Consider the following 126,024-nt stretch of genomic DNA (forward strand, 5'->3'; position numbering starts at 1 on the left):
ATGAAGCCTGCTCTGCCCAGCAGAATAAATACCTTGAGCAGAAAAAGGCACTGTTTCCCTTTTTTGCACTAGTGCCAGGGAGAACTTAGTATTCAAAAACTGTTTTCAGATGTTTTACTTCACAGCTGGGAAATGAACTCGGAGAACTCAATAAACCTCTTTGTAAGAAATTATCTCTCATTAATCTCTATGGTGAGACTGGCACCTGGAATAGCATACATCTTTACCTGTACATACTAGGAGACAGGGGAATGGGCCATAGGCAATAAGCATGTTATACTGGGAGAATCCCAAGCGCCAAATAAAGAATAAATCCTCATAAAATTTTCCTGCTGATCTCCTCCTGGGAAGAGTAAATCAGCACTTGGAGGAGATGGATCCTTGGTGGGAAAGGCTTTCAGCAGTAGACAGAGCAGCACAAGGGCCTTGAGCAGTTTGCACGTGTTTTGGGGGAAACCTCTTTTCCATCAGACATTTCAGGAAACGTCCAAAGGTTTTAAATGGTGCTGCCTGCTCAGAAGTAAATCATTCCACAAGGACTGCCAGCTTGCAGCTCCCTGCCTCATCCTGACTGGCTGCTTCGGAAACCGTGTGCTTTCTTCCTTGTCCTTATCCACAGCAATAAGCTGGGCTTGCTGTGCTGGAGCACGCCATGCATCTTCAGCATGTAAAATCACACTCCTACAAGTCTCACAGTTACTAAACCCATCTCCCTGCAGCAGGACATCTCTGAAAAATGCTACATTTGTAAAGGAGAAAGATGATGTGAGCAAGCCTTAAACAGCTTGCTGTAGAAATAGCATCCAGAGTTTTCTCCCTCATAGGAGATTCTGAAATTTATTTTGGTGTCCTTTGCTTTAGTGCAACAGATGGCAGGGAGACGTGGTGGCCCAGAATATTAATGCTTCCCTCCAGGATCCATGTCCTCAGAGCAACTGGCATCTCCATGCTCCTGCAGAGCATCATGCAGCTTCATCTTCTGACTAAGGGCCATGCTCTTCCCACGTCAGTTAGGAATTCAAATGTGTGGCTCTGTCCACAGTGGCCCCCCCCAGGGATGGGGCATTCTGCATTAGGAAAGCTGCAGGGCAAAGCCTGGGTCTGGGAAGCAAGTATGCGTCTGTGGCAGAGGTATCAGCCACTTTGCACAAATGGGAAACAAATGGAAAACTAAAACTGCAGTGAAGCAAATCTGTTCTGCAACTGTAACCACTACATTGTGCTGGAAAAAGTAGTAAGCCTGTATTTTAAGAGTTGTCTTTTATTGATACCTAATGTCCCATTACCAGTGTCCAATGAGAAGCAATTAAGCATTTGCTTAGGTAAAATGTATGTCTTCAAGTGGTAACTGGGCAAAGAATCTTCCACCATAATGTCAATATATGATTTTGTACTATGGAAATAAGTGTGTCATAAAAGTCCCCCTGCTCCTGTGTAACGGCTACCCTTTTCCTGTTTCCAGCATGTCACAGCGGCTCTCTGCATGCTAGAGCTGTGGAGCCCATGGCTCAACTTCCCAGCTCACTGGTAATCCAGAGCTGAGCACAGCCTGCCATGGTCCCTCAGACTTCAGTTGGCAGCTGTGGCAAAGGACTGTAAGCCATTCAGAAAGGATAAAATTATACAGCTCCAAAGTTTAATAATATGAGCCCAAGCAATCACATAGATAAATTTAATTGTGACCACTTAGAGACCTGCTGGCTGGACTGTAATATTTGACAAGGTTCCTGAATAATAAGCCAGTCTTTCTCAGACCCAGGGAGGCCTATAAAAGGCAGCAGGATGGGGATTTCAGCTCTCTACAGCTCTGCGTAGGAAGGGGATGTCACTAAATGTGGAGGGCCATGAGTCTTACACCTCCCAAGCACAATGCTGTGAATGGGCCAGGTGCTTTCTGCTAGGAGCGCAATGCCACCAGCCCGCTGGTACCCTGCAGCCCCTTCTACTGCTTCAGGCTGTTGGGACTTCTGAGCATCCCTTCCCATGGTTGGCTGTGCCCTACAAGATTCTCTGTCGACTGCCTCACACCTCTGCCAGGCACTTTCCAGGGACTCTGCCTGATGGAGTCCTTGTTTTATTCATTTTTATTAAAAGTAGAAAATTACATCCATACTATTATGTGCAAAGAACATGAGTGCTGCAGGATTCAGGATTTAAAAGTGCTCATAGCAACTGTGTCTGTGACATCCTAACACAAACACTATAAAGGCTCTTTGATTTTTGTTTCAACATGAGTAACCCTTAAGGTTCAGGGCACACGGACTTACAAAGGAAGAAATGTGCTTTAATATCTGGCTCTGTTCTTCTTCCATGGGTTCACGTTGATGCTGGAAAGGTTGCCTATGCCTGCAGTAAGCTAATATCTGGGGCCTTGTGGAGGGATCTGTGACAGTGCCAGGAATGTCCTGACTGTAGCAGGTCTCCTTTCTTACAAGCCCAACCTTTCCAAAGCACCCTGCACATTTGCTTTCTTCAGGATCAAGCTTAAAATAGGTTTCTGCTTCTTTCTTTTTCCCAAATATCCCACTGCAAACCTCCCAATGGCTCGTATCAGATTTCCAGTCTGTCCCTGAAAGAAATCCTGCCCTTGTTCTACTTAAGCCTTGCTACAGTGCCATTTAGTCACTCATTTACTAGCCTGAGCAGCTTGCCATATATATCTCCATCAGCCTTTAGCCTTTATAGAGCATGCTGCCAGCAGCACAACGACCCCAGGAGGGGTGAGTTGCACCTAGCGCAGCGCTCAGAAACAGTGTAGCCACCTTGGCATTTAATCTGCTGCAGCACCAAGTGGGATTTAGCAAAGGATCTACCTGTAATTGTCAGTGCCTGAAGGGCTTTTAAATGTGTCCTTTAACTGGTTCCTGAAGGACTTGTACTATTTTAATAAGCATCTCAGGAAAGAATATCTCTCTGTGGAGCATCAGCTTTGAGAACTGAAAGCAATCTCACCAACACACAGTATCAAGTTTGATTGACAAGGCCAATACCCATAAACCATGCTGATTGACATTAATTAGTCTGCCAGCCTTTAATTGCTTCTGATCATGTCCTACATCACTCTGATGAAAAATTAGTCCTATAAAAAAATAAAAAAATCAATGCAGCAGGGGGTGTTCGAGATGTGAACAGGGGCCTGGGATTTCACGCTCAATGCCTTTGCTCACGGAGCAGGGAGAGATCTTTTCTAAGGGACATCACAAAGCAGGGTCAGGCAGCAGGGAAGAAGCCTTTCAGCTGAACAGTTGTAACAAATCTTTCCATCTTAAGGTGTTTTTCCTTTAGAGGAACCGGAATCTCAGAAGAAGAGAGTGACTAGCCAAGCAGGTGAGGCCATGCCAGCAGCCAGAGGAGCAGGGGTGCAGGCAGGACCCAGCTGAGAATCCACTGGGATGCAGACAAGGCTGCCCCGTGTCCCCTGTGTCACCTACAGCCGCGCATCACCACAACCCCTACTTTGAGGCTGAGCTTATGTTTCTTGCCGCGGAAACACAGTAACACACTTAGCAGAGAAGCCTTCCTTTCTCTCAGGTCCCATCAGACCCCTGCAGCAGCCCATGTCCCTGCGGTTGCCCCCATGCCCAACCCAGCAAACGCACATGCACACCCACCATGCCACATTCTGACGTTCAGAGGTGCTGATGGGCTGAGGAGCAGCCGACAAGGAACAGGGTGAGGCTGGTTGTGGCTCCCTCTGTCACAGGGGGTGTGAGCCATAGGGCTAGGATCAGCTCACCTGGGCTCAGTATAACAGTCAGCTTTCTGAGCTGGAGCCAGCTGAGATGTGTTCAGCCCAGGGCAGTATGGGTGTACCTGGAGCCTGCAACCTCCTGCCAAGCATGAAACACTTAACATAGTCAGGTCCGAGTCAGTTTTCTCTCTTTCCATCTCTTCTTCCTTTGCGTTTGATTGCAGTTGTGAATACATCCTACACTGCATCCTCTCTGCTACCCACTGAGTGTGCAGTCTGAGGGGGTGTGCAGGCTGCTGGCCCTGCTCTCCTTTCCCACCACTGCCCACATCACCACCCAGCATTTTGGGAGTGTGGTGACTGCAGCACCCAGGGAATGCCTCCTCTGTCCTACTTCTCTAACTGCTCTCAGATAACTTCCAGGAAGCCTGTTTTCCACATGCTGCAGAGGCACATTGCAGCCGGACAGCTTCCTGCAGGGCTGGGGAAAAGAGGGGGTTTATTCCTGGGAACAGCCCCAGTGCAGGGCAAACACTGTTCCATTCAGCACTCACATGCAGGCTGTGCAGCTTAGCAGAAGAGTCCTTCCTTTTCCCTCTGCTTCCCTTCTCTGTCATTCTTGGCTCTGCCCAGCCCAGCTGCAGCAAGTGGGTTGGCGAGCAGTGGGGAGATGAAGGGCAAAGCTGAAGCACAGCCTTGGCCAAGAAAGAGGGGATTAAAAGTCCCAGTTGGTGAGTCCCTGGGGAGAACAACTCATCAGCTCTTTGTGAAGCAAGGACATCTGGACGTTCCTAACCTCTTCCCTTCCCTTCTTTTGATGCCTACAAACCAGAGCTGAGGAGCTATGCGAAATACGCAGTTCCCATGGCAGCCAGCAGCAGCTCCCAGACCAATAAAAGCCAGGATATGATCACACTCTATTAGTTTGATAATATCATTTATAGTTGACTTGGAGCTGCGTCCCATCTAATTAAAAAGAAGCTGCTTGCAGAAAGCACAAGAGCAGAAAAAGGCAGAGAGGATCGTTGCCCTGAGCCCCATGCCTGCATGGCTGTCTTGTCAGTGAATGGCTTTTTATTTCCTGTTTCACATTGGAGCTAATTTCATCCATCACCAGAACCAATGTGATTCATGCCCCCAGCAAGAGACCAATGCAATGAGAAAACACCAAGAAGGAGGGGAAAGCACCGTTCTTTAGAGGCAGAGTCATCTGGAGCTCCTTTTTTTCCTTAATTACACTGTTCTGTCTCCTGGGTTTTTCAGGGGCTCATGTTTCTGCAAAGCCAGGGGAAAGCAGTCAGTGGAAACACAGAATCCAGCCCCAATCCTTCTCCTCTTCCTCACAGCAAGCAGGCAAGAGAAGGAAAGTGGGGATGGCACAGGGATGGCTCAAGAGCATTGGTTAAAAGGGTTCAGGTTGGAGGTGTAGGAGAGGGCAGGTATTTCTCAGATATGTGTCCTCTTGGCAAACTACCAATTTTTATGGAAAACAAAATGCTACGTTTTTGCTCACAGCCAAGTCATCAGAATTTCCCAAATTGCCCCCAGATTAAGTGAGTAAAGGGAGCAGTTGTGTACACAAAAGCATAAGAGCTGACCAGATCCTATTTTCTACCTGGGCATCTGTGTTTCCGAGGCAGCTCTCAACAGTGGAGCAATCTGGATGCTGCATTTGCTCCAGGAGCCATGCAAGTGCAAGGTGATGGATTGCTGCAGGGTTATGATGCTCAGATACCGGATGAGCCCATAGGCTGGTGAACAGCCTCCCACTCCTCCAGGCTGTGGTGGGTCTCCTCTTGTGTCAAGGAACAAAACACACCTGGGAGCTGTCTGGAGCCCACCTTAGTTGGACTGATGATGATCCTGTGTTCTGCAGCAGGGCTCTGCAAAGATTTGCCAGCATGAAGCAATCCAGGGTGATTCATGCCAGCATGAACCAATTTTTCTCTACTAAGCAAGTCATCCTGGGCAGGAGCATTGCTTCTTTCACAGGCAACTAATTGCCAGATCTGGAAAGGTGCTGGAAAACAGTTGGAGGATATAGGTCATACTGATAAAGAAAATGCAGATAGATGGGTCCTGGCATCTTACGGCCTAATGGAGCTGCTGCAGATACAGTGGCCGCTGCCTTGCCTTCCTTGTGAGGGGAAGGAGGAATGGTGGGCTCTAGAGCCTGCTTAGGTCCTTGGGTCTGTCACCAGCACTGTGGGGTGTCAAAGGGACTGTCAAGGTGGAACTGTCAAAGACACGCAGGCTCCTGAAATACTTAGGCTCTTCCAAAAGATGCGTCCCTGTGCAAAGGCACAGAGAGAACTACCAGTTTGGAGGATCCTGAAGCTGCTGCCACAGCGGCATCATCCCCAGGGATCTCCTGATGGTGTAGAACCATCAAGGAGCTTCCCTCCTTGCTCCCACCAACCAGCTGACCAGAAAATCCCCCTGGTCCTGCTACAGCCAGCAGCGTTTCCAGCACAAGCTGCTTTCTCAACCTACTCCGGAGGGCTGGGGAATGTGCTAACAGCATTAATCACAGCTTTTCAAGATCAAGGGGATATGAACTGTTGCCTTCCTTAAAGACTTGTTAACTGGAGCACTCTCCAAGTAGAAAGCCATGTGGGATGCTGAGTGCAGAGCATGGCCAGAGGGCAGCTTTCACAGCCCTCAGGAGCACACAGAGAGGGGTTTTCACACTGGGGGGAGACAGCAAAAGCCCTCGTCTAATACCGACCCTATGCAGGGACCCATGCAGGCCACAACCTCTGCATAGTGGGCACAAGCTCTTCCTTGCTCACCCCCAGACTGCCTCCAGGGATGGTGGGAATTTTCTCTAAGCAGGTCTTTCCCCATGTAATTTACAGAGTGCAGCATCCTGTTGTCTTTCCTTCAAGGTGATCACCAGCATCTTATGGCATCATCACCCAGCTGCTCCTGCTGCACATGGGCTTACAGGTGTGATTTTCTGGGCCATCAAAGCATGCAGGGCTGACCAGCAGTCCTCATTCAGAGAGTGGAGACCTGCTTGCCTTTCAGAGCGTGATAATAGAGCTGTGAAATTTCAGCTGCTTTATTCTGCAGGCAGCCTTCAGCACACTGGTGCTCTTAGAGAGATTGCCAAGTTGTTTGTTTGCACACCACATTAGCTGTGCTCATTGCAGGCTCACACCTCTCCTTGTGAATGCAAACATCTCCCTGATGGATGCAGGGTCTGCTCATCAAAAGTCCAGCTGCAAGCCCAGGGTGCTCAGCCTCCAGGCTTCACAACATGCCTTTTTTCTAGGTGCTAAATTGTAATCTTGCCTGCTTTACATCTACCCGAAATTCATGGCTTGATGTGCATCTCCCTGTCAGAAGGATGCTGCTGACAGCCTCTGACTTGTCCTTTGATGGGGAGCTTGGGGACCAGCTCCTAGCAGTGCTGCACAGCCATTGGCATCAGGACACTGGCATGGGGACCTTACCCGCTACCTGAGCTGAAGCTTCACCCCTTAAACTCATAACCTCTGTGTTGCATTAAACAACTTAATTGAACATTTCATCTAATCCATGTATATACTGGGATCCAGGGCCATCTTTCCACTTCATTTGAGGCCATCCCCAGACTTCATCTTACATCTTAAAAAATGCAGCCATTTATTCCCTCTACAAACACCTGCTTCCCAGGCTTTCAGTATCATGTTGCTGCTCTCCTGCCCAGGAAGCAGAAACCTGAACAGAGCCACATTTCCTCACAGAAAAGCCATCTCTGGCTGGCTAAAATGTCTGTGAGTCACATCTCGGACAGGTTGCGATTAGCGAGTAGGATGCTTTCTCTAAGCCCTCTGCTTTTTCAGCCACCTCTGCTAGCTTCACCCTGGCACTTCTAGGGGACATGCTGAGATCCTGAGTCATTCCAGGGAGCAGGTTACAAACTCTGAGATTTATTTCACCTCTGTCCCTGTGTGTTCCTTTCCCTGGAGCCTGGTGTCAGCTCTGCCAATGGGGCACGGATCACAAGCAGAGTTTTGAATCTTGGGGCTTGTCTCTGCTGCTGCATCCTCCTGTCAGGTGCTGACATGGGGAGCACAGTCAATAATCAGAGCCGATGAGCTGTTTAAAACAAAAGACTCTATCTCCTTGTTAGCACACACCACCAGGATGCAGGAAAATCAAGCAAACTCATGAGCAGAAGCCAAATAATCTCAAAATGGGTTTTATTTCCAGTGTTGTCTAAGAGGTGTCAGTCACTTTTCAAATTAGTTTCCCTAGCTGGGGATGATGAAGGAAGACATCTGGACTAAGGTGCTTTCTGCTGCCATCATGCAGAGTGGCTGTGTGACAGCATCTCCACCTGCCAGACCTGAAGAATCAGATCATTTCTCTGTAAAAGCCACTTTCACAGCAGTGTCCCCAGGAGCTGAAGGTGACGCGCTAGGAAGGAGTGAGCAGCCATAGCAGGACAATTGCCAGTGATGAGCAGAGCAGCTTGCAAAGCATGTGAGAGCACCCTGGCTGGTTCAATGGAAGATTAATTCCAGTTCACAGGTTTTAATTGAAAATGAATCTTGTCAAATCCTGTGTGTTGGGTTTCTTTTTCCATGTAGTTACAAGCTTGATTGATAAAAGTAAATGTGTTGACATTACACATAGGCACCTGCCATGGTATCACCCATCAGACTGATTAATACACACATGAGGTACAGATGTGTGCAGTTTATAGACTGAAAATTGTCTCACAGAGAGATCTCAAATGGAAAGGCATTACCTGATGATGGCAATTCTGGTGGCACCCCACAGATACCATTCTTCTGTGTATTTTTTCTCTTTGAGATGGTTCAAAGTGAGCAAGAACATGATTTAAAATAATAAACAGGCAGGGCCAGGAGCTGCTTAGTGAGGCTCCACATTTATTCCCCCCACCCCAGAGCTGCTGCCAGCAGCATCTATCACTTTGTGGGATGCTGCAAGCAGGACCGAGAGCAGGTTGGGCCGTGCTGCAGGATGCTGCTCTTCCCCTAAAGCCTGTGTCCCTCCAGCCTGGAGGCCTCTGATACTGCCTCTGCAGTGCAAATCAAAGCAAACGCATCAAAGGAGAAAACAGCAGAGGAGACAGGAGCCTTCAAAGGCAGCTGGGCATGGGGCCAAGGAGAATTTATCTTTAATCACTTTCTCATGAAAGGGAGAAAATCCTGCCCTCTGCACTAGGCTCTCCCTGCCTAAGGCACAAAGCGAGTGGGGGCAACTTCTGCATCTGCTGGAGTAAGCGAAGCAGGAGAGAAAGAGGTGTCTCCCTGGGCTGAGGAAACAATGAGGTTTATTTAGCTATACAAATAACGAACCTCTGAGTTTTCCCCTTGCTGGAGAGCGCAGGCATTGGGCAGTTGGGGTGCTCCTTCTCACTTTAGCTGTGCCCGCAGTGCAGGAGGCTCCTGCCCTTGATGGGATGCTCCCTGCAGCAGACTCCTAGTGCATCACCCAGCCCTTCCAAAGCAGAGGTGGCAGCAAAATTTCCATCAGTCCCATCAAGAAGTGTTTCTGACCATGGCATTTCCCCTGGGGATTGCTCCTGACAGCCAGCTTTGTTCCTTTTGATTCTAATACCCTGCTGCTGTTCCTCATCCTGCCACCCTGGCTCAAGTGCACCCGTCCATCATTTGCTTACCTTTATGGGCTGCTTCTGAGATGCTCTCTCCCTCTGCAATAAATATTTAATTCCTAAAAAAAAAAAAAAAAAATGCATTCAGGACAAATCTCAGATGTGAGACCAAAGACATCCAATCCAGAGGTCAAGATGCTCTTGAGCCAACCTGCCTTGAGGAGCCTTTACTCTCATAAAACAGGGTGAATAGAATGAATGCATCTGCAATATTATTGCAAATGAACCCATCTGCTTTGCCTTTTCAGTATTTATGACCCTTTTTATTTGTGAATGTTCAAGAATATCAGCTTATGCTCACAAAACGTTAGTGGAAAGGAAATGCATCATGTCTAAGAGCAGAAAATAAGGAAGGTATTTCCCTGCCATTTGGAAAAGCTCCTTTAGTTATCAGTATAATAAATGTACAGACTTCCAGCCTGAAGATCATTTGCAGAGGACAAAGTACTCTCAGTAAGAGTAAAACCTCATCTAAAGTAAACCTCTTTTGACAGAAAAATATTTAATTTGGATTTGGATCAGGGTTTCAAACTCATGCTAAGTGCCTTTGCAAATCACCCCCCACACACATGGTACCATCTTTCTGATGAGCCCAGTGAAAGAGCCATGAACATTTATATCTTGAGGGTTGAAAGTAATCAGTTTTCAACATCTAAACATTTCCTGATGACCTCTCAGTGGAAACACACAGGTTCTCTGTAAAAGCTCCATTTCTTGGAGTGCAAGGCCACTCTGATAAGCCCTGTGATTTTTCTGAATATCCACCATGCAAATAATGTTTGTGCATTCATGAGCCCACACCTGAAAACACATCTGAGGATGATAACTGGCAGTGCATTTACCAAGAAGGCAGCTCACAGGGTCCAGATGCTTTAGCCGACGGAGGCCATGCAGTCTAACCATGTCTACTTTGGTGCAAAGACAGCTGGAAGCTGGTCTGCATATTAGGAACTTTCTGGGCCAACCTTGGCATTCCCATGCTAAGCCCGGCACACAGAGAGCGGTGGAACATGTGGCACTCAACAATCCTGGGTTGGAAGAAGGTCCCTTGAGTGAAGAGCTGGTGTCTTCTGGCTCAGAGACAAGCTAATGAAAATGTCCTCTGTTGCTGACAGGTACAACCTGCGCTGTATCTGCTGTAATGCAGTTGTAACACACAAGGTAACTTCTTAACTGCTCTCTGTTTCATGTACACATGTTTTTAAGGAGCATGTAAGTAGTTCATACAGTGTTCTGACAGCAGAACTGCTGTGTAAAGCAGATACACAGGGTGACTCTGGGCAAGCAGGGTGGCCTGCTGTACGCAGGCTGCTCCTTATGCATGCTGCTCACCTTGCCTCCTGCACCACCCAGCTCCCACCATCCAAAGACCATCCCTGATTTCCCCATGGCCCCCACCAGCTTGTGACTGTTTCCTTCCCTTTCCTATTCCCAAATCAGTGTGAAGCAGAAAGCAGCAGGAAAGATTTCCATTTGAAAGCTTCGAGGCTGATTACGCTGGAAAATCATCTGGGAATCAGGCAAACATAATCACAGGTAGCAGTATTAGCATCACTAAATCAAGCTCTGAAAAAGCATCCTCTTCCAAAAAAACTTAATTTCCTTTAATTCCTGCCTTTCACTGGGCTGCTGACATATTTATAGTGCCTTGTTTGGTGTGGCATTAAAATCCCTGCTGTCCATGGAGCAGCACCTGGACTTGGTGCCTGGTACCTTGCAGATTAATAGCAACCAATCACACATGTAATCTCTGCAGCCCGGACAAACAGGGCCCAGCCTCACTGCTCAGCAGAGGGGACAGCCTCTAAGAACTTCTCTCCAGTGCTGTTATTCTGTTTATGTTTCTTCTATTATACAATGGGTAATGGAAATATTGCAGAAGCAATAATCAGAGCACAAAGCAAGGAAAATCATCGTGGCAAGGAAAAGACCTTACATACTGAAGCTGTCAAAATATAGCCTGAATTATTTAGGGAGGACTCTGATGTCTTCGCACAGTGAAGCAAACCACTGTATCTACAAGCTGTACAGAAAGCAGCTGCACTGGCATCTGACACCTAACATCATAAGACAGCCCAAACTGGCAGTGTTGTTTTTACAGCATTAATTATGGATGCTGCTCCAAGCATCCCCTGGCAGATACCCTCTGCTTGGAGCTTCACTGCTCTGTGAGCTGCACTACAGCATTGGCTTGCTCATGAGAAACACAAACACCCATGTGCAGGCAGAGGAGTGCAGGGGCAGCATGAGAGGTCTCGGAGTGATACTGGTGGGCTCAGCTGTTAGATGCATTTATTTTCCAGACATGAGCAGGCTTGCCCTCATGTGGGGATACACCAGCATGGCCATGTTGCAGGACTGCCTGCACTCTGGGCTTTGGCTGGGCTCAGTTTACCTGAGTACTTCAGACCATTCTTTGCTTTTATAAGTGTATGCTATGCCCCCAGCAGATAGGAGCTCTCCCACTTCATCATTTTCATGTAAGCTTAATTCTTGATTTTACTAGAAACTGGTGTTCTTTCTGGAGTTGCCATAGTTACTGATGCATGTGTTTCTGATTTCACATGCTAACGACTGTCCCAACCTCTTGTTTGTGGGGTAAACTGTGCAACCCTGAAAGCAACAGAAAATTAAATACTAAAGAACTTATTGTTAAGAAAGCAGACATCATGAATTGTCCATGAGAATTAATTACATTATCAAGCCTGGATTAAAATAATTCAAGCCTCCAGGCCAAGCAAGAGAGCAGGATAGCTCCAGACAAAATCTGGGGGGATATTCCAAATCATGGTGCAGCATGGTGTTATGGGGAGTGTCACCCCCCTCCTGCACACCAGGACTAGCCAGGCAGTGACTCTGGCTTTGCTGCTCTAGGAAACGATGTTCAGAGTTACCTGACAGCCCAGCACAGGAGGGGCATGCACAGAAGCTGTGTTCTGGAGCAGCTCAGCCTGAAGAACAGCATCTCTATGTGAGATACCTACTTTCAAAGTGTTTTCCCAGCACAGAGAAAAGAGGAGAAGTAGATAACTTATGGGTAGCATTCAGAGCAGCACTGGCCATGGGCAGTGATGCATGGGCATGGGGAGAGTACTGCCCTTACAGCAAAGCTCAGGCTCTCAACTCCCTCCCTCATTTTGCCAGTTTCCCAGGACTGGGCTGTGAAGACATTTCTGGAGCATGCCATTGCCTTGGGACAGCAGCAGCCTGCTCTGAAAGCCTGGCTCTGCCCTTGGGATACCCTGAAGACCCTGTCCAGAGGCTCTCAGCACCCTCCAGCATTTGACAGGGCACACAAGAGTCCCAAAGGGCCACCACTATGCCAAGGGCTTCATGGTTCAGAGTTTGAAGAGGAGGGTTTCTGTAGCTCTGCTGGTCCCATTGCTCACCTCCCACCTGGAAGGGTAATTGGTGAGATCCTGCCACCCCCAGAGCTCCTGTCTCTGCCCATTCCCACACTATGTCCCCTGGGGACAGCCAGAAGTTCTCATACATCCTGTGCTAGCTCTGCTAGCCCAGGCCTTGTAGCCAATGGCCCTGTTCTTAGAGTGGTCACTGGGCAGCAATTGTCCCTGTCAAGGGCACTCTTCACCACCCAAGGACATTTGGAATGGGTGAGCAGCTAGTGACAGGCAGGAGCTGCATTTCCCTATGCAGATCCTGATACAACTCATTATGCACTTGGCTGGCTTGAGACTAAATTATAATAAATGCATACTGAAATATTTAATTTTCCAGCAATGGGATGGAAGTGCAGCATCATTTCCTTGCCGACACCAGGCTCTGCTAACAGCCATGTTTTCCCCTTGCACCATGGGGCCCATTGCCTTTCCCTCAGCACATCCATGTCCACGACAGCTCATGGAGACCAGACCCCTGGCCCAGGTATGGCAGTTCTCACTGGGAACTGTCTGTTGTGGGTTGACCCTGGTTGGCTGCCAATTAAAATAGATTTGGATAGCTAGAATTAAACCAAACACAGATTAGAACAGAGGCCAGGCTGGGGGAGAAGCAGCAGTGGCTTGTCCTCACCACTTGTGCTGCTCTACTGAGCGCTGACTGGTCCATCCACTGGACAAGCACCCATATTCCTGCAGCAGAAACAGAGCCACCCAGCCCTAGGTCATGGCATGAAGTTTTGACCCCAGGGGCCAATGATGGCAAATTCAACAAACCCCTTCCAAATCATTGCTTGGCCTCCAGCACACACAGTCTCCCATTCCATCACTCGGCAGCACGGCCATGTTTTGCCCAGGAGCAGTTTTCAGTCTCGTTCCCAAGGATGCAAGGTTATTTTTAACCCACTCTCTGGTCTGGCAGACACTGGCTTTGGCAGGAGGTTTTTGCAGTGTCACAATGCCAGGCTAAGCTTGGAATCATCCCACTGGGATTTCAGGGGGGACTGAACAGCAGAGAAGCTCTCATCAGCTGCATCCGCACATGTGCCGTGGCAGGCATGCTCAGGGCAGTGTCCCTCAGGGCAAGCAGGAGGTCTGAGCTGGGCTGCTCCTCTTTGCTGGTTCAGTTAGTGCAGTTCAGGCACCACAAAGTGGAAACAGCAAGGAGGTTCTTACCTGAAGCTTTCCTCATGCTGTTACAGGACAGAGACCAAATGGAGATGATGCTGCACTGCTGAAGCATGGGGATCCTTGGGCCACTGTAGTGAGGGAAGCATCTGCTCCTCTCTCCCACTGCTGTTGGTCCTGCTGGAACACCTAACTCTGGTCTTGGGCCAAACCAGCAGTGAAATCAAGGGTTCTCCTGTTGGGTCTGATGCCCTGGTAGGTGCAATGAGGTGCAATGGCAAGGAGGTTCACCCCGAATCCATGCTCTGCTCACTGCTGCAGACTGCTACCCCTGTAGCTCTGGCCTCAGCCCTAGGACCCCCCCCAAGTAATCTGAGGAGGCTTCATCTTCCTGTCAAGGAGCTCTCCATAGCCAGGGCAAGGAGCCTGTCATGCTCCTCAATGTGCTCATCTCAGGCTAGCTGCTATTAATTCACAATCAATACCTCCCTCGGCAGGGTGCCTTTGGTTTGTCAGCACTGTGAGAGGCACACAATAAACTCACAGCTTATCACAGTACTTGGGGCACAAGACCCCCCCGTTACAACTGGGAGGGTTACAACTGCCAGGTCTCTACACTGAGGAGGTTTCCAGTATGCATCTCCATGGCATTACATGCCTCTGGCAAATAGGGCTGCAACAGGTTGAGATGAAGAGGAGGAGGAGACAATAGGATGAGACTGACAGACAGACAAGTAATAGACAAACAGCCCAGGTGCATGAGTGCTGTTTTCCTTAGGAAGCCAGGCTAAAAGTCATGTCTGCCAAACCATATTCATGTTGCTTTGAGTTCTGAGTCCTGCTTCCAAGGTAGTTAGCTCTATACCTGTCTTTACACTGAAGAGCGATTTAAGTAACTCAGTCTGTTTGATTGAGAGCTGGGTAAAGAAGAAACCTGACCACAGTCTTTAAGCACCTGTCCATGGAGATGATGTATGACATTAAATAGGTCTTTGCAGTAGATTATGAAGACACCACAATGTCCAGCACTGAAAACTCAGCAAATTTCAAGACAAAAATGCAATAAGCACTTCGCCTGTGGGAACAGTTAGCTGTCTAAGAGATTACCAGGACAGGTGGTAGGCTCAGTGTTTCTCAGTCAGGTCACCCACAAATTGTTGGTATCCTCTGCAGATGAACAGGAAAACCCCCTCATTCAGACTTATGCAGGTGCTCAAAAGAGAAAACTTACAAATCCCTCCAGCCTCCAAACCTGTACATAAGCACAGCAGTGCACAAGAAGGGCTGTCCTGAGCAGGAAGTAGTGGATGGACAGACCTATGAAGAATGAAAACGGTGCATGGAGCAGGAGGAACACCTGGGAATTAAGATAGTAGATATAAGGGAACCAAAACTAGAGAAAGATGTTGAACAGAAGTCCTTTAAGAAAGGCACAGGGGAAGGTGTTCTCCAAGCAGGCTTTCACAGCGTGCTCTGGCACAGGAGTATTCCCTGCAAGTTCACAGAACTAATTGCTTTTCCTCATCATCATCCTCATCACAGCACAAACATCGGCTTTGACTTCTCCCATCATTGTTGCTGCAAATTCTTCAGCTTCCCTCTGAATCCCAGCTTTACTTTACTTCTGTAAGAGCAATAGAGGGGAGAAATTCTACATGGAGGAAAGCAATTAAAAAAGTTCACTTTTTAAAAGTTGTTGAAAAGGCAAAGATGACCTAATTTCTTAGCACAAAGTATGCTCAGGAAAGACACAGTTCAGAGTAAAAACAGGGAAACATGGTGGCTACCTCACCTTTAGGACTGGTAGCATGGAGCTGGGCATGTCTTGCAGCTCCTAGCTTCTAGCTTTGTAGAAATCCAGACATCCAAACACCAAGGATGCTGAAGGAGATGTAAAGCAGTATATGGAGGAGATGTGTTTTGCTAGACAGTCCAATCTGTACAGGCACTTGGTGCTCGTGCAAGCCATAGCTGTGGGGTCTTGCAGGTCATGAGCTGGTCTGGCAGGGCCCTGGAGATGGTAGAGAGCACCAGAAGCATCCAGACACATGTTCTGCACCATGCTCTGTGACCCTGCACACCTGGCCAGCTGCATGGTCAAGTGACTCGGTACAAAGGTTTCTCAGTAATTCTTGGAGGTGTTTATTTTACTGTTTTATGCTATGTATTTGCATACATCTAATTTACAGTTCCCATCATTTAACTGCCTCAGTAATTGGGCAGCTGGTCTCAGAAATGCTGATTTACCGCTCTGCTGATGACATAATGTGTGTTTGTACTTGCAAAAGGCAGCCGTGAAATCCCTCCCTCCTGAACTGGATTCCACTATTGATTTTTGCTTTATTAGACTAATATTACCACGACCTGTTGTTTTACTCAGTGCAGTTAAAACACCAGCAAGAAAGTACCCATGCAGTTCTTTTGCCGCAAACCACATTTCCCAATGGGGCACGTGCATCTCCCCTATCTTGGCACTCTTACAAGGGAATAATAAACCCTGCCTGCTGGGAACAGCAATGAAGCTGCATCCAGGAATGAGAACAGTAAGGGCCACCTCAGAATGTTTCTGGGTGGGTTATGTTTTGTTCTGCTGACACCTGCCTGGTCTGGAAGCAACCTTACTGCTGCTTCCCTGCATCTTCCCACTGATGGCTGCAGGATCCAGCATGGCAGCCAAATGAAGGGGATCATAGTGACTTGTTCAGGCGACTACATGCATCTCTGCTGAGCTCCATGCATCACTCACCGCCAGCACTGGCAGCAGTGGAGATGCCTGAGCTGCCCAGCACACATTATTTCAGCTGACTCAAGGAGGACAACGTACAGGACAAGGGAAAATGGTAATGGAAGTGTTCTCATCCCAGAGTGAGAGCGCTCAGAGCCAGCTTCCCACACAGCCAGCTGTCCTGTGTGCTTTTTACGTTTGGTTTTTGTCCAACCTGAAATAAGAGCTGTCTCTGAAGGAAGCATTTGGCACTGCCCAAAAGGACTTGCAAGCAAGGTCAGCCCAGACCACTGCAGCACAGTTTGCTGGTGTTTTGCATGGGCATGAAAGTACCATCCCAAATACCTCTGTCCGCATCCCTCCCTCAGCCTCCAAGTGCACAGCAAAGGAAACAGCTACCATACAGGCTCAGTACAAATAAAAAGAGCAAGAAAGCGATTTTGCCTATAGACATGCTTATTCTTCCAGTCCAGCAAACCTGATTTTTTTTTCCTGTAGCTGGTAATTCTTGCATTTGCTTATTCCCTAAAAGAAAGCTTTTTCTATGAAACCAGAAATGACAAATGCTGGTGTTACATTCATACGGTGCTTCAGAGGCTTGCACATCCCCGTGCAGCCTGCCACGGCAGGGAGCTGGTACCTGGGAGTCATGGTGTCACTTTGCGTCACTGACTGGCTCAGAATATCAAGTGGAAGAGAGCAAGAAGCTTTTAAAATTTCTGTGCAGCCCTTTTGTATGGGACTTACAGCGAGACTCTTGTTTTCCAGCACTGCACAACATGATTGAGTCATGCATTTCCCTTAATGTGCAATTCCGGGTAGCCAAACACAGGCACCAGAGGGATAATTTCAAGACAACAAATTATGAGGAGAACATCACAAAAACTGGAAAGAAAACTACTTGCAAAAAGAAAGATGAGGCTGCCTGGAGGGGACAGGCCAATGGATCTCAACCTGTGTGATGGATGATGTTAAATTTTCACTAGTTCTTTAGTTGTTTTTATTTCCATGGAGCAGCAGGAACAAGCTCAGCCCATGCCCTCTACCTGTGCCCACCTTGCTCTTCCCTGAGCCCTCCATTTCCCATGCTGGGAGTCCCACAGGAGGCAGCAGCAGCAGCTGGGAACTCAGGGTGGAGCTGGGAGCAGCCCAGCGCTGATAAGTCCCAATCACAAACTCCATGCAGCAGTAGGGCTCAAACACATTAAAATGCCAATCTTCCAGCTTCACTCATGCTAATTTTTTCCTGCCTCTTAGTAACTGGCTGGTACAGGTTATGTTAATAAGGATTTAAATTCTCCAAAGAACCAAAAATTAAAGGAAATTATGAATCAATTCACGTTTCATCTGATTCATAAACCTACACACTCTACAAAATGAGTTCATTTGAAATAATTAAGGTTAAGAATGTCCTCATCACCTTTTCAACAATCATACTGGATGTGCTGCATTTTCGCTGTCTTTACTCTTGTCTCTTTAGCATTTCAAATTACACATCCTCCTTTGTTGTTTTTTTTTCTCCAAGCTATTCAAATTTACCAGGCAATTAGAAAGTGATATGTAATAATAATAACAGCAATAACAATAATGACAGTAATAGGCCATGTCTGTGGGAGAATGCTGAAAAAAAAGATGAGTGGGGAATTCCTGCTTGGATGTAGTCCTCTGTGGAACAGCCCCAGAGCACACTATTTGTCAAGCCACGGGAGTCAGATTATTTGTAAACCCTTTAACATGTGAAAGGGGGGCACAACAGCAGGACTCCTTCTCTGCAAGCAGGCCCTCCCTGCAGCTTCAAAACCCTCAAAACCCAGTGCAGCAACTGACTTTAGTAAACATCTTCCTTTGCCTAGCAGACACCCATGCTCTGCTCTAAGGGTTTCTTTTGCAGTGCTGTGAGAACAATCACTCCAACCCTTCTGAGAATTTCTCATTAAGGTAATATTATCAGGATGGTACATTTAAATCAACTGAATCACAGTTGACTCACATATGAATAGCCCCTAATGAGGAGCAGAACCCATTCGTCACATGGAAATTTTACAGGGAAATAGAGAATGGATTTTTCCAGCACCTCAGACCTGGCATGAAGTGCTCCCTAGGCTATTTGGATGGTAAGAGGACCCACTTGGGTCTGAGATCCCACAGTACAAATGTGTGGCAATTTCTTTACCTATTGAAAGTAAGGGAGGGAGAATGGCTGTTTTCGTAGATGCATTTCACAGCAATGGGATGCGTTGCTCCAGTATACAGTTGCTTCTATTGTTGCTTTTTATTGGTGATTATAGATTTGTGGTTAAAGTAATTCTCTTGATGCGAAATAAACATCAGCTACATGCAACTACATGTCAGCAGCGGTATTTTGCCCCATCAGACAACTGCTGTATGTTCAGATTGCTCCAGTGATAAAGCAAAAGGAAAATCTCATGTATCCCCAGTATTGCTCCCAATGCTCTCCTGGGAGCAACAATGTGTCCTTCCCCACCCAACCTCAGTCAAGCATCACATCAGGAATTTGTGACCAGGAATTGCCACAGCCCTCTGCTCGGAGTCAGGACACAGCAGGCAGAAAAGTACCCAAGAAGCAGGGCCAGCTGAAGGGCTCTGCAACATCTCCAACAGAGCAGAAGGGCCATGCAGGCACTGACGAGTGATGTTAAATAATAGTGAATTGTGTCTTTCCTTGGCCTGGCTTGCTGAACCCATCAGTGTTTTGCAAAGGAGAGAGTGTTTGATTTGATCGAGGTGATGCAGAAGCTCAGTCATCTTCTTCATGCATTGATCCAGCTACATGCACTGCAAGCCTAGAGCATCTGTTCTGTGGTGGGTGACCCTGTGGTCAGTGACCAGCTCTCTGTCATCTCAGGTAGGAGATGGATTTGTGCCTCAGAAACAGGCTCACAGGCATGCCAGTCTGCAGACACACCACAGAGCAAGGCAGCCATCCCCCTGGACTACTTCAGAAAGAGCGAGGCCAGGACATCGCGGGGAGTTATTACCCCCTTCTGCTTGGTGTTGGCAAGACTGCACCTGACGCAGAGCCCTGTTTGGGTCTCTGGTCTCTGACCCCAGTTCAGGAGAGACACAGAGAAACAAAAGGCTACTACAATGATCAAGGGCAGATATAGCACTGATAATAGTCCTACCCCTAGCCAGGGACTGGACTAGAGACCAAACTGCAACCTTTGGTGATTCCGTGGTTGTCGCGGTTTAAACCCAGTCAGGTAATTCGTTCGCTCACTTCCCCCCCTTTCTTGCCCCCCTGCTCCCGGAGGGACAGAGAGGAGAATCGAAAAGAATGCAACTCCCACGGGTTGAGATAAGAACAGTTTAGTAACTAAGGTATAACACACATCACTACTGCTACCACCAGTAATAATAATGATAAAGGAAATAACAAGGGAAGAGAATACAGCACCTCACCACTAGCCGACCGATAACTCGCCCCCCAAGCTCGACCAAGCTCCGACCGATACCTCCTCCAACCCTGCAGTCTCCCAGCCCTTCCGGCCAACTCCCAGTTACATCCTGGGCATGACGTGCTGTGGTATGGAATAGCTCTTTGGTCAGTTTGGGTCAGGTGTCCTGTCTCTGCTTCCTCCCGGCTTCCCCTCCTCCCTGGCAGAGCATGAGGTTCACAAAGTCCTTGACCAAACCAAAACATCATTGTTATCAGCTCTGTTCCCGAGCTGAAAGTCAAAACACTGCACTGCACCAGCTACCAAGAAGGAGAAAAAATGACTGCTACTGCTGAACCCAGGACAGTGGTTCAACATGCAGAGACTTTTCTGAAAGGGAATTGCTGTGACATCTTTGGGGAAACAAGCATGTCACTTCTTGGCATGCTGCAAAACCAAGCTGAAGATGCTGAACCCCTGTGAACTGTAGTCTGAATTTCAGCCCTGCCAAACATACTCAGCCACATTTGAATGGGAAGAGAAATGTCCTGGGGGTATGTCAGATCATGGGAAATGCAGAGCAATTACAGCAACACACAACTAGGCAAGCCTGCAGCTTAGGAGAGTAGCTGTGCTTCTCTTTTCAAGTCTTCCAGTTTGTACTGCATGTGTCTCAGGAGCTATTCCCCCTCTTCTTCCCCACTGTGCGGACCAGCAGTGTGAATCCCACTTGTTGTCACAGCTGTAAATCATTCCTGACAAATTTAACAATGACTCAAGGGCAGCAAAGAAACAGCAAACAACAAAGAATGAATGTTGTTCCTGCCAAAAATCAGTGCTTGGTCCCGTGCCTCCTCCCACAGACACCTGAGCCTTCTGCCATGGGGCTGGGAACACATGCCGGCCACAGCTGGAAAGGTCACTCACCCTCATTGGAGATAAAATGCCAAATCATAGCTGACATTTAACTGAAACTCCCCTTGCCATGTGTGCTACAACAGGCATGGGAGCCTGCTCCAGCAGGCTTGTGCCAGTGAAGGCGAGAGGAACCCCAGCACCTTAGCAGGTGGGCTCACCTCTGCAGCTGATGCTGGAGGATGGAAGTGCTGCCATCGCCAGGAGCTAATGACTACAGGCAGCACAGCTCCTGGTTGAATCTCCCCTACAAGCTGCAACTCCTTCACAGTCTTGGGTTGTGCCCTTGATGCCTCCAGCTGGCTGGGGCTTTTAACCAGGCACGATCACATACATCCTACAGAAGAACCTATCTCCCATTCCATATGGGCAGCAAAGCAAGGGGCTGGATTTTCCTCCAGAATAGAGGCTGGAAGTGGAGCCACAGCTCACTGTGCTGGCAGCTAATTCTCCTATGGGCCTGCAGGCCACTTCTTTCCTAAATAAAGCCACAGAGCATGGTCAAGAGCCCAACCCTGAAGTCTGACAGCCAGGATAGCCCATGCCTTTTGTTGCCTGCTCAGGTTCTCACCAGTGCAGGCAGAGAGCACAGTGAGCACCCAAGGGTGGGTCCTGGAATCCAGAACTGGGTGGGTCTGTGACATCCCCCTCCAGCAGCACCAGTGCGTGGCTCTAATTGCCTGTGCCCTGCAGCCACCCTGGCCCTAGTGCAGGGTTTTTGGAAAGTGCATGAGGTTGTGGAGAGCTCCTGTCACCAATATGTCTCTCCTTGATTTGTGTCTCAGCCCTTCTGCTCTCCAGACTCCTGGGGCTTGGGTGCTCTGTGTGCTCCCAACACGACCATGTCAGCCAAAGAGGCAGGCAGAGGTGGGAGAAGCCTGTTGGGCTGTTTGCATTGATGGCAGGAGGTATGATGGGAGTGAATATCAAACTGTCATCTCCATCATCTTGCGGCAAAAGTAACGGTGGGAAGTGGGTTCGCCTTGTTGAATCCCTCTTCAGATGAAAAATAGCTAGCATCAAGCTGCTCTTGTTCATAGATTCCTCCTGTTCAGTTTCTAATATAATGATCCAATTTGCTCAACACAGCTGCAGTTTTTGGGCTTTTTCCAGCTTCCGTGTCTGATACAGAAATTCTGCCTTCTGTGCAGAAATGAGCTGTCCATCCGTACACAGGATCCAACCCATTCCCCCTGCAATGATCCCCAAATATGCTGTCCCCCATTCCCAGAGAGTAGGATAGGAGCTGGTACACACGGGAACCTTCCCTGCGCTTTTAAGGTTTTATTGCCCATGGCAAAGAGTTTGGAGAGTGCAGACCTGAGAAGGGGTGCCCAAGCCAACAGCTTCCTCTACCCACAGCTCTTTCCTGAAGGCACTGGGAGCATTTCCTTAGCTGAAGCCTCCCTTTAATGTAGGTAGTTTGCTTCATGAATAATTTTGCTGCAAGATGTATGGCAAAGAAGCAAAGCTGCCCGAACGGCATGGCTGTTGGTTGCCAGAGAAGAATGAGCATCTGAAAGTCTTTTGGGAGGACCTGCTTGCCTGGCTGCAGGGGCAGCTGGGAGATCCCTATTTCCTGCATGGAGCAAGTGAATGTTCCCTCACCTGCTCCATTTTTCTGAATTATCTTAATCCAGCAGGAAAGGAGGATAATGTGGATGGGGGTGTCCCCATCATCTCTCCATTCTCTGTGCTTAGAGGTCAGACTTTATTGTTCTTGATTCTTGCTTATTCTTACCCTGAACGCTGCAGTTTCCCCAGTGCTGCAGGTCAGTAAAGCCCCCTCCCCATGCCATACAGCCTGCAGGTAGAATTGCCATTCTGTCCCCTGTTTAGAGCCATAAACTGCTCCCATGGGGAAGCCAGTGTGCTTGCAAATCTGACTCTGTTCCCTCCACTAAAACAAAATCCATCCTAAATATAACCGTGGCCTGGGCAATGGCTTGCCAAGCTTCCCACATGCTACAGGAGCTCAGCACTCACAGACAGGACACACAGCACCCCACACACTCATTGTATTAGCTGTAGGGGCTGCTCTGATAGACAGACCCTTCAAACTTCTGCTGTCTTGCTGAGCAGCCCTGGATCAGACTGCAGCATACCCCCACGAAAGGACACAACCTCTGCATCTGATCCTCCAGCTGTGCTAGGAGCTCTGACCTCTTAAAAGGGATGTGCAGGTGCCAAAACAAGCCCTGTACCTCTGCTTGCAGGGGACAGGCAGGCACAGGGCACTGCCACTGCCTGGGGGGATGGATGATGCCATTGAAGGCTCATTTCTGCTTCACTGACAGCAAGAGAAGAGCCATGTAATGGAGCAGGCAGAGGCAGGCGCAGCTCTGGCCAGACAGTGCTCATTCAGCCCCTATTCTGTTTCTCGAAGATGTCGTCCTACTTATTTAATCTTTCGGAAAGATGCCTGACGGGTTTTGTAAAGTGTCTGAGTGCAGTTTATGCTCTTGGGTTGCAGGAAATAAAACACTTTTCAGTTGTCTCTGAGAGTAGTAAAGAAAGAGTTTGTGAGCCTTGTTAGACTTCATTTCCATTTCTCTCCATGTCCAAAGCATAGTAAATAACTCCACCTGGGTGGATTTGGAGTATCTGTCATTTGCAGATACTCCAGTATCTGCAGAACAAGCAACAGTATAAATTATCACAAGTTCAAAATTGGAAAAAAAAATAAATCTCATTTACTTTCTCCACTTTTTTCCCCACAGCTTTTGTCTTGCACTTGTGAACAGGTGAACTATTGTTTCTCCCCCAGTTTCAATGCCCTGATCCCAGACCTGGAGTCTTTAAAGACTAACCCAGACAGGAAATAGCTGCCACACATTCTTATGCTAGGGTTATGTTTCTGCTATGCTGTCTCCAAGAGTAAATGCATCATATTTCTTTGTTCTGAGCTCAGAAGCGTTTTTCTCCCATGTGTTTTGGATCTCTTTCTCCAAACAGAGCAGCCTGTGGATGGCCAAGCACAAAGCGAGTGTAGGATGAGGCTCCCCCATCATCACACCTGCCTTTAAACTAGTCACTTAAAGTCCTCCACTGAGTCATTGCACCCTAGAGGACTGCAAGCATCTGGACTCCAGAAATTTGGCACAAGAGGAATAATTGACTTTCTGTGAGGAGAAACAACTTTCCCTTAGACCACTACCTAATGCTGCACCACCGTCACTTCTCACCACACACCTAAATACTGAACAGGCTGCAAGATGTAGGGGTTAGTGGAGAAATGGATGTCATTCAGGTCAGGGAACAAGGCTCTTGGGAACCTGGAAGGGGAGAGGAGCTTTTTCTCATTTTCCTGAAAAACAGCACTTGCATCACAAAAAGCCACTTGCTTTGCAACAAGTGGCAGCACTGATCCTCTTTGAGATTTCTGTTTCTGTGGGACACTTCTCTTTTTAATTTTGTATATTAAAATATATTTTAAATTACCATTATGTCACAGGGAAATGGCATAGCTATTTCAGTAATTATCTAGTTTATAGATTCCTAAGCATAAGGGCCAGAAGGGACTATTATGATCTGCAGAGCCTCAGCCAGAGAAGCTCGCCTGATGATTCCTCCCTCAAGCCCAGCATTTCTGGCCAAGCGACGATCCATCTTCCCACAGACAGAAATCCAGACATAACCAGAAAGCTTCAAGTGCTGGAGGATTTACACCGCCTGCAGGTGCCCTGTACCTGCATGGAGTGCTTGGCAATCCTGCTCCCCAGCCATCTTGAACGCAGCAGGGGTCATCCCACGCTCTGCTGCAGCCAGCTCCCAGCTCGCTGTCGTTGAGACAGAGCTCTGTTTATACCAGTAAAAACCCCTCTCTGCTTTATCGGTTTCCTTCCTAAAGTCTGGAGCAATTGCAGAGGAAGGATGAGCTCAGGCTGGGCTGGCAGCACCAATCCCAACGGCTGCTGCCACCTATGGCAGGAGCGCGCACCCGTCAGGGCTCTGCCAGCCTCGGCGAGCGCAGCCTGGAGCTCGGGTACCCACCTCCTCGCCCCTTCCATCACCTCCCTTCTCCCTACGGGCACCAGCGTCTGTAACATCCAGGGCAGCACAATTGGACATCACAGGCTCTGCCAGAGTCCCCGAGCCTTTCATTTATTACCCTTTCCTTTCCTATGTGGAGAAATGCCTAGAGATGGGACTTGGGGTCGTTTGCAGAAGCAGCAGGCATTCCAGCCCCCGGGGTGTGAGGACCAGTTAATTGCTCCGATGGGAGTTGTCGATCCTCTAATCCTCTCTTTTGGGGCTGCGAAGAGTTTTACAAGTGCAGTGGGAAAAGAGACTGATTCATTCCCTGCAGCCCAGGGCTGCACAGGAGCAACCAGCTCCAGTGCTGGGTCCCTCGCACCCACTGCAAAGTGGTTGCAGGTTGTTGTGGCACCGTGATCTGCTTCACCTACACACCACAGTGGAGGACTAAGAATTAAGTGGATTCTAATTTTATCGTCAGGGTTCATTAGGTTAATTAAATACTGTGGATGCACTCTGTTAATCAGCTTTGCAATGGGAGAGTGGCTTCAGCAGGAGTCAAGGAGCTGCTCAGAAGCCGCTTGTCTAATGGTGCTAAATTCAATTTCATGCAACAGCACAGCACCAGGGAGATGACTAATGGGTTTCATGTCCCCCCATCTGCAGGGGCTGTCCCCAGCTTCCCCTGGAGCCAGAGGGAGTGGGCACTTGGCCAGTGCAGCTCACTGCTGGCTTGCAGTGCAGCATAGACCAGCGGAGCTCCTTATTCCTTGAAACAATTCTGGGATCTGGGCAAGCGAGAGAAGAAGTTTTTCAGGGCTGGTGTCAGCATCCCGATGCCATGCAGGATCAACCCTGCTTGAGTGAGCACACCTGGGCACTCCAGCAGCACCAGCCCTCTGTGCCCAACGAGGCTTCAGCCAGTGGGGAGATGCTGATTTGGAGCTGTCACAGCAGAGAGCACTCCAGTGCTGCACTGAGGCAAGGCAATGATTTCAGGGACCAGTAACAAATTGGCTGTACAAATATATTGCTGGATTCAATGATCTAATGCCATTTAGAAAGGATTTGCATTTTCATATGTCTGAGAGGAAGATCAGAGACACCACCTTCAAAAAAGCTCTTGTGGGCTATTCTCTCTCCTCGGCACATAAGAAGTGACTTTGAAATATGAAACGGCATTGACTGCAAATTAGTTGAAATAAAAGTGCATGTTTTGTGACCCAAAGGATTTCTTGTTGGAGAAAATTATCACCTGAGCAAGTAGGAGGACGTGACTGGTGGCAGTAGCAAGCAGCAGTTTGAGATCTGAGCTTCATACAGCAGTAACACAAGCATCCCTGCACCTGGGGTTTACTCCTGGCTACTGAGCATAAGTAGGAGGGGAGTCATCCGAAATAACTTTATTTTCCCAAATTGCATGAGAGGGAGAAGAGGTGCGTGCCAGAGAGTGCTCCATTTATACACATTGACTGAAGGGCTATAAAGGAGTTGATAGAGGGCTAGACTGGGACACTGCTGTGGATTAACATCCCTCATGTCTTCCAAGCAGCAAATAAAGAGCAAGTTTACTGGGATTCAATGATTTTAGAGTGGGAGATAGGAAGAAAATTCATTCTCATCCTCTGACTTTTACAAGGACTCTGTGCTCATCAGATAATTCTGACTTTGCTCTTTGATGAGATTATGACTTTGGTTGGTGAAGGTAACGGCACAGACATGAAACACTTGGGCTTTGCTGGCATTTGAGTCCAGATAGCACAACAATCTGAATTTAAAAGTTATCAGGAAAAGACACATTAGGTGAATTAAAGCGCAGCTGACAAGCCCATTTTAAGAATTCAGTGTGAGCCAGAAGCCCTCAGCTGAGGTCATTTGCTCCCCACAGGCTGTGGGGGTAATTTCTGCCATTCTGTTGGCCACCAGCATTTGCCCCTTGGCCAGGATGAGCCGAATAGCCAAGACAGTGAACACAGGGCTGAGCTTTGCAGCCTGTGACAAACAGGGGGCACAGGGACAGAGGCTTTTCAGATGGATCTGCTTCTGTTGTCTGGGCTGACTCTTAGCTTCTTGTAGAGCCTGTGCTCCTGTCCTGGCCACAGAGGTGGCCTCACAAGACTCATTCCAGGATGTCACCGTCCTTGTGCAGGGGAGCCCCGTCCAGCCCCAGCTCCACAAATGCGAACAGGCATTTTTCTCGCATCATCACAAACTTAGTCAATGTGCTATTTTAAAAGCATAAATATGTCCACTTGCACTTTTCTTGCAGACAGCAATTTCAGCATCTGTTCGGGCTGCTGAAGCACCTTGTAACACTGGAATTGTGCACTCCAATATTTGTCAAAGGACAGGATTATTTTCTGTTGATTTCAGGCTAATCACACAAAGAAAAGCAACATCTGTGGAGTGAATGGGCTCTCAAGGAGAATTAACCACTCTCACACAGAAAAGAATGGGAAAGAGTTGAACCAGCAAGATTCTCTTTAGGAAGAAGAACATTTATTTTTAGTGCCTTGTGTACCCCCATCCCTCTCTCTTTTCTGTCAGCCCCCTTCAGAGGCGGGCAAATACTGCTGGCATTAGCTTTTCTCATTCCCCCCCATTATCCCCATCCCCATATTTTAGCCCCCCTCACTGACTGAACCACTCAGAAATAAGTACAATTTCTAATGTGCCATCCATCTATAGTGCACATGAACTTATTTGTCAGTGGAAGTGAAATGGGTGCAACAGAGATTATTTGAATCCATGCTAAGGTTACCCATAAAACACAAGTCAGCTGCACAAAGGTGGAGTGGGGAGCCCTGGTAGTAAGATGGAAGCAATATAGGAAACCATCCTAATAAGAGTGAGGTAATTGGGATTGGGCTGTTAGTTTCCTGTCGGATGAAGAGGCTAGCTATAAATCAGGAAGGCATCTGCAGCTCAGGGTCCAAGGGCTCTCAAAGCAGTAGGAAAAAGCCATCCATCACTGTTAGCAGGAGGAGGATTTGAGTTTAAATTACAGATTCTCAAACTATGCATTTACAATTGTTTGGAAACAAAGCCCTCTTTAATTTCTCACTTGGCACTGGGAGGGGGCTGAGCCAGCTACAGCAGGGTTCAGCTGAAGCCTAATCAGGCTCTGAAAAGGAGCAGAAAGGGAAATTTAAGTGGGAACCCAATGGCTCCAGTGTGTAGCTGCTGTCTTTCTGCTGAGCACCCACAGCCACCCTTTTCCCACCTTGTCTTTTCTTTGTGGGCATTTTTCCACCTACAGTATGTTTCTAGAATAACCTGCTCCTTAAAACAGAAATAAGGTTAAGAGAGGGACAGTCTCAAGAGCTTTCTTGCTGCTGGGCATTCCCACTGGCATGCTGCCCTTCCCACTGACCTCCCTGTGTTTCCAGCAGCACCAAAGCCTTCTGTAGGGAAGCAGATCCTGGATGCCCGGGGATGGAGGCACATTCCCCCACATGTGGTCCTCTGAAACCCCAGGGACTCACTCATAACCCAGGGCAAATTCTGTGCCCTGTATGTTTGGACAGATGACCCTTCTCTGGGTGCCACCTTCAGCTGAGGCTATGGAAATAGTTCCCTCTGTATCCCAACTCCCAGCTCCTCCTGTGAGGCTTGGTGACTCCCCTGTCCCCATCACACCACCTGCAGTCACATCCCCATGTCATAGAATCATAGAATCATAGAATAGATAGGGTTGGAAAGGGCCTTAAGACCATCTAGTTCCAACCCCCCTGCCATGGGCAGGGACACCTCACACAAACCATCTCACCCAAAGCTTTGTCCAACCTGACCTTGAACATCACCAGGGATGGAGCATTCACAACTTCCCTGGGCAATCCATTCCAGTGCCTCACCACCCTAACAGGAAAGAATTTCCTCCATATATCCAGTCTAAACTTCCCCTGTTTAAGTTTTAACCCATTACCTCTTCTCCTGTCACTACAGAACCTATGAGCAGTCCCTCTCCAGCATCCCTGTAGGCCCCTTTCAGATACTGGAAGGCTGCTATGAGGTCTCCACACAGCCTTCTCTTCCCCAGGCTGAGCAGCCCCAACTTTCTTAGCCTGAATGCTCCATCCCTGGCAGTGTTCAAGACCAGGTTGGACGAGGCCTTGGGTGATATGATTTAGCATAAGGTGTCCCTGCCCACGGCAGGGGGGTTGGAACTAGATGATCTTAAGGTCCTTTCCAACCCTAACAATTCTATGATTCTATGATTCTATTTTCATATGGGAGGTGCTCCAGTCCCCTCATCATCCTCGTGGCCCTCCTCTGGACTTGTTCCTACAGTTCCATGTCTTTTTTATGTTGAGGACACCAGAACTGCACACAATACTCCAGGTGAGGTCTCACGAGAGCAGAGTAGAGGGACAGGATCACCTCCTTCGACCTGCTGGTCACGCTTCTTTTGATGCAGCCCAGGATAGGGTTGGCTTTCTGGGCTGCCAGCGCACACTGCAGCTGGCTCATGTTCATTTTCTCATCGATCAACACCCCCAAGTCCTTCTCTGCAGGGCTGCTCTGAATCACTTCTCTGCCCAAGCTGTAGCTGTGCCTGGGATTGCTCTGACCCAGGTGTAGGACCTTGCACTTGGCATGATTAAACTTCATGAGGTTGGCATCAGCCCACCTCACAAGTGTGTCAAGGTCCCTCTGGATGGCATTCCTTCCCTCCAGCGTATCAACCGAACCACACAGCTTGGTGTCATCTGCAAACTTGCTGAGGGCGCACTCAATCCCACTGTCCATGTCAGCGACAAAGATGTTGAACCAGACTGATCCCAACACCGATCCCTCAGGGACACCACTCGTTACTGGTCTCCAGTCGGACACTGAGCCATTGACCACAACTCTCTGTGTGTGGCCATCCAGCCAGTTCTTTATCCACTGAGTGGTCCATCCATCAAATTGATGTCTCTCCAATTTAGAGACAAGGATGTTGTGTGGGACAGTGTTGAACGCTTTGCACAAGTCCAGGTAGATGACACCAACTGCTCTAACCCTGTCCATCAGTTCTGTAGCCCCATGAGAGAAGGCCACCAAATTGGTCAGGCAGGATTTCCCCTCAGTGAAGCCATGCTGGCTGTCACCAAGCACCTTGTTGATTTTCATGTGCCTTAGCATGCCTTCCAGGAGAATCTGCTCCAAGATTTTGCCAGGCACAGAGGTGAGACTGACTGGTCTGTAATTCCCTGGGTCATCCATTTTCCCCTTCTTGAAAATGGGGGTTATATTTCCCTTTTTCCAGTTGTTGGGAACTTCACCTGACTGCCATGATTTTTCAAATATGATGGCCAGCGGCTTAGTAACTTCATTCGCCAGCTCCTTCAGGACCTGCGGATGGATTTCATCAGGTCCCATGGACTTGTGCACCCTTGTCCTCCTCTTGCTCATTTGCTGTCATCCCACTGGCATGCCCATTGCATTTCCACATCTCTTCCCACACCACCTTCCACCCATCTGTCCTCGTGTCCCATCAGCAGCAAGCAGCTGAGCACACAGGCACCCACCTGAGCTGCTTGCCCCTGCTTTTACTGGGGTCCAGCCACAATGAAACTACATAAATTCTGAAACTTTGGAAGCTGCAGCCATTAACTGTGCTGCTCTAATTCTCCCCCAGCATTTGTAGTTGCTGGGATTTGGGGGCTGAGAGTATATTTTTTATATCAGTACATCTCCAGGCAAGAAAGCTGAGCAGCAAACAGAAATGTTCATTGCCCAGATATGAAAGGTCCCTTAGGAGAATATATCAGAGTTGCAGCATTAGCATGTAAAATATGTGGGAGAGTGAAATATTGCCTTCACAGGCCATTGCCTTTCAACAGGCTGTGGGAGCAGGGCAGAGCTAACAGAGGTTTTCCAAGTGTGGACCAGGACTAACACGTCTCTGAGGGTTTGCATGAACACTGGGGGTGACATTTGCCATGGACTTTGACCAAGTGGGGCTGGGCACAAGGAGTGTTTCTGGGAATGCTGCACCCATCGGCAGGCACTGGTCCATGGGCACAACTACTGCACAGCCACTGCACAGCCACCACTGTGGTTTTAGCACCCATGGGTTTTCACGTCCCCTTGCATGGGGGAAGCTGTGCTCTTATGTTTCTCAAGGGTGAGGACCAGCCTCTTACACCTAGCAGGAGAGATACTCCCCCCACCTGATGGGGGGTGTCCCAGCCCTTGCCTCACCATCCTTATAAGTCACTGCATGTCAATCCCCAGACAGATGCAAGCTTGTGTCAGAATTAATCATTCTGGCAGTTTACAAGGCAATTAAAGGAAGGGGCCATGTGTCTGATTATACAACAAATAAGCCTTGGCAAATTATAAACATATCAAAGGTAGTTCCAATTAGCTGCAGTGATTCACAGGGGAGAGCACCCAGGATAACGACTCCTCGTCAGTTTGGTGTTTTGCACTTGGGAACCATGTCTGAAGATCATAAGCTGCATTCCCAAATGAAGAATGCCAAGTATTGTATTTATGAGGGATTGCAAGAAGCTTGACAGCTAGATGCAGCAATTAACATATCATTTGAATACGGCTACTTGCTTGTCACACAAATGAAGAAGATGCTCTTCTTCCTTGCTCCTTGGTATTGAAGCTGAGAACAGCCATACTCCTTCAGATTCCTTCTTGTCTCTGGTGCAACATAAAAGCTATAGCCAAAGTCATGCCCTCTGTATTGGGATCACAGGGACAAGGCTAGCCTGGAGTCCCAGATGTCCTGGGCTCTTCCTGCAGAGATGGAAAGTCCTGCTGTATAAATTCCCCTATATCCAGAAAAAAAAACCAACCTCAAAAGCATTTCTTTTGCAGTGATCCTACCTTGGGAACAGCATCAAGACAAACCGTGAATGAATTTCAGATGGATGGCTCACTGGGTCTGCACCTTGCAGTGTCACACACTTGGAGCAGGTGCTTGCTGATGCAGCCCTTCTGCCATCCCACTGTGGGATCACTAAAATAGCTCCTTCTTGCTTCAGGTCCTCACTTACCTTCTCTTGGGCATCTGCCCACAGCAATTCCCATCCCCATTGCTGTGGGCAGCCCAGGCCTCATGCAGATAGAGGAACCTGCCAGTCACCTGGGACCAACCCCCCTTGTTGGATTCTTCCACTTCTGCATTACTCTTTCCCCTCTGTAGCATGGCAGGCCATGTGGGGCAACTTGTTTAAAGCATTGGGAGCACCTGAAGAAGTGATGATTTAAGTGTATGTGACTCACCTTGCAGTAAGATGGTTTGGTCTGGATAGAGAGGGTGGTAGGAATTGTACCCTATGCGCAGCCCTTAATGGCTTGTTGCAGGTGTTGTCCAGCTGTGTTTAGCCTAAAGGTTCTGGGAGCTGGGGAAGGAGCTGAGTCCTGGGGCTGTATGCTATGCTTGCTGTGGGGATGGAAAACACTGTACATTGAGGAGGTAAGTACTGATTTTTATAATGAGCAGCTAATCTATTTATTGATAAGTTTACTGACAATTGGTAAAATTGATCATGCTGAGGATGGTTAAGAATTGTGTATATGCAGTGTGTATTTCTTATAGTACCACTTAGGTTTGTTTATCATTAATGGGCCAGTGAGATTAGAATAATATGAATATTGCATGAGTTGGCTCCTGGGAGGCTGTGAAACATTCAGTGGATGCGGGCATTGCTTCAGCCTGCTGCGGGAGTACTCCTGGCCCTGGGTAGCTCTCAAATGTGGAGCAATGTGGGAGACTCCCAGGGATGAGATCCCACTGCCACCAGCTCCCTGAAGTAGTACAGGGACTCTGGGTGCCCCAGACATTCCAGGCTCTCATGGCTTGCTTGCAGACTGTGGTGAAGCTGGCAGGGAGGAATGCTAATTTTAGCTGGCACCTGCTCTGCTTTGGGGAGTGTATTTATTGCAGAAGCACCATGTGTTTGTCTTTCTGAAACAAAAATGTTTCAAGACTTGAGGTTTGTGGAAAGCTTCCAAAAACCTCGGATAGCTGCAATTTGAAAGGAAATTGTCATGCAAAGAATCAAGATGTCTATGAAGACAAAATCTGAGTTTTCAGGTTATTCCAGTAATAGTTTGTCTGCACTACAGTGGATACCAAAGATGTGTCTGTGTTTTTAAAAACAGCTCTGAGATGGTTCCCAGTCTCACCTCTAAAGTAAATAAATGCATGCATAAATGTGTGCCAGAAGAGCATGAGCTCTGCCAGCTCATCAGAATAAAATGTCAGCAAATGCCAGCAAGTTCCTGACCTTAATTCCAGCAGTTGTCTTCCTCGCCTTTCTGAAGACTTCTGCTTCCTCCCTAGCCCTTGCTACTTAGATGATAATCACCAGGTTTTATTCGGCAGAAAAGGCATGTGCTTGCTGCTCTGACCCACACACCTTGCTTGGTGCTTTCTCCACCGGGGACTGTACAGGTGACTTGGAGGGAGCCTCCTTGTGGGCTCACAGGGAGCAGGCTCTGGGGTGCTCTGGTGTTACATAGGTGTGTGCTCTAGAACACTCGTCAACTGCAGGAGTGTGACGCTACAAGAATTCGCAGCTACAGATTTTGTGGAAGGACATTAAAGCAATCTGGAGCACCCAGCTAAGAGCTGGATCCTACCTTTCCTGTCTGAATGCCTGCCTAAGGGCCAATTTGCTTTACGATTTATTGCTCAGAGCTGCAGAATCTGCCATTTGCTCATTTCCTCTTGTATCCGTGCTCTTCCATGTTTCTCATTCCCACCCACATCCAGCACAATAAAAAAATGATTTTCATACCTAGCCCAAAGCCCTTTTATTATTGCTCTCCAGAGGAGGGGCCCTGAGCACAAACAGCGTGCGGTATGTTCTCCCCAAAACCGCTGTGCTGCGCTATCGCTGTAGAAGCGACACGTGCCGTGATGGCTACGGAGTGACCAGCTGTGGTACATTGAATTGCTCGCTTTGAGAGCACTCAGAGCAGCATGAGAAGGGCTATAGTGGCCTCCTGGGGCTGCAGTGCGTGCTCGCCGCTGCTTCGTTTGCAGGTGAATGTCCTCGTTTCCAACAGCGGTGCGGCACCCGAGTTGCTGGGAGAATGGCAGCCTTGTGCTGGCACTGCGTTAGAGGTACAAAGTGCTCTGCAAACACTGTGTTTCCCCATGCCTCCCAGGCTAGATTGCAGGTGGCTTCTGTTACAGGTTTGTGGATGTTACAGTAACAGGTACATCTTGCTGCTGGAAATACCACGGTACTCCCACAATGTTTTTCAAAGGGGGAGACTAGACAATGCATGCTGACACTGGCAGGCCAGACTGCCTGTATAAAATATTTGCACGGTATCAGCTCTTTTCTGGTCCTGACACCTACTGATGCTTTGAAAACCACTATAGGCAAACTTAAAGCTCCTGACCAACTCTTCAAGGTCCTTTGCTTTTGGATATATTGGTGAGCGCAGACCAGTGCACAGGTGTGCTACCAGCTGGGGTGACAGTCATTCTCCCCACTGTGCCACTGCAGCCGACATATGGTGATACGCTTTTCTGTCTGGCTTCCCCTTACGTGCTGTAAGAACATCATTTCAGCTTAACGGGATGAAGAAAGGAGGCCTGTGAGTGGCAGAGATGGGGCGTGGGGCTGGTTTCCCTGGGTGCTGGGGCAAGACACCCCCCCCCCCCCCCCCCAGCGCTGGGATGCAGGCAGGGGAGCTGGGGCACGCAAGGCTGGAGATGGCCGCTCCGGTGCGGGCTCTGCCTGCTGCATTTCACGGCCTTCCCAGGAGATGGCAGGCCAGTTTTATGAATGCAAAACCCGCGGCCGGCAGCGAGCAGCAGCAACAGGCGGCGGGAGCGGCCGGGGCAGGACCAGAGCACCGGAGACAGGCGGGGAGAGATTCCTCTTACCCTGGTCCGCTCGCGGCTGAACAGCCCCGGAGGCTGACCGGGACCCTGGGCTAATGGAGGTGTCCTTCAAATGCCCTTGCTGCTCCCTCAGGGTGGCCCGGGCCAGGTCCCCAGCCGTGTGTGTCCTAGGCTCTGGTGAGATCCCCTCCTGCCCGGGTGGCACATGGGACCTTTGTCCTAGGCTGCTGCGCCTACGCGGGCGAGTCACCGTGTCCTCAAAACCAACCAAACCTGTTATACAGCTTCAGCGTGTAATTCCAGGGTTTCTAATTATTGATTTGGAAAGGGAGGAAACAGGTTCTGCACTTGCAGGGCAAACAAGAGCGTGAGTTTAACCTTCTTCCTATTCTTTGGGGATCTCCTGTATCTTTTTGTGTGGTGGTGGTGGACTAATCTCAATGTCCTGGGATCGAAAGCCAAGAAAGGCTCTTGAGGAAAAGGTGATGGTTTGGCAGGCATAGTGCAAAGGCAGGGGCATCCTGGAAAAAAAGGACACAGTTAACCTTTGTAACATAACAGGAAGGTAGAATCATAAGAGAAGCCACCTGCAGAGCCCATGTGACTTTGCACCACTGCCTGATGCAGCAAGTACCACTTAATCACACTTGGGGTAACAGACAGGTGTGGGTTTGGGACAAACTGGTTTCAGGAAGAGCTGCTGCTTCCCCTCCCAGGGCTGCTGTTCCACATGGTGCAGCAGCACTGAGTTGCTGGTGCTAGAGGCCCACGAAGAGAGTCCAGAAGTAACTGCAGTGAGGGTTCTCCTTTGGCTCACCCCCAGTATTTAAGGGCAGTCTACAGGTTGACTCTGGGCACTGCAGCTGTCTGTGAGACCAGCCACTGTCATTGCAGAAGAGGCAGAGGAGAAGGGTGTGGGACTGCCCAGAGCATCCACCACACAAGGGTCTGTGAGCTTCCCCAGTGCTGCCAGGTAAACCCACTGGGACCCCCCTGGGAGGAGCTGGTTTGTTTGCCAGGCTCTGGAGGCTTTTTCTATCAAACACATGTCTGCCTGAGGAAAACCTCCCTGAAGGCACCATTCAGTGAAGAGATGCAAGCTTTCCCACGCAGGAATTCAGCTCTTCACTAAATCTATGGGGCTTTGCTAGCTGCGGAAAGACAACAGTTGGCAGACTGTGTAACTTTAAGCAAATCTAGCACAACAACACGGCTCCAAAGAAGCTGTGGGATCTCTGTCCTTTGGAATACTTTCAGATCACCTAGACACAGTCCTGAGCTGCTGCTCTCGTCCTGAAGCTTACCCTGCTTGGAGCTGGCATTGGACAGGAGACTTCTCCAGTGGTTGTATTACTCCCAGCACCTGGGACCTCTTCAATGCTGTCAGCTAAGCCTTTGCTAGAGGTAAACAGAAGCTTTCTGTAAGAACTCGGAGCATCAAGCACCACGGAACAGACTATCAAGACTATCCTGCCACTAACATCTACCTGTCCAAGGCTTAAATGACCCTAAGTCCATCGTGGGTGTTCACCCTTTCTGCCCAGGAATCTCTGCAAGTGCAGTCACCAAGCTGGTGCAGCAGCACTGATCCCCTGCCCCCCTTTGCAAAACAAGGAACACAGGTTTTCAAGAACCCAGGGCTTGCCTTCAATGGGAAATCAGTCCTTGATTAACTCATTCAAGTACTGACAGCTCTGTGTGATCCCACCCTGAGCCTGGCCTGGCATGTGGAAGCTGACAGCACAGTGGCTGTCTTCATACACCTCTCATGGTTATAGCTGAGCATATACCTTTGTTCTCACCTTGTCACCTAACTGTTTGTGACCAGCCTGTTGTCTGAGCTGCTGGGGATAGTAGAAAACCTGATCCAGTTTGAGGAGAGCAATAATTTCTTAGACGTGGCTGAAATGCTGTGGCTGGCTCTGAACTATGTTATGAACTCAAAGTTTCACCACATTGATTCAGTCTGAAAAATCAATGGCCCTATACGCCTAGAGAAGGGTCAAAAGCCAGCACTGTGGTTTGCACTGCCGTCATTTAGAAGAGGAAATGTACTCTGGTGTGCAGGACTGCACAAACAGGGTGGGGCAAGAGCTTTGGGAATTATGGGTCTCCCGTGGAGAGGGGGGATGCATCTGCCTTGGTAAAGGCTCATTCTAAATGGTGCTCTGGTGTGTGTGAAGGCCAGTGTGAACTCTTTGGCCATACTGCAGTGAGATGAGCTTTGCGGTGGTTATGCAGCATCTATGGGTATTAAAACACAGAAGAATGGAGCCATACCTTAGGGTGTACTCTGTATGTGTGGGTAAGGGGTGAAATAGCCTGGACTTGCAGTCAGAGATATGTAACTGGGTCCCTGCACAGCTGGAAAGCAACTCTGGGATGCTTTCACTGTGTGTGTGAGCACATTCACAGCTTTTAGGGGTTTTATAAAGCAGGGCACAATAGGGTCTAATCTGATCACACGGACTGGCCTTTCATTTAGCACAAGATGGAGATTTTTTTACTTCCAGCTTGCTTGATTTCCATCATGCCTGGCGTTGATACCAAGATGTGGATGGCTTGAGCGCCTGCAGCACCCCAGGCTCCCCTAGCGAAGAGGTACACGTCTCTCGGGGCGCCGCTCCCAGCCGAGGGCTTGCCATACGTGCCCGGGGAGGCTTCACGGCGTTCCGCAGCGCACCCCAGGCTGAACCGTGCCCACAGCCCCTTTCCTCTGTTTGAAACTTCGGCGGGACTGGGTGCAGACCCGGCACCACGCACTAGGTGTCAGCGGCGCCTTCCCCAGCGCCCCTCAGCGGGCTGGTTTCGGAACGCCTCCCCGCCCCTCCCGCTGCAAGAGCGGGAGCCCCGCGCTGCCAGACCCCCTCCGCTACCCGCCCTTCCTCCGCGCTCCGCGGCGGCGCGTCCCCGCCCCGGGGGCAGGCCGGCGGCGAAGGGCGGAGGTTCCGCGGCGGCGGCGGCGCCGGGCGCGCTGCAGGGGCAGCCCGGCCGCCGCGGGGCCGCCATGCCCGCCAAGTCCAAGTACAACCTGGTGGACGACCGGCACGACCTCCGCATCCCCCTGCATAACGAGGACGCCTTCCAGCACGGCATCTGCTTCGAAGCCAAGGTGGGCGGCGGGCGCGGAGGGGTTCCGCGGGGGTCCCTGCCCAGCGCTCATAACCCCGACCCTTCGGGATTCCCTGTTTTCCAGCTCTCTGTTCGCATAGCCTTAGGTTTTCCTCTCTTTCCCCGGCAGTCCCTCCTGCTGGCGTTGCCTGCTCTTCCCCGAGCTCAACTGCAAAGAGTTGGGTGAGGCTTCCCGCCCATCCCGTAAGGATGTCGGAGCAGGCTGGATGGGTCATACTGGAGCGGGGTCACCCTGCTGCCTCATCCGAGCATCCCTCCTTAGCCTTGCATCCCTCCATGGCTATGCGGGGTGTTGCTTGGAGACGTTGGCCCCAGAGAGCCGCGGACTGTCCCATGTGTGCGTGCATCTCCCCCCGGAAAGAGCGGCCGTCTCGGACTTTGCTCTGTGCTCCCAGTGCGGTGGATAGCGCTGGAGTGCTGGTGTGATGGGGGACAGCTGGTGTATGCAGGATGCCGTGTACCCTGGTGCTCCCTGATGGGATAAACTTATCGTGTAAGCAGAAGGAAAGACTGCATGCCATTTGAGGTGTAGTGCTAGAGGTCAGGACTGCCTGCCCAAAGGAAAAGATGGCTGTTTCTCTTTATATATATAAGCCATTCTTGCCAGTGGATTTGGCAGGAAGCATGCTTTTTTTCCTTTCTTCCCTTTTTTCCCCTGTTTTTTTTTTTTTTTTCTTATTCTTACTCCACTTAGGCTGTGGCTTCCCACAGGCTGAGTGCTTGCAATCCCACAGGCTGAGTGCTTGCAATCTCACAGCAGGCTGGGAAAAGCCAAGTTACCTGTCCATGTTGCCCAGCCCTGAGCAGGTAGTGCTGGCCAGCAGCTAACTGGGAAGTAGCTGGCCATGGAATCTGTAAACGGGAAACATAAAATTCTGCTCCCTTTGCTGTTCCCGGGGGATACAGCTATAACACTGACAAGATACTCAAGTGAGGTTGAGTTGGGAAAAGCCCAGTGTACAACAGTTTTGAGTGGCGGGGAGGCAAGCATCCCTCGCATGCTGTTGTCCTCAGAGCACGTGTGTTGGCAGGGGGAAAAAATAATAAATCACAGTTTTGGCACCTGATTGTGTGCAGTGCCCTGGGGCGAGGCTGCGGATCCTTGCAGGCTGTGATATTTTTCACCTTTTCTCAGAGCTGGGAGGGTTTTTCTGCAGAGGCCATTCCTGCCTGACCGCAGGCGCTGTGCTGCAGAGCAAAACAGCCGAGGAGTTGTTTATGGAGCAAACTTAAACCTGCTTTGCAACTGTTTCTTAGGAAAGGCTGTTCAAATTCAGCTCTGCAGCCTTTTGCTCCTGGATTATTGGAGCTAATTGCTGCCAGCACCTGCTCACTCCTCGCCTGCAGGGAAGCTGAAAGCATCTCTCTTTCTAAATCCCATGTACCTCTTCTATGCCAGTTTTGGGTGGCCCAGCCTGGGGGGTTAGAAGTGAGAAAGGGCTTCAATTGCCCCTCGGTCTGCTCATGGCTCATCTCTTTTTCATGCTGCCAGCCTGGCTGCCTTAATGGGGTGGTGCATATTAGTCTTTGTTAGCTCCTCTTTCTCTTATTTGCTATCCTGTGGCACACGTTAATGCCAGGCACAGTCTGTACAAAACCCAGCTTCCGAATCTGTGGGCTTCTCCATCAGTCCCTGATGTCAGACACAGAACACAGATGGCTTAGGCAATTACTCCATCCTTTCATTAGATTTCTGGAGATTAATTAAATGCTTACTCCTTCCTTTTATCCCCAAAAGTCCTGAACGTTTAAACCTGTGCCGCTCTTGTTTTGGCCAGGCATCCAGTGCGAGTCACAACAATGAGAAACTCGGATTTAGAGCAGAACTTTGGGGAAGATTAAAGAAGAAAAATGCTCATCTGGGGTGCCGGGACTTGCGTGCCTGTCTCTTAAAAGCCTCCTGGGATTGCTGCTAGTGAGGGTGGGGGGGATTCTGGTGTTACAGCCCTCGGCAGCTGAATCACTGCTTTTTGCTCCTGCAGCCTGGGATTCCTAACAAAGTTGCTTGGGGCTCACTGCAGGGGGGCAATGCTGGCCTGAATTGGTATGTGCTGATTGATTGGTTTAGTTTTTACTTTTATTTTTACATTCAGACCTACGCTGTCTGCTGCTGTCTTTAAATGGCACACATAGTGGTATGTAGTGCTTCAATGCTAGCTGCTGGCATCCATGGTGTCATTTCTCCTGAGGGAGTCCTGGCATCCTGGCCTGGGTAGCTGTGGGCAGTCAGGGTTTGGGCTGTTTTCCAGCACAGAGTGATGGACTCAGTCTGAAGCAAGAAGTGCTGTCACATGTGATGCTTGTGTTGCTTGTCCCCAGTGAAGCCACTTGGAGCCATATGCTCTGGCATGGGGACACCAAGTCTGAGCAAACTGTCCTCTAAGGATTATGTTAATCCATTTTCTGGATATAAATCCAATAGTTGGAAAATCTCATTCCATCTTCTTAGAATAGTAATAGATTTCACACTTCTGGATCTGTTTTCATTGGCCGCCTCTCCTGGCACCAAACACTTCTGTGTCCCGGAGGTGCCTTGGCTGGGCTGCTGGGAATTGCTGGTCTCCAAGGGAAGGCAGGACGTTCATTTTCTTCTGTGTCTTGTGGTCTGAAATGTTTAATAAAATCAAAAGCCTGGCCTCTTGGGTTAGTTGAAGCATCTGGATGAGGGCTGGGAGCTGCAGCATGGTGCAGGGGAGTGGACAGAAATTCCCACTTGCGCAGTGGTTTTCTGATTAAATAAATGGGTATGTAGAGAGTAAAGATGCCTCCTGTCCTTCTCCACCCAGCACAGCTCCTCCGGTCTGTGCAAGGAGGAGGGGGATGTGAGCTTACTCCTTATCTTCTCAAACCCTTAGTGCTGCAGAACAAAGCCCAAGAGCCACCTTGTGCAACACCAGCAGTTCTGCACATTCGGAGATCATGACTCCGGCTACTCCAACGCCTCCAGGGAGATCAGCATGTAGAGGGAGGTAAATGGGGTGATGAAGCCTGTCACTGGAGTGCCAGACCTGCAGTCTGTTCCAGTGCAGGGATGCTGGGTGCTGCTGAGTTCGCACAGTGAAGCTGTTACTGGCCCCTCAGGAGTTGTTACTGGCTGGGAGCTCAGTGGGCTAGGCTCTCCTCCTGCCCTGGAGATCCTGTGGTCCAGAGCAAGATCCCATGTACCATGTACCTATTATTTAGAAACAGGTATCAGTCCTTCAGTCCTGGGACTCGTTAATCCATTCACAGTATCCTAATGTGTGTGGTTCCCAATAAAGGGGCAGATGGGTGTGAGATCCCTCTTTGCCGCACCCCCATCTGCAGGCGGAGGGAGAAGGGGCTGTATAAGTAAACCTTGGTCTTTGGGCAGACCCATTGCCTGCAGTCCAGAGCTGCCATGGGCGTGCTGAAACCTGGAGCTCCTGATACCAGACCAGTTTGCAGATAAATGCAACACTAGAGGTTTGGGAGGGAAATGCTGTTCTTCTGGGCAGCAGGTGGGGTTTGGGGGTTTGGGTGGCAGGTTTCTTTTTTTTTTTCCCTTAAGGGATCTTGGCAACCAGGCATTTTCTCTCATATTTGTCAGTACTTTTTTCTGCGTGGGATACTGAAATTGAACCGAGCATCTGCTGCTGTCTATGTTTGGAGATGGGACATGAAAGAGACTTTAGTTTGATTTAGCACATCCCTTCCTATGAAACCCTTCAGCTCAACTGCCCGCTGCCCTCCCAAGGCTGTGAGTACTGGAGGCGCCTGCTGATTGCTGCAAAGATAAATCCTATATCAGGAAAAGGATTGTAGCCCCAGGTCAATGCTAAGCAGTGAGTGCATGTGTGTTTCCACTCCTGTGTGTTTTTTTGTGTGCATAAGGTCCATACACAAAAGCATTAGAAGCGAGTTGAATCGCAGGCAGCTCTAATGGGGTCTTCAGTTTCCCATCTCTGCTTCAGACTCCCCTACCCAGCAGGTCCCTTTTCCTGGAGGGATGGGAAGCTCAAGGCTGCTTGTGTGAAGCTGCACCTCTTTAGCTGGCTGGGAGAGACTTGGCGGCTTTGGGGGCTGTTTGTACTGGCACCTCTGGAGTACGACGTGCTCTCTCAGGGCTGCTCAGCGCAGAGCAAAGCTGCAGTGTGATTTAGCCTGGGATTGCTTGCTCGAGGCTATAAATAACCTCCCCAAGTGCCACAGAAGTTCTCCTCTGAAACAGTGGCATATTTCTGCCATACTTGTTAAGTCAATTCACAGGCTGCTTAGTGAAAAAGAGAAAATCTCTGCCGGGATTTGGCAGAGCTGTGTGTGCCCAGACTGTGGGTCCCAGCTGGGCACTGCATGGGCTCTGACAGATGCCAGAAAGCCCTGAGGAAGATGCAATGGGAGTGGGATGCTCCCAGCCCTCTTTCTGGCTGCTGAAGTGGTCGGGTCCTTTGTTTCCTGTCCATGGAATGCCTGTTAAGGCTGTAACTGTGTGTAGGTGCAGGAAGCTCAGCCCTTGTGTGGGGGGCAGCAGTGGGCTGGGTGGGGTATGGAAACAGAAGCGAGTGGACAGCCCAGCTTCATTGGTATGGAAAAACTCCAGCTCTTCCACTGCGCCCGCTCACCCTGTGCCCTGGTGTCCCTGCTGCAGGGCTGCATTCTGCTGCAAAGGTGTCTTCTATTATCACATGAGACCCTGTTTTGGCTGGTGAGAGGGGAGGGTGGGTGCTGTGCACATGACTCTGGTAGGTGCTGGGTCTTGTCTTGGGACCCCCAAGAGCTCTGTGTTTCTGTGCACCTCCTAGGCAGTGCCAGCACTTGTAGGATCAGCAGGCAGAGAAGCACTAATATCCTTAGGGCATCATACTGACCAGCGCTGCCTGGCATGAGGTGTCCCTGTGTTAATGTCTATGGTCTGGTTGCGTAGCTCTGATGGGTTGATAGGTCTGACATGCTGTGTTAAATTACCTGGCTCCCAGGGCTGGGTGCACCCTCGTGTCCTCAAGGTGCAGAACCCTGTTAAAGGGTCTGGGCAGGGCTGGCGCCCTCCAGCCCAACAGAAAGCCCCCTGCACCCTCCTGCTGAGCTCAAGCTGGAAAGGTGGGGTGCGTTTCCATTCCAGTCAGCTGGCATCCTGACTTTTCCACCCCCTTTGGCCTCTGAACTTGTGCCACTACAGTCTGAGTAAACTTCCCCCTTTTCCTTCCAGCAAGGCTGGGTGTTCCTGCTGTGCAGGGCAGAGCCAGGCTGTGCAAGCCCAGCCTTTGGCTCCCTGGGCAGAGGCTGTGTGTGGACAGCAGGAGAGCAGGAGCACTGGCACAGAAAAAGTCCTGGGAGCTGGATTTCTCCTTGCTTTCCCTGATGGCAGCAGCCTGGGAAGAAGCTCTTACTAGCCAGGCACTGGGGAAATAAAGAGGCTTCAGATCTTGGAGCACCTGGCTGGGAACTGGTGCCCAAGCACCTTGAGCCTCGCTTTGTGGCTCAGACGTGTATTATGGGGCCAATGTCTCAGTACCTGGTGCAGCCTCACGCTGCCCTGAATTCTGCAGAAACCTTGGGACCCTTGTGGCCCATATCTGATGTCTCCAACCCCGCTGCTGGTACCTTCAGTAATCCCTTGCCAGCCCAGGCTGAGGATCCCCTGTTTGGACAAGACTCTTGTCCCTGGGGATGGCTGTGGAGCCCTTGGTGTGATGCCCCAGCCTGAGCTGGTGCCAGCCTGTCTCCTTTGCTTGCGCTTGCCCGCCTGCCTGCCTGCAGCTCCTCTGAAGGAGCAGTGGCTCCTCATCCCTGGCAAGCTCTCTAACTCAGACTGGCTTTAGAAGCTGGAAACCCAGTAGCCAGGCAATGTGGGCTCCCCTGTTAGTTGGGTATGATTCAGCGCTGACCTTTGCACACAGTATTGGGCTGGCAGAGCAATGGCATGCCTCCCTCAGGAGGGTGGCAGCTCCTCTCCAGAAAGCCTTTTGCTGCCCACCACTGCCCATCACCTGCAAGGGATCTCATCAACACCCCTTGAAAGGTGTTCCCTGTCAGGGATGCAATCGGCCTTTGGCTTTCTGAAAATATCTGCCACCTGCTGTCACAAAAAAGCAGCTTCTCAAGGAAATTCACTTGTGACAGAGTAGAAAACGAGCAGCATTTAACAGCCTTAAGGGAAAATGAGAAACTAAGTGACTTGTGCAAACAGTGCTTTGGCAAAATGCTCTCCTTTGTTTTCTTGTTTTCTTTTTTCCCTCTGGCCAAGGCAGGACTGGTGTTTCCTTGAGCTGGACAGGTCTTTTGTAAGCCATGGGCAGAGGGTGCATGGTGTGGGCTGTATCTGGAGGCCCCTTTCAGCTGTGCCTGGGACAGACAGGGGAGCCTGTTTGCACTGGGGGGGTACAGTGGACAAGCTCCCTTCTGGTGCTGAGAAGCCAGATGGGTGACGGCCACCAAGCCATGGCAGGGAGAGTGGCCCTGGAACTACCGATGGAAGGCTGGATCCCACACACGAGGCTGAGGAGCAGCAGGGTGCCTGGGGACCTGAAAGCACCCTGCAAAATAGGTCCTTTGTGCCTGCCCACTGTGCTGCTGGGCGACACAGCCCGCACAGCTCTGTCTGTTTGCAGTCCGAGGGCTGCCTTTGTGGGGCTGCCAGAGCACCTCCTTACAGAAGGGACCCCCTTGGCCACCCATTCACTGGCTCTATGAGTGAGTGACCTTTCTTCTCCTAATTGGGCCGGGGAGAAGAGGGCTGCCCTCCCCACCCTGCCAGCCGTGCCTCCCACCTTCAGAGCGTGGGGATCAGCGACCTGCTGAGCCTGCCTGGCTCTTGGGTGCAGGAGGGAGGCTCCACCTCTGCCCCCCATCAACTGCAGGGTGGTGGGGCCATGGGTCTGGAGGTGGTTGTTTGGAAAAGCTGTGTCCTGCATGCATACATATGGTTTTCTCCTCGGTTCCTGGGGGCTTGGGGAGGGTGGGTTCTTTCATGGGTTCATTTTCTTTGTCAGTTTTCTTTCACACAGCTTTATTTTCCTTCCTTTTGTTGTGGGCGCCTTCCTTTCTCCTCCCCATGCTCAGACCCAGCCCTGCTGCCTCCCTTTCCTGCGGGGTCAACCTGCTGGCACAGATGCTGGCCTGAGGCTTGGGAGCTGGGACATGGGCCCCTGTGGGGACCAGGACCACTGCTGCACCTAGCACCTTGCTTGGGGCACATGGATTATAGAGGAAGGCAGAAGTCCATGCTTGGGGTCTGGGAGCCCCCATGCTCTGGGGTCCTTGGGAGTGGGTTTCAGCATTGGAGTGGAATGAATGGGGAATCCTGTACCCTGCTGCTTTGCTGATCCTCACCTCTGCCTTGCCTGCTTTTTCCCCACACCTGTGCCTAGAATGAAGGTCAGTGCTGTGAGTAGGAGGGCTGGAGGAGAGCAGAGCAAGAGCAGCCCTCGATGCACTTATTGCCTGCAAATGACTGGTAAATACAGATGATTTCTCAGGCCATCCGCACTCCTTGCCTGGGAAATTGTAGTTTAGCTGACAGGCTGACCTCCAAGTGCACATTTTTTTGGGCAACATTCACCACGTTGTGAAGGGTTACTCCTCTGCAGTGCAGTTCCCGCATGTGATTTATGCCCAGAAGGCAAAAATAATTTGCGGAGACTTTGTCCATCTGTTGAGTTTAGTGAAACATTCAAGAAATACCTACCTCCAGAGCGGAGGAAGAGGTGGGTGTTTTTGGAGTTGTGAGAGCAGTAATTGTGTGAAGTGAGCCCACGCTGGGGCAGGAGGTGCCGCAGGCTCTGGTGGGGGCACACTCCCACAGGATGCATGATGAAGCAGGACGTGCAGGAGCCCAAGTTTGGGAGCAGAGGCAAATCTTCCATGCTTTGTGACTGGAGCCCCTTGGTTTGGGTACATGGGAACACAGGCTGGAGGGAAATAGCTGAACAAAGGGGTGTAGGTGGGGCAGCATCAAGACATTCCTACTGCTGTTTCCTAGGAGGGCTGTCCAAGGAGGTGCTGCCCCATCCCAGGAGGTGTCTGGTTTCTGTTCCATCACTTGCTTTTGGGGTGGCCCAGCCCTCTCAAGCTCACGCATGCAATTATGGACATGACTGAGCGTTGCTGCTGTGGCCAGGAGGTTGGCATTGCTTGAATTCATGTGGCTATGGAAGCTATTGGTGGATGGGGCCTTCTCCTGCCCAGCTTATAGCTTCCACTGCTCACCTTGTCCTTGCAAGTGGATGCGTTCTGTGCTTGCCTGGGGAAGGAAAACGGGGAGAAGTGATTACCCCTCTGCTGGCAGTGATCTCATGCTGTCAGGAATAGCTAGTAGAAGATAGGCATCCTCTGGCTGCAAAAGTCTGTCCTTGTCATTTAAGCTGAGAAGCGTCCATTGCAGTTGAGTGGGAAGCAGTGCTGGGTGGTCCTCTGCAGAAGAGCAGCATGGGGAGGCTTGGTGGGAGAGGTGCTGTGCAGCTGCGACTTTTGCCTGGCAAGGGACGGTGGGGAAAGATCTCTTCCTTATATACTGCATGATGACCCTGTGCCCATGGCCTTGGCCCTTCTTGTTGTCTCCTACTTTTTATTGATGGTTTCCAGGCTTTATATAAGAAAAAGGAATTGCTTGATGTCAAAGATGCTTCTCTTAATATGACCTGCACCTCTGAGGAGTGGGAAGGCTCTGTTTAGGGGATGCAACTGAAAACTTACCGAGACCTGTGCTTTTGTAGTCAGGCAGCCAGTGGTTGGGGTCTGCACAGCTAAAACCATGTTTGCCAGCAGCCTTCGTTGTGGGCTGTAATTCCCAGTTACATAAAGCTGCCCTGCGCTCAGCACGTGATGAACACGCCAGCTGTTTGGTGTTTATTTTTATATCCTCATCTCCTCTCAGCACTGGCTGCTGGGTGCCAGTCGCTGGACTCCTGCCCCATCTCCAGCCGGGGCAGAAGCCGTGCAGCTGGGGATGGCTGCACCAAGCTGGTGGCCCTGTTGAGTTTGGGATGTGGAGAGTTAGCAAGGAAGGCTCACTGGGACAGCATGCACACACAAAGCCCAGACGTGGTTATGCAGCCACAGGGCTGTGCCATGGATAGAGGTGACAACAGTGTCCTAGTGGAGAGGAGCTGGGAGTCAGCAGGGTGAGAAATAATCCCCCTCCATGGTCTTTGCTTCTACAGTGATCCCTAGCGCATGTTCAGCCATTTAAGCACCCATCTCCACAATAGTGCTTGAAACCAGTGACCTGGGTTTTCATGCTGTCAGTGAAGGCTGTGGCTGTATTCACAGGAACACATAGCCCTGTTGGGTTTAGTGCCCGTGCTGCTCTGCTGAGAGTTACGTCAGCGCTAGTGTCGAGATGAAGCGTGGGAGCACACGGGGCTAGTAAATAGACTCAAAACGCTTTTCTTCTAACTACACGTTTTTAGTGCTTAGCATTGACTCTTCATTGCTTGTCTGTTTTCTGAACCTTCTTCTGAATCTGCCCTCTTCCATTTTATCTTTAAAAAGGTTTTTGTTCAGCATCTCTCCGTGCTGGGTTGCAGTGGCGCTGCCTTTGGTCCCCTTTGAATAGCAAAACGGCTCCTTTATTCCGGAGGCTTGGCCTGGAGGCTCAGCATTGCTGCAAAAACAGACAAGGGTTTGGAAGGGCTGTAATTAAACACTGAAGGGCCTGTCACAGGACAGGTTGCTCCAGCTATTTTAAGGATATTCCAGTATCCAGTTCTATAGTGGGTGACTCAGTGCAGCTGAGGGGATATTGGCTTATAACTACATACTTTGATCACAGCTTAGATGAATGAGGTTTGGTGGCCTGATTACTGAAGTTATTTTATTGTTAGAATAAGGGCTGCTAAATTCTTGAAGCACTGTGTTGAGGGAACATCTTCATGGTGGGAGGGCTATGAGGCTTCAGGTGCAGTAGGCAAAATGATGCCTGTTTTGCAGAAGTGACCCTCGGTTCCCTCTGGGGATGCAGTTGAAGCCATAGTGGGACCATGAGGTTTCTGGTGCCATGGAAACTTGACTAATCTGCTCTTTCGTTCTCTTCAGTACATTGGGAGCCTGGATGTGCCACGGCCGAACAGCAGAGTGGAGATTGTGACAGCCATGCGGCGGATCAGGGTGAGTGTGGTGAGGATGTTCCTTCCCCTCTGTGCTGGGGTGGCAGGATCACCGGTCCTCCATCTCCACTTACAGCCTTCTCTCGCATAAGTCCTGTCCTCCAAGTTATTTGTAACTGTATTTTTCACTGTCCCTCTCTCCATTGAGCTCTCCATGTTACCCAAGCACAATGCCTGCAAACTTCATGTGCCACACCGTCACATTTGATCATCTCTGGCACTAGCTGTTCCCTGTGGTACCTGGTATCCTGTGTGCTGTGGCTGGGGTTAGCTACAGTCCAGGTAGTAGCAGGGCTGTATCCATGCTCCCAGTGCTATGACCCATGCAGGAGCATGTGCTGTGGCAGCAGGGATGAGGTGGAAGGTGAGTGTGGGATGAGGGGCTGTTGGCACTGGACGGAAACTGTAGCATGTCCGTGATTCAGAGGATTTTCTCATGTGTCAGTCCCAACTGAAAGGTAACAGCAAACTACTTGTGAAGAGGCACGTTTGTATTTTACTGCTTGCATAAGCATTTCAGCTGCATGAAAATTTGGGTGCTGCCTCGATACACCAGCATGTTAGTGACCGGTAAATGGCAATGTGCAAATTCAAGTGCTGAGTAACGAGCTCTGGGGCCTGCCAGAAGCAAGCTTGTCTAACAGCGAGTAGGTCAAGGGATGTCAGCTGGCAATGAAGTCATCTGGCTTCCCAAAATAATTACAGTCAGGATATGGGGAACTCTCGCCATATAATGCTTGGCCAATAGCCAGGAGAAGAGCTGCTTTTCTGATCCCTGGCCTCTCACCTGCACAACTAGAAGGGGATCAAGGACACTCTAGGAGGCAAACAAGCCACACACTCGGTGAGCTCGCTGCCCCCAGGCTTAAAACAGCAGGAGCTTGACTGCTCTTCACATAAGACAGCTCTTGTGGTTGGACCTTGGCCTGACAACTTTGAGGGCTTAGATGAACCCTAGGGAAAAAAGCCTTCCGACCAAATAAACACCAAAACGTCCTTGTTGACCAATATGAAGAAACTTAAGCATAGTCTAGAAAACTAATAGATAAAACTCTGAATGGCAGAGAAAGGACACAATTTAGGGTAAAATAATGATTTCTCATGGTGAATGATGTGCTCAAAATATGTGCTCAGGTGTTCCTGATCTGAGTTGATCTCAGGTGTTGAGAGATGCAAGTCATTGGAAGACCATGCTTTTGCAGATGGGATCTGCCAGGGAGACTTTTATTGTCTGTTTATTTGTTGTGGGGTGCTGTTTTAAAGAGGATGCCAAGATAGTTTGTGTGATGGGAGTTTATGTGTATAGCCCTTCCCTGGTTTCCAATGTTCTGCATTGGCCTTGCACCCAGCAGCAAGATGTTACTGTGGCACTGCAAGGGCATTTGCTGACTGGGCTGGAGCATGATGCTGGTTTTGGCATGGCTGGAGGTCAAGGAATGTGTGTCCTTCTTAAAGCAGAAGAGTAGCTGTGTTCTTTGGGAATAAAGTAGTCCCCAAATATTGGCATGGGGAAAACAGAGGAAGAAAAAGCTTATTTAGGCACAGAAAGCAAGTGATGTGAGTTCATCAAGAACAAGCTGCTGTGGCTCTATGTGTGGTGTGTGAAGCAGCTGCTGACCCTGAGGTTTTGTATAGTTTTAGTGCAGTTTAGAGGAATGTGCTGTGTCCCAGTTTGTTCAGTCAGTCAGTGTTGGTGAAGGAGGGGGAGATGCCGCTGCAAATCCCCTTTCTCAGTGCTGCCTTCAGCTTGGCCACTCACTGGGCTTTGCCTCTATTTACTAAATGCAAAGACGTGGGGAAGCGCCCTGCCCAACAGTGGGGGTGCCAAGGGAGAGAACATCCTGGAAGCCTCCCGTAACTGCCTGTGCTGAGCTGGGAGCAGGAAGGAATGGGGCAATGAGCAGCAGCTGCCCCCCCGGCAGTGGGGACTGGAGGGTGAGCATCTTGAGCCTGGTTGAGCCTGTCTTCCTCACGGCTTCCTGTTTAGATACAGACCTGACCCTCTGGGGGCAGAGAGGAGGCATAGCCAGCATTGCTGAGATTCCTGTTCCGGGCTGGGATCTGCCGCCCTGCTGCCACTCTCCCATGAGCAAAGCAGAACATCTCCACCAGAGCAAGATGTATATATTAAGTCCAAATCTAGCCCGTTTTGTGGATCTGAGTTGCGAGGGACTCTCTATAGGGAGTTGGAGAGCAAGAGCTCAACTGATGCATCTTCCCAGCTATAAATGACAGTGATAACTATATATTTTTTTATATTGTCATGATGTAAATGTACACAAATGCTTTCCTCTTTGTGTTCCTGGCATGTCTCCAGTGCTGCCAGTGCTACCTAGCTGGGGCTTGGTGCGTTTGTTCTGGAGAATTTGGGATCATCCTTTTTTGATCCTTGTATTGCTGAGTGCAGCTTTAATCTAGATTTTCTTTGGTGCCAGAAAGGATGAAATCCTTTATAGACGCTTCTTAAAAGTGGCTTCTGTGGAAGTCTTCCGCAACGCTGTTTCTGGGAAGGGTCCAGCTGAGTTTTGCAGGCTCAAAACAAGGAGGCATTTCAAGCGCGTTAAAATATAATTCCTCTACACCTCCTACTCTGTCAGGTACATCTGATTCTGTGGGGCTTCTGCTGCTTTGCATAGCTGAGCTCGATCTTAGCAAATTGGCAAAATTCTTGAATTTCAACTAGCTTGTTTTAAAATAAGATTTTGCGTCGCCTGCAAGCCACATGCACAGTCGGACTGGTGTGAAAATTGATGCATGTGGCCAGTTATTTGTGTAGAGCGCCTGGTGTCATGTTGAGCTCATTTAATTAAAATATTTCTGAAATACTCCTGTTCCTGCCACGGGGAATTTTTAAAAGTGTTAAGTCATTTACAGTGATGTCTCTTTTTCTTTTTCTTTCATCATGTAAGGAGCAGCGTGGCTGTACCGACATAAAATGGAGCAGGATTTGAAAGCAAGCTGGCCCTGTGTGCCTGAGAGCCCTGCCTGGGGGCAGCCCTCCCCTGGCTCCTATGGGGGACCTGCATGGTGGGCAGTGAGCTGGCTGGGAGATGCTCAGGGTTTGGCCGCCTGAAGAGCACAGCCTGCTCTTTGCCAAGCCGCGGCACTCAGCGCGAGGTGAATTATCTGCTAGCTAATGACTTGACATGATTTTTTGAGATGAAGAAGATTATGTTGTATTAGATCTGGGAGGTACTGAAGGGATATCTGTAATAATTTCAATTGATCTTTCAGTGCTCTGACAACCGCAGTAAAAAGGGTGAAGGCTTCCGGGCAAGCTCACTATTTCTCCCAGCACCACCAGTGCCACTTAACTTCATAATAAAATAATGACTAGTCTGGTATTGCTAACAATATGCTGCCTACTCGATTGCATGAAATAGGTCAGGATCTCATCCTGTGGTGAGTGTTTAATCAATAAACTCGGATTCACCAGAGCTCCCTTTTGACTAAGACTGCCCATAGGAGAGAGATGGTTTTCAGGAGGGTTGGCCAAAGCATGGTGGCCCTGGCTTGGCTGTTTCATTTAATACCATGGCTAAGATGTGACAAGTGCTTTCCAGTGAAGCTTTGAAGGTTACTGGCAGCATTAAGTAGTGCGAGCTGTATGTAAAACTCTGTTGTAATGCACATATAGTAAAATTACAAGTTTAAGGAGGAAAATGTCCTCATGTGGCAGGGGGCAGGCATCTGAACTGGTAAGAATGTGTGAAGTGTGAGCCATTAATGCTGGAAAGCAAGGTCTGAGCCGAAGAGGAAGCAGGGTAGGGATGGGGCTTTGAACACTGCTTGCCAGAGGGACTTTGGGAAGGTGCTTACTGGCAAACATGAGCAAGTACTGCCTGTGCTGCTGTCTGCCAGTCTTGTAGGGTCACACGGTGGCAGGAATGACAGGGCTCAGCCAGACGGGTGACCTGATGGGTCCTGAGAAGATGAGGAATGGGCATGCTCCTCTTCCCCTGTTTGCTGGCCTTGTGGATAAGTCATGATAGACTCACTGCTTTTTGGCTTCCAGCAATGACCTAATTAACAGTTCTCTTCCAGGCTTGGAGCAGCCTGTCGCTTATGGCCAGATTCCAAGCCATGATGGTGAGGAGAGTTTGGTGGCAGGGGGTCCAGCCTGGGAAAGAGCAGAGATTTCCTAGCTGGATGGTAAGGTTGGGGGTGGAGCCAGCGAGGATGAAGGAAACCATAACCCAGATTGAGGAGCATGCTTTGGGAAGTGCATGCCAGGAAGTGCATGCTGGTGTGTGGTGTTCCCTACACCTCCTTGCCTCTATGAGCACTTCTGCTCTGGGCAAGTGTCCTGTGGGCATGGGAGTGCTCAGGGCTCTGGCAGGAACACATCAGCTGATGCAAAGCATGTCAGTGCAAACAGCAATGCCCTGGTGGGTGATGCTGGCCTATAGCCACTCAAATGCCTTTGAGAGGGCTGGGAGCCAAGTAGGCACCGAGCCCAGGGCAGAACTGGAGCTGCTGGAAAAAAGCTGGGAGGCAGCAGTGCCTCCTGTCCCATGTCCCTGTCAGGCATCCTTGCCCTGTGTTTTCTTGGGTTGGCCTTTCCTTGGTTGGTCTTCCTTCCTTCTCTTGGGACCGACAGTGTCCCCCTGTGACTCATCTGGCTTCCTGGCTGGGGGCTTTCCTCACCATTGCTCTCAGTGAGTCACGTTTCCAGCTTGCTGATCATCTGAGCCATTGGCAAATATCTGCTGGGAGCTCAAGGGAGAAGAAGGGGAATAACGTCTGCCAGGCTCCCTGAACGCGGGGTAGAGTGCAGACCTTTGGCATTGCTCCTTCCCAGCCAGTGGGTGCCCTGCCAGCTCCCACCGCTTCTCTAAATTCATGTGCATGTAAAGTCATCGCACAAATGTCTGTCCCCTTTTGTGCCCTTGTGCTCCCTTCTTTTCCTCCTGCTTCACGCTTGTTCTTCCTTAGAAATGTTTCTTCAAGCAGGCTTTAAGCATTGTACTAGTGTGCTGTGTTACCTGTTGGGCTCAGCAGAGCATGTGAAGGGGTGTTGGTGCGTGCTGGAGAGGTGCTGTTGGCTTTGCGTGGCTCCTTCCTTAGAGGCTCCCCATTTTGCACGCATGGTTCTGGTAGCACAGCAGGCCCAGCTTGGTGCCGGGGCTCAGCTGCACTAGAAGCAGGGAATCTGGCACCTCAAACCTTGCTTTTTGCAGGGACATGGTGTAGCTGAAGCACTGACACATGTGACATCTGTGGTACTGCAAATGCCATGGAAGCTGTTGGTGGTACCTAGGTGGCTCTCCTGCTCTCCGTGCCTGTGCTGGCTTCTCCTCCTGCTTAGAAAGGAGTGATTTGTTGCACAGTCTGGCTGATGGGCATGAATGGATTTAGCCTGGCTGTCAAGGGGATGGTCTGCAGCTTGTTCTGGGAGATTTGGGGTCATGAGAGTTCTGGTAATTGCTGTTTGTGAGGGTTTGAAGAGTTCTCACAGAAACCATCATCCTTTGACAGTTCTCTGCTCCTTCAGCAAGCTGCCTTCAATTGCCTGACCTTCTAACTTGTAAAAACCTCTGCAGAAAGCATTGCTACTGAGGGAAAAGGCTGTGTTCAGTATCACCAGCCATAACACACCCAGCCCAGTGTTCTCTAGCCCCACCATGGTCATGAAGAGGTGGAAGCCTCTTCTGCTGCTAGAAACTTGCTAACAAAGATAACCATCTCCACTTATCTTTGCATTTTAAAGTAAATTCCTAACTGTGCCTAAGGCTAAGCTCCTGGTGTACCTGAGAGGTTGTTGAGATGAGAAAATAGGTTTAAGAGGGGTACACCAAAGTGTGGCTGATTTCAGTGTCTGCAACTCATCGTGGTATCTCCCAGCGCTTTCCTGGTCAACATAGTGGAGTGCTAGCCCCATCCCCCTTTTCCATTCTCTGTTAGTGTCTCCTCACATGCTTTGCTTCTATTTGGAGTTTTTCTCCTAGTTTCCTGCAAGATGGAATTTTCCTGTTTTTTTTTTTTTAATAAATCAAGGGCTTTCATCAGTTTGCTGCTATCATGGCAGTGCTTTACTCTTGGGATGAAGTGAGGTCCAAATGTTCCCTTGTGCTGAACACCGAAGCTGGTGTATGGACCTGAGCATGAGGGACGCAGGTGGCTGCATCCTAAGGAGCCACCTTTTCCAGCCAGGCATGAGTGTGTCCAGAGATGGTACCTGGCTCTTCTTCTGTGATTAAGGAGAGAAATGGCTTAGGAAAAGGGGAGCAAAGGCTAAAAAAAGCCTCACAAGCAGGAGATCAGGGTTCAAGCAATATTTAGTACCTGTTTCATGGATGCAAAACCGAGACACAGGGAGACTGAGTGACTTGTCAGATTCCTTCTGAAGGAGGCATGCCTGCACAGGGAACCAGACTGAATTATAGTTTAACCAAGCTGAAATCAACGCTTTAAACACTACTCTTGTGTATGATCCTTTCTGTTCTTGTGCTTCTCTGCTGGTCCTCAAAGGCCAAGGACCCCCTGATTTAGTTTGTTGAAGTATTGTCCTCTCAGAAGAGAGGCAAAGCAGGAGCTGCAGCCTTGCAGGAAAAAAAGCCACATGCCCCAGTTTCTTCACTGCTAAAATTAACTCGTGGTGGTTTTAGCTTGGTGCAGCAGGAGGATGTTCCAAGGGATGCTGTACACCAAATGGCCAAGGGGGAAGAGCAGCGTCGGAGCCTGCCTGGCAGCCTGCAGCAAGGTGAGAAGGATTTTGGCACGGGGTTTTGTGGCTGTGAGAGCTGTAAGGGTGGGTTTGTTATGGCCTGTTCCTGCAGTGGCTGGGAGCAGAGGAAAGGATCACATCTGTTTAAGAGGAGAGGCTGCAAAAGCTATTGTGTGAGCTGGTCTGTGAAATGAATCTTTTTAATTAGGGAGCTGGAGGAAAGAATGTATCTATTGTAGGACAGCAGAACAAGCACAGCCGAGAACAAGATAAAGGAGCCGCGAGTGCATTCTCCCAGTCCCAGTGAAGGGCTGTAGCATGCAAAGCACAATGAAAGCCCTGGAAGTCCCCTACCCCCTCCTTCCTGCACCTCCTCATCCTTTGGGGAGGCTGTGATGGCCACACAAGGACTACTGCTTTCGTCATGGCACTGTGGGCAGATACTGTCCCCAGCTGCTCTGGTGTCCCTGTAGGTGGTAGACAGTGGGTGCTGTGCTTCAACTGAGTTTTTTGGAGGGATAGGACTTTCACATGCTGGAGTGATGTCTACCCAGGGCAAAGACTATAGATGAAGAACGTAGCCAAATTTGCATCAATTTTTAGAGAATAAAATGTTTCCTCTCAGGCCAGGTTTCCCTGATGGAGAATGAGGACCCTGATGATTCTTAATCTGTCACTTGCTTTTCACCAGCAGGAGTTTAACATGGTTGGAAGAAGACCCCAGTTCTTCTGCCATATGCTTGCCTATAGAAACTGCTGTTCTGTTTCAGCAGAAATGGCAAAAATAAACCTGAAGTCAGTATTCACCGCAGGAAACTCCAGCAAAGATGGTTAAATTTCAGCATAACTCTTTTTAGTTAAAGAGCCCAACTGTGATCTTTTACAGTGGTGCTCTTGGATTGCAATACTAATGTGCGTTATGGAAAGCCATCTCTTTCTTTATCCCTTGAAAGGCCCCCAGTTTTGTTTTGGCATTTGCTCCTATGACATTTTCTACTCCCTTGTAACATGATGGATGGGGCTGGTCTGGACTCCTTCAAACACTCCCTAATTCCCAGGAAGTTTGGGGATGTGTGTGTATCTCTCCAGTAGTGGAGACACAAAGAGCACGTTTTTGCTGGTATCTACATACAGGCTAAGATATCCTTGATATCTAAAAAAGAGAAATGCAGACTAATTGGTCCAAAGCTGGTGGTGAGTGTGATTTGGGGTGCAGGTCCTATTGAGCTTCCTGTGGAAAAAAAGAGAAAAAAAAAAAAAAAAGATGTGTCTTTCTGTGGTTTGAATGGGTCCAACTTCAACTCCCAGCTAGCTGATCTTCTGTGTTTGCCCAAAGAGCCTTTGTCATGAGGAGGCTCTTCCCCAAGTCTGAGCCATGGACAAGCCGCCTCCTAGCCTACTCTTTGGATAAGTGAGAGTTTGTTTTAACCCTTGGGACTGGCAAACCTACCTCCTGTTCTTGTTGCTTTTTTCTAAACTCTTTTCTATTGCTTCTTGGAAGCGTACGATAAATCAGAACATGTTATGTTAGGATGGATTATATTAGTAGTGATTTCAGCAGTGCCATGTTTTGAGATAGTCACCTTTCTGTCTTGCTGCATGTTGCCCTGTTCATGTGCCCCACCACACTCTCCTCTTAGTGTTCTTTCCACTGGGATGACACCTTTGATGTCTCCAGGGTTTCTTTTTAGATGCATTTTTTGCATCTTGTGGATGCAGCTCCTTTTCCCTCTGGGAGGCTGCTTGGCCAATGCTGTATAAAATCAACCTGAAATGCATAGATGCCAAATTCCTGTATGCGTAACCCTAGATAGCAAGTACTTTTTTTCTTCTTACAGACCTGCATAAAAATTAGCATTGCTGTGCTCTCCTTGTGTGGAGTTTCTTGGATGCACAGCAGTATTCTGTCATCTGTCAGTGATTGCTTCATTTGGGGCTCCACTGGAGAGGTGGGTTTCAGCCCCTCAATCTGGGCTGTGTTTGTCAAAATGCATGCAAAAGCAGAAATGGCAGTGTATTCTCTTTGGTTTCTTAGGCAGCCTAATAGCTTTGTGAAGTACACTTCTAATTTCACTGAGACAGTTTAGGATTTCAACTTGCATAGAGCTAGTGCTGTGCTGAGCTGTACTGCAATCCTTTTCCTTGCTACAAAGTCCTGTGTTGTCTGTTTTCTAACTCTGCCTAAAATTTTGGAGCTTTCATTAGCTTGGAATTTTTTCTGATTCTTTCTCAATCACTCTAAATCACAGAATCCCAGAATCCTAAGGGTTGGAAGGGACCTCAAAAGATCATCTAGTCCAACCCCCCTGCAAGAGCAGGGTAACCTAGAGTACTTCACACAGGAGCTTGTCCAGGCAGGCCTTGAATATCTCCAATGTAGGAAACTCCACAACCCCCCTGGGCAACCTGTTCCGGTGCTCTGTCACTCTCACAGTAAAGAAATTTTTCCTGATGATAAAGGACAGTTTTCTGACTTTTTGACTTTAACATGTAGAATTTAGTGAATGATTTTTAATACATGTGTTACTTATTACCAAAATAGGAACCATGAAACAAGTGTGATATGAATAATTACCTCTTTTGTCCAGTATACAGCCTGGAAATATTGCTGGGCACCACCAGCGTCTAATGAGCCCCAGAGGCCTGGCTTGTTTCTGATGTGTTAAGCATTTAATGCTGCTACTCATTCATTCTTCATTAATTGTCTGAATATGAAATTGCTGATTTAGTTACAGCATTACCAACTTGCCTTCCTTCAGTTTCTCACTGCTCTTCTGCTTGGCTCTTCTCATCTGCCTTCTAACTGGTCTTGCTCAAGCTTTTTGTGCAACTGTGGGAGAGCAGCTCTTTGTGAGCAGTGAAAAAATACCAAAGTAAATGCTGTGTTTCACAACGTGGGGTGTAAATCTCACCGTGTTCTGATTCGGTGAGCTCTGCTGAGCTGACACCTTCCTGAAGTGCTGCGTGGGTATCTTCTTATGGTGCCCCTCTCTTTGTCACCTGCCCTCGGCATGAATTTGGGGTGACTCTGTGCTCTTCCATGGTGTCAGCCCTGCCTCTAGCCCCCTCCTCAGGGGTGGGGATGATCTCAGCTGCCTTGAGCAGGGGGTGTCTTAGAAAGAAAGCATATGGGGAAGAAAGCAAATCTGGAACACAGAACTTTTGTTTTCCTGCCGAGGTGGATGAAGTTGTCTGCCTGGGCATTCCCTGTGCTGCTCAGCACCCGGCACTTGCAGGGCCCCACAAAGCATCAGGTAATGCCAGTGCTGGGAAGATGTAGGAGTTTAATTAGGGACTACAATAAAGGGCATGACTAAACTGTTGCAAATGGCAGTGCTTTTCTTGAAGCCAAGCTCATTCTAGCACATGGGCTCAAACCCGCTGTAGGCTGGATGAACAGAGGCCATTTCTAGGCTTTTGTGGCTTCTTACCTTCTTTAATGGGTGATTGCTGTCTCCAGACAGCTTGTGCACCCGCTGCCTTTGCCCATAGGTTGAACCTATGTGTATCTGATTAAAAATACCACAGATTCCAGTCAGATGTGGGGTTTTCAAGGAATGTTTTTCTGCTTATTTTAGCAACAGGTGGTAAATATTAAGGTATGTACAGCTCAACTCTTGTGTCTCTAGAGCTGTGAAAAGCAGAGCCTGCAGATGCACACAGAGCGTGCCACTTGTTTTTGTTAACCAAAGGGAGCAGCTCGAAGCCTGGCTATTTCTGCAACCAGTTTGACCAGTATCCCATTGCACGTTCCCACTGGTTAATTCGTCTTCACCACACTTGGTCATCGGAGATGGCAGCATGTGAAGGCAGGTGGGAGCCTACTGCCTCCACACAGGTCCGGTCCTTGTTGTTATTGCTTCCTTGGATTTCTGAAAGGGATTTAGAGATGATTTCAAGGCTGGGGGATAGCCTGTGTCACAGTCTCCATCAGCCTTCATGGCTGAGAGAAGCAGCTTCTCCCAGCCCACAAGCAGCCACTTGTACTCAGAGCCATTGCTGTGTGTACCCAAGCTTGGGGGAAAAAGTCTTGTCTGTGCTGGGATGGGGTTCCAGCTTTCTCTTACAAGCTCAGTATTAGTTAAGCCCCAACGAAACAAACAGTAATACATGCACAGAGACCTGCTGGTGGCTTTGTTGAGCTGCTGGGTGGAGCTGAGGAATGTTGCTGGAAAGTGTGCTCCTGCACCAGCAGCTGCATCCCTTGTGTGCACCATGCTGCTGCATCCCCCTGCACAGCGCTGGGCTTCCATGGCATGCAGAGTGGCATGCAGGCTGCAAACTGTCTTGGGAGGGAAGGTACACTGGTATGTCTCAAGCCTCCTCTGAATCTCTCATCTTAAGGGTTTTTGTTTTTCTTTTTAAATCAAAACAATTTAAGACAGGGACAGAGATCTGAGACCCCTAAGGATTTCTTGTAAGGGAGGTGAATTGTCTTGTAAATGGAAATCTGCAAAAGAGCAGGTGAGAATGAGCTGTTACCTAGAAGAACTTCTCTGTTTAATCTTATGATTGATAATGATTTAATTTTTACCAGTTCTGGTTTCCCTGGTGCTTCTGTGAAACTGCTTAGACTGAAATGGCTTGTGGATGTATCCCAGTTTGTCAGCTCATCTTGTGAAACTCAAAAGGTAGTGAGGGGAGATTGGAAGAAATGGATCAAGGCTGGATCCTAACAATGGGTCTGTTAGGAAATAGCAAACCGAGCAGAAGGGATTTCTTCTGAAGTATTCAATGTTATTAGAAAACATACTTTGTGTGGTAAATGGGCATACTGTGATCCAAGGATTGTTTCAAAGCAGCAACCGTAACTCTGCTCTGCTGCTCTCGCAACATGGGTATTTTTAGACCAATTCCCATCTATACCCCTCAGTACTTGCAACCGTCACAGGCAGTTACCAAAATTAAACCTGAAGTTGGATGGGAAAATAGGCACTGACCTTGTCAGTACAAACCAAAATCATATCTTATTTCAGACAAACGCTTACACCTCAGAGCAGCATTTCCCCATCTGTGCAAATGCAAACTCTGAGGAACCATAGAAGAGTTTAAAAAGCATCGTTAGCCCAAGAATGAGCATCCCACGCTTCATTACTCCTCTCCCCCTTCCAAACTACTGTGCCCTTTGATTAAAGTCTAGCTGCTGGCAAAACCACTAACACTGGAGTGTAGACAGCCTGAGGAGCAGCTCAGACATGAGCTGGCAGGATGACATAGGTGTCCAGCATGTTTGCCCCTGCCATGTTGGTGGTTTGTTGATGGAGCCAGTGGGAACCTTGGTTCTGCTCCCAAATGTCTTTGTGATTCAGTGACCTGCTGCCAGAGCTATCTGCTGCAGGCTGCTTTTTTCCCAGGTTTTGGCAGCAGGAGAGGAGAGCGCAAGGAAAATGACCACACCAAGTGATCTTCATGCTGTCCTTTTTCTCACAGCCCAGGGATGGAGCAGGGAGGTGCTGCTGGCATCCTGTGGGCGAGCACCCTGCTGGTTCATGGTACATGGGCATGACCATGGCCATGGCCAGGTATGTACTTAACAGCTGCATATAGAAATTGGTGTGGTAACATGTCCTCACTGGAGCTGCAATGTGATTGCATGTCCATGATGAAGGGGCAGGGAAGTCCTTGACAGATGCAGGCAGCAGCACAGCACTTGGTAGGGTGGTTTAAGACAGTCTTCTAAAAATACGTTTTAGTCCATTCATTACGGATCAGGTTAGTAGGGTAAGCAGGTATTCCAGTGTGCTCTCCTCCAGCAAGCTTGAGTCCCCTGTGGGCTTAAAGTGAAGCCCAGAAAAATGGACTGTCAGATGTTTTGCAGCCTTGTCCAGAAATGTCTCTTGGATGAAGCTGACCACCCTCCTGGGAGGTATCCTGCTTTCCAGACACTTTATAGCCTGACATCTGCTGCCCTGGTAGAGCTGGGGTGATGCGCCAGGGAGATGCAGGCTGGCAGGTGCCTTTCTGCTTTTGGGGCAGGAACCTACAGTGGAAGGGATGCTCCACCCCTAGGTACACCCCTGGCAGGACCCCTGGCTCTCTGCTGCCCTTCCTGTCTGACAGCTGTGTTCTTGGGAGAAGCAGTGCTGCCTCTGTTCCTTCCCATAGAATCATAGAATAGTTAGGGTTGGAAAGGGCCTTAAGATCATCTAGTTCCAACCCCCCTGCCATGCGCAGGGACATCTCTCACTAAACCATGTCACCCAAGACTCTGTCCAACCTGACCCTGAACACAGCCAGGGATGGAGCATTCACAACTTCCCTGGGCAACCCATTCCAGTGCCTCACAACCTTCACAGTAGAGAATTTCCTCCTTATATCCAATCTGAACTTCCCCTGTTTAAGTTTTAACCCATTACCCCTTGCGCTATCACTACAGAACCTAATGAACAGTCCCTCCCCAGCATCCCTATAGGCCCCCTTCAGGTACTGGAAGGCTGCTATGAGGTCTCCAGGCAGCCTTCTCTTCTCCAGGCTGAACAGCCCCAACTTTCTCAGCCTATCTTCATATGGGAGGTGCTCCAGTCCCCTGATCATCCTCGTGGCCCTTCTCTGGACTTGTTCCAACAGTTCCATGTCCTTTTTATGTTGAGGACACCAGAACTGCACACAATACTCCAGGTGAGGTCTCACGAGAGCAGAGTAGAGGGGCAGGATCACCTCCTTCAACCTGCTGGTCACGCTCCTTTCGATGCAGCCCTGGAGACCACTCCAATATTCCCTGGTCTGGGTGGCTTGGATGATCGGGGACTTCTGTGAGGCTACCCCTGACCAGGTTGCATCTGTTTGCTACTGTGGCAAAGCTGTGTTTTAAATCGTCCCCTTTTCCTCTCTAGTGCTCTTTTCTTTCTGCCACTGTATTTAGCTGTACTGGTTGTGTTCTCTCATTTAGCTGAGATGAATAGGCTCCTCTTGGAGGAGGCCAGTGCTTCCTGGAGAAACTCATTGGGAAGCCTTTCTCTGTGCCTCTTCCTCACCCACTTAAGTTTGTTCTGGGCTTGTGCTGCATGATCCTAACAAAGTCTCCAGCTGTATAGAATAGCCCAGTGGAGTTGCAGCTTGTTTGTCCTTATCAGGCACAGTTGCATTTGATGGATCCCATAGTCATGCCACCAGGCCCAGTGCCCAACACCTCTGCACCTGGCAAGCTGGTGTAGTGTGTGCCTTGTCTATGCATAGGCTTTTCGAGTCTATGGCTCACAGGACACACAGGCACATTGCAGGCCTGTGCTCACTGTGCTGCGTGCCTTGGAGTGGTGTGCCCTCTCCAGTGCTAGAAGTCACACTTCTCCAGTTAGCAAAGCACCTAATGGAAAAAAAGAAGCGATGAGATGTTCCTGGCTGTGCCCTGCTCTTAACACTGGCAGGACCCCAGCACCAAGCTCTGATTGTTGTTCAACCCACAAAGGGCTAGTGGGCAGCAGGTGCTGCCTTCCTGCTCCTCCTGCTTTCCATGCCCATCCCCAGGGTGGCTTGGCACCTCTGGCCAGGAAAGGGCTGTGTCCCTCCCAGATTCCCTTTCCCACACAGCTTGTGGGTGGCTGTCAGTCATCCATAGGCACTGGTATTTGTGCCATTTCCTTGTGTGGTTCAGTGAAGCGAAATCGTTGTCCCCTGCATGGTGCCGCTGCTTGCCATTCCTCCCAATTACTGCTATTAGGATCCAGCAAGGTTTCTCAGGCTTCCCTTCTGTGGGTTATGCCTGATCTCTTGTACATTTCTGAGGTTTACTTTCATTCCCTGTGTTCTCAGCAGCAGAAATTGCGAGGAGGTATGTGGTTTCCCCTCCAGTCGTTAATTCTTGGAGCCATGGAGTCTGTGCCAATTGAACTCAAGCTCAGCTGTCACTTTGCAATAAGTTAATTCTTCATCAAGAGAACAGTACCGCTCCTCCTCCCAGAGTGCTGGGAAAGCCTTTGCTAGTCTGCCATGCCTTTCATTAGCCTGAGCTGACCTTGGGTTAAAGTCTAACTCTGAAGGTATTTCATTAGCTGCTGTGCCAGCCAGCTGCAGGGAGGAGCCACCACGGGGTGCCAAGGCAGCGGGACACTGGCTTCCAGCACCCTGCCCTGCTCCCCTGTGGGGCCTGCACCAGCCCTGCACTTGCGCTTTCGTTGCATGATGAGGTCCAAGGGACAGAGAGCTGCAGGGACATCACCACAGGCTGCTCACATCGCAGGGGCCTCGGAGCCAGCCCTTTGCATTCAGCAGTGCTGGCTCTGGGGGATCTGGCATTGCTCAGTTTCATGTCCTTTTGCATAAACACAAAGGAATATAAGTTTTCTGGCAAAAAGAAATATACCCTTTCTATGCTTTTTCTTATAGAAGATTTTTGTCTCCTGCCTCCCAGTCTAGCAGAGTAGCAGTGCATTTTGTGGAAATTGCCTTTTTCGTGTCAGTTGAATCCTCAAACCACTGCTCTTTCTCCAGTATCCCCACTACAAGCTTTTAACCTTTCTTTTTTTCTTTGGAAGAAGGGGATAAGGGCTAGAAGGAGGCAGGGGCAGCTCAGTGCATTTAGGGGAACTTCCATTAGAGAATTTTCTGTTTATTTGTCTTCTGCTAGCACAATCTGACCATTCAGGATTCCTGGTACCTTCCCTTACTGGTGGAGAGTGCTACTGGGCAGACTTAAATCTCCAACTGCTGCAGTTCAGATGGGCTGGAATAAAATGAGGACACTTCTATTCAGGTTAACCTTGTTTCAGATGCTTTCATGTGGTGGGATGATGAATCTAGAAAGTCATCATCTCTCCTCTTCAGTGTCTGATCTGCCTAACCTACCCTGCAGTGAGTGGTTACAAGTTTTCTTACACTTTTACTGTGTAGAAACAGTGTGACAGAGATGGGTAACATGTTTCTAAGGGCTGAGTTTTCTGTGCTTTTCACACATACCCATGGCACTGGGATTCAGACATAATTTTACTCTAAGCTGACAAGGTTACATGCTCTGTCTGTTAAGCAACATATGTTACTCTGTTCTGCAGAAAGGGCAGTTTTAATACTCTGCCAGTAGGAATGTGTTGTGCAACGATGCATACACCAGCTGGCATTATTTTCCATCTAAAGTTATTTAAATGGTGAACTCTGCATAAAAGACAGATGTTGAAAATAGACTCCCACTAACCTGAGGTCAATGGTAAGGCTATCCTGCTCTGCTGAGAGGTTTCTTTTCTAATTGAGAAGAATATTTTTGTTGTGGGCAGTATAAAATTAAGGGATAATCTTTATTCACTTCTCAGCTGGTTGGAGTTTACAAGTGATCTAATACTTTTTCATTAGTGAGACCACTTCTTTTCTTCTTGAATATCTTTACTTTTTTAACTTTGGCATATCTCAGATGTCCATTTTCAATCTTTGCTTACCAATTTTAGCAGAGTGCTTAGAGCTTCGGTTAGAGACTGACTGTGGAGCTGTGCAAGTCCAGGAACAGTTGGGTTTCTTTGTTACTCTTTCAATTTTCTGTGTATTTCCCTGCAATGATGTCTTACCTATTTTCTGGGGTTGCCATGTTGCTGTAGCCAGGAATTAATGTAATTAACCCAAACCTGTAGTATTATTACAGGTGTTTAAAGACTGAGAATCATGCCCAGAGCTGACAGCCAAGAAAGCTCCTCTGACCATTACACCATTTAGTTATAAGTAATACATTGCAATGCGAAATACTGCAAGGTGTGAAACCAACAGGGATCATGGGGAATTGCACAAATTCTCTTTCCTTCCTGCCACTGTCAGCTGCTGCCTTCCTGGGAGCTGTAGGAGCTTGCTGGGGTGTGCAAGGGCTTGTGGTGAGACGTGCCTTTCTCCTGCCATAACCAGTAAGCAGCATCCTGGCATGGCAGCGCACTGTCACTGCCAATGTGAAGGGCTGCACCATAAGCCGGCAGGTCTGAGAACACATTCTGCCATGCACAGTTTTGGGTGCATCCCTTACAGTCTGTATGGCTCAAATCTCACTTAGAGGAACTGTGCAAACCTAACTCTCCCTTTGGCCCTAGCCAGAGGTACTGCTTTAGTTGAAATCCCTCTGCTTTGCAGAATTAGCCTTGTGAGCAAGGCAGAGCAAATTGCACAGTAGTCTGTAAGCAGGGAGGGTAGCTGTGCATGAATGGTATGCCAGGCTCTGCAGAGTGGTACGTGTTCTCTCTAGGTTTGATTTGCTGCCCCTCTCTCCTGAGTGGTTTTCCTTCCTGCTTGCACCTGTTTACCCAAACACAAATCTGAAAACAGTGCATCTCCTGGCCCATGGGCTCAACATGCCTGACCCATGCAGCCCAGGGATGCAAGAGGCTGCTCAGCTGAATTGCTGTTTTATTGAATCCTCTTCCTTGCTAATTTGCTATTAAATTATGGTTAGCATTTCATTAGAGTCCCATTGGGCATGAGTTCATTAGTGTTTTATTGGCTAAAACTGTGCTTCCTTGCATGGGAAATGTATCCCAAAGGGCATCTGGACTCATCGGAACGATTGTACTAACGAGGGCGGGATGGGGCAGAGTGTGCAATAGCTTTTTAAGCACATGGTTTGGACTTGCAAAGGAGCTTGGCTCTTGCCTCAGCGTCAGCATAAAGGCCTGGATTTATGCAAGAGCTTAGCAAATCTGGCTGGTCGGCCCTTCTGAGCATTTGGCTTCTTTGCTGGAATTTTGCCCTGAGCCATCAGCACAAGGGGAATTTTGCTTCCGTATGGCAGAGCTTTCCCTATGGCACTGCCCTCTGCCAGAGCGAGCCTGGGCAGAATCCTCTGCCTGCAGCCAGGAGTTATGGCAGTGTCTCCAAGGAGCTCTGCATCTATTCTGTCCCTGAAACATACGCCAGGGCTGGGTAGCATCTTTGCTGAAACATCCTGGCCGGTCTGCATTGCTGTCCTGAGGCTGTTACTTGACCAAAACCAAGCTAAAAATATTCTTTCTAACCCGGAGATATTTTTCAGAATTGCTGTCTCTTCCAAGTCCACGTTAGCACTTGGGATGGCCCAGAATAGAAACCCCACAGCTCCAGCAGCACAGAAATGCAACTTGATGTTTATAATCAATGATTGTTGGGTCTAATAAATCAGGCTGCAAGGTGCCATGTGGTGACTCTGGGAGCTGTGGAGAGCATATATATATCAGCCCATGGCTCTTGGAAAAATCACATGTAGAGCTCCAGAAGGTGCTGGTTTAATTACTCCAAGGCAAATGATCTGAAGCTCACCTTTTCAAGGCTAAATCAAGATGTTTCTTTAGTGTTAGGTACCAGACATCTGCTGTGATCTCACTACTGATCTTGGCAAGGCACAGAGGCAGGCTCTTAGGTGCAGTTTTGCTTCTTGTAATGACGAGGAAGGGGAGTATTGGGCTTAGAAACCCACCCTCATGGACTCTTTGATGAGGGACTCTGGTGAGGCCCTTGTCCATGAAGAATAAGCCCTGCAAGCAGCATATGAGTATGTTCTGGGAATTTTGAGGCTGGCTGTATCCATGGTGGGGGCCTGAGCTCTGCTCTCCCCAGCCCATCACCATGGCTTCAGCCCCAGCACAGGTGGGCTTGCACAGCTTGCCTGGTCTGTGCACTGGGGACGGCAGAGCTGCACTCCTCTCACTGTTATCCGAGTCACCTGTGTCTCCCATCCCCATCGGTGACTTTAAAATGGCTGTAAGGAATTTTATTTTCAGGTCTTTTATCATTCGATCGCCAGTCAGGGCCAGCAGCTTTTCCTGTCTGCTGGCTCTGGCTGCCAAAGTGGATACATCATGCAGTGCTGGAAATGTCACACCGAGGCTCAAGGCTCAGTGTGGACTGGAGGCAAGGCTTTGCTTCAGGGTGCCTGCCCTGTGCTCCCTCTGCAGAGAAACTGGTGAAATAATGAGAGGATAAATTGAATTCCTCTTCTTGGATGTGTGAGGTGCAGGATGCAGGGCTTTTCTGCTGCTGGGGGAACACAGAGGATCTGTCCCCGTGGCTGTGCAGAGCACCCTGCCTGTGGGGCCAGAGCACCAGGTACTTGATGTAGGTGCAGGCATGGTAGACTAGTCCTATCCCCAAAATAGAGCAGGAGTTGCTCAGCCTAAATGGCTCATCTAGCTTATTCCCCTGCCAGCCCACTCCCCACTCATAAGATTAAATGCTAAAGTGGCTGGATTTTGGAAGATCTCAGTTCTCTCCCCCGGCTGGACCAGAGCTTTGTGCTTAGTCTTTGATCTTCAGAAGTTCCTGTTGGGTTTTTTCCTGTCCAGTGACTTCTAATTGAAGTGGGTAATTGCATTATCCCCTCTCCCCTGGAGCAGTTCACAGACTCCTCAGCAACCACCTTCACTTTTACACTGAGCCCAAGAAAAAAAAGCCCAGTAGAAATGCCATTTCCCGTATGAGAGCTCAACAATGGTCACAGTCAGTGGAGCAAACCCAGCCAGGTTGTGGAGCCCCAGGGGCTGGCAGGGCTGGCGAGGTGGCAGCCCTTTTTGGGGGAGGTACAGCCCTTCAGAGGGGCAGAGGAACACAGGTTAACATTTCCAACAGCACCCTGGGCTGAGCAAAGCATTATTCACATCCAGGGGCCATATCGCTTCTGGGTGTGCTCCTCTGGATGCTGGGCACAGGGACACTGCAAGGCAAAATAGCCTGCTGTCCTGTCCTAGTGTGGATGGGCAGGCTGGTGCAGGCATGTGCTCAGGGAAGCAAACTTTTCCCTATTGCTCTTGCCACTTCCCATGAGTCTTCTCAGCCCTTTCTGGGGCTTTCCTGATGCAAGAAGGCTAATTCAGGTATTTTCCTTCATCCCCTGCAGTATGAATTTAAAGCCAAGAATATCAAGAAGAAGAAAGTGAATCTCATTGTGTCAGTGGATGGTGTGAAAGTCATTCTGAAGAAGAAGAAGAAGGTAGGCAGCCCTGGTCCTCGGAGCAGTGGTGCCTCAGCAGCAGGAGCACTCCCCTCGCAATGCAGGGACCTGCAGCATCCTTGGAGTTCTGTGAAACTCTATTGGGCTGGGAGAGGGAGGGCTGGGATGAGCCTCAGATGAGCTGTGTTCCCTCAGGGTGCCTGAGCCAGTCTTGATGCAGGGGATCTTGATTTGATGCAGGGGATCTTGATGCATGGGGCTCAGGAGCCCCAAGAGAAGTGATGTGGGACATTGCTGGTCCCTGGGAGGACCCAACCCTTGGCAAAGAGTTGCAGAGGAGCATCAGCAGAGCTGTGACAAGAGTTTCCAGGTCTGTCCCTGGACTGTCTTTGTCCTGTCGTTGATCTCAAGGGCAGCATCTGACGTACTCATTTTCAGCTTCTTTCATTGCAGAAAAAAGAATGGGCCTGGGATGAGAACAAAATGCTTGTCATGCACGATCCCATCTACAGGTAAGTCTGCACGGTGAGGGGATGGAGGCTTGCGTGTTTCTGCTGTGGTACTTACCCCACACCACAACAGCACTGTGTTGGGGACTGACCATGGAGAGCTACCACCATGCCCACTGAGGGCAGCTTTTCAAGCAGGCAAGGTGGATGAGTGAGGTTTGCTTTCCTTGGTCCTTGGAGGGCTCCTGGGCTGCTGGCTCTGTCCCTGGGGACTGAGCAAAGAAAGCCCATGCTGCCTCTGCAAAATGCTTGCAGCTGCTGTGTCAGCAGGCTACTTTTCCCAGTTGAGGCAAAACCACTGCCAAAAATGTTTCCAATGGGATTTTGCAGGGATGTGCTGCAGAAGCTGGGCATATTCTGGCTCCCTGTGCCCTGCAAAGCGGTGGCTGTGGCCTTGCCAGTCTCCTGGGCATGTGGGTAAAATGTATGTTGATATTTTCCTTTCCTTACTGTCCTTGTAGGATATTCTATGTGTCTCATGACTCCCAGGACCTAAAGATCTTCAGTTACATTGCCAGGGATGGGTCTAGCAATGTCTTCAGGTGCAACGTCTTCAAATCCAAGAAGAAGGTAGAGATGCTGGGATGTGCATCCTGCCATTGCAGGGTCTCAGTGGGGCAGCTGGGACAGGACCCTGTCACCGTGCTGCAGCTGGCAGCCCAGAGCACCCTGGTGATCCGAGTGCTGGTGCCTCAGTCCATGTGGCATCACACAGAGACCCCTAAGAGCTGTGCCAGGCTGGGGAGGTCACTGGGCTGGGGCAGCCCAGCTGAGGTTAAGCTCCTTCTCTCCTTTCCTCCTGCAGAGCCAAGCCATGCGTATTGTCCGGACAGTGGGCCAGGCATTTGAGGTCTGCCACAAGCTGAGCCTGCAGCACACCCAGCAAAATGCAGATGGGCAGGAGGATGGAGATAGTGAGAGGAACGGGGACGACCTGGATGTCCCAGGTACTCTGCAAGGGTGGAGGCAGGTGTGGTGTGAAGGCGCTGGAGCCTGGCAGTTGTGGCGTGCAGTTACCCTCTTCCCATGTGGCTCCTTGCCGTCTGACACCTGCAGGGTATGGATTTGCACAGCAATCTGGCCTGTGGTGCTTTATGCTGAAGCTGGGATGGTGCCCAGCAAGGAGCCTTCGGTAGGTGTTAGTTGTCATTTTCACAGACATCACCCTTGCTGGGAGCCCATTAGCAGTGCCTGGGTCTCTGCTGGGTGCCTGAATACTCTCCATGCTCAGCTGCACATGCTGCAAACATTTCCTCACTGCTTCCAAGAAGACGCACTAAGCACTTGCGCACATTCTGAGGCACTCATGGGGCCAAGTCCAGCTCTCTGCAATTCCCTGCATTATGAAGCTGTGCTTGGGGTCTTGCATCAAGCTCCTGGAGCTGCAGGCAGCCTGCGGACCCTGTCTCCCTTCTCAGCCCCATCGGCAGAGGGCTCAGTGGGGCCCTGGAGAGCTGCCACGCTCCTTGGTGCCAGTGACTGAACTGGAGGGGAGACCGATGTTTTGCAAGAGATTGGTTAAACACCTCCATTGCCCATTGAGATGCTGATGGGTCCTGGTATCTGGGTGTGGGTTGCCTGCTTTCCTCTGCAGCCAGTGCTGTTGTGATGACCTAATCATGGGGCTCTCCTGGACAAGTCATTGTTTGGTTTTCCTCCACACAATGTCCAGGCCATGATATGCAGTTCCCTGGAGATTTCTGAGCATCTGTTTTGTTTTGTTTGGGTTTTTTCCCTTTGTAATCTCTTGCTTACCTTCCTTTAGCTTTCTACGTGTCTTCTGCTTTTGATGACCTATTTGTTCCACATCAGGGGTTTTGACCGCTGTTCCCCAGATTTGATGTGCTGGGGCTGGGTGTGTTTTTGGCTGTAAGCTCCATCCAGGAAATACAGCTGTGGTGTTCTGTACCTGCTTCCCCCAGCACTGGGGGGTGGGTGGCTGGGGCAGTGGAGGCTGACCGATGGGCATCACTCACTATACCCTGGGCACACCATAGCATGCTCCCACTCCAAGCGGGCTGTACTTTGCTCTGATGCTGCTCCCACAGCCTGTCGCCTCACCGGTGCAGAGCGGGCAGCCGCCTCGGCAGAGGAGACGGACATCGATGCTGTGGAGCTCCCACTGCCCGGAGCTGACATCCTTGACTTCAGCCGTGGCGTGACTGACCTGGATGCTGTGGACAAGGAGGCAAGTGCATACACTGATGCCAACGTGCATGGGTCCTTGCCCTCAACTGCTGGTGCATGGCGTGGCCCTGGCGCTATGGCTGTGAGCATCCCAGGGGCCCAGGGATCAGGAGGGATTCTGCAGCATTCCCCTGATCCCAGATCAAAGCTGTCTGCTGCCACAGGGCTGCCCTTTGGCTTGGGGCCCGGGACACTCCTGGGGAGTGCTGTGCTGAGGCTCAGCTATGTGCAGCCACATGGAAAGTGTCTGGGGCAGAGCTGATAGGGATTTTTTTCCATCAAACAAACAAAAGAGAAAAAAGGACTTTTTTGATACAGTGGAAATTCCCATGAGAAGTGTCAGCCTTTTCAGGAATTTTCTACAGAAGTATTTAGGCTGTTGTCAAAACTGAAAAAACACCATCTTCCTAGTTTTTCAGCACCCCCAGCAAAGTCTGCATTTGTTTTTCATGCAGAAGCTTCTTTCCTGGGTATTTTAAGGGACTACAGCCTGTGTGTGCCTGTGGGCTCTCCATGGCAAGGGGCACAGGATCACAGATGTTGGTGTTTTGCAGGGCTGCCTCCTCCCTGAAGATATCCTGACAGCATCGCCTAAGATGCTGCTGCCCTCATCTGCGCAGCTGCCTGACCTGGGAACACCCCTTTCTGCTCACCACCAGATGCAGCTCCTCCAGCAACTCCTGCAGCAGCAACAGCAGCAGACACAAGTGGCTGTGGCACAGGTTCTCCCCTCTACTCTTTCCTGGGGCAGCGGCAAGGCTGGGGCATGCTATCAAGCTCCTCATTCCTGCCAGAGTAACCCCTGCCTGAAGGCAGTGCTGCAGACAGGCAGCATCGTGGGGAGGGCATGCTGCCTCTAGGCAGAGAAGCCCAGGCGATGGTTGTGGGAAAAGCTGGTGCACAGTCTGTGGGGAGGGACCCACTCCTGGGCTGTGCAGCAGCGGGAGAGGAATGGCAGTTTGCCCTGGCCCTGTCACAGAAGATGAGATGCTTAGGTCCACATGCCACCAGTGTTCTTGGTCCTTTGGCCCCTGTCTGTTTGCCAGTGCTTGGCTTAGCATTAGCCCTGGCCAGCTGCTGCCTGGGCTGTGCAGCTGGCAGCTCTTTCTCTATGCAGGCATTTCTCATTTAAGCAGCTCTGGCTGCTTTATCCAACTCGTTACCTTAGCTTTACTTGTTCCCTGACTCCTCAAAGAGCTCTCATTTCTTTCCGTGCTGAGCGATTGGCTCCAGCAGCCTTTCTGTGCTGTCCCATGCTTTCCTCTTCTCACATCAGAAAATCAGTATTGGTTCTTCTGTCTGAGCTGCTACCCTGACAGCTCAGTATCTTCTGGGGTCACAGGCTCGGGAAGTTGCTTTCCCCTCTGGAAGGGGGACCTGCATTCTTTATGTCTGACCAAGCATAGTGTTGTTACAGGCAAAGCTCACCAGGGAAAGCCAGGCCCCTCTGTGGCAGGGGCTGATCACCTTCAGCAGCTCCCAGTCTGTGTACCTGCACAGCCTTGCAGTGGTCATTTTATTTCCTACTTCCAAACAAAAAAAAAATCTGAAATAGTGTAATGCCATCGCTTGTCTGGCTCCTGGGATGGCAGCCCATGGCCTCATCTCCCCCTCTCCAAGGGCTGGCACCCTTCTCTGGACCTCTGCCCACCATAGGATGGTTCTTGTCACAGGAGCTGTCACTTAGCTGTTCTCTAATCCCTTCAGTATGTGCACCGTGGTGATATTGTATCATTGTAATTTATTAATGAAAACATTGGGCCCTATCACCTCAACTGCCTTTCAAATGACTGCATGTGTTACATCAACACCTCTGTTAATGGCACTTGTTATCTCCTCTCAGAGGAGGAGGCATAGGCTTAATTGTTTACTAACAAAGCCGGGAGATCCACTGTGTTGACAAGGATCTATGGTTGGTCAATAACTACAGGGACCATCCTGCAATTGTCTCAGCCTCTAATTACTTGGCTGAGGATGAAATGCCATTTAGTTCCCTCATTGACTAGAGACGTGCTTTTGCAAGGTGTGTACAGACTCCTGTGAAAGTTCCTTCTCTTGAATTAAGGCCAGGAGTCCTTCCTGGGCCTTGTTCCCAAGGGGATGATGGCATGAGCCACTGCCCCTCTGCAGGACATGGCATTTGGGCTCTGCTGGCATCTTCCCCTGGCATCACCTGGGTGTCACCTGGCCCCTGCTGCAGATGGAGACAGCTGCCAGTTGCAAGGAGGGATGACTTCCAGGCTGACGCTGCCAGTACCGAACTTTAGCACCCACTTGTTATTTACATATAATCCCAGTTCTGCTCAGGGTCTCTGCTTCGCCCACCAGCATTTGGCAGAGGGTCCCTGTCCCACCTCACTGCTGTGCCCCACTGTTCCACCACTGGCAGGAAGAAGAGGTGACTGTAGTGGTGGTGTGGCATTTCACCTGGCTGGAGGCCCACAAGCAAACCAAAAGGGCTCTATGCTGCCTGCTCAGTGTGTAAAGTATCGCACCCTGTTGCTCTTGGTCTGGCTTCATGAACAGTTGCAGGTCACAGCACTTTGCTTGGCCCCTTGCCACCGCCTGAGCTCGCTGTGCTTCAACTCTGCCCTGCCAGGGGCACTGCCATGCTGCCTTGCTGGCTGTGTTTGGACAAAGCAGGCAGAATCTGCTTGCAAGCAGACCCGGCGCTGCCTTCTGGTACCCATCCAGGAGGGCAGATCAAAGAGCTGCCCCTGGGCAAGTGCTCCTGGCTGGTCTCACCCAGGAGCATCCCACCCTCTCTGGGATGTGGTGCTGGTGATATAGATCACTTGCCTGTGGGTAGTTATGCTGAGATCAGTGGGCTTCTTGCCCATGGACTCCCTGCAGGCTAACATCCAGGCATTACTTCCAGGGCTAAAATGAGCAGCCAGCTCGCATCCCTGGAGCCACTGTGTCTCAGCAGCACTTTGCCATCTGTGTTGCTCGAGGCTTGTCATGCTGTCGCAGCCAGAGCCACCTGCAGCTCCAGGGCAGCTCTGATGCTCCAGCCCCTGCTAGTGACAGACGCCACTGGCAGGACCCTGTCCCTGGGAAACTTGCCTGGAAAGACAGCTCAGATGGGGCTGCCCATGGTGCATGGCTGCACGCTCATGCATCGGCAGCACTATCCAATTGTTCGAGTGTGTCTTTTCTTCTGCATCTATTTGGCTCCCTCCCGGGCTGTCCTTTTTTGTGCATTCGTGGACCATGTATGTAACCAATGGTTTGGTCAGTGCTACTTTCCTTTGCCTCGGGCTTTTCCATCCAAGAGGCATGGGGACCATGTGCTGGATTTGCTGCATGTACACTGGTGTGACACTGCTGCCTGCCCTGCTCTGCATCTCATCTGTGGGTACCCACAGGGAATGGCTTCTTCATTAGATCATTCCATGGGATGCTGGTGAGTGCTGGTAGATGAGCAGGGCTGGCTGGAATTGACACTCAGCCCTTGAGCAGCATCATCCACACACTTACCTGCTCTCTCCTGTCACACAGGTCCACTTGCTGAAGGACCAGCTGGCTGCAGAGGCAGCAGCGCGGCTGGAAGCCCAGGCTCGCGTGCATCAGCTCCTGCTCCAGAACAAGGACTTGCTGCAGCACATCTCACTCCTGGTCAAACAGGTGCAGGAGCTGGAGCTGAAGCTTGCGGGGAACACCACCAGTAAGCGCTCCTGCCCCTTACTCTCCCCTCACAGCTAGCCAGGTCTGTGGAGGACATGCATGTGGGTGTTTCTCTTGGGGTTTTGTGCTTGACCAGTGGGTGTGTAGGGGAATATTAGTGCCTTTCCGGCCTGGTTGGTTTGCATGTGGCAGAGTGCTTGCAAGCAATGTGGGAATGGCTTGGGGAGGACTGTATGGACAGGTCATATATGTCCCTCAGCTGTATGACCACTTTCCCCAGGGGCTGCATGCTCTAGGCCAGCTCCTTACCTGCTCAAGAGCCCCTTCTTGACCTTGCGCTCCAGCAGATGTGGCCATCAGCTCCCTGCAGAAGCTTGGATGGGAGACGTAACTTTTTATCCTGCAAAACTGGCTCTTTATTGGCAGGCAGCAGCTCCTGGCACCAGTGACACCACATGAGCCCCTCTAAATGATTGCGGTGGGGAGGCTGACACCTAAGCAGCCCAGGCCATCCTCCTCTGGCCAGTCTGCAAGCAGCTGTGGTGGCTGGGGTATGCCCAGGCAAGCTGGGGTAGCACTGCCTGCCCCTCAGTCATGCTCTTCTCTTGCAGCGGGCTCCCAGGACAGCCTGCTGGAGATCACCTTCCGCTCAAATGTCCTCCCTGTCCTCTGCGACCCGACCACCCCGCAGCCCGAGGACACCCACCCGCCGCCACTGGTCTCTGGCTCAGGCTTCCCCAGCACCATGGGCAGCCCCATAGGTAGGAACGACTGTCTGGTGAAGCTGGAGTGCTACCGCTTCCTGCCTGACTCAGGGCCACCTGCCCCGGAGCCAGCGCTGGGCAGCCTGGAGCTCATCAAGTTCCGTGAGTCGGGCATTGCCTCCGAGTATGAGTCCAACACGGATGAGAGTGAGGAGCGTGACTCCTGGTCCCAGGAGGAGCCACCACGCCTGCTCCATGTCCAGACCAGGCAGGACCTGGGTGACAGCCTGGAGGATGAGATCGCGGTGTAGGGGTTGGCGGGAGGTGGTGCAGACCTGCCGGAGCTGGGGTGCACCCTGGTCATAACCCCCTGGCCCTGGCAGGAGCAGGACATCTCGGAGGTAGAGGGGTGGAGGAGGGAACATGAGGCTTCAGCACACAGCTGGGAGCTGTGCAGAGGTGAGGATGGAGCCGTGCCGAGGCGGTGTGCTGGGCATGCTGTGCTCCACCCTGCAAGGCCTTGTGTGCTGAGCTGGAGCATCCCCACTTCACATCAGACAGCGAGCTGAGCTGGTTGGGCTGTCCCATGGTCCCTGTCCCCCTGCAGGCTGCATTTCAAGGTCAGGCAGAAGCAAGGGACTCCCTGCCAGGTTATCCACTGCTGCTGGTGGGGAAGCAGGAAAATAGATGAAGGTTTGCTGGGGGAATGAGAGAGCAGGCGTGGGGCAAGAGGGACCAAGGAGGCAACATGAAGGCAGTGAGCAGAGATAGAGCCACTGTCAGGAGGTCTGGCTATCTGCATGGTGGAGAGGGTGAGAGATGAAGCCAGGTCCATGCTGATAGGGTGGTTAGGGGTGGTGATGGTGCACTGTTGGCAGGGGTGAACAAGTGAGAGGTGAGGCAGTGGGGAAGAGCCTGGAAGGAGCTGAAGGAGTGAGATGAGGTCATGCAGGGTGGCCATGCACAGGCAGCTCCTGGCAGGTTGATGGTGTTTGCTGTGCTTCCAGGAAAGGGTTTGTCCTGCCTGAGGTAGGTGGAAGGCCTGCAGGCTATGTCCACTCCTCTCTCAGTCTGTGGAGTGGGTACGAAGGCTCAGCTCGGTGTGGAGCAGGGAGCCAGGGCATGCAGCACAGGGCTGTTCAGTGCCCTTTGTCTCGTCATACAGTCCTTTTGCTCCTCCGCGTGGCTGCCAGGTTTCAAAGCCTTTCTGGTGCTCTCAAGTCACATTTTCAAGCATTTCCCTGCACCCCTTCACCACAAACTCCCAGCTTTGCTTTATAGACAAACCGTCCCATTTCTAAGCAGTCATGTGCCCCTGGACCAGGGATGGGGGATGCAGTGCTGGCATTGTCTGTGTGCAGGGATGGGCACGCTTGCCATCCCTCAATGGGGAGGGAACTGCTGATGTCTGCAAGGGGGCTTCTTTAGCTCTGGTTTGCACCCTCTGGAAAAGTGAATCTGAGATCTTAGGACTCCCCAGCAGACACCAAGACACCCATGGCTGAGAGCCATCCTGGCAGCCTCCAAGGGATCTAGAGTGTGTTTCTTTTCTGCAAGCACATTTATCAGTTGTCTGTTGAAGCAGTCTCTAAGAGGATGCAGCTGAAGGGGTATGAACCAGAGTTCTAATGTCCATCCTGCTTCTTGTGGAAACACTCGATGAGGTGGGGACTGGCACAGTTGTCTTCCTCCCCACTCACCCTCCTATCCTGCTTCTGCTTCACTTTGTTGCTTTCTTGCTACTTTTGTCTTCACCAGCTCTGTCTCTGCTAGATCTGCCTGCAACTAACCCTTAGTAGAGGAGCTCTCAGACATGAGCTCTTGTTCTTCGCCTGGCTGCTGAGGAAGGGCCATCACTTCTTTCTGCCCCAGTACCCTTGGGACTGAGGGCTAATAAGGAATGAGGTATGGGTGAGACTCCCCGGGTTGGTACAAACTGCTATGCAGCCTCCATCACAGGAGAAGGCTGGACACTCTGAGGAGCTAGAGAGTCCTAGTGGGAAAGAAGATGTTTTGGTGTCCCCAGCAGTGGCCTGGTGTCCAGGGGAGCCCCTGCACCAGCCACAGTGGCAGAGTAGGAGCAGGTGCTGTTTGGGACAGGGCTGCCCCTGTCCTCTGGCCACCAATACCTCTGTATGCCCTGTCCTGCATTGCTGTGGGTACAGCTGTGTGCAAGCCCCTCTGCTTGGGACCCTCACATCCTACTGCCAGCTCACAGCAGCTGGAGGTGAAAGCATGGGGCAGGAGGCTGGCCCCACCAGGAGGAAGAAGTGGGGAAGGTAGCAGGCACAGGAGATGGTACAGATAGTGTGGGTTGCATGGGTGAGCTCAGAGAGGGATTTCCATGTTGGCAGACAGATCATGCAGGAGGGGGACAGCAGGAGCTTGGCCATATGCACAGGGCAGATGAAAGGAGAGCCCAGGAGGAGCAGCAGCAAGTCTTTTCCAGGCTGGGCTGCCTTAGAAAGCAGGCAGGGCTGAGCTTTCTCCCGGAGCCACCGCTCCTGCACATCCCTGCTGCACAGGTGTAGCCCAGGCAGTGCCCTGAGAGGAGCACTGGGACCAGCTGAGGGCTCAGGCTCCTGCCCAGCACTCTGCCTGCAGGAGAAGGTGGGGGGTGCCCCATGGGTTGATAGGGTGCTGCCAGAGCTGGCTGGGATCCTGCCAGTGTCCTGCTGCACCACTGGTGTACATGTGTAAACAATCCTCCTCCTAAGTCAGCGCTGTCTCCAAGATGGCTCTCTAGCCTCTCACTTTTGCTATGGACCTTAACTGGGAATTTAAAGCTATATTTTTTGTCCTTTCTTTTCCTACAACTGTCGTGTTACTAACTGTTGACTCAATCTATCTGGGAGACCAATCTGCAATGTAAGTGCACTTAACCCTTGGGTGTTACCATTAGTCAACTGGCTTTTGCTAAATAAATCTTTCTATTTCTCAAGGCTTCCTGTTGTCTCTTCCTTCTCACTGACTCTCTCTCTTTCTGTACTTCTCTCCCCCTCCATGCTGACAGCCACCACCAGCAGTGGCATCCCTTGGCCTTGCACACCTCCAAACTAAGCATCCTCCCCTGTGGGACTCTTGCTTGTGGTGCCAACCACTGGCTGCTGGTGAGAGCGAGGTGCCCTGAACACTGCTGGGAGTAGAGGGGTTTCAGTCTTCCCCTTCAGCCACTGCACAGCACAGGCTCATCCCAGTGCTGACCCAGCAGTTTGAGGATGCCAGGGGGTTCCTGCCATCTGCAGAGCACCATGCAGAGATGCTGAGATGCTAAGCAGTGCTTTCAGGGACATGGGAGATTTTTGGCTTCTGGTAAAGGAAAAGTCGGGAAGTCTCTTCTAAAGGATTATATAGACAAGAGGAGCAGGCAGACAGGGCTGGCTGCTCCTGAAACGATTTATTCTGCCGCTGACAAGAGCGAAGGAGCAGTGCCCTCCCGCGGCGGCAGCCCTGCTGGCGGGGCTACATGGACGCCCCGGGGGCCGCAGTCTCCTGCAGCATGCGCTGCTTCTCCCACAGGGCCTTGAGCCTGCGGTAGTACACCTTACAGCTGTAGCCCTCGTGAGAGCTGTTCTGGATGTGGGTCTTGATCGACCACAGCGTGGGGAACATGCAGCAGCATGATACACACTGGTAGCCACGCTGGGACACTGGGTGCTGCTGGGAAGCAGCAAGGATGTCCTGGACTGTGATGCTGGCTCTGCTACTGGGCAGCCTGTCCCTATTGGGTAGTTGAGCCTCATTTGAGGAGTCAGAAGAGGAGCAGACTATCTCCAAGAGGTCATCAGCTTCCTCATTCTCCTGGGTGCCGGTGGCAAGGCTGGAGAAGGGGCTGTCCTGGTGCTGCTGAGTATCTCCTTTGGTGCACATGAAGTAGCTGTAAGGTGAGAACCAGGGCCGGTAGATGGTGTGGGTGTTGGCAGGGAGCTTGCTGCTTGGTGGGGCTGCAGGGTCACAGGCTGTAGAGGAAAGGGTCTGCAGTGAGTCAGGGGTCCCTGTAAGAGCCTGGTCTCCCACGGGGTTGGGAGCAATGTTGGGCACTGCACTGTTCCTCTCTGTTTCCATGGGATGTCAGAGATGTCTGTGTCTGTCATTCCCATCATGGAGGGTACCATCCCTCCCACTATGGAATGCAGGGGTAGATACAGGCAAGGGATGGTGGGTGGGCATCAAGGCACCAGCACTGCACAAAGTTCATCTAGCAGTTCACTGGAGCCCTCCCATGGAGAGCTGCACTGGCACAAAGGCAGTGATGGGTGAGGTTGAGCTATGACTCCAAGGGCAGCACCCACAACTTTGAAGATTCCTTCTGGGAAGACATGGCGGAGACGCCAGTGTAGTTCAGAGGAGGGGTGTAACTACAGAGCCCCACCAGGTCCCCAGAAAGCACCCGCTGCTGCAGCGCCACCCGGTCCACTTTCTCCACCCATGCCCAGCCTAACCCCTCCTACAGGCCCTTGCTTGCCACAGAAGGCTGAGCAGTGCCATGGCCATGCGCAGGAGGTGCAAGGGGGGCCCCTCCCCACATGCAGTGCTGGCTGCATGCACCCCCTTCTAACCTGATAGGCTAGTAGGGCCACAGGGGCATGGGGCCTCTGGGCTTCTTGTCCTGGTGCCACAGTGCACAGTCCTGACGGAAACGGTGGGCAGGCCAAAGCTCTCCATCACCCTCATGTAGCTGGTGATGGTGTAGTTCCTGCAGCATGGTACCCATGCTGTAATCCAGCTGATGTCACAAAGGGATGGTGCACTGCAGGATGCTCCTGGGCAGTCTGCTCAGGCCCTGGGATCTCAGGAGCTTGGCCAGTACAAGGGGACAGACAGCCTGGGCTGGAGAGAAGACTAGAAGGGTGGGCAGTGCAGAGCCCAGGCTGTGGGTGCCCCCCAGGGAACGCCTTGCTGCTCTGCAGGTGCCTGGCTGACAAGGGCTTCCCGTGGGTCCCATCTCCGCAGGCAGTGTGCCAGGTCTGGGCAGGGGTCAGCAGCAAACCTCACCTGGCAGTGCAGAAGGGACAAGCTTGTTGTCCCCTTGGTAAATTCTCTTTCTTTCTTTCCACAACCTGCTTCCCAAGTTGCTCAGTGTCAGGTAAGAGATGCTCTTGGTGTGTTGGCAGTGCTGGTGTGGAGCCCTGGGCTCATTGCTACCCCATCCCACCCCATACTATCCTCAGTGCATGGCCTGGCTGCTCACAGCCTCTGCGGGGCTTCAGAAACAGCCTCCCTGTCCCCCAGAATTTGCTCCCATGCTGCTGAGTTGGGAGCTGGTGAGCAGCTCTGGGACATGCTGCCCCTGTGGGAGTCCCCTCTCCAGCCTGGCTCACAAGCCCTCACTGTCCCCTTTCCCCCTCCAGTGGACCAGAGCATGTTTGAGAACTCCAGTGCCAGCACAGCACCCACCCCACGGCCACATCACGGCCCTGCTGCAGCCCTGCTGCAGCCCTCCCGCCCTGCCGGCAGCCAGCACCTCCGCAACCTGGGCAAGGCCATGGGGGCCAAGGTGAATGATCTCCTGCGCCGCAAGGAGCCAGGTGGCCTCCCTGTTGTGGGAGTGATGGAGGTGAATGCCAGTGCTGGTGCCATTCTGGGCATGGGACAGCCGGCTAGCGAGGATGGGTGAGTGTTCCCTTGATGGGGCCATTTGGGACAGGCTGGAGGGGCATCAGCATGGGGCTGTATGTGACTTCTCTGTGCTTGCAGGGCTGTGGGGCTGGATGTTTTTCCCCGGCTAGACCCCCCGCCCCCCGTCACCAAGAAGCGGACACCACGTGCCCTGAAGACCCCACAGGACATGCTCATTGCTCCACAGCCAGTGGCAACCACCCCAACGAGCAGCACGGAGGAGTCCCCTGAACCGCCCACAGCCCACTCTGACCCCTCAGAGGAGCAGCCGGGGATGAGGGACCCATCCCCTCTAGAATGCCTTGGGGTCCCCAGCATGATGGGCACCCCAGGTTCCAGTGGGGACCAGCCCACTGGTGCTCTTCCTGTGCCTGACCTCATCCATAAGGGCAACCTGGAGAGCCAGCGGCGAACAGGAGAGTCGCTTGGCACAGAGAAGTCCTCCCAGAGACCAGGGCTGGAGCATGAGCCACTGGGGAGCACAGGGCGGCCAGAGGCATGTTCCCCTGGCTGGGAGGTGGAGGGGCCCCATCCTGACTTACTGTCATTTGAGTAGCAGTGGGGGAGCCACAGCAGGGGCACTGTGGGGGCTGGCTCTCCCAAGCGTGTCTCCTGCAGCCATATGCTGACCCCATGTCTCTTTGGGGTCATTTTGGAGAGGGGGAATCCCCAGGGTGGCAGAAGCCCCTGCTGCCCCAGTCTGGGGTGCTAGAACATCCCACTTCTTCCCAAATTCCCAGGAGGGGAGCAGCCTGTCCTGCTATGACTTCTGCAGCCCCATCCTGGGTTTATTTGCCGTGGTCTGTGCAAAGCTTCCATCCCGCCACAGTGCTTCCATCCTGTCTGCAGCCAGGAACCATGCTGGGCTGGGGACCAAGGGTTGGGGTCATTCAGCAGCCTGGGTGCTCATGCATGGGTGCACAAGCACCAGCTTGCCCCCAACCCTGTCCGCTCTGCCCGGCCAAGTGTCCCACACTGTGCTGGCTTCCCTGGTCAGGAGGATTTCCCAGCTTATGCTATGTGCTTGCTGAGATACCCTGTCCCAGGGTGCTAGTGGGCTTACTCACACCTGTAGTCTAGTGCCAGTGAGCCAGGATGGCACCTTCTCCAGGTGCCAACCCTGTAGCATTGTTCTGCCCAGTGCCATCTCTCTGCACCTGAGCCCCAGTTTTGGGGAACCCACTCGCAGAGTGAGTTTTGCTGGGGAGCAGGGCTGGTCACCTGGGCCTGCACGGCTGCTGACCACTAGGCTCTGGCTGAGAGCTGAGCCTCCCTGTGAGACTCACCTCTAGCTCCTGCTTGTTTCCTGGTTTCACCCCAGCCAGCACGGAAAGGGCTGGCCTGCCCAGGCAGGCAGCACGCTGTGTGGGCCAGTGCCACCGTTCTTCTTTATTTGTTGGCATGGTGATGTCTTTGTGAAATTGGGACACAGGAAGCCATATGGTCCTCCAATACTGCTATATGATTGTTTCCCCATGAATTACAGCCCGTGGATCCATGGGCTGGTGCAAGGAAGCAGCTGTGAGATGGCAGTTTTTGCTTAGACTTTTTATGTGCATCCTCACTACAAAGGTGGTTTGAGAGGAAAAGTTCCCAAGACCACATTTGAGCTGGAGGAGGCTAGGGAGTCATGGATGGGGCACCTCTGCTCACAGCTCCTCTGGTGCCATGCAGGACACTTGTGCCAAAGAAATGTCTTCCACCACCCAAAGCCATGCTTGTGGTCCTTCTGAAGGATGGAGGCCGTGAGTATGAATCCCTTTGCTTTGGGAGCAGTCAACATGCCTGCTGGCATGGCGGACGCTGTGGCACCACTGGGGCTCTGCAGCTCTCATCCCCTGGGAAGGCCCTGCCGGAGATGAAGGAGACATCAGAGATGCACAGAGGCTGCGGCCAGCCTGTGGCCAGTGCTATGGTATAACACACCCTGTGTATAATGCGATTACACTGTGTGTGGCTGATTCCACCCCACAAACAGAAATCTGTGTGAGTATGTATATGTGTATGCTGCCTAGGTCTATACTGCATTGTTTATGTAGATGGAAAAAAGGGCTTGTAGCTCTTCTTTGAAGAACCAGCATCTTCCAACCCTACCGATCACAAGGGAACCTCACTGCTGGTCCAGTCCCTCTATTTAATTTGTGTAGAGTGTCTGTGTAGTTTGGGACAAAAGATGCAGATTGCACAATAAATCTTCTTTCTTTTTTACCCACTAACACATAGCAACCCTTTGATGGGAGTGGACCACATGTGGTATAGCCCTGAAGACTCCTGATGAGCCTGGGGCCATGCTGGATGCTCCTGCATGGGGGCTGCAAAGCCGAAGAGTGAGGCAGCAGCCCTGTGGTGCTGAGGGGTGCTGGGGAAAGCCACCAGGGAAAGCTGGAGTGATTGCACAGGACAGTGAGATCTGCCCTACTTAAAGCCATGGGGTTTAAGGGAAATCATAGAATCAATTAGGTTAGAAAAGACCTTTAAGATCACCAAGTCCAACTTCTACCCCAGGACTGCCAAGACCATCACTAAAACATGTCACTGAGGGCCTCATCTACACGGTTTTGAACACTCCCAGGGACAGTGACTCCACCACTTCTCTGGGCAGCCTGTTCCAATGCCTGATCACCCTCTCTGTGAAGAAATCTTTCCTAATATCCAATCTAAACAATGTCCCCTGGAGCAGCTTGAGGCCGTTACCTCTTGTCTTGTCACTTGTTACTTGGGGGGAGAAAAAGACCCCCACCTTGCTACAACCTCGTTTCCGTAGTTGTAGAAAGCGGTAAGGCCCCCCTCCCCCCGAGCCTTCTCTTCTCCAGACTAAACAACCCCAGGTCCCTCAGCCGCTCCTCATCACACTTGTTCTCCAGACCCTTCACCAGTTTCATTACCCTTCTCTGGACCTGCTCAAGCACCTCAACGTCTGTCTTGTAATGAGGGGCCCAGAACTGTGCTCGAGATACGGCCTCGCCAACACCAAGTAGAGGGGGATGGTCACTTCCCCAGTCCTGCTGGCCACACTGTTGCTGATACAGGCCAGGATGCCGCCGGCTTTCTTGGCTGCCTGGGCACAAGCTGGCTTATGTTCAGTTCTGTCAATACCCCCATAAAGTGCTGCCAGAGGCCTGACACCTGCAAGGGGCACCCCCACCCCGGGAGCCAGGCGCAGCGGCACGGCCATGGGGGAGCCGGGGGACGCTGGGTCGGTTTAGCGGTGCCGGGGCTGAGCGGCGACACGGCTGCCCCGCCGAGCCGGCTCTGAGAGGACCGAACTCCGGGACCTCACCGCCAACTCCGCCCCGGCAAAGGCGGGCCGGCGGCCGCCCTGCCCGGTGTCCCCGCCCCGTTTCCGGTGTCATGGCGGCCGGAACGCGGCGGCGGCTGGTGCCGGGTTTGGTGGCGGTAGCGCGGCAGCGGCGGGGCAGCGGGAGCGGCGGGGGGGCGATGTGAGGCGGGACCGCGCCATGTCGGGGTGCGTGTGGGGCGCGGCGCCGCTGCTGGAGGCGCTGGGCCGGCTCTGGGAGGTGCAGGCGCCGCTGGGCAGCGGCTCCTCGGCCTCCGTCTACCGGGTGCGCTGCTGCGGAGACCCGCGGGCCCCACCGGGAGCCGTCAAGGAGTTCGTACCCCCCCCGCCGCGGCCCGGCCCCGCGCGCCGCCCCGGCGCCCGCCCGCCCGCCGCCGACTGCGCCGAGTACGGCTTCCGCAAGGAGCGCGCCGCGCTCGAGCACCTCCGCGGGCACCGCAACATCGGTAACGTCACCCCCGGTACCTCCTCCCCAAACCCTTTTCCCAGGGCAGCCCCGTGGGCACCCCCTATTCCCGGAGCGCCCCCCAAACAGCCTCCCCCAGGGCAAACTGGTGTCCCGAAACCACCCCCAGCCCCTTGGGGAGTATGAGTGCCCTCACCCCCAAGCTGGCCCTCACAGGTAGGGCTAGGGACCCCCAAACCAATGTCCCCCTTGGGTTGGCACCCCTGGGAGGGCAGGTTTGCCTGGACACCCCAAAGCAGCATCCCTATGGTGGGTGTTGGTGCATGCTCCTGGGTCCCCCGCTTTCCCTGAGCTGGGGTCTGTGGGTGACCTCCCCAGTGCGGGCAGGAGCAGGCAGGAGATGGTGTCACCCTGTGGGTAGGCAGAGTACGTCCCACTGGCAGAGCACCCCAGTGTCCCACTTCAGGTAGGGCTGCCTGAGCCGCACTGCCTGCCCGGCAGCGGTGGGGTGCTGTCTGCCTGCTGGCTCTGGCTGTGGTATGGGTAGGAAAGGGCCTGGCAAAGGAGAAAGTCTCCACATCAGAGGCATCTGCTGGAAGTCCCTAGGTTCACCCACCACTGATTCTTTTTCTCAGTGTGGTATGCTTTTTAATGCTGTAACATACCTAGACACCCAGGCAAAGTTTAGGTTCCTATTGTGCTAGGTTTGTTGCAGGAAGAGATTGACATGTCCCAAAAAGAGTGGTACTGCCTCCATTTTACCCACCGGGACATGCTTATCCATGTCACAGAGTTTGATCTGAGCGCTTGGCCCTGATGCTTTAGCAGAGCCTCATGGCCTGCCCTCCAAAGCTCTTAGGGGTGACATGACTGGTGTTTCCTTGCTGCCTCCCTCTGTGAAGTCTGGTTCTACATCTTTCTGAACATCACGCTGGTTCCTGCAGCTTTTGTGGTGATCTGGGCAGTGGTGGAATGTGACTGTTTAATTGCTTGTTACCAATGCCAGTCACTGTGTCTGACTGTAGTGACACTGTACGGCGTGTTCACCAACCACTACTCTGCAAATGGCCCATCTCGCTGTCTCCTGCTGGAGCTGCTGGACATCAGTGTGTCCGAGCTGCTGCTGCACTCCAGCAACCAGGGCTGCTCCATGTGGATGATCCAGCACTGCGCCCGAGACGTTCTCGAAGCCCTGGCTTTCCTGCACCACAAAGGCTACGTGCACGCAGACCTCAAGCCACGCAACATCCTGTGGAGTGCAGAGGAGGAGTGCTTTAAGCTCATTGACTTTGGACTTAGCTTCAAAGAGGGGAATCAGGTTTGGAACATGCTTCTGTCTAAGCGGTTGGCTCTGTGTTGAGTTGTATGCATCTGTGATGCCTTTAGCTCATTGAGTGTAGGAGTTGACGTGACCTGATTGATGTAGTAGCTGAGCTGGTGCTGAGGGTTTCCTGGAAAAGGCTAAAATGTTATGTTCCCATTCTCCTTGCCTGTCTTTGTGGATGGCTTAAGCGTTTATGCTGCATATGACCATGAATTCCAAAGTTAATGATGCACTGAAAGAAGTGGTGTGTCAGCTTCTTGGAAGGTTTGCTAGTTTTAATGCGGTCAGACGAGTGGGAGCATCCAGATCTGTAGAATTTCCTTTTATCATCCCTTATCACATGTAGTAGTAATCCAGGTTTCACCATCAACCTCCCAGTCAACTGCATTATCTCTGGCAGTGTCCTTGTGCTTGTCTTTACTTTCATCCTGTCTTCAGCAGCTTCCCTTTCTCGGAAAGTCTGGATGTTTCCCATGTCATTGTGTTGACGAAAGCCCATACCCTGGTTGTGGGTAGGCAGTGTCCGTTCTTTACTGACACAGACAGATCTCTGCCTGTTCTGCTCTGCTTTTCCCTTTTGCTGGGTTTTCACTCCCTCTTCATGCTGCCACTTTTTTTTGTTTTGGCAGTGCTGGATTTTGTAAGTTTGTCTTTGCTCTTTTTATTCTCTTCTGTTTCCTTTTGTGAAAGTAGAGAGCCTCAGGAGGTTCTGCTGTTGGCTTGATAGAGCTGCTTTTTATCCCTCCCTCTCCCAGTAACAGCCTGTGAGGGGTGTCAGTAAAGCTTTTTCATCAGGTAGCTTCTTAGTAAATTTGCCTTTAATGACTGGGTGATGGGCAGTAGTTTTATTTTTTTATTTTTTCCATGCAGACATTTCCCTGGCTTGTCCCTATTCCATGCACTCTGCTCATTCAGAGGTTTCAAAATTCATGTACTTTTTTTACTGGTTTACCTGGTACGGACAGTACAGCCTGCTGTGAATATCAGGACTGTGTGGGTGATCTGTCTGCATTCTTTGGTACAGGAGTTGTTTTTAATGTTTGCACTTCTTAACTCCTCCATGTTGTCTTCAGTTCTCCCACATTCTTGGCTGAATACTGGTTTGTGCTGGTAATCTGTTCAAGTCTATCAGCAAAAAACATTCTCCTGGTGTCCCATGTCTAATGCAGATATACCTTTTTTTTTTAAATGCAGATCTGTGTTTTGCTGCTTGCTCTGTGACTTTGCCTCGTAATAGTTGATCAGGTGTTTTACTTGCTTCTGTGGTTCCTTCCGATCTGCTTTGTTTGGCTCAGTTTCCTTTTCTAGTTCTCAGAAATACGCTGGCTCTATGGGTGAACCTTCTCACCCTGCTTTGAATGTGCACTGGGTGCAATGGGTGGGCTTCCCCTCACCACCCTTACCTTGGGCGGTAGCATATATGTATGTGATTTCCTTATATGAGTCAAGACTATGCTACTTTTATTTGTGACAGCTCTGCCAAGCTTATCCTTGCATAACTTTTCCTGCTGTTACTGTTTAACTGAGAATGGTTGTACACAGAGCAAGGTCTCAACGACTTACATCTCTCAAAATGCCTTAGACGGTAGGAGTGAAATTCCATCTCACCCTATGGCCAATGACCACAGTGTTTTCTCTGTCTCTAAATGTTACTTGATGGGGTTGCTAAATTGCTGCTTTTGCCATGCTAGAGATTCTGATCTTTGCTCACAGGAGGAGGGCACTGATTTGTGTATCAATTTTTTTAAGCTACAAACTGCTTTGGCAACCTCTGTTGCCTGAAAATGTCTTCTGTAAACTTTGTTTTCAGTCAGATAATTTTTGGTTTGAATATATTCCCCTGGTAAGAATTCCCAATCCTGCACCTTACTCAGGAAGTAGGCTTGTCTGTTCTTGTTTCATTCTTCAAGTTGAGACAGCATGTCTAAAATGAGCCCTCCTGCATTAAAAAGACACAGCATGCAGTTTGTCTTTGGACACTTGCAAAGCTTGGCTACACAAAGCCACAGCTGACTGATCAGATGTTTGTCTGTGAGCAGGAGACTGGATTGGAGACCTTCAGAGCAGCCCCTCCAGCCAGCACTTGTGTGATTCTGGAATTTCCCTGTTTCTTTTAAGCAGGTGGTGTGTGGGCATTTTGTTTTATTGTGCCAGCCGCAGCAGCTGGGCAGGTATTGATTGCTACGGCACCTCTGGCTGCAAGGGGGAGAAGGAAGAGGAGCGTGGGAAGCGCCTTTGGTGATTCTCTTGCCCGAGTGTTAGGTGCTTGCCTTGTTCTTCTAATGTTTTGTTCCAGAGAACATCAGTACTTGAATAATGGAAGCTGTAACTGATCCTGGCTGTTCTGACTGGGCTGTTTGTCCTCTCATGCAGCTGATATGGGAGCATATTGTGGGTGTTTGAACCTTATCCTGAAACTTCTAGCATCTTCTGTGCTTACGAGAGGCTAATGGGTCAGTCCGCAGTGACATCCAGCCTCTTCCTCCCATCAGAGCTGTCTTTCAGAGAGATCAGATGTTACTAGGATGCCTGCTGTTTTGCTGGGAGATGTTTTCTCTTCCAGACAGTCTTGGGTTTTTTCCTTATCAACACAGCAGTATAGCAAGTTGAATTGCCAGCCTACAACACTGTCAATTTAGCAATATTTTGGTGACCTATTTGGAAAGATACCTGATTTAAGGATAGGGTGGAGAACCTGAATCTGGAAAATAACTTTTTCTGTGTGTTTGATCTCCTATAGGATGTGAAATATATTCAAACAGACGGGTATCGGGCTCCAGAGGCAGAACTGCAGAACTGCCTGGCGCAGGCAGGGCTCCAGAGTGAGACGGAGTGTACCTCTGCTGTGGATCTGTGGAGTCTGGGAATTGTTTTACTGGAAATGTTCTCAGGAATGAAACTGAAACATACAGTCCAATCTCAGGAATGGAAGGTAAGAGAGCTGCTGCAGGTGTGCTTGCTTGCACGAGATGCGTCCTCCTGCTTCTTATTTGTAATCTGGATTTGTGAGGTAGCACCTGGCAACTAGAGTATGTTTCCAGGATGTTTCTCTCATTCTATTGCCTTGAAAATGAAGGTTTCAGAGACTTAAAGACCTGCCTGCCCTGTGGGACTGGAATGTCTGAATGCTGCATATGTTCAGGTTACTGGAAGCTGGGGGTTTCAGGAGTCTCTGTTAGGAGCCTGTGTCTTGCCAAGATTTGGGTGTACTACTACTACTGGCTGTAGTGTGGCACAGAAGGAAGAACAAAATGACGGACTGATGGCTGCCAGCTAGTTCAGCAGCACTATGACAGGGATTACTTGCTGGTTTTAGTTTAACATGAGCTCTAATGTGGGGATCTTCTTGTAAGTCTATATCCTGAGAGAACAAGAGGAAAGCTGTATGTTGTGAGCCAGAAGCCTGATACTGTCCTCAGTTATGTATGAAATAGTTTTGGTTTGTGTTTCCCTTCCCAGTAAGAGTATCCTTTCAGCATCCTAACATCCATAGTAACTGCACATTTGCCTATGTATGGAATTTTCTAGGTTTTGCACAGTCAAATGGGAAAGACTTATCTGATGTGGGCCTGTGGGTTTAACATGTGAGGCTTGAGCATTGGGGATCTCTTACAGAGTGCCACCAGAGCCCCCAGCATTCAGTCTAGAAGATGATGGGATATTATAAGCTTTGCACTGGTCTTTTTCTTTTTCCTCCTTAAGCACTGTTCCTTGTTTTTTCCAGACAAACAGTTCTGCCATCATTGATCGCATATTTGCCAGTGAAGGGGTGGTTAATTCAGCCATTCCAGCTTATCACCTCAGAGACCTTATCAAAAGGTATCTTGTCATATTGACTAACTTGCTTAAAGATGTGCTCTGTAAGTCTCCTGCCCTGCTCTTGGTAACTTAGAGCCCACACCTTTTACTTTCTTTTTCTTTTTTTTTTTCTTTTTTTTTTTCTTTTTTCTTAAATTTTATTTTTTAAATCTCCTGGCCGCTATGCTAGTACCAAGTGCAAGCATTAGCAGTCATCCTTCAGCTCCTGATTTTGGCACAGTATGGAGTAAGCACATAAAGAATATCAGTCATGATGTTAATCAATTGCTGTTTCAGTGCTTTGTACTTCCTGCCAATGAGGTTATATTTGGAGAAAACTGGAGACTTTACTGCTTTAGGGGAGTGTTGTCAGAAACGATGGAGGGGGGCGGACAGTGCTGCTTATCCCTTGCTGTCAAGATTCAAATGCACTTGTGTAGCTCTCTCCTGAGAGGTCTGCCAAGGGGATAATTTTTTGCTGTCCTGTGACTCTGTTCTGAGGCTACAGAGTGAATGAGGATGCAACTTGACAGAAATAGCATTGTGAGCCACTGGTAAAGGGATGTTCTCAGGCAAGCACTGGGCTGTTAGCTGCTTTGAGTCCCATTTGTGGAAAGATGTGGGAGCTGCTTGGGGTGTGATAAGATAAATATGGAAGTAAAATAAATCTTTTGTAAGACTTCATGTGTGCCTGAGGCATGGGATGAATGGCCTGGGAAAGTGGAACTGGAACATGCCGTGTTGAACTTCCCTGTGAACTTGTTAAGTGGGCAACTTCCATCATCTGGTGCTGAGAGTCATCAAGAAGTAAAACTTACTGTGCTCTATACCCAGAATGCTTTCAGGGGATCTCTCTGGTGTGCTTCAGCTGTGAATTGAAAGACATGCTTCTCATTCTTCTCTTTGACCCATAGACAACCCAAAAGATAGGGTATTCCTCAGTACTGGCTTCCAGCCTTCCAGCCTATGTTTAATTTGTCAATGCAGGAATGTTACATGAAAGAGCATAAGGGTGTCTTCTCTTCCAGCATGCTTCATTGTGACCAAGGAAAGCGAGCCTCTGCTGAGAAGGCTTTATGCAGCCCGTTCTTCAGCATTCCCTTTGGTAAGCTGTGCATGTCACCCCTGCTCACGGCTTTCTCAGTTCTGTGGTGGAAGCACCACAGAGCGCAGTTAAATTGTACTGTTTCTGGTTCTGGCCTCATTGCTGCTTCTTTGCTCATAGTAGCACTTGCCAGCCCTCCACAGTATCGCAAGTAGGCAGGTCCAAGTGATGCCTGTGCTCTCATTGCTGCCATGCTCCTCTAGCCCCCTGGGCTGTTGCTTTTCCCTGGTTGGATTCCCATTAATTTCTGCCCAGATCAAACTGACCGAGAGTGCATTAGCAGCAGTATTCATCTGAGGGGACAGAAATAACAAAGGTATTTACCTAATACTGTGACTGGTAAGGTGCTTTTGAAGAATACTGTGCTGTTTATGGTAGTGGATTGTTCTTCATATGCCAAGTATTACCCAGTTCAGAAACCAGGGATGTGTGTGACTAGGGCAGTGGCTGGTGGTAGCACCTGCTGCTGCTGCGTCCTCTGAACAGGTCAAATAGTCCCAGTGTATTCTTGTGGTGCAAGCCTATTTTTGCAGTACCTGGCCTGCCTTTCCTGATGCTGGTGTGGCAGATCACAGCAGGTGTCAGTGGCACTTTCATCTGTCAGTTTCTCTTCAATCTATTAAAAGTTTCCCCAGGACCACCCCCACCTTCCCTCCTCCCCATGTGGGTTGCAGGCTGTTAGCAAAAGATGGGCTGCTAACTAACTACCCTAAACCCTACCCTGTTTAGGCTCATATCCCTCCCTGATTTCTGTTCCAAAAGAACTGCAGCATCCTCCAAAGCTTGTCTGCTTTCAGGAGCACCAGTGAAGAGCTCTGCATCCAGCTTTTCTGCAGCATAAATTGATTCTTCAGACATCCAGCTTCTGGCTGGACTAGCATTTTCCTTGAATCTTTGCCCTGCTTTTCTTAAGCTTCTTGATGTACTTTGCAGTGAAGGTTGTTATGTATTGCCTCTTGTGGTCATGTCAAGATACTGGCATTCCTGTTTATTAGGCAAAGGCAACAGACTCGTTCCTGTTTTCAAACTTCCCTTGCATCTCAGAAACTGGAACTGTGGTAATCCACTACAGTTCCACCTTCCATGGCTGAACTTTGCAGCTGGTATTGCTTTAGTGCAGAGGGGGTATTATTTTGGCAGCTTTCAGGTCTAGTTTTAAACACAGACCTCTAACTGTACCTGGGAAGGTGCTTCTGTGCGTAGTGCTACAAGTTTATATAACAGCTTCTTTTTTTCCTAGTTCTCTTTGCCAAACTTATACATATGCTTGTCTCCACAAAGAAGCATTTACTGTTGCTTTCCTAGGAAGTCAGAAAATGATCTGTCGTTGCCTTTCACTTGGACACAGTTTTTCCTGTTTAGAGCAAAGACAGCTGAGAATAGCTTGCCTTGTCATTTACACCCAAGTCTTGACTTTCCAGTTCATCAGCTTCTTTCCTGAGCTGCTTGCAGGCTCTGTGTTGTCAGTATTGTGCACTCTGAAGAGGAGCAGAGGGACTGGGCAGAAAGTACCTCCTACAGCAGAAACTTATTGCAAGAAATGCATTTGTCACTTGGTTATGAGAAGACCAGATGGCTCTGAGTCCTAGGGTTTGATTTGTTTCTGTCTCTGAAAAAAGGCATGTGAAATGAATTACAGACTTTCTTCAATAAAAGGGGCAACATATAAGAATGAGATGACACTTAAATATTCTTTCAGTTTCTGGTTCATCTGATGTTGCCTCTTGGTTGCCAAGAGTCCTGTGGAGGAATGGTCCTAGATGTTTGCTTGGAGCTGGAACATGCCTGGTTATCTGGATGCGGCACCTTTCTTCAAAGGGCTGTCCCTGAGTGCTGTCTGGGCACCGTCTAGACTGATAAGACCTTTCGTACACTAAGCTTTTCATAAGGATGCTTCCATGTCAGGAAGGAGTTGATTTATAGCTGTGTGCTTGTTCTGTCATCTCCTCTTGCAATATGAAGTCAACATCTGTCTGTGCCTGGCTGAGATGTCGGCTCCCTCATGCATATTGTGTGCTTAGCTTGGAAAAGTATTTCAAAGGAAATAATAACCCACTATCTTTGCAAAAGTAGACAGAAGGGTAAGACTGGAGAACTGAGGCCGTTTCTTCCCTTTTCTCTCCTTTCTGTCACTGTCAAGTGGGAGGACTGTGAGGTACTGCTGTTGTATTCGGCAGCTGTAGCTGCCAGTACAGCTAAAAACATTAATGCTCTCCATGTACTGCAAGTTGGGCTTCCAGATCTTAAATTCATGACTGGCCTTCCAGTCCCTTTCAGGTACATGAAATCAAGCTTTTGTCCCTGGAGAACTGACAGTGTCCCTGCTGCTTTGAGTTTCCAGAAGACTGGCTGTCTTCTTGGATGTGACTCAGTCTGGCATTAGTCTGTCCACCTTGGTGGTTTTCTTCTTCCACAGTAGTCTCTATGCCACACTGCTTGTTCCAGGCCATCCTGGAGTTGCTTGTTTTGTTAGAGCCAAGTGCCCCATAGCAGCGGGCTTTATTTCTACTCCTGTAAGGTTCACAGGATCATTGCTCACACACCTTGTGGCCACCCTCTTGCAGTCATGTCATATTCTATAGCACTGCGTTGCTAAGTAGCTTTTCTCATTTCTTTGCAAGATTGTGTGGTGGTCTTAAACACAGTGCACTGCAGTTGGATTTTGAAAGGGGGAAGGTTTAAATGGTGTTTAGGGAAGAACTGAAAGATATCCTGGAGAATAGTGGGGCTTGTGCTGTAGTATAGCTTAAGAACTGGAATTACAGAAGCTGGCCGTCCTGTTTCCAGATTGTAGCCGTAATAGGAGAGGCAGGTTGCAGAGCAGTTATTTCATCTTCCCATATCTCCAAATATGCAGGGCAGTTTGCTGAACTTAGCATAGCTCTTGAGGTCACATCAGTTTCTGCGTCTGAGCTAAGTAGACATAACTCCAGTCTTAATTTCTGCTAGCTTTGTAATTTTAAAAGCAATTTCAAGTACTGGTCCCAGTATAATTGCAGAGTGCACTGAGCCCTTTGGAAGAGTATCTAAGTGCACAGGTGAAGATAAGCAGGAAACAGGGAAATACAGGCTGTAACTGCAAAACTGTCCTGCAAACAGCAGGAAGTGCTGTGTATGATAGCATATTTTGAGTTAACTTCCTGTTTCGTTGCTCCTTTGGATTTTGGTTTATTTTATTCTTTGGGTGTCAAACAGCTCCCCATATTGAAGATTTGGTGATGCTCCCCACACCTGTGCTGAGGCTGCTAAATGTCCTAAGTGATGCTTCTCTGCAGTGCGAAGAAGAATATGAAGGTTGGTGCAAGCCATGCAATTCCTATATAGCAATGTGATCTCATGGACTCTTGTTTGGCTTTAGGGATGTGAGAACAAGCAGAAGTACAATTAATAGGCACTAGAACAGCAAACAAATTGCTGCTCAGCCGAGATTTGGAACCAAGTGGGTCAACCGCACCAACAGAGAATAGACCAAGAGGTTGAGCCAGAAAGCAGAGCTTGTAGTGAGTTCTTGATAAATCCCAGATTAAAAAAATAATAATGTATTTAGATTTTCTTCTTCGGTTAAATGCCCACAGACCTCATAATACATTTGTGGCTTCAAGCTTCTGCTGAACATGTGCAGGACTCTGGAACCCAGTAGCAGAGTTTTGTAAAAGTTTGCTGATGAACTTATCGAAGATCTCAGCAGAGAACTGAAATACCTCTTTGGAGTTCTTAAACTGTAGCAAAAACTCTATGTGGTAGGTGGCAGGGCGTGTTGGTAGAATTTGTGTTTCTGTCCTCAAATCCACATGAGTGGCAAAACCTAGAGAGCTTTGGGGATATGAGTTCAAAAGGTTGGGTTCTGCTCACACAAAGGAGGGTTTGTGGCAGCTACTTTAGTTACTCTCCTCCAAGTGCCATAACAAAGAAAAGGCACTTATAATTCCCAAATGTTTTAGCTACTGGAAGGCCAGGCTTTGTGTGCAAGGAAAAGCACTGTCCGTGTACTCCAAACCCTGCTATCAGGGATTCACTGCCTGCAGGTCTGTGTTCTGAGCCTCAGTTCAGACATTTTGTCTCATTATATGTGCATTATGCAGCGTCAGCTTCTGCTGTGGCACATCTTGATTATTTATTTTAAATTGAGAGGAAAAGCCCATTTGTTGGCTGTTCCTTATTGTGTTCATGTGGCCTTAATTTGCTTCTTTGCTCATCTAGTTTACAAAGTGAAAGGCAACCAACTCTTTCCTTTCTCAGATATCCTGGAAGACATAAGGGAGGAGTGTCAGAAATATGGACCGGTGGTTTCCTTGCTTATTCCAAAGGAGAATCCTGGTAAAGGCCAAGTAAGTGGATGGTGGGAAGAGGCTGTGTATTCCCATGTACACTCCATGTGCTGCAGGACTGCTGCTCAGCTCCTGGATGACAGTGGTAAAAATAGCAGGACAGAACAGGTTCCTTCTGGTTATGTACAGTTGCCTAACCTGGGAGGTGCCCAAACAGCAGGGAAGCCAGGATATGGCAGGGAAGTGTAGAAGCCAATGGGCAGGAGAGGAAGCTTTGAGGGTGTAGAGCATTGCCATACTTTCTGTCACCTTACCAAACACACTCCCCTTAGAAATGCACAAGAGATGAAGAAACTCCAGTTCAGACATGGAGGTTCTTCCTTTTTAGCTCCACTGCTCTGGGTTCTACCAAGGCTAAAGGGGAAAAACATGTTCAGGAACTGTTTCTCTGCTTGCAGGGGTGGGGGGCGGCGGGCATGTGGTATGCTGCACTGGAAGTCCTGTTTCTCCCTTCTCTCTTTCAGGTCTTTGTTGAATATGCAAATGCTGGTGATTCCAAAGCTGCCCAAAAAATGTTGACTGGAAAGATTTTTGATGGCAAGTTTGTTGTGGCTACGTTTTACCCACTGAGTGCCTATAAGAGAGGGTATCTGTACCAAAACTTGCTGTAGGTAGTAGCAACAATCAGGAGAGGTGTTTTACTCCTCTTCCTCACATGTTTTACAGTTGAATGTGTAAAAGAGCTTCCTAGCCCTGCTTTTGAGTCATCTGTGAAGGAGACATGCAAAGGACTTAACTGGGCTTTGAAACCTTTACTGCTGCTTTGTGATGTGCAGAGGAGGCTGGGATGGCTTTCAGCGTATGCTTGTGTGTGTTGTGCTTGCTCGTTTACACTGGGTGTGTGGCTTTGCCCCAGCGGGCGCTTGGGTGGCAGGAGTGGTGCCTGGGGGAGAGCCCAGGGGACAGAGCAGACTTTGGCGACCGCTTATACGTGATTTGTAGCAAGACCATGTAAAGTCTTGGCCATAGCACTTGACTTTGCTCTAGGGAGAGGATTATCTCTATCTGTATAATAATGAAGCAGAAAGACCATCCTCTTTTAACCAGACCAGGAGGGCTTTCAAGTCTTCACATCATGTAGAGCAGAGGAGGCAGTGAAATCAGATCTGCTGAACCTTGTCACCACCTTGTGACCTGAGGAAAGCCATCTGTCTTATGTAGCACAGATGGCATACTGGGCTTAGCAAGGTGTGGGTGATGCTGCCTGTGGTAAGCTGAACTTGCTTGTATGCCTCGGTTGGGCAGGGACTGATGGTGGATACATGTCATCAGAGCAATGCCAGCCTCATTCCCGGCACAGCCTGTAAGCACTTTGTAGCCTGAGGTGATGTGAAAACCCTGTCAGTGTGGAGTCATTTTTTCTAGCATATGCCCTGTGCTGGCCCTGATGCTCCCTAGCTCTGATGCCAAATCATCTGTGATACATAAGCGTCTTTAGGTGATAGTTTTTGAAAGGAGTGCTACAGCACACAGTATCCCTTGTGTCTCAGCAGGACTGCTGCCTTGCACGTCTTATAAGAACAAATATTTGTCTGTTGTAGGTCCCACACTTGGCTGCTCTGTGTTGAGCATTTTGGTTTTGCATTAACCCATTAGACTTGTAGATAGAAGCACTGACACTTTTGGTCCTTCATAGGTTACACAAAGGGCCTGAGGCAATCTGAGATCCTGTATAGAAAGGGTTCGTTCAGTCCCAGACCTCACTAGCCAGGAGAAGGTCTTTCCCAGTATTGGGGACAACAGCCACATGCTTTTGGGGAAAGAAACCTGGGCAAGGGCAAGCAGGTTTTCCCCTGGAGCATGCTCTCTGCTCATGTTGCTTCAGTACACAGGCAGAAACTCACTTGCGTAGCTGCTGGCATTGGGTAGGAGGTGGTATTTTCCCAGGGGTATGCAAGCCCATACACAGGGTATCATGACTCCTGGCATGCATAGTGTGAAACAACCCAAATTAGAGGAGGACCAGCATATTCTGCCTTGTGGCCCTCTGGTACCAGTTTTAGTGAGGAACTGAGCCCTTGTGAATTCTTTTCTCCAGCTGAAATGCTTGTGGGCAGCTGCCTGAGCCATCCCTGACCTTCCCTGGAGTAATACCTGAATTACCTTGCAGTTTACTTTTTCCATCCTGCTGATGCTGGAATTGCTGGAATCCTGCACTTCAGCTCCTCTTGATTTTTTCCTTTTTTTGCCCTGTGTGTGTGCTGTATGTCAGGAGATCCAATGTCCCTAGCATTTCACAAGTCAGAGTTCCTCTCTCTGCTGGTGTATTGTCCTATCTGCTGTGGGCCTTCCCAAACTCCCTCAGAAAGGACCAATCTCTCTGAATGTTTTTGTTGCCTTTGAGGTGATAGGTTTTCCGTGAGAAGAACAAACAATATTAAAAAGCCCACAATGAGTTTTAAGGTGAGATTTGCTGATCAGACTTTTTCTGGGAATGATGCTACTTTGGTGTATGTAGCAGCTTTGCATAGATGGGGTGTGTGATTCGTTGCTTTTAATTTAATTGTCCTTGCAGTGAATCACCTTTAGTGTATGGGAGAAATTGGATGATTAACTGGGTGAGGATTTTTCCTACACAAAGAACAGTGTTTACAAGTACTCTTGAGTATTGGTAGGTATTGACTGACCTCCTCAGCTCTGAGTTATTGCTGTCTCTGGTGGGTTGAGCCAGGGGTGAAAACACTTTGGCCCCAAAATTCACATTGAATGCCATTGTGCCAGCAGCATTAAGCTGGCTGTGTGTGTGCCAGATAGGGAGATACCAGGGTGCAGGTGCAGAACTTCAGTGCATTTAAGTTTTCACATGCATTTGTCTAGAACTGTGAGCTGCTCTGTCTTCTTTCAGACATATCTCTTTTTTTTGTCAGAATTATGCTTTGGATTTGTAACTAAAGATAGAGAGCCATGCCAGGATGAATCTGTAGAGAGGAGTTACAACCTGTTCCTGCAGCATGGTAAAGCTGTTCCACCAGAGTTTGGCTGGGGTTTTGTTCAGCTGCTTTAGTAGGAGCTAAATAAATCTTCAAGGTGCAAACTCCTGCTGCCACATTTTCTCTCCAGATGCTCATTGACCAGGCTTGAGGATGGAGCTGGGCAAAAACCTCACAGCTACTGCTTTAAATTTTATTCCTATTAAGAACTGAAGATGCTGATCTCTGTATTGTCACTGGATCCAGCCCCTGGCTTCCCTCTGTAGGCTCTGTGGTACAGGGAGTTTTAGAAGCTCCTCGAAGCAGAGGCATTTTATCATTATTGGGCACTCTCTGTCTTCAAAACCTTTTCTATGAAACTGAGGCCCACTCTGGTGTCTCAGTGATCTATTGGTGGCTTGGCATAAGTTTCAGCCCTGCTAAAATCTGTCAGTATCTGAAGTGTGCGTTGTGATTCAATCCAAGGCATCTGTCATGGTGTGTGCCTGGATGGGCCTGGCTTTCCCATCTCCAAATTACTGCCTGCTTTAGTTGCAGAAGTGTTGAGGCTTTCCGCTTGGATGTTTGCTGGGTCTCTTGCTCCATGCTGCTGATGCAGCTCCCTCCCAATAGCCCTTGGTGTAGCACCAACCTGCGTAGTCTTGGCTAGGTGACAGCTAGATGTGAAACCTGCAAGCTGCCTTTGCGGGAGAGATCTGATTTGAGGGAGAAAGGGATGAAAGGTGAAGCCTCAAGACAAGCCAGGGGAGGCTGGTGCTGCTCTGGTGGGATGTCCTGGACCTAGCCCTCCTACCTGGAAGGAGGCACCCCAAGGGGCTGTCCTTTCTTGGAGCATGTGTGTAAATGGTAAACATGGTGGCGCTCAGTTATTTCTTGGTAAAGGCTGGGTTTCGTGGCTGATCTGACATGAATTGTCTCTGCCAATCAAAGAAAAGTAGTCCTTCCTCTACCCCCAGTGTCTGTGGGAGCGGTGAGGGAGAAGTTCTTTGCACTTCCACCTATTTGCTATATGCAAGGAGGTTAACTGGTTTTTAAATCACTGGCCAAAGCACAAGTCAGCTCTGATCTTAGTTGTATTTCTAATTCTATTCTTGCTGGTCTCCAGCCTCCTAACACCTTAGCCTGAGCACCCTCTTGCACCCGGGTTGTCTTTCCAGAGGGTTCGATACACTTCTTCCTGCTGATGGATACTGTAACTATGTGCCTCCCTTCGGGTTAGATGTCAGCTGTTGTGTCCCATCATGCACCATTGCTGAGCAGATGTGTGCTTGATACAGGTGATTAATAAATGATGCTTCAGTATGGAGCTGTTGTCCAACATGCTTTTCTTGTGGGACCCCCGGTGAAGTGCCATATAGTTCTCTGTCACCCAGCCGTGGTGGCACCAGCGGCTGTGGGGACTCGGTTGCCTGCTAGGGTGACTTTTGCCCCGTCAGACCCGGCTGTGTTCCCTCCCTGTCACTCGAGGCTCAGGCTCCTGCGGCAGCACCGCTTACTCACGCCGCACAGAGCCGCTTTCTCGCTCACTCTGGCGTAACGGTTTCCGCAGTGGTATCATCCCCAAATGATAGCAGCCAGGGGAAAACCGCGCCGGCTGACGCGGGATGATCCACAGGGACATACTGGGAGTTGCACAACGCTCTGCAGCCGCCAGCGGTGCGCGGATCCAGATCCAGGAGGGGATGAGCGCGGGGGGGTGTTTGGCTGCAGCCCGCGATGACTTCACATGGGCCAAGGGAACGCTGCTGCAGCGGTGAGCGCCGGGGCTGACCCCGGCAGGTTCCTGGGGTAGGGGTGACGGCGAGGGCTGCGCCCTGCGGAGACCTCTCCTGCCCCGCCTGGGGTAGGTTTTGGGTGGATCCGGGTGTTTGATTTTTCCCCTGCGCGCCCCCCTTCTCCAGCTGCAGGACGGAGAGGGGCTGCTGCAGCCCCCCCAGCGTGCACACCGTGGCCCGGGGGCCCCCCGGAACACCCAGCCCTGCCCGTGGTTGCGGTGCGGGCCGGCACAGCGGGAAGGGGCGGCTCTTCCAGAGCTTCCCGGCCGGCGCTGGGGTACCGAGACCGGCCGCCCCCGCTCGCTACCGGGGCCGCGCGCTGACGTGGCGGGCGTTGCCATGGCAGCCGCCGGCGCGCGCGCCGCCTCAACGGCAGTTCCGATTGGCTCCGCTGGGCGCAGCCGCCGCGGTGACGCCGTGACCCGCAGCCACTGAGGGCGCGGGGCGTGCCGCCGCCGCCTGCCATTGGCGGCCCCGCGGTGGCGGGGGGCTATAAAGGGGTGGTTGGAGGGGCGCGGCGGGGCTGGCGGGATGGAGGCGGACGGGGCCGCAGCCGGTGCGGCGGCGCTGGGGCAGCGGCTGGCGGAGGGCGGGCAGGGCCACGTGCTGCGCTTCTGGCCCGAGCTGGGCGCCGAGGCCCGCCGGGCGCTGGCGGCGGAGCTGCGCGACATGGACGTGGCCGAGATCAACCGCTTCTTCCGCCGCGCCCGCGGGGACGGTGGCGGTGCAGCGGAGGTGACGGCGGCCGGGCTGGACGCGCGGATGCAGCCGGTGCCGCGGGACGTGCTGGGCAGTGCCTCCCGCGACCGTGAGCTGCTACCGCGCTGGGAGAGCCGCGGTAGGTGCGGGAGGCGGCGGGGCCCGGCGCAGTGCGGTGCCGCTGCTGGCGCGGCGGGCCCCACGCGTGTGTGCTCTCCTTCCCGGTCGCAGGGCTGGCGGAGATCGCGGGGAGCCGCGTAGCCGCGCTGCTGCTGGCCGGCGGGCAGGGCACCCGGCTCGGCGTCCCCTACCCCAAGGGCATGTACGACGTAGGGCTGCCCTCCCGCAAGACCCTCTTCCATCTCCAGGCCCAGCGCCTGCGGCGGCTGCAGCAGCTGGCAGAGGAGCAGCATGGCACCCCCTGCAACATCCCTTGGTGAGCCCCCTGCTCTCGGTGGTCGGCACCCCTGGGGTGGCCTTGGTGGGATGAAATGCAGGGTGGTGTTAGCCGTGTCCTGCTAGCATTGGTGGGATGAGCTCTTATGGGTTGGCATGGGCCCTATTGGCCTCAGCATGCCAAAGTCTCATGAGCCCGTGGGTTGATGCAGACCCCCATAACAGCCCAAGTGCCCATGGATTGGCACAGGCCCATCTGGTGCTGTGCTGTTGCCATGGGTATGGCCTGTGGAGTCAGCGGGTCCAGGACCAGCAGATGGTATTGGTAAGCCCCACACTGTGGGACCACTGGTAGGTGCCACATGATAGGCTCAACCCTACAGCCCCTTGGGAACATCTGTTGTGTCGCCACATGGGACAGCAGACACATGAGTCAGGGCTCTGGGAGCTGAGGGGCTGCGGTAGCGTGTGAGCAGTAGGTTGATGTTGTAGCTGCATCTGGCAGCTGCAGCTGGGTGTCCCCTTCTGCACAGGGTGTGGTAGCATTTTGGAGATGTATGTTGCAAGGAGGGGTGAAGCCCTTCATTTGCTTGCCAAAAAGGCAAGATCACCACAGGTCAAATCCCTCTAAATGTCTAGTGAGGGAAGAAGGCTGTCATGAGTGTTACAGACTGAAGCAGTTCCCCACATTTGGGTTAAGGAGTATGAGACCATGTCTCTCCACCCTGCTCATCAGGTCTTTTCTGCACTGCAACAGGTACATCATGACAAGTGGCCGGACTATGGAGTCAACCAAGGAATTCTTTGTGAAGCATCACTATTTTGGCTTGAAGAAGGAAAACATCATTTTCTTCCAGCAGGGCATGCTGCCTGCTCTGGGTTTTGATGGGAAAATCCTGCTGGAGGAGAAGGGCAAGGTTGCTATGGCGCCAGGTCGGTGACCAGGAGCTATCAGGAGAGGTGCAGGGGAGTGAGACACAGTGCTGAGGAGTTTTTGGAGCTGGAGCCTACACGGGGCAGTGTCACAGCATGATGTGGCCTGGGGGTGACACAGTCTGGGAGGTGTCTGTCTTGGCGGGAAGGACCAGGGTGGGGTATGGCCAGGCTGGTGACCCTCCATGCTGGCTCCATGGGGAAAAGAGGATGAGTGTGGCTGCCAGATGAGATAGCCGGGTGTTGCTGCAGCCCCAACAGTTTGTTCCCTCTGCAGATGGCAACGGGGGCCTGTACCGGGCCCTGGGAGCACACGGCATTGTGGAGGACATGGAGCGGAGAGGCGTGCAGAGTGTCCATGTCTACTGTGTGGATAACATCCTGGTGAAGGTGGCTGACCCCAGGTTCATCGGGTTCTGCTTGGAGAAGGGAGCAGACTGTGGGGCCAAGGTATGGTTTTGGGGGCAGGCAGGAAGTGCTTCCCTGGAGCAGGGTGCACTCTGTCCTGATCTTTGCCTGACTTTCCTGACTCCTCACCCTTCCTCACCTGGCTTGCTGCAGCCAGGAGGGATAGCTAAGCACCAGGAGATTGCTGGTGTAGCATGTGCTGACAAAGTCCCACCTGCCCATTGGGTCTGGCACCCCAGGGAATGTGGGGTGTCACTCACCTGTGCTTGGTGCTGCTTCCCTCCTATCTTGCATGGGGATGTAACACTGACAGCCCCAGGGCTCACTCGTCCCTTAGTCCCTGGGTCCAAGAGCTGCTGCAGAGCGCTGTGGGGCTGATCGGTCCCTACACAGATACTGGGCAGCTGTTTGGGAGGCTACAGGGAGCATGGGCATTCGGGATCCCTGCCACAGGCTGCCAGCTGTCCTGGGATGTGATGTCCTGTGCCCCAGATCAAACACAGTAGGTGCAGTTGACTGCTGAGCCCAGCCCTGTGTCTCCTGGGTGAGAGGTTGCCCACCCAAAGCTTTATTTAAAGGCTGGATTAGCAGACAAAGGGGCTATGTGATTGTGTTTGCATTAGGCTTAGCTCTGCCAAACAGGTGAGAGGGCTTGCTGGCCTTTAATCTTTCAGAGAGCAAACTAAGAAAGGGAAAGCAGTTCCTCCTTCTGGCCTATGTAAGAGAAGGAGGAAATAACCGTAGCATGCAGAAAGGAGGAAGTCAGTGTCCTTGAATGCTGCCCTGCTGTGGCAGCAGTGACAGGTAGGGATTTGCTGGGAGGCTCCTGTTGCCCATAGGGAAGTGTGCAAGAAGAGGAGGTCAGGTGTAGGGGGATGGCTCTGCTGAGCCAGCAGCCGCCTGCTTGTGCACAGCAAGCTGGCTCTTCACATGTGGGCTGGGTGCTAAAATTATCCATGCCCTCTGCCAACCGCATAAGGGCTTGGTGCCAGATTCTGCCTGCACCCTCTGGCTGTCCCTGACACCCTATCACCCATCCCTGCCATCTCACCCTTCTCCAGGGAGGGGGAGCTCCACTATGCCTATCCCTGCATTACCCATGCTGTCCTGCACAGAAAAAAACCTCCATGGGGGATGCTAGATATAAGGCAGTATATTTGAAGTGCAGGTCTCTGGGAGGTCTTCCCCTGACAGTGCTTCCCTTGGGCAGGTGGTGGAGAAGACCAACCCCACGGAACCAGTCGGCGTGGTGTGCCGAGTGGATGGTGTCTACCAGGTGGTAGAGTACAGCGAGATCTCCTTGGCCACTGCCCAGAAACGGGGCCCGGATGGGCGGCTGCTCTTCAATGCGGGCAACATCGCCAATCACTACTTCACCACTGCCTTCCTGAAAGATGTAGTCAAGTAAGGGCCTGCTGGGGTGCTGGAGGAGGAGCGCTGGTGCTGAGCACAGCTGACAACCTAGCTACCTACGCCTTGCTTTCTGCTGGTTGAACTCCAGCTGTTTGCATGTGCGCTGGGATGATGCCCTCACAGTCTGGTCCTGCACGGCCTGACCTCTGCCTCTCTTCACAGTTCTTTTCTTGAGATGAGGTTTCCCGCAGCCATCACTGGCTGCTGGTGCCAGGGCATGTGGGGCTGTCCTCTCCTGGCTGCTGTGGGGATGAGCAGCCCGTGCCTTGGGGCTGGGGGTCAGGGCAGAGCAGCTGTCCTGCTGCAGCAGTGTCTGAGCTGGGGAGCTGGAGACTTGCCTTGCTTAGGTGAGTGACATCTCTTTCTTGGCCCATTACAGTACTTATGAACCACAGCTGCAGCACCATGTAGCTGAGAAGAAGATTCCACATGTGGACATCACTACAGGGCAACTGATCCAACCCGAGAAGCCCAATGGGATAAAGATGGAAAAGTTTGTTTTCGACATCTTCCAGTTTTCCAAGTATGCCATTTTTTCTCTTCTGAGAGCAGGTTGCTGGCTCTCCCTTGGGCAGCTCTGAGGGTCTCTGGAGGGAGGGATTGCACCCATGGCTGTGCTCATTGGCAGTCCCCTAGGATCTCAGGATAGGATGTCAGCTCCAATGCTGTTCAGTGGCAGTGGACCATTGTGCCCTGACATGAGCAGGAGGAGGGACAGGTGCTGTGTGCCCATAGGTTGGCAGCACCCTGCACCTGGGCCAGAGGAGCATCTACTTCCCCTCTCTCTTTGGTGGCTGTGAGGACAGCCAGTGGGTGTTGGGGGCCATGGCCTTGGTTCAGCTACTGTGGCCCCAGCTCAGCCACCCTGGCAGGGAAGAAGCCAAAGTGACAGGGAAGAACATTTCCCAAACCTGACCCTCCTACCCCTGTTCCTCCACCAGGAAGTTTGTAGTGTATGAGGTGCTGCGTGAGGATGAGTTTTCTCCCCTGAAGAATGCAGACAGCCAGAATGGCAAGGACAACCCCACAACAGCCCGACATGCCTTGATGTCCCTGCACCACTGCTGGGTTCTCAATGCAGGGGGACACTTTGTGGATGAAAATGGCACTCGCATCCCTGCCATCCCTCGGTGAGTTGCTGGTCCCAGTACTGCTGCATCCTTTTTTGGGTTGGGTATCAAGCACTGGACAGTCTGCAGCCCTTCTCCATTTCAGTGCTTCTGAAACCAGCATTGCTGGAGCAACCAGCTGTGGGTCCCTTCTCGTGGGTGGGCCAGGTGGTGGCCACCACAGGGGCTCTCACTTGTTCAGCAGGAGCTTTCCTTCTTGATTCAGTGTCTGTGAACCAAATCGTGCTGGTCTCTGTTGTACAGCCAAGGTTGTCCATGCAGGGACAAGGTGGCTTCCTAAAGCCCAACCACACCAGCAGATCTGTGCAGCAGACAGTGTGGGGTCACAGCATCCCTTGATCAAGAGACCCCCCACAAGCCCTGTTTGGAGAGCAGAAAGCCCTATCTGCTCTTTGGTTGCCCACCTTTGCTAACCCTTGTTTATTCCCACATAGTGTCCCAAACGGAAGGTCAGATGCCACCCCAGCAGATGTCAATGACAAGTAACTATACCGTGCAGCTTGCATGGTGGCGGGGCTGTGCTTAGGTACTAACAGGCTGTAGGTGAAGCAGTGTGCCAGGCTGCAGTTGCTGTGATGGGTGTGTGCTGGTGAGCAGGTGCCCATAGTGACTAATGGGGCAGGGTGCTTGGGCTGCATGCTGGGAGTGGGGCATGTCTCACTCTAGGACTCTGTGGATGCCGCATCTCATGGTGGCGGGGCGGTAAGCAGGCAGTGTCCGCTCCCTTCTGGGCTCCTTTCCAGAGAGGCAGCAGGTGGGGATAACTGGAAGGAGCTTGTGCCATTGGTACAGATGCAGGGCGGCAGGTAGCCTGCTGCTGTCTGTGTGCAGCCCCCAGAGATCACTCTGCAGGAGGGATGCTGCTGGGAAACGCGCTGGCCTGTCCCTTCGATGACGCTCCCTGTTCGTCATGCCGTGGTGCAGCACAGCCCGGACTCATCCCGGCCAGTCCTGTAGCTGGAGACGGCTGCCGTCTCCTGGTGCCCGGCAGATTGACACGAAATTAAGAACACCAAGTAAATGTCAAGCAGGCTTTGACGTAGCATGTGCAGACCTCAGCATGGGCAGCCAGCTGCGCTTTGTGTGGCTGCAGCTCCTGAGTTTTGAAGATCCAGACCCTGACTCCTGAAAGTTCCCTGACTCTTGGAAGTTTATAGAAGTAAACAGGGAAGTTGACAGAAGTGTTAAAGCAACATCTCTAATAGCAGTGTGTTCTTCTGTGCCACAGGGCACATCTGTGGGGCTGGGACTTCAAGCTGGTAAGTAAATGACTTCCAGACTAAACAAGCTTGCTGCTTTTTCTTCCCCTTCAGGAGAAGTTGTATCTTCTGGTACTTTCTGGTGGGACACACCTGAGGTCTCTCTTTTTAATTCAAGACTCCAAGTGCTTTCGCACTTATAACTAGGCTATCATGGTAGTTACAATGTAGGATAAAGGATGCACTTTATCCTACATTTGTCCTTCATTTCCAGTTAACGGCATTATTTTTTATTTTTATTGTTTTATCTTGAGAGGAATCTGACTCCAAGGCAAGCACAAGCACAAGTGCAAGGGCTGGGTTAGGGTGGGTGAGTTTTATTTACTCACAGCTGGGACAGGAAGCAACTGAGTGAGCATGTGGGAGCAGGGACAAGCTTCGTCCTGGGCAAGGAAGAGTTGTCACAGATGATGTCCTGTGTCCTCTCTGGCTGTGGTGGCGAGCAGGTGCAAAATGGTACCCTGGCATTCTTTGTTTGCTCCCCCTGGCCAGGCTTAAACACTTGGATCCAGGGAGCATCTGGGGATAATTGTGGCATCTGCTTGTGCATCTGCAGATCTACAGATGCTTGTGGCAGCAGGAGCAGGGTCAGGGACACCATGTAGACCCCGGCCCAGCAGTGCTGCTGTGGTTGTTTTGGGGTTAGGCTGTGGCAGGCAATGCTGGTGTGGGTCTGTCGTCATCCTCGCTAGCCCAGGCTCGTGTGCAGAACAGAGGAGCTGGACAGTTGATCTAAGAGGCAAAAGCAGAAGGAGAAGCTGGTGCCACAGGGAGTGTTTCTGAGCAAGCCTTACCCTGTGTCTTCAGGTTGTGCTTTAAACAAGAAGTGTTTTTAAAAAAGACCTGTTGTGACCAACCGAACAGAAAGGTGCTGCAAGTGCATCTCATCACCCAAGGGTGCAAGAGGAAGAAGGAGGAAGGAGTGACTAGCTTGCATGCGGTATCAAATACAGCGGGGCTGGGATCCAGGCCAGGGCTGTAGGTGCTGCTGTAGTTGCACACATGGGAAGGCATGTAAACCCTCAATAAGGCTGCATCTAAAGCTCTCTTTCCTTTCAGTTGCTGCTGATATCTAAACTTTAGCTTGCAGCTCCATGGGAGAGCACTCGAGGCTTGACTAACCCTGGGTAGCTCTGCACTGGTGAGGCCTGCGTGGGCCAGCAGCTACCGGTGCCCCAGACAGCGCTGACCCCTGTGCCAGCGCCTGCGAGACCTCTGGGCCCCGTCTGCTCCCCTGGCAGGACATAGTTAACCCTCCTGACCTTTCTCTGCAGCTTGAAGGATGCAAATGACCTGCCAATCCAGTGTGAAATTTCTCCCCTCATCTCCTATGGAGGAGAGGTGAGTACTGGCTCCCCAGAGCTTGGGCACCCTTGCAGATTAACCAGGGGCAGGGAGGCTGGCAGGGCACTCTGGGGAATGGGGTAAGCCACAAAAGCATGACTTGAATTCACAGTGGAGATTTCAAGGCAGAGTCCCCCAAGCTGCTAGCATGGGAGGGGGCCAGAGCCACCTGCGGAGCAGCTCAGCAGGTCCACGGAGCAAATGACATGTGGTGTGTTCCTGACAAGCTGCTTTGTCCTCCCTTAGGGTCTGGAAAAGTACGTGAAGGACCGAGAGTTCTGCGCACCTTTAATTATTGACGAGGATGGGATCCATGAGCTAGTGAAGAACGGGGTGTAGCAGCAACACAGTGCCCAAGCCAGGCTGCCCATCCCTCCTGGTGGGCTGGGAATTCGGACACATGAAGGTTTATAGCTGTAACTGGTAGGGGCTGGTCCTGCTTGCTCTGCCCTATGCAGAGGAGGATGTAGCCCACTTCGTTCTTGGCATGTTGTATGCTTCTATTTATATTTTAATTTAAAAACCAAACACTTTATGGATTCCCCTGCCACAAAGCACAGCTACAGCTCTGCTCTTTGCACTCCAGGCTGTGGGCATTTATTTTTAAACATGTATATAGTAATATTCATTGTACATGCAGAGGATTTTTATGGTACGGGGCTGGGGTTAATCTTGAATTTTTATTTTTCTCAAATCTACATGATTATTTTTTTTAATAGGGTCCTTGTCATTGCCCAGGTCCTCCCTTTTGGTCATCCTTTGTACGCTGCATAACTGGAAGCACCTGATTAAACTCTTGAGTCCCTCCTGTCTCTCATCTCGTGGTGTTTTAATGATGGTGACTTTTCACAGAGGATCTTCATGTAGAGTAGAGGTCTGACTGTGTCATGCCAGGTGCACTGCTCTGCCCAGCACAGCAGGGGTTGCTGCAGGCAGGTCCTCTGGCCTGCAGTGCTTCTTTGGGGTGTCTCTGGAGGAAGCAGAGCTTCACTTTCCTCTTGAATTTCTGCAAACAGTGGCACACCTTAAGCAGGTATGAACAGGCATGTGTGCTGCGCTGCTGGAGTGCTCAGGGTGCAACCAGCCCAGCCTGGTGTCCTTCAGCAGCACCACCTGCCCTCTGCTTGCCTGGGGAGGGCTCCTCAGCTCCTGCCCCAGAGCATGGTGTCCTGATGGCCTCAGGCAGAGCAGCTCTTACTGCCTCACCTCCTGTCTGGGAGAGGAGATGGTGCTTGGCCAGATCCTCTCCTGCTCAAGTCCTACCATAGCCGCTGGTGTGGGGTGCGCAGCCACCCACTGCCCTGTCGCTGCCTGGGGAGGAATTTACCCTTGCAGGGCTGGAACTGGGGCTCAAACTGCTCCCCGCTGGAGAAGTTGTCAAATCGCTGAGTGCCATGGTGGCTCTTGGGCACCCCAAGCTCAGCTGAGCACTCTGCTCTGCACACAGTGTGTGCCTGGGAAGTGGGGGCCATGTGGGGGGTCCTGGCCAGTGCAGGTGGCTGCTGGTTGCTCACCGTGGGCCAGATGGGCTGTGTGTGGCCAAGGCAGGCTGGCGGCTGTGCATCCCAGGGGAGACAGCCCGGGATGGGGGCCAGAGTGAGGAGCTGGAGCAGAGTGCTGCTGCGGGTGGTCTTGTGGTCTGCACCACCTCCCCCTGCCCACCAGCTCTGACAAGCCCTGGGAGCAGCTGCTGTGAGGAAGGGACATCTCTGCTCCTTGGGGAGCTGCTCCTTCTTGGCATGGAGCAGGCAGCAACTGGAGCATAGTGTGGCCCACGCTGGGGGAATGCTGGGCAGGAGCAAAGGGCTGCATGGTGAACCGGGGGGAACACCGCTCCTTTGGCTTTATGGCTCTGTTTGCACACCAGCACCTTCGCAGTAGGATGTCCTGGGATAGAGCAATGTGATGCTGGGTGCTGCCAAGTTATCGGAGTGCTAATTCCAGGTAGCAGGGGTGGAGGAGAGGTGTTCATGCCAGTGTGCACGTAGGGCAGCAAGGGCTTGGTGCAGAGCCCTGCAGCAGGCACTGCACTAACCTGCTCCTGCCTGCCCTCCCTGCCAGGCCAGAGGTGCTCTGCCTTGGCCTGCTGTGCCCTGTTGCCATACCTCTCATCGTGCCCATGACTGGGCTGGCATTGCAGCTGCTCTCTGCTGGCAGCAGCAAGGGCACCAGTGCCTTGTTTTATCACCTGGAGAGCAGGCAGGCCAGGAGTCTGGCAAGGAGGTTGTTTTAGCAACATGGCTACAGCCCTGGGGCTGTGGGGTGCCTTGCTCACAAGAGCACGTATTGGGAGCCACTGGCCTGCTGCTGGGGTGCAGCTTTCCTCCCACAGCAGTGTGGGTGCTGGATAAAATACAGCCAAAACACTAATCTGAAAGAAAAATAATTACATTTTTAACTTGTTTTTAATTGCATTTAGCTATTGCACAAAAATCAGTGTGAGCTGATTATGTTGGTGATTGTTTTCTCCCTGCCGCGTTGCATAGTCTGTGGCCACGCTGCCAAGCTAGTGCCTGGAAGTGATGTAAAACCACGAGCTCAGCGTGCAGCCCGGGTTGCCAGTGCTGCTTCTGCGCCACGTGCCGGGGCCAGCCGGCACTCTGGACAGTGGCCTTGCCACATGTGCCCATGCAGGAACCTGGCTTCCTTCCCACCCAGGGCCCTGAGCGGGACAGCCCATGCAAGACCCTCCAGGCTAGCAATGGGGCCTTATGGAGTACCCCATCACTGGCATTTTGGGGGTGTCTTGCCTGGCCCCTGCACCCTGTGATGCAAGAGGATGGTCCCAGACATGTGTGCCATCCCGTGAGTGCCAGAAAGCAAAACACTGCCTTTTGCTTTAAGTTCCCTCACCGGCCATGGGGAGTTTTTTATTTTTTCTCTCGCGCTATGAATGGGTTTTGCTGTAAATTATAGCTTGCACACATTCCCTCGGGCTGAGGAAAATAACCTCTGCCGAAAAGCCAGCCTGGATTGGTGACTGGCTCCCCCTCTCTGCTCCCTAATTGAAACCAAATGTGCAAGATGTAGGATTGTGGGATTTCTGGCTGCCTCCCAGGAATCCGCAGAATGCAAGCGCGCTCCCAGAGGCATCTTGCATCAGCCTGGGGAAGTTTGCTCCTCGCCTGGCTCCCCCTGCCAGGGTGAGGGGCGAGGAGCCCGCCCGCCACCGCTCCGGTGAGTCCCTCTGAGGTGCTTGGGGGGCAATTTGCTGCCCCACACTTGGGATTTTGGGGGGACACAGGGTTGGCCATGAGCCGCGGCAGAGCCTGGGCAGAGGGGCTGGGGTATGGGTCTGCCTGGGAAGGGGCTGGGGCAGCAGCAAGGGAGCATCCCCACCTGGGGAGGTGACGTTAGCCCCTTCTCTCCAGTTTTCTCCCTACTGCCAGCGTTTTCCCCCTTGCCCCGTGCCAAGCCAGTGTTTCCTGGTGTCTGTCCTCGGCTCCTGCCTGTCTATTGGCAGAGCCGGTGGCAGTGCTTCCAGCCAGAGAGGCCCTGCTATCCCCAGGGTCCCCCAGCCAGGCACCAGGTCACACTGGGGAGCAGACACAGGGCCACCTGTCTGGTGCTCCTGAGCATCCTGCCTCAAATCCTGGTGCTGGGGACCCACTTGTAGCTTCCCATCCCTGCACCGCAGAGGAGCGATGCTCTCAGCCCCACACTGGCGGGATGACACTGTGGCACAGAGCTGGGAGGAGGGGTGCAAGGTTTCCTCTGGTGGGGAGCATTTGCTGGGTGCAGGACCCACAGGACTTTGTCCCCATGGCCATGGTCTGTGCTGCTGGCAGGTTTCCACAGGGCAGCTGGCAGACACAAGGATGTGCTGGCCACTTCTTGCGCCCTGTACGGCTGTGATGCCCCCAGCTGAGCCTGCCAGCCTGCGGCTGGGGAGGTGCTTGCTACTGGAGAAAATGGGGCTGCATTCAGCCCAGAGAAGGTTTAAAATGGCATTTTTGGAGTGGAAGAGGACTACGGATCCCGGCATGCTGCTCTGCGCTCCTGCCGAGGCTGCGCCGCCACCACAGCATGCTGGGGGCTGTAGTGCCAGCTGGTATAGGGGTCCCAAACCCCCTTACCAAAACACTGCATGCCTTGGGTCATGAGCCAGGGTCAGGGAGAGCCTCTTGCCTCTCAGGGACATTCCCTCCAGTGTGGCCTCAGTGTGTCCCACTTGGCCGCCATGCCAGCAGGAGGGGATACCCCAGCCCTGTGGAAGGATATGGGCTCTGCAATAGGAGCCTTGGGAGACCCACGTGCAGGACCTGGGATGTTCAGGATATGGACCGCTGCCATCCAGCCCCTTTCAGATGGATGGTACTCCTCCGGTGCTGGTGAGGATGGCAGTGCCCACTTGGGAAGCGAGCTGGGAACTTCACCATCCGGCATGGGATGGCAGTGAGAGGGACCATGGCTCGGGTGTGATTTGTCTGTAAACAAATGTGGATTTCATTTGTTTTTCCTGCTAATTTTTCCCTGGTGATTTCAGTAGAATAAGAAAGGGGAAAATAAGAAGGGGGGGCGGAAATAAAAGTAGTGGCTGAGGGAAGCTCCCAAGGCCGTGCGACGCCAGGGAGGAGCTCCAGAAACTCTCTGTGCTAAAAATTTCCAGTGATTTGAGTGTTTTCAGCAAACGTTTTCAGACAAAGTGTTGCAAAGCCATCCCTTGTGCGGGGCCGATGGAACAAAAAGGATTTCCAGCCGGGTTGCCAGTGCTGCTTGGCCAGTTTGACCATGCAACCTTGTGCCTCAACCTCAGTGCCCGAGTCACCGTCTCCCTGGTGTCCCCCAGCTCTGCTCCCCCAAGGAGCCACAATGGCTGCGCAGGGAAGTTTTCCCTATATTAGACTAAATTTAAATGCATTCCCTGCAGGAGAGTATGGCATCTGGTATCCTGATGCTGAAAGAGTTTACTCAGCCTGAAAGAATAGTGGGAAAAAATATCCCTGGATATTTTTTTTGGAATGCAGAAGGAAATTGAGATTTTTAATGTTGGGGGAACTGGTCATCATCAAACGCAGGAGCCTTGAGTGTGCCTCTCAGCGATGCAGTTGAAATTCCCGGTTGCAGCTGAGTTAGTTGCAACTAACTAAACTTTCCCAGCTGGGAATAGAAAAGAAGCAAACTACACGTGTGCTTTAAAAAAAAAAATAGGGAAAAAATCACCGAAAGTCACCTTAAGTCGGGGTGTTCATTTGTACCTCCTGATGTTTAGCAGAAGCCTCCGGTGAACCCAGCAGCAGGATGCGGGAGGCAGCTCTCAGTGCTTTGCGCTCACCTGGGTGCTGACATGGTCAGAGCAAGCCTGCCTCACTCCTGCAGTGGCAAGCCCTAGCTTTGCCAGCAAGCAGGACCATATCCAGCACCTCCCACCTGGGCTGCACGGGATGGGGACATTTGACATATGGCAACTGGTTCAGGGCGGATTTGGGTTTTCTCTTGGCAGTAGAGACAAGGCTGTAGGTCCCCACAAGCAGGCATGAACTTGCAGAGCTGCTGGTGTTGGGCCAACCTGGGGACCTGCCAGCCCAGCCATCCCTGGTGTGATAGGACTCAGATGGGATTTATCCCAGCATTCAAATGCAGGCAGGTCCCATTTGGCCAAATCCTATGGTGTTTTTAACCCCCAGGTTAGTAAATTGTTCCTGCAAAGGTTAATCTGCATGCAAACAAGATTAAAATATCCTTTTTTTTAATAAAAAGAGGTCTAATCTGCATCCAGTGCTTGTGTTAAGGGCTATCCCAGGAGAACAAATGTCTCCTTGGCAAATAAGGGATGCCAGAATGAACAGGGCCTTGAGTGACATGTTCTAGTGTGAGATGTCCCTGCCCATGGCAGGGGGATTGGAACTTGATGATCTTAAGGTCCTTTCCAACCCTAAGTATTCTATGATTCTATGGCCCCCAGGTCCCTACAAGCCCCATCCTACATTGCCCTAGAGGCACCAGGTGCAAGCTGGCTCCCACGCCCATACTTTGCATCATGCATGTCCTTGAGATCCGCTCAGCTGTAGAGATCAGCCACAATAAAAACGGTGTAAATCTCGGTGATTATCTGCTATTACCTCTCCTGAGCCGGAAGGCAGGAAAACTGAGTGTTGCAACGTGCTATCATTTTGTTTCATGATGGGATTGTGCAACGTCTTGCTTTCAAAGCCACCCAAAAGCGGGCGGCCCAGCTGGAGCCTTTCTGCCCGTCCATGGAGCCAGATGGCACCAACCCCAAGCGGAGCCCTGGGAGGTTCATGCGCATCCTGCGCCCAATTTATGTGGCCAGCTCCAGGGGTACGGCGTGCCATGGCTCTTGGAGAGCTGGTGGCGGAGGGGATGGACACTGGGACCCCTTTGACCACCACCACAGATGTGAGGGTTGGGGCTCTGCTCTCCTCCGAGGCTGAGGTGGGACACTCATGCTGGGGAAGCCCTCCCATCCTCAGCTGGCCACCCCAAGCAGGACCAGCATTACTCACGGCTCAGCCGCCTCAGCGTGACGAGGACTCCCCTGTCTCCGCAGAACTGCCGACATGCCGGCCTGCCCCAGACCAGCCCTGCTGCTGCTGTGCGTCCTGCAGACCGCAAGAGCCCAGGTCAACCCAGGTAAGTGAGATGGGAACCAGGCTGCAGGAGCCGTGAGGTCTGTTTTCCTGTGCTGTGCTCTTACTAGGGTGTCTGAGCTTGGGCTCATGTCATCTGCACCATCTCTGGGAGCAGTGTGTGATGGCCCCCAAGCCCATGCCTGCCTGGGCTCTCTGCTGCACGGCACGCAGCTCAGCCACCACCCGTGACTAAGAAAGCATCCTCTGTGTGCCACAGGTGTCTGTCCTGGCACTGGCAGGATGGAGGGACATTGAGGTATGGGCAAAGTCCTGCAGCTGGAGCCCTGGGCTCTGCATGCGGCCCTTCTCCATTAGGGGCTCATCAGGCCTGCTCAGTTTTGAGGCTGCAGCATGCAGAAGGAAGGCACCAGGGTATTGTTTGCTGCCTGGGATGTGCTTTCTTTGGCAGTTTCCCAACAAACCAAGGTTGGCTTCAGTGAAGCAGCTTGACCAGGTGCCTGGCTTCTGCTCAGAAACCACAACACTGCTCTGGACGTCAGCAAGAGAAGTGTATTTAAATGGTTGTTTTGGAAGGGCTCAGCCCTGTCCTGCATTGCAGGGGTGGACACGCAGCCCAGGCTCCTTCAGTGCGTCAGGGTTTCCCTGGGGTATCCCTGTAACAAGTCCCTTCAAAGGCTTCTTCCATCCGTGGGAAGTTTGATGGGTCTTCCCCAGAGGTTGCACGGTGCTTAGGGAAGCAATCCTGTTTCTTCTGCAGCCATCCAGGGCTGGCAGTGTTGGCTTTGCCTAGCCAGGGTTGTTTTATACCCAGGGCATAGGAGCTGGGCTTGGCTCTGTGTTTGTCAAGAATTAAATGGGAAAATGGAGCTGCACTCTGCAGAGGCTCAGAAGAGTGTTGAGAGTGGTGGGAGTGATGGGGACAAGAGAAGAAGCTCCCCACTGTGCTCATTCTGAAGATGTGCCCACCCCTCTGTTGGATGTAGGAGATGGTCCCTCTCTGTTGTGGTGGCACAGGCACCTGGGGACGGGAGCTGGCTGCCAGGTGGCACCGCACATTGGGGCTCATTGCTGGTGTGGCAGGGGCAGCCCCAAGCCTGCACCCTGGCCTGGCCCTGCCACCTTGGTGTGGGTGTTTGCTCGGGGCGGTGTGCAGGGGTAGCGCTGCGGGCTGGAGCCAGTGGCCAGATGGTAAACAGGCCAAACAAGACGGCCTTTCAGCAGCGCTCCTGGCAGCTGGGAGTGAGAAAATAACTCCTGGGAAGCGGTGTGGATGCGGTGCGGGGGGAACTGGCTGTCGCTCGGGGATGCAGCCCACTCAACACCCTGGGTACTTTTCCACTCACAGCTGGGCAGGGAGCAGGGCTGATGATGGGAGCCATGGGGCCAGCAGGGAGGGTGAGTGCCCGCCTTTGTCATCCCCCTGGAAGGTGAAGGGAGCAGTGGGGCAGCACGGCTGTAGCTGTTTTTTGGGGGTAAGTGGCCTCTGGAATGAGCCCACCGGTTACCCCCCAGAACTAGTGTGGGGACAGCAGTGCCAACCCACAGGCTCTCCCTCCACCGCATCTGAATGCTTGCCAGCAAGGCTGAAGGGATCTCTGGGGACAGGGACCAGGTGTGTCCAAGCAGACCTTGGAGCACTGCTTACCCTTGCTCTCAGCTTTGCTTTCAGGCTGCTCTGGCATTCACTTGCAACCCTTGGCTCCACCTACTTAGGCAGTACCTGACTGTCCAGGACCATCCCATAGTGCTTTGTCCCCACTCTGTAAGCCTGAGGCATGGAGAGCACTGTGCCTGAGCTGCCTGGTCTGTGGTGCTGTGGCATTGTGGAAGTGCCCAGCCCTGGCAGTGTCAGGCCATATTTCAGCACTTGTCTCTGCCGGAGAGGCAAGGAGGGATGCCTGCTCAGTACCCTGATGGTCTCATTGCAGCTGTGTGCCGGTACCCCTTGGGAATGTCAGGTGGGCACATCCCCGATGAGGACATCTCAGCATCCAGCCAGTGGTCTGAGTCCACAGCTGCCAAGTATGGACGGTGAGTATGGGACTCTGCTGTGACAGCCACAGCAGGGTCTTCTGAGCTTTCACGGAGGGGCAGAAGGGGGACATGGGGCTGGCTTTGGCCACCTGCGAATGGCTTTTCTGCTCTTGGTTTGCAGGCTGGACTCAGAGGATGGCGATGGAGCCTGGTGTCCCGAGGTCCCGGTGGAGCCCGATGACCTGAAGGAGTTCCTGCAGATCGACCTGCATGCCCTGCACTTCATCACCCTGGTGGGCACCCAGGGACGCCATGCTGGGGGCCATGGCAATGAGTTTGCTCCCATGTATAAGATCAACTACAGCCGGGATGGCACTCGCTGGATCTCCTGGAGGAACCGGCATGGGAAGCAGGTGAGGAAGTAGGATGGGGCTGCACAGGGTGGATGGTGGGGTCTGCACCTGCCCATCCCCACCATGCTCCTCTGCCCCAGGTGCTGGATGGAAACTCCAACCCCTATGACATCGTCCTCAAGGACTTGGAGCCACCCCTTATCGCCCGCTTCATCCGCTTCATCCCCGTCACTGACCACTCCATGAATGTCTGCCTGCGTGTGGAGGTGTACGGCTGCGTCTGGCTGGGTGCGTGGTGGGGTCCTGTGCCTATATCCCCAGAGTCCAGCTTTGGGGCTGTCTGTCCCACTGGGGGCTGTCCACCCCACTAGGGGCTGGCCTGGGCTCACCAGCAACTGTATGTCTGGCATGGGCAGCCACTTATCCCCCCCCTTCCTGCAGACGGGTTGGTGTCCTACAATGCGCCGGCTGGGCAGCAGCTCATCCTTCCTGGGGGCACTGTCATCTACCTGAACGACTCGGTGTATGATGGGGCATTCGGGTACAGGTGAGGCCTGAGTGAGACTGCATGTTGTGGGTGCTGCAGTGGGCAGGAGTGGATGGCAGTGTTTCTTCCCTGTGTTGGCAGGCTGATGTGCTGATCCTCAGCAGAGCAAATATTTGGGGTCTCCCTGAATCAGGGGACATGGCCAGCTCTGGGAGGCTGCACATCATGATGGGTTCAGCATGATGGGGAAAGCACCCCCATCCCTTCTCTTGGATTTACACTAACTGCACTGTATGTCCAGCATCCCATAGCCTTTTTTCAGAGAGAACATCAAAAAGAACAAGGGTTTCCCAGGGGCTGTGAGGAGCTGCTGGTGGGGGGAGATATGCTGAGTGGGGGCAGGTTTGTGGGGCTGGCAAGAGTCATGCTGCCTTTCCCCCCTCACACACACCAGCATGACAGAGGGCCTGGGCCAGCTGACAGATGGGGTGTCGGGGCTGGACGACTTCACTCAGACACATGAGTACCACGTCTGGCCGGGCTATGACTACGTTGGTTGGCGCAATGAGAGCACGGCTGGAGGCTACGTGGAGATCACCTTTGAGTTTGACCGCATCAGGAACTTCACCGCCATGAAGGTCCGCATGCCCCCCACCTGCACCCTGTCCCTGTCCCCCACCATGGCCACACTGACGGGCTGCCCCACAGGTCCACTGCAACAACATGTTTGCCAAAGGGGTGAAGATCTTCAAGGAGGTGCAGTGTTACTTCCGTGCTGATGCCAGTGAGTGGGAGCCCAGTGCCGTCTCCTCAGTGCTGGTGCTGGATGATGTGAACCCCAGCGCCCGCTTTGTCACCGTGCCTCTGCTCCACCGCATGGCCAGCGCCATCAAGTGCCAGTACTACTTTGCTGATGCTTGGATGATGTTCAGCGAGATCACCTTCCAGTCGGGTACCCACCACCATGAGCCCCACAGGGACTGTCCCCTCCAGGGGGAATGTTGATGGAGGGAGTGGGGCTGTGGGGCACCCATGCATGCCTCCCGCCCTGATACTCCCCTCTTTTCCCTTGCCAGATGCAGCCATGTACAACAACTCATTGGTCCCCCCTGAGGTGCCCATGGTTCCCACCACTTATGGTAGGGCATTGAAAAGCGCATCACCTTGAGCTGGGTAGGGTGATCCTCGGGCAGGGGGGCTCTGCCTCATCTGATGGAGGAAAGGGGCAGGGGCTCTCCCCAAACCCCAGCATGACTGACTCTTGTTGTCCCCTTCTCCTGCCAGACCCCACGCTCAAGGTGGACGACAGCAACACGCGTATCCTGATCGGGTGCCTGGTGGCCATCATCTTCATCCTAGTGGCCATCATTGTCATCATATTGTGGAGGCAGTTCTGGCAGAAGATGCTGGAGAAGGTGGGCAAGCACCGGGGGGGCCGTTGAGGTGCCTGGGGCGGTGGGCTCATCCTGGGCAGGTTCTGCTGGGATCTCAGCACGGGGAAAGCAGACTCCATGCAGGATCTGATGCTTCCTTCTTGGCCTAGGGAAGGCTGTGGTTTGCACCCATCTCCCAAGCAAGGGGATTTAGCTTAGCAAAGCGGGAACTTTGGGACTTGCATGATTGTCCATCCCTCTGTCCTGAAACTGGGCTGAGAAAGAGGAGCCCACGGGGGTCTCACTGCAGCCCTGGCCAACTGAGGGCAGTCATAGAAGTGATGAAACCAAGCTCTTTGCCATAGAGGCAGAAAATAGAAGGGGGGTACATCAGGACAAATGTCTTTCCCAGACTGGTGCTGCAGCCCTGGAACAGGGCACTAGAGAGGGGAGCTTGGGGCTGGGCACGGCCGTGGTGCCACATAGCACAGAAGACCCCATCCCACCAGTGCTGCAGGGAACCCCTGTCCCAGCTCTCTCCTCCCTTACCCCCTCTCACAGGCATCACGAAGGATGCTGGATGACGAAATGACCGTCAGCCTCTCCCTGCCCAGCGAATCCAGCATGTTCAACCACAACCGTTCCTCCTCCTCCAGCGAGCAGGAGTCCAATTCCACCTATGACCGCATATTTCCCCTGGGACCCGACTACCAGGAGCCCTCCCGCCTGATCCGCAAGCTGCCTGAGTTCACAACGGGGGAGGAGGACATGGGTGAGAGCTGGGGGACACTCGTGCTTAGAGCCTGCATCAAGTCTGCTCCCCAGCAGCTCCCCAGCCCCAGCTTTTGGCTTTTGGCCAATCTCCAAACATTTTGGCACATAGAAGTGAGGTGGGAGGTCACACAAGCTCCTGCACATACCCCTCTCAGATGTCATACAAAGCTTTTGGCTGAGAGGAACATCAGTGCCAGGCTGTGCTGTGTCCCCACCACAATCCTTGGGATGCTCTGGCCTCTCTTTCTCAGTGACCTGGAGGTCAGTCAGGCAGTGATCCCTGTTCAGCTGGTACTTGGTGCATTTGTCAGTCATGGGGAAGGATCAGAGCATCCTGTGGTGTCTGCAGGAGCCCAGCCATGCTGGGGCAGTGCAGGGGCTCTGGGGAGGACTGGGATGGAGAAGCCAGTGGCTGGAGCATGAGCAGAGGGTGCAGGGCAGGACACCGATGGCAGGGCTGGCCCTGCTGTACCTTCCCAGGCTGCAGTGGCCCTGTGAAGCCGTCTCAAGCCAGTGTCCCAGAGGGTGTCCCCCACTATGCCGAGGCCGACATCGTGAACCTGCAGGGTGTGACAGGCAGCAACACCTACTCGGTGCCAGCCCTCACCATGGACCTGCTCTCTGGTAAGGACGTGGCTGTTGAGGAGTTCCCCAGGAAGCTGCTGACCTTCAAAGAGAAGCTGGGGGAAGGCCAGTTTGGGGAGGTGAGTGTGTGCTGAACCTGCCCTGAGCAGGGCTCAGGCAAGGCTCTTCCCAGTTTGTGGGGGCTGGCAGAGGCTGTCAGTCAGCAGAGGTAATGGCTGCCTCTTGTCCCCCTCCAGGTGCACCTCTGTGAAGTGGAGGGGATGGACAAGTTCACGGGCAAGGACTTTGCCTTGGAGGGCTTGGATGCGAGCTCCAACTGCCCTGTGCTAGTGGCTGTGAAGATGCTGCGAGCAGATGCCAACAAAAATGCCAGGTATGAGGCTGGGGGGTGCACACACCCCAGTATTCTGCCCCCTCTTAGAACCCTCCAGGAAAGCCAGGACACCTGGAAAGCATCCTCTGCCTTCAGTGGTCAGGAGCTCAGTGCAACTGTGAGGGCTACATGTCTGAGCTCTCTGGGGGCGCTTTGCTGCTGCAGTTCAGGACTCTTGGTCCTTGCTGGTCCTAGCCAGCTCCCCAGTGCCCCATCTACCCATCCCGCAGCCAAGTGTGGATCAGTCCAGGGCTCCCCTTATGTCCCCAGTCCCAGGGGAGGGGACCCGCAGGGTTCCCCATAAGGCTTGGGTGGGTGGGTAGCATGCTCAGCTGGTCCATGCACACCTCCGGGCCTCTCTGGGTCTGTCTGTCCGATCCGTGTGGTTTCTGTTCCGGAAAGGAATGATTTTCTGAAGGAAATCAAGATCATGTCACGGCTGAAGGACCCCAACATCATCCGGCTGCTGGCAGTGTGCATCACGGATGACCCGCTCTGCATGATCACCGAGTACATGGAGAATGGAGACCTCAACCAGTTCCTGTCCCGACAGCAAGCAGGCAGCTCCCCTGCCAGCCAAGTGCCAACTGTCAGGTAGTGCTGCCTGGGACAGGTTGGGGGGACAGGGCTGCCTGCTCCAGGCACCCTGTGGGGCACCTCGCTTGCCATCCTGCCTACCACCTCAGTCCTCCCTTGTCCCCTCCTGCCACCTACAGTGACCTGCGGTTCATGGCCACCCAGATAGCCTCAGGCATGAAGTACCTCTCCTCCCTGAACTTCGTGCACCGAGACTTGGCCACTCGCAACTGCCTGGTGGGGAAGCGGTACACCATCAAGATAGCTGACTTCGGCATGAGCAGGAATCTCTACAGTGGGGACTACTACCGCATCCAGGGGCGGGCAGTGCTCCCTATCCGGTGGATGTCCTGGGAGAGCATCCTGCTGGTAAGTGGGGACTCAGCTCCTCTGGTGGACACTGGAGCTAATCTCAGCTTCTTCCTCAGGCTGGTGGGTGCAGAATGGATGGGGAAGTCTCTCCTTCCTGCAGCCCAGCTTTGGGGTGAAGCATGCAGAAAGCAGGAGTGGTAGCAGCTTTTCCAAGGTGGGATGGGGGGACTACACTGATCTTGAGTGTCCTGGTGCCCAGCTTTTGAGCAGGATGCTTGACATTTTCTACTGGCCACGGTCAGTAGAAAGAGGGAGCAGGGTTGCTTTTTATCTTTGAAGGGAACTGGGACCTTACCAAGCCTCAGCTCTTAGAGCAGTTGCTGCAAGCCAGACCCAGATCTCTGCAGGGTCTGGCCCCAGGCAGAGAGCAGGTCTGCAAGACCAAGCTGGACCACTCTGGGCACAGATCTGGAAGCTGAAGCGTGCAGAAAGAGGTTTCAAAACCTGTGCCTGTCGGGCCTATGGAGCAGGATGGGATAATGCCCATGCCCAATCCCGCTCTGCTCCCTCTGGCAGGGCAAGTTCACAACGGCCAGTGATGTGTGGGCATTCGGTGTGACGCTGTGGGAGACCTTCACGCTCTGCCGGGAGCAGCCCTACTCCCAGTTCTCTGATGAGCAGGTCATTGAGAACACCGGCGAGTTCTTCCGGGACCAGGGCAGGCAGGTAGGGACAGGATGGGATGGGATGGGATGGGATGGGACAGGATGGGATGGGACAGGACAAGACAGGACAGGATGTGACAGGATGGGTTGGGATGGAATGAGACAGGATGGGACAAGACAGGTAGCAGTGCATCTGGAACACCAGGGACCTGGGGAAAGACTTCAAGGTGACCAGATACTGAGCTTGGCTATGAGGGAATTATGGGACAAGAGCTCCTCTGGAAAGGGCCCTGTATGGCAAACCCTGCATTTCACACAGCCCAAGGCATTGCTTGCCTGCTGACCCCTATGGGCTGGGAGACATGAGCAGGTGTCCCCAGGCCCCACTATGCCATCTGGGGTTTCCCTTCCCCCTGAACACACAGCAGCACAGCCCTCTCACCCTGGTGCATGAGGAAATGGGGCTCCCCAGGAGCAGTTTGCTATTCTGTTTCCATGTAGTAACTCTCTCCCTTTGTCATCTTTGCCTCTTGTTTTGAAGACCTACCTTCCCCAGCCTGCACTTTGCCCTGACTCAGTCTATAAGCTAATGCTGAGCTGCTGGAGACGGGACACTAAAGACCGTCCCTCCTTCCAGGACATCCATCGCCTCCTTCAAGAGTCAGCCAGTGAAGAATGACCCTTTGCTCCCCACCAGCCCGGTCCCCATCCCTCCCCATCCCCAGAGGAGCCCCATATGCAAACTGAAGCCACTTCACTTGGACTTAGCAATAAAACCCGGGCAGCTGGTCTTGTTCTCATTGTACAGTGAAGCCTCAGAGGAAAACCCCAAGGGCAGCAAGGAAGGACACGGCGTGGGACGACTCAGACTTCCCGTTCACTTGCTGAGCTGAGCCTGGGAGCAACGTGGGCTATGATGAGGGTTATTTATTGACACAGCGTGTTCTTGGTGACAGTGACCAGAACAGAATGGCTTCTCTCCCCTGGTTGGAGGGGAGGAACATCAGCTGGACTTTCTCTGTGTGGAAGCTCCCAGCCAATTTGTGAGGCCTGGAAAAGGAATGCATGTGGGTATGTGCATGCTGGAAACAGGGACTGTCTAGCAGCCACTACCTGCTTGAGGAGGAGCGGGGATTGCCACTGGCTCACAGCAGGCTGTGCAATTATAGGGCAAAACCAAAAACTCTCTGGACATTTTGGGCTTTGGACATGTCACATGGAGGGGGAGGAAGCTCCGTCCCTGCCAGCCAGACCCTGGTTGCACAGAGAGAAACCTGACAGCACTCCCAGCTCCTTGCTGCCTGCCCAGCAAAAGGCGAGCCAAGAGGACATCCTCTTACTGACCTCTCACTTACTCCCAACTGTTTGATGAGCAGGTCATCAAAAACACAGCACTCCAGAGCTGCTCAACTGCCCGTGAAATGCATTTTGGATGCCCCTCAGGTGCTTGTGCAACAGCTGGCAGCAGGATGTTAGCACCTTTCACCTCCAAGGGGAAATCTACCAGTCCTCCTCTCCTGAGTCTTCACCTACCAGGAGAGGAATGCACATAGCAGAGCTTTTGCTGATGCCCAAGCCTGCAACAGCCCGTGTGCATGGAGCAGTGGGCACCCCGTCCCTCCATGGCTCTGGGGCCAGAGGTCACAGCTCAGCTGAAGCGCTGGGGCTGGACTTTGCTGCCCTGAGCATCCCGCAGCAGTCTGGCACCAGTCCATGCCCCTGAATCCAGCAGCTCCATGAACAAACTGGGCAGCTGCCAGAGCCATGTGCCCTGCAGGAGCCCCAGCAGGTTACCTGCCATGACCCAGAACTGGACCTTCCTGTGACCAGACAGGAGAAACGTTGTACTTAGAGGGTACATGGACCCCTCCATACTTTTGTATGCATTAGTTCAGCACCATCAATTCACGCGTGGCACAGTTTCTACTATACTATTGCTAAGGCATGTATATATTCAGTAGATGCACCTACATATAGGGGCAAACCCGCTGAAGAAACACTTGCTACGTGAATCTGTTTGCATGGTTTCCTTGTGGCACTTCAGAAGGCAGCTCTCCTCCTCTCTGGGGATCCCTGGGAACCTGCCCAGTACCTGCCTGGCAGGGGGCTTGTGGGCTGCACTGTGTGTGTGGGAGCTTGGAGGAGTGCATGCAGGTAACAGAGTAAGAGATGGAGGAAGAATGCTCAAGAAACCCTCAAATTGAGCCATACAAGTTGCCCATCTCTTTGGGTGACAGGGAGGGAGTCTGAGGCTCAACATCCATATCAGATGTCCATCAGCATGGACCGAGGTGGGACAGTGGGTCTGGGAGGGGAGGGACAGCAGTAGAGGGCTGTGCTCTGTGAAGAGGCTAATTGGCTCCTCACACATGATCCTGCTAGCTGTGGCTGAGGAGGTCTTCTCCCTCTTCCTCTCCTCCTTGCTGAGAACATAGCATGTGGCAGAACGGTGCTCTGTGGCTGAAGCAAGAGTGAGGACAGGTTTTGTTCATGGCACGGAATTTGTACCCATCTGCCGCTGCCTTCAGTGCCCTCTCCCTGCTCAGGGTGCATCATGGCCTCTCCCAGCCTGTCTCAGCAAGCTGTCAGCTGGGATCACCAGGCGGGATAGGGGCACATGTGCCCTGTGGGCACTGCAGCTCCCACTGACCTGAGCCCTGGGGCTCTGTGCCTGTGTGTTCTGTATCTGGTGTGCATGGCCCTAGGGCTAAATAGCATGTCAGGGTGCTTGGAGAGCAGCTGGGGGCTGCTGTGTCTGCCCCTGCTCCAGCTGGAACACCAGCCCCACCAGGAGCAGGGCTGCAGCTGAGATCTCTGGCAGGGTCAGTGCACTCGACTCTGCAGCACCAGGAAATAGTGACCTGGTGGCATTTCTGTTCCTCTGTGGAATGTCCCTCTGTGGCAAAGGATGGGGGGGGTAGAGGGCCAGCTTGGCCCAGGCAGACAAGGCCAACAGCATCCTGTCCTGTATCAGCAATAGCATGGTCAGCAGGGCCAGGACAGTACTTGGTGCTGGTGAAGCTGCACCTTGAAACCTGAGCTCAGTTCTGGAGCCCTCACGAGAGAGACATTGAGGTGCTGGAGCGGGTCCAGAGAAGGGCAACACAACAGAGCTGGTGAAGGGCTTGGAGCACAAGTCCTGTGAGGAACGGCTGAGGGAATGGGGGCTGTTTAGCCTGGAGATGAGAAGGCTCAGGGGGGATGTTATTGCTATCTACAGCTGCCTGAAAGGAGGATAGAGTGAGGTGGGGGTCAGTCTCTCCTCCCAAGTAACAAGTGACAGGACAAGAGGTAACGGCCTCAAGCTGCACCAGGGGAGGTTTAGACTGGATATTAGGAAAGATTTCTTCACAGAGAGGGTGATCAGGCATTGGAACAGGCTGCCCAGAGAAGTGGTGGAGTCACTGTCCCTGGGAGTGTAAAAACCGTGTAGATGAGGCCCTCAGTGACATGTTTTAGTGATGGTCTCGGCAGTGCTGGGGTAATGGTTGGACTTGATGATCTTAAGGGTCTTTTCCAACCTAAACGATCCCGTGATCCTGCAATCCTATGACGCGATGAGCGATGGAGCGGGTGGTGCTGGTGACCGGTGCTAGCAGGTAAGCGGCGGCACTGGGTGATGGAGCAGCCGTAACAGTGCGGGGTGGGGCGGGCCGGAACAGGCTTGGTTTGACCCGGCCCGGCCCGCCCTCGGCTCGTCCCTGCCCGCCAGCGTTGTACCTGACACCGTACCCTGTTGCAGCGGCGTGGGGTTGGCGTTGTGCCGGCGGCTGCTGGAGGAGGATGGCCGTATCCATCTCTGTATCGCCTGCCGCAACTCCCAGAAGAGCGAAGCCACGCGAGACCTCATCCTAGAAACCCACCCTGCAGCACAGGTTTCCACCGTGGAAGTGGACCTGGGTAGCCTGGCTTCCGTGCTGCGTGTTGCCCGTGAGCTCCGCTGCAGGTATTGGGTGGCTGTTCTCTGCCCCACCGGACCCTCCTGTCCACCCTCTGCCCCTCACCCCTCTGTTCTTTCCCACTCAGGTTTCAGCGGCTGGACTTCGTCTACCTCAATGCTGGGATAATGCCCAATCCACACGTTAACTTCAAGGCACTCTGGCATGGTCTCCTTACCGGGTAAGAGGTTTTGGGTGGGGGTCTAGCCCTGGCTTTGTGGGTGGTATGTGCTGCTGGCGGCATCATAGCCAAGGCACGCTTGTGGGTCCAGGGCTGAAGATGATCCTGTCTCTTTCCCAGTGTGACACAGGGCACATTGCTGTGGGATGTGTAGGTTTGGCTGCTGGGTGTAGCGCCAGGGTACTCTAAGGCACCTAGTGCTGTTTCTGATCCCTAGTGTGAGGCCTGGTGGATGGGGGGACAAGAGTTCACCCAAAGCCTGCAGCTCCTGGCATTAAGTACTGAGTGAAAAATGCTGGTGTGTTGCTGGGGAGGTGTAGGTTGTTCTTATAGGTTCTCTTTTCTTGTGTTTTGGTTCCACTGTAGGTTTTTGTTGTTCTCAGCTGTACATCATGGTATTTTGTGAAGCTAATACTTGATGCTGGTATAGGCATTGCTATTCTGTAAGCAAAGTGAGGAGGTTGAGTTAAGGAGGAAAGTGACTTGCATTGTGTCCAAAGCAGTTGTTGGGGGTGTTGAACATGGATGTTAGATTGCTTTCCTTACCTGAATTAAGCATGGCCCTAGGGCAATGGTTCCATGGTGGAGCTTGACTGTATTACCTAACTGTGGAATGGAAGAGCAAGAATTTATGGGTTTTTTTTAATGGTACTTTATTGTGATGAATTGAAAGAAGGGGCAAGTCTTCTCTGGTCTAGTCAGTATTGAGACACTTGCAAATAAAGGGGCTGATATAAGCTTTTCCAAGCCATTTTTTTTTCATGGCTTAATAGAACCCTTGAAGGTGAAACCAGAGTCCACATGTAGCCTGTGAGGTGAGGGATACTTCTGAAGGGCTGAAGTGGGAGAGCAGTAGGTGCTTCCTAGCAACGCTCATCTCCTGTCTTTTGGCTTCCAGGAAGTTACTTCACATGCTGACCACTGCAGAAGGTGTAATGACCCAGACGGACAGGCTGAATGGAGATGGACTTCAGGAGGTGTTTGCCACCAACCTCTTTGGACACTTTATTCTGGTGAGACTGCATATGAAGATTGAGCCCTTGGCCTGCTGGTTGATGTCAGTAGAGATGGGTCCAGGCAGTGGTAGTGAATCAGTTCTATCTCACAGGTTCAGCTGCTGATGCAAGCTACAGCTTGGCAGATAATGAATGACAGGGCAGTGGTCTCAGGCTTCATTTAAGTAGCAATAAATGGTGATAGTCATTTCAAGGGTTAATGTAAGTTTGAGACTGCTGTAGTTAGCCAGTGGATAGAGGTAAACCATATGTAGTTCTCTCTGTCCAGGGTGAATACCAAGGCTTGGCTGTGTTAAATTCTGAAGTGCTTAACTGAGCTGT

The 126,024-nt window shown here is 51.6% G+C and overlaps 7 protein-coding genes across 11 annotated transcripts in view; 6 read left to right on the forward strand and 1 right to left on the reverse strand.

Moving 5' to 3' along the window:
• The first annotated feature begins 37,596 nt into the window (after nucleotides 1-37,596).
• NOS1AP (nitric oxide synthase 1 adaptor protein) lies at nucleotides 37,597-74,831 on the forward strand. 3 transcript variants are annotated; one of them, XM_057402406.1, is made up of 10 exons: nucleotides 37,597-37,782; nucleotides 47,793-47,864; nucleotides 67,297-67,389; nucleotides 67,789-67,862; nucleotides 68,321-68,429; nucleotides 68,665-68,806; nucleotides 69,908-70,071; nucleotides 70,601-70,768; nucleotides 73,548-73,713; nucleotides 74,285-74,831. In XM_057402406.1, the coding sequence occupies exons 1-10, from the start codon at nucleotides 37,678-37,680 to the stop codon at nucleotides 74,686-74,688; spliced, it is 1,497 nt and encodes a 498-aa protein (XP_057258389.1). In that variant the 5' UTR covers nucleotides 37,597-37,677; the 3' UTR covers nucleotides 74,689-74,831. The 3 variants fall into 3 exon arrangements, with proteins under 3 accessions (XP_057258389.1, XP_057258391.1, XP_057258390.1); XM_057402408.1 differs by having other exon boundaries at nucleotides 69,908-70,047; XM_057402407.1 differs by having other exon boundaries at nucleotides 67,804-67,862.
• Nucleotides 74,832-77,717: 2,886 nt separating this feature from the next.
• Nucleotides 77,718-79,067, reverse strand: SPATA46 (spermatogenesis associated 46). The gene is made up of 2 exons (XM_057402409.1): nucleotides 78,937-79,067; nucleotides 77,718-78,336 (listed from the first exon to the last, which is right to left on the reverse strand). Exons 1-2 carry the CDS (start codon nucleotides 79,049-79,051, stop codon nucleotides 77,840-77,842), a joined length of 612 nt encoding a protein of 203 aa, XP_057258392.1. The 5' UTR covers nucleotides 79,052-79,067; the 3' UTR covers nucleotides 77,718-77,839.
• CUNH1orf226 (chromosome unknown C1orf226 homolog) lies at nucleotides 78,962-82,188 on the forward strand. The gene is given in 7 exon segments (XM_057402410.1): nucleotides 78,962-79,169; nucleotides 79,171-79,226; nucleotides 79,229-79,266; nucleotides 79,269-79,342; nucleotides 79,450-79,463; nucleotides 79,729-79,990; nucleotides 80,075-82,188. Coding segments are annotated over 7 exon segments (972 nt in total). The 5' UTR covers nucleotides 78,962-79,119; the 3' UTR covers nucleotides 80,553-82,188.
• Nucleotides 82,189-83,349: 1,161 nt separating this feature from the next.
• On the forward strand, nucleotides 83,350-98,491 carry UHMK1 (U2AF homology motif kinase 1). Of its 2 annotated transcripts, XM_057402411.1 has the most exons (8): nucleotides 83,351-83,740; nucleotides 84,726-85,018; nucleotides 87,765-87,956; nucleotides 88,749-88,843; nucleotides 89,851-89,927; nucleotides 93,123-93,221; nucleotides 94,167-94,255; nucleotides 94,720-98,491. In XM_057402411.1, exons 1-8 carry the CDS (start codon nucleotides 83,455-83,457, stop codon nucleotides 94,864-94,866), a joined length of 1,278 nt encoding a protein of 425 aa, XP_057258394.1. In that variant the 5' UTR covers nucleotides 83,351-83,454; the 3' UTR covers nucleotides 94,867-98,491. The 2 variants fall into 2 exon arrangements, with proteins under 2 accessions (XP_057258395.1, XP_057258394.1); XM_057402412.1 differs by lacking the exon at nucleotides 93,123-93,221 and having other exon boundaries at nucleotides 83,350-83,740.
• Nucleotides 98,492-99,491: 1,000 nt separating this feature from the next.
• On the forward strand, nucleotides 99,492-107,359 carry UAP1 (UDP-N-acetylglucosamine pyrophosphorylase 1). The gene is made up of 10 exons (XM_057402414.1): nucleotides 99,492-99,798; nucleotides 99,891-100,095; nucleotides 100,813-100,988; nucleotides 101,266-101,438; nucleotides 102,607-102,800; nucleotides 103,189-103,332; nucleotides 103,751-103,939; nucleotides 104,374-104,421; nucleotides 106,473-106,539; nucleotides 106,789-107,359. Exons 1-10 carry the CDS (start codon nucleotides 99,492-99,494, stop codon nucleotides 106,879-106,881), a joined length of 1,596 nt encoding a protein of 531 aa, XP_057258397.1. The 3' UTR covers nucleotides 106,882-107,359.
• Nucleotides 107,360-108,850: 1,491 nt separating this feature from the next.
• DDR2 (discoidin domain receptor tyrosine kinase 2) lies at nucleotides 108,851-122,567 on the forward strand. Its single transcript, XM_057402415.1, has 17 exons — nucleotides 108,851-109,719; nucleotides 113,054-113,136; nucleotides 115,025-115,127; nucleotides 115,252-115,483; nucleotides 115,564-115,711; nucleotides 115,865-115,970; nucleotides 116,365-116,548; nucleotides 116,619-116,862; nucleotides 116,987-117,049; nucleotides 117,195-117,325; nucleotides 117,845-118,055; nucleotides 118,538-118,761; nucleotides 118,879-119,015; nucleotides 119,418-119,609; nucleotides 119,732-119,960; nucleotides 120,480-120,629; nucleotides 121,110-122,567. The coding sequence occupies exons 2-17, from the start codon at nucleotides 113,064-113,066 to the stop codon at nucleotides 121,245-121,247; spliced, it is 2,565 nt and encodes an 854-aa protein (XP_057258398.1). The 5' UTR covers nucleotides 108,851-109,719; nucleotides 113,054-113,063; the 3' UTR covers nucleotides 121,248-122,567.
• A 1,565-nt stretch (nucleotides 122,568-124,132) lies between these two features.
• Nucleotides 124,133-126,024, forward strand: part of HSD17B7 (hydroxysteroid 17-beta dehydrogenase 7) — a 6,592-nt gene continuing 4,700 nt past the window's right edge. For both annotated transcript variants that reach the window (XM_057402416.1, XM_057402417.1), the window contains exons 1-4: nucleotides 124,133-124,167; nucleotides 124,311-124,514; nucleotides 124,595-124,687; nucleotides 125,586-125,700. In XM_057402416.1, coding sequence (XP_057258399.1) covers nucleotides 124,133-124,167; nucleotides 124,311-124,514; nucleotides 124,595-124,687; nucleotides 125,586-125,700 — 447 coding nt within the window. The remainder of the gene's footprint in view (nucleotides 124,168-124,310; nucleotides 124,515-124,594; nucleotides 124,688-125,585; nucleotides 125,701-126,024) is intronic.

The sequence above is a fragment of the Pezoporus wallicus genome, unplaced genomic scaffold (assembly GCF_028554395.1).
Source record: "Pezoporus wallicus isolate ANWC-B61680 ecotype Strahan unplaced genomic scaffold, APGP_CSIRO_Pwel_v1 contig_6665, whole genome shotgun sequence".
NCBI classification, from domain to species: domain Eukaryota; kingdom Metazoa; phylum Chordata; class Aves; order Psittaciformes; family Psittacidae; genus Pezoporus; species Pezoporus wallicus.

What these genes read in the sequence shown, in the direction of transcription:
- NOS1AP (XM_057402406.1), top strand. Translation starts at nt 37,678, where the DNA reads ATGCCCGCCAAGTCCAAGTACAACCTGGTGGACGACCGGCACGACCTC. An exon ending in GGACGACCTGGATGTCCCAG is followed by an intron (nt 68,807 to 69,907) that starts GTACTCTGCAAG and finishes CTGCTCCCACAG; the next exon opens with CCTGTCGCCTCACCGGTGCA. An exon ending in CACAAGTGGCTGTGGCACAG is followed by an intron (nt 70,769 to 73,547) that starts GTTCTCCCCTCT and finishes CCTGTCACACAG; the next exon opens with GTCCACTTGCTGAAGGACCA.
- SPATA46 (XM_057402409.1), bottom strand. Translation starts at nt 79,051, where the DNA reads ATGAGGGTGATGGAGAGCTTTGGCCTGCCCACCGTTTCCGTCAGGACT. An exon ending in TGGCCCTACTAGCCTATCAG is followed by an intron (nt 78,337 to 78,936) that starts GTTAGAAGGGGG and finishes TTTCCTCTACAG; the next exon opens with CCTGTGACCCTGCAGCCCCA.
- UHMK1 (XM_057402411.1), top strand. Translation starts at nt 83,455, where the DNA reads ATGTCGGGGTGCGTGTGGGGCGCGGCGCCGCTGCTGGAGGCGCTGGGC. An exon ending in TCCAATCTCAGGAATGGAAG is followed by an intron (nt 87,957 to 88,748) that starts GTAAGAGAGCTG and finishes TGTTTTTTCCAG; the next exon opens with ACAAACAGTTCTGCCATCAT. An exon ending in AGAATCCTGGTAAAGGCCAA is followed by an intron (nt 94,256 to 94,719) that starts GTAAGTGGATGG and finishes TCTCTCTTTCAG; the next exon opens with GTCTTTGTTGAATATGCAAA.
- UAP1 (XM_057402414.1), top strand. Translation starts at nt 99,492, where the DNA reads ATGGAGGCGGACGGGGCCGCAGCCGGTGCGGCGGCGCTGGGGCAGCGG. An exon ending in CAAGGTTGCTATGGCGCCAG is followed by an intron (nt 100,989 to 101,265) that starts GTCGGTGACCAG and finishes TTCCCTCTGCAG; the next exon opens with ATGGCAACGGGGGCCTGTAC. An exon ending in TCATCTCCTATGGAGGAGAG is followed by an intron (nt 106,540 to 106,788) that starts GTGAGTACTGGC and finishes GTCCTCCCTTAG; the next exon opens with GGTCTGGAAAAGTACGTGAA.
- DDR2 (XM_057402415.1), top strand. Translation starts at nt 113,064, where the DNA reads ATGCCGGCCTGCCCCAGACCAGCCCTGCTGCTGCTGTGCGTCCTGCAG. An exon ending in CCTGGGAGAGCATCCTGCTG is followed by an intron (nt 119,961 to 120,479) that starts GTAAGTGGGGAC and finishes TCCCTCTGGCAG; the next exon opens with GGCAAGTTCACAACGGCCAG. An exon ending in TCCGGGACCAGGGCAGGCAG is followed by an intron (nt 120,630 to 121,109) that starts GTAGGGACAGGA and finishes CTTGTTTTGAAG; the next exon opens with ACCTACCTTCCCCAGCCTGC.